General features: G+C 37.4%; 5 protein-coding genes across 5 annotated transcripts; 2 read left to right on the top strand and 3 right to left on the bottom strand.

The window, feature by feature from the left end:
- Positions 1–4166: 4166 nt before the first annotated feature.
- On the bottom strand, positions 4167–10360 carry LOC110374277 (uncharacterized). The gene is made up of 2 exons (XM_021331934.3): positions 10205–10360; positions 4167–5298 (listed from the first exon to the last, which is right to left on the bottom strand). Exons 1-2 carry the CDS (start codon positions 10217–10219, stop codon positions 4255–4257), a joined length of 1059 nt encoding a protein of 352 aa, XP_021187609.1. The 5' UTR covers positions 10220–10360; the 3' UTR covers positions 4167–4254.
- Positions 10361–32306: 21946 nt separating this feature from the next.
- On the top strand, positions 32307–48305 carry Ltl (larval translucida). The gene is made up of 8 exons (XM_021339828.3): positions 32307–32741; positions 43219–43387; positions 44299–44505; positions 44588–44776; positions 44867–45097; positions 45179–45400; positions 45561–45759; positions 46122–48305. Exons 1-8 carry the CDS (start codon positions 32410–32412, stop codon positions 46577–46579), a joined length of 2007 nt encoding a protein of 668 aa, XP_021195503.1. The 5' UTR covers positions 32307–32409; the 3' UTR covers positions 46580–48305.
- A 1910-nt stretch (positions 48306–50215) lies between these two features.
- Positions 50216–75047, top strand: LOC110379981 (protein zer-1 homolog). The gene is made up of 8 exons (XM_021339827.3): positions 50216–51533; positions 55948–56150; positions 57407–57578; positions 59895–60056; positions 64149–64310; positions 64709–64858; positions 70741–70993; positions 71236–75047. Exons 1-8 carry the CDS (start codon positions 50511–50513, stop codon positions 71415–71417), a joined length of 2307 nt encoding a protein of 768 aa, XP_021195502.1. The 5' UTR covers positions 50216–50510; the 3' UTR covers positions 71418–75047.
- A 144-nt stretch (positions 75048–75191) lies between these two features.
- LOC110379986 (glutamine synthetase) lies at positions 75192–80435 on the bottom strand. The gene is made up of 8 exons (XM_021339833.3): positions 80254–80435; positions 79659–79859; positions 79300–79491; positions 78405–78566; positions 77838–78054; positions 77474–77731; positions 77028–77167; positions 75192–75489 (listed from the first exon to the last, which is right to left on the bottom strand). The coding sequence occupies exons 1-8, from the start codon at positions 80288–80290 to the stop codon at positions 75341–75343; spliced, it is 1356 nt and encodes a 451-aa protein (XP_021195508.3). The 5' UTR covers positions 80291–80435; the 3' UTR covers positions 75192–75340.
- Positions 80436–81431: 996 nt separating this feature from the next.
- On the bottom strand, positions 81432–96016 carry LOC110379983 (glutamine synthetase 2 cytoplasmic). Its single transcript, XM_021339830.3, has 8 exons — positions 95859–96016; positions 87068–87122; positions 85573–85770; positions 84495–84656; positions 83424–83637; positions 83061–83318; positions 82608–82747; positions 81432–82523 (listed from the first exon to the last, which is right to left on the bottom strand). The coding sequence occupies exons 2-8, from the start codon at positions 87093–87095 to the stop codon at positions 82375–82377; spliced, it is 1149 nt and encodes a 382-aa protein (XP_021195505.1). The 5' UTR covers positions 87096–87122; positions 95859–96016; the 3' UTR covers positions 81432–82374.
- Positions 96017–101152: the final 5136 nt, after the last annotated feature.

The following is a 101152-nucleotide window of genomic DNA, read 5'->3' as shown; positions in this document are numbered from 1 at the left end:
CGCATAGTGTGGTCGCCAAACCACACTGCAGTACTCCAGTCTGCTCCTGACCAGACTGTTATATAACATTATTTTAGTTTTAGGTTTACGAAATGTTGTGCAAGTTCTCATTACAAAGCCCAGCATCTTGGACGACGATTTTATAATGTTATCCAGGTGAGGAAGAAAAGTTAATTTCCTATCGAACAGGACTCCAAGATCTCTTATGCAATCTACTTCTTGTATTACTCCTAAATTGATACGATACTTTGAATTTATTATGCTAATTTTTCTCGTGTATTTTATTTTACAATGAGGTACACAAATAAAATGATTACTTAGAATACATTATTTTTTACTGAATGAAGTACAAAAAGTCTTAACTCGATCGACACATTTATAAACTAACACGTTTACGTAAGATCAAGGAAATTCAAAGGAGGTCTTCCTGTGGCTGCTATGGATGGACTTATTACGTAGAACGCTGAAGTAATATTTTTAAGCTTTTCTTTGACCACTACGTTGAACCAGTCCATGACATTCGTTGTCTTGTTATTAGCAAGAACTCGGATGAATGGAAGTATGTTTGTAGTGCTTGTTGTAGGTTTCGTTGATGTTTCTAGAACTTTTGATGGTGTTGGTTTAGATATTGTTCTCCTGCTTGGACTGGCTGGCGGCCTAAAGGTGATAGCTTTTATACGAAATTCTTTCGCTGAAGTGATTCTAGACGTGAGATTGGGTCCTGAATCTTCTGGGCGGTTTCTCATAGCAGGTACACTTTTTAAAGTTGCTTCAATTTTTTTCTGTGACCCCTCTGTACTGCCTGCTCGGTGGATTTGTTTTGAATGTTTTAGGTAAGAATTAACTTTTGGGAACAAATGAGGATTTCGAAAATAGTTGATGTCATTTTTATTATTATTTGGAGTAGTAGTTCTAGAGAGAGATAGGTAATAATTATTGTAAGCAAGAACGTGACGACTAGGAAAAAATTGTGAGAATGTTCTTGTTTGTTGCCTGCGTGTAGTAGTGAAAGTGGAGGGTCCTTGCCGAATAATACGCGCAATAGACTTTGAGGGGCCTGGAATAATATGAGACGGGTAGATTGGTCGAGTAGGATGATTTGGATGAATAGGCCTACTTGGAACGTAACGAAATACAATTTTTTCAGTCGTTTGCGTAGGATAAGGATGATGTTCAGGCGGGATTGAAGGTGGCGCGGGAGGAAACGTTGGTTGGGTTACAGGAGTGGTTGTTGTCTTCGTGGTTGTTGTCTTCGTGGTTGTTGTCTTCGGAGTTGTTTTGGTGGTTCGAGTAGTGGTAGGAGGAGTCTTACGAGTTGTGGTAGTATCGTGCAATGTTGTAAGTATCTCGTTCTTATAACCCAGTGTCCTTACAGTAGAACTAATCCAAGGAAGCGCAGGACCAACTGCTGTAAAACTTCTTTGAGGAAGGACACAGGTGTCCTTATCGGTAATACCCATTATGCCATATATTCTACCATCCAACAGTAACGGCACACCTTGTTCTTGTCTCCTTCGACAAACCTCTATGGTTTGTTTAGTTACTCTGTTGTTAGCGCAAACGTAGTATCCAAATTGTTGTTCTTTTATGCAACGTTCGATAAGAGTTACTCGTAATCTCGGCTTGTTCTCATCCATTATCGGAATAAGCGCTTTCAGGCCGATTGTAGACAGAGTATCCAGCGCACTTAACTTGATAAGTTTTCTTTTGCTAAAATCTTGTTTAGTTATAATTAATGCAATATCATTCCGAGCAAAAAAATTGTTACCAAGAACATAATTCCTGTAGTGAGGGTGAATAAAAGTTCGTATGATCCGCAGTTTTCCTAAGTATTGACAATTTTCAGCACAATAGGATGTAGTGATCGCAACGTTTGGTAAAATAAATGTGCCAATACAACCCTGAATCGGTTTATTTTGTTGGCGGCCGCAACTCGCGAGGCGTTCTATGCTTGTTATAGAAATGCTTCTCGTGCCCACAATACAAATTGCAAATATTGTATAAAGTTTAAGAGTTCTGTTCAACATTATATTAAATTAACCTAAACTATAAAACCTTCTTTTATGTCCCAGTACTTCATCTGTAAGTGTATTGTTGCATTTTTATGACCACATATTACCTGACGGCGAATTGGTTTTACGCAAACATTGTTTCAGAACTCGATTTTTTAATATAATTGAAGTATGTGAGTACTATTATAATTGTAGTCTACCAGACCACGCGACTATAAAGTACTTAACAGATTTTTGGAAAGTGAACCTGAGGCCGAAGCCAAAATGCTGGAGCCCTTTGGAGACAATTTTACTGAAATGGTAGTATTATTATTTCATCATCATCATCATCATCAGCCTATCGCAGTCCACTGCTGGACATAGGCCTCTCCAAATGCAAGCCACGTATTATTATTTATTTTGATTAAATGAAACAATACTTACCTACATTATAAAGTAGCTGACCTAACAATAGCTGCAGGCTTCTACCTAAACCACTAATTTCAGTCAAATGTAACGTGGCTAATTTTCTCTTCATAATCGTCATCATCATAATGTCGTATTACAAGGTGCACGGTTTTTTTTCACCACGCTGAATACTGGTGAAATCAGACTTTAAAGTCCAGGTTTCATCAAAAGGTTTTCCGTCATTTTTATTTGATAACTAGCTTCTGCCAGCGGTTTCACCTGCATCCCGTGGGAACCTCTGTTCAAACCCGGATAAAAGGTAGCCTATATATAGCCTTCCTCGATAAATGGGCTATCTAACACTGAAATAATTTTTCAAATCGGACCAGGAACTACTCCTGAGATTAGCGCGTTCAAGCAAACAAACAAACTCTTCAGCTTTATAATATTAGTACTTATAGATATATTTCTAACTTTTTCAAAGACGACAAATTTTTATTCTACACGAAATTGAATTTAAATTTTATTATATTTGCTCATTTGAAACAAGGGCTTCGCGAAAGAAAAGCTGAACAAAGTTAGGAATTTGAATTTAGGATCAGTTAATCAATTTGGATGAATTCCAATTTGTTTATAGGCTTCGATCAATCGTTGCTTCTATATATTTCGTGACGTCAAGTGACTTTGAATTTCTGCAATCAGGTATTTGGTTACTGCCATATGAATGAGCACCTAGGTCCAACCAATGGTCCAACCATGTACTGTAGATATTTTTTAAAATGTTCACAATAGAAATTCATCGTAACCAGCCAGCTAGATAAGACATCAACCTCGAACGACTTTTTATGTAACAGTTAGTAGACGTTTTTCACTTCTTACTTAATGGTCTTCGGTTCATCACCTATACCTAAACTTACCTAAATGAACGTAGTAGGTACAATATTTACTAGAAAGAAAAACTTAAAGCCTTCTTCTTAAATTTAAGAGCCTGCTTATCCTTCCATGTGCGCCATCTCCTGAACATCCTTTAGAGAACTTAATAATATCTATAGTAGCTACTGTTAAAAAGCTAGTACCTACGTACATATTAATAAATAATTATAGATCTATACAATTAGCTTGGGGTGCGGCGCCAGGAGTGATGAGTGCGCAGCGTTCGGCATGGACGGGCGCGGGAATTTAGCTGGCGCCGGCGCCCGGAGCCGCGGCATTCCACGCGAGCTTCACGAAACTGCATCCATGAATAACCACTCAATCGAGCTAGTCTCCTAATGCCCGATATTAAACTATCACGCGCCGCTGCCCCCAAATAGAACCATTCCATTCATAAACAATGCACATCATGAATGAAATACTATCGGAACATAACGCATTACTAACTAAATTAACCACTATGTACGCCATGTTCTGGACTCTGGCTCGCACAAATGAAAGTACGTATTGCCATCAATCAAGATAACGTTATGGAGTTATGCGGATGAACCCGCTATTAAAATGCCAATAATGTGCCAACTTCAATTGCAATGGGCTAGTTCCGATACTAAATAATATAAATAATAATCAGCTGGTGTTTCTTGTGCGTAGGAATTCCAACAAAATTGATCGCTAAATTGACTGCGATAAAATTGAACGGTTTGAACAAATATATACACAGATTTGTATGTAAGGGTGAACCAAACAAGCAAGATATGCTTCCTTATTACGATCGGTTTTGCGTAAGTCCGATATTTACGGACTTGAGTTCTCACAAAGGAAAGAAACAAGGAATTTATCGTAAGGAAGTAACACGTTTATTAGTATCCATTACAAACAACATATCTATACACGTATATTAGATTACAGTCCTATTTATTATTTAGTTCCTGAATTTAGGGACTCCGTAGGTTTCGTGGGGGACGCCCTGACTAGTAGAGATGACGCCTCCGTCATAATCGATGCTGGAAGCCGTGCTGCTGACGGTGACCGGAGACGAGATGCTGCTGGTGATGTGAGAACCGCTCAGGCTGCTGCCGGAGTTAGCGGACGCAGAGCTCACGCCGAAGGACTGGGAGTCTGAGCCGTGCGAGCTGTAGCCGGAAGAGCTTCCGTGCTGAATTGGCGCCTGGTATTGGACACCACCGCTGAGACCGGACTGGTACGAGCTCTCCGCCGAGCCAGAGTTCAGCGTCAGAGGTTGACCCTGGTTGTAGTCCTTGACGATGTTGTTGATGACAGCCTGGGAGTCTTCCTTGTTCTTGTACTTGATGAAGTATACCTCAGGCTTGGATGGGGGCTTCTGTTCGATCTTGGGAAGGACGACTTCGGGTTGCTCATCGGGCTTCTTAACAAGAACGTAGACAATAGTTTTCTCTTCGTTTTGTGGTTGAACGGGAGCAATAACATTAGGAGCGCTAGACTCGGTGGGCGCCTTTACGAAAATGATCTTGTAATGCTTCTGGGGAGCAGGCAATACGATGGGAGCGCGAGGCTTGACCACTTCGGGTTCTTCGGGGGCGGCGTGCACGTAGAAGTGTTTGAACACTTGGGCGGGCTGTTGCTGCACCTGGTAGTACTGCTGGTAATTTTTCTTTGCGGAGGATTGGTACTGGCTTGAGGACTGGTATTGAGTTTGGTATCCGGTCTGGTAAGGCTGCTGAACTACTTGGGATCCACTGTTTGAACCAGCTTGGTAGTAGCCAGAGCCGCTGCCGGCATTGACACCTCCAGTTTGGTAACCAGAGCTTAGACCGTGGTGGCCACTGTGGCTTCCTGAGTAGCCAGAGTTGTACTGTCCAGAGCTGTACTGTCCGGAGTTACCTCCGACTTGATATGAAGGAACTCCGTACGAAGTTTGTGGCACATTGTAGTGATAGCCGAGTCCGACATCGGCTGAAACCACTCCCACCACCACCAATAATACCTGAAGCAAAAAAAAAAAAGATTTTAAATAATGGAATGGCAGACGATTGTTTGGTACTACCTTATGAACGACACTAGCTATCTTATGTGACAAGTATATATGGATGTGATGATGTTATGCTTTGTCAAGTCGACACGGCTCATATGTTTGATGTTAATTGTGGTGTGTAAACCTGTGCAGCCGCGATGCTGGCCGGACGTGGACCGGTCGCTTCGTGACCACTCAATACCACGAAATGTTGCAATACGGAACGCGTTCCCGTGCAACTAGATCTAGTTATATTTATTGATGGCACCGCCGTGGAATGCGATAAACAAACTATTCAAGCGATTGATTGATCTTGTTGTTTAGTTTTTGTAAAGCTGTTTTTAGAGGCTCTATGTCTAAGGAAAGTATTTGGCTATGTGTGGTATGTTTTACTGTCATAGCTAATTCTTATTGATTGACTTTATCCAAGGACGCGGACCTAGAAGTTATCTCACAATCATCCCATTACACGGTTCGTTTGGAAACAGCATTGCATAATTTTCTGGACAGCGGCTTACCACCTACGCAAAGTGATTAATCAATACAAATAATACTCGTAAAATACCGGTATAGGTATTAGATAAGATATATGGAAGAATAGAAAGTACGTGCAAGGTCACGGCCGGTGGTACAATGGTTGCAGTGACCATGGTTGCGCAACAACCACGCCTGGGCTGAGCCAGCCAGCCGGGTGCATTGAACTTGAACCACACATGCGGTCACATCCACGGCCACTAACTGTTACAACATTTAACTGCTAGTAAAAGTCGTTCAATTAACTACACACGAATGACTGTAATTTTCATTCGCGGCTTGTTTGGTGTACCAATAAAATTATTATTCGTGTTTGTTGCATTTTGTAATTGCATCCAAAATACAGAAGTAATTGTGTATCTATAATTTGAAAACAATTTTATAAGATTAATAGGAAGAAACATACGTTTCGTAACTCATAGGTATGTTATTTTGTGTTCCTCTTCACAAAGGCATGCGTAGGCAGTTACCTCGAGATTCATTCAGGAAAAATAAATTTTCCGAGCCTACGGCGATAGCTGTAGGTATTTAATTCCTATTTAGTCCTATGTGCTACGCTACTACGCGATACGTTGCTACGCGAGTCTGTAACGTTGGCTATCATAATCATTGCGCCTAGCTACGCGCAAGGACACTTTTCACGATCATTTATTTTACAGTGCAAACGAATATGATTCTTTCTTAACCACCTATTGTTGTAGTATGATTCATTGAATCGTATGCGATTAACAAGGTCTGTTTATACAGTAATAAATGTTAAAACGATCACGAAAAACTAAATTGAAAAATATTAAGAAGGTGTTTAATTATTTAGAGAGATTATTCTTTTATACACAGAGTCACAGTTTAAATAATTCGCATTGACAAAATATACTTTTTATTAAATGATAAGTTTCCACCGACCAGCAAAATATTTATTTATAGATATCGAAATAAATTATGTTAATTAACTGCGAAGCCTTAAGTTTGCGGTTACGGAATGCTAATAATTTGATATTTAAGTATGGAGTAACAATATCTTAAGTAATAATATTTTATCTGTTTCTTTTTTCCAGGAAAAGAGTCTTGAAGAAATCATTTCTTTCGTATCGTTTAATTAAGTTGATCTTACTTTTGTAACTTTTAAGGGTTCCGTATTTAATCTGTGAAACGGTGTAAATAATATTTTTTTCCTATTTGCTATATTGATCATGGCTTGAAAAGTTTACAAAATAATTTTCTTTTTTTTGGGGACTCTTATAAACTAAAATTTTTGAACTGCCAGGGAGCTCGTCATATCGTGACAGCACTATATATAAACTCTTTTTTCCCCGTTCTGTATAGTAAATGGTAAGGAACCCATAGTGTGTAACAACACTTTACCGGTTTTCTTAGAAATAAGTTTTTTATTGGCTTAAGTTATATTACCACTAAGTACAAAGTGCTAATCAGGACGTAGATGTGTGGGTAAAATAATTTTGGCGACTAGTAGCTATAAATCACGGTTTTTTTCTATTGATATTTGATCCGGAACACAACACCATACAATGATAGGATCGATTTGTGATTCGAGATCGTGAGTACCAGTGCACATGGAGCGTCTGCCTATCTGGTCTCCTCAACTCAGTTACCCGAGCAACCCTTGGTAAGACTGGTAGTCAGACGGTCTAGCTTTTGACTACCCGTGACGACTGCCAAAGATGTGCATATGACTTTTCATTATGATTTAAGATATGCAATATACAGATCTGATCTCTTAGATCTCTTAGATATGTATCGCTTTTATCTATTGCCAGTTCATCTTTAAGTAAAAATAAAGAAATAAAGTAAACCCTTATACGAAAGTATCTGTCTTACGCGCTTTTACGAAAAAACTGCTGAACTGGAAAAGGGTGATAACTTTTTATCCAGATGCAGGTAGTAAGTTCGCTCAGAATGTAAGTGGAACCGCGGGAAACACCTAGGTTATTTTATAAAAAACAATATTGTTCGAAAATATTCGAGATCCGCTTTGAGACATCTTCTTTTGCATAATGACGAAGCTTCGTTTAAATTGTAAATAATCAAATTTTTATAGACTATTATTATTAGCCACCAAGGTTGTATCCAGTTTTTTTGCCATTTAAATGATATTATGTTATTTCCTGCACCTTTTGTAGCTTAGAAGTATTACGTGTTACTGCACAGTCGTAAATTATTATTGAGTGTTTATGAATGAATTGATTTATTTATAAAAGCACCTCATACACCATATGGCTAAATAGGTATTTTTGTTTAGTTCTATTTAGAGCCAATGATGTTATTGGTTTTGCATTGAATTGTGCTGTTGTTTTGTAGAATTTAGAATAAAACAATATGGTTAACAAAAATTCGTTACAAGTGTATGACCACGTATTATTAATATAAAGTGTGCCCAAAAGAAAATGCTTACCTACTACTTAGCAAACTTTGCAATAATCGTTTTTCCTATACATAGATATCAGTTAAAAATCTTAACCATATTTTAATGGCCCTAAAATATTAGTAAGTTGAACACTACTACACTACCACTAGGAAGTCTTGAAGAACGGAAAGATTTTTTCCGGGACGCGGGTTAAACCCGCGAGAAAAAGTTTTAAGGTGCAAATATTTTTTCGAGTCGACAAAACTTTTTTTATAAATATCGTACGTTGAAGCCATAAATTATAGAGTTCTATAATTATAAGGCCACTATGATGTAACATATTGCACCTCAAAAAGTGGTCATTCACACTTCTGGGATCCATAAAAAACTAATCACGTAGAGGCTATTTAATGATTGATGGATTATGGTGAATAATAAAAACATATTTAACATTTAAACTATATAAAAATACCGAAGGAAAATCCGTTTTGTCCTATAAAAAATGTTGTATGTACGTTGGCAGGTAGATGACAATGATACTTTCAGCGAGCGATGAAAATTATAGTATTATCAGCCTTACTTATAAACGTGAATTAAATATAAGTAATACTTAAGGGCTGTTTAAGAAAATTCTTACTTATAAACGTTGCTTAAGCATGTCTTAACTAACATTTAAACACTACTTAAGAATTTAAGTAGTGATTAGTTAAAATGTTGCTTAGAAGGTGATTAGAGATTTTATAAGTAACTATATTGATTAAGAGAGTGGTTTCAAAATATTTGAAACTAGCCGTTTTCCCGCGGTTTCACCCGCGCCCCGTGGGAGCTAATTACTGCCCGCACCGGGATAAAATATAGCCTATGTTACTCGCAGATAATATGGCTTTCTAATGGTGAAAGAATATTTAAAATCGGTCCAGTAGTTTTTGAGTTTATCCACTACAACCAAACAAACAAAGTTTTCCTCTTTATAATATTAGTATAGATAAAACTGTTAAACATAAGTATTTTTAATTCTATTTATGCTGCTGTTTTTATATGTTCATTTTTTACAATAATGATGTCTTTTCTCTCTCCCTAGGTATCTGAATTTTCTTAATTCCCTAGTGTCAAAAATACCGGCCAACTAAAGTTCAGAATGTAGGTATTTAATTAGCGGTATTAACAGCATCGCCTATTTTAAACAAAGCGATCGTTAATAACATTCTTAGCAACATTTGATAATTATTTTGGTATATGGTAAGGAACCTTGAAATACCTATGCTTTATACGTTGTGTACTTAAAGATTTTATTATCCCATTTTAGTAAGAATTGCATTGAAATTAATTATCACGTTAATATGTTACGTCAGTTCATACATGTAGCAATGAACTAGCCTACGCATTCACTATGACATTAATAATATTCAAAAAATATTTTTTGAAGTAAATAACTTGAAGGAAGTAATTTCTTTAATTGTTCGCACCTGTAATTGGTATTAAAATGGCTACACTAAATCTAAGAAAATCAATCTAATCGAACGACTTAAAAACATTTAGTCTATCTGTTACTAATATAATTATGACATCAAAAAATACTCCACTTGAAAAACAATTTAACAAAACTGGTCAAAACTTTTTAAATTTTAAGCTTTTAAAATAAAGCTTTACCCTCTTATTTCTCTTAATTTTAATTTGTTAATTTATCAATTTGCTGTTAAGTTAATAATTATGATTCGTGGCATCCCCACAAATAAAAGTAATTGAACACAATGCATAAAAACACACTTCGCAAAGCTTATAAAGTTTCAGTCGCGCCCTCGTTTAAATAAAGTCACGAAATAATTAGTTATGAACCAAAAAACAAAGCTCTACATTTTTTTTACACTTAGTTACATATCAAACACTTTTTACTAACTGTAATTAAAATTAACGAATACTGTTCAAATGTGGAATTCGAATTATCGATTTTTAGGTAAAAAAAATAATGTCTATGGTACGTACCCAGGTAACCTTCATGTTGAGCGGTGCGATCTTGTCTTACCGACTCTTCCAACCGGTGATGAGGTAAGTGTCGCCTCACTCTGCGGACCGACTCTTAAATACCTGCGCGAGAAGATCTCGTCCGTCCATACCGCCTATGTTGAACCTACAAGGTTATGTCAACGGGTTCATGCGAAACAATGAACTATGCCTTAAATATGTTTTTTCACCCAACTCCGATATTTTCGGCGAAAGCTTTTGTAATAATAAATTACTTTCATCAGATGGTTCGCCTTTTATTTTTAGTGGTGACGTATTTGTCTGGCGGTGTTGTCCATTAAATTACAGACAATGAAAAAATCTTAGTTACTTGATACGTCTAGCATCAAGAAAGAGATTTTATACGTCACATGTCAAGCTGAGCTAAGAATGGACTTGTAGTGGGAGATGAGCTTTTAAGTTTTCAGAAATTAAAAGAAATGAGGTGGTATTTTTTTCCTTAAATATGATTAAATGGTAAAGACATTGAAGAGCTAATAATGGCCTCAGTCGAAGGTCTCCGATGCGGTTGCACTTTGACACATATGATATAATGCAAAGACCTATGAACGTTAATTGTATGTGTCACTCAACTTTTGTTAACTGTGAGCTTCCGCGAGCCTACCGTTTAGTTAAATAGAAAAAAAGGTTCTATATTTGAAATAAGCTATCCTTCCTGCACCCGAATGAAAAGTAGCCCATTTTATTCAAAGCGGTTTAGTAGTTTTGGCATGAAAACGCAACATCCTCAAAGCGATACTTTTGCGTAAATTATCCTGAAAGTTATTCATTTACATGATTTCAATTATTCTTTTTCTGGTAATAAACTATCAATATTAGGGCTAGACTATCCTTAAGGTATCAGTTCAGTTAACTTATGTACCAAGGTATATATTCGGAAGTGTCGTCAAAAAATCCCTATTCTATCGTTGTTAAGTGCGATGCAAGAAATATTTTCAGCTACAAAGGCAAAGTTTAGTTGCATAGAAAGCACGTACTAAGTTCCTGTTAATCGACTTTAATATTCTAGAGGAACAAATGAGTATCCAAATGATGATCCAGATGATGCGTAAACAATACAAGTAAGTAGTGGTTTACTGATAAAAAACTAAGGCATGTATTTTAAAGGTTTTATACAATAATTATATAAACAAAACGTGTTGTAAAGGTCAAGTGCGGCTCATGTGCGTTTGTAATCATATGATGAGTTTCTGAACATTTATTTTGCTTGACCGTTAGACAATAGTAGGTTGAACCTTCGCCTTTTAAGAACCAACAAAGTTACGCTGATTCCGCCTTACATATTTTTTGGGGTTCCGCACTTAAAGGGTAAGTTGGGATATGTTAGACTTCGCTGTCCGTCTGTCAACATAAGTTGCATCTCATGAAGCTTTAGGAATAGTTAGAATTTAAAAACAAACAGTTGAAATATTAGTTACGGAAAACTAGAATAATATTAATATTTCAGGGGGGTCCCGTACAACAAACATTTATATTTTTTATATTTTTAGGTACTTCCGTACGTACGATAGTACGGAAGCCTTCGCAAGCGAGAATGATTCGCACTTTGCTGGTTTTTTTTTAAATATTTTTTAGGGCATTTGAATAAAGACGGTAATTCCCAATCACATAGAATTCTCTGTCTTCGTTTCCTCATATGTATTATGTTTCAGCCTATTGTACTGATTTTAATTGGTTTGGATACGAGATGCTTTTATAATTGATCTCTTGAAATAATAGTTCTTGGAATTTATCCATCTACTATTTTACAAATGACCTAATGACGTTAACCTTTGCTGCTCATACTTAATTAGAAACATTAACATAAGAAAAACTTAGGTTGTCAGTTGTTCCAGGTTTGTATAATCAGCCTTTTAATGTCCCAATGCAGATTAAATTGTGTCTTCTTATACAGAGAAGGAATGAGCGTTAGTCATCACGCTTGCACAATGCGGGTGGACGATTTAAGACTTTTTAAAGTCCAGGTTTGATCAACGTCGTTACCTAGAATCGACCTTGTACCCTAGTACTTGATAAGGAGGTGCACCACTAGGCTCATCCTCATACTCCGAGCCTTTTTTCCAACTATGTTGATTGTTGGGGTCGGCTTCCAGTCTAACCGGATGTAGCTGGGTACCAGTCATCTATCATCAACCCAATACCCTTTGGTTAGACTGGTGTCAGACTTACTGGCTTCTGACAACCCGTAACTGCCCACTGCCAAGGATGTTCTATGACAGCCGAGACCTACAGTTTAAAGTGTCATCCGTCTTTAACCACTACTCGGCTACCAGGACTTTTGTCGAAGGGTTAAAATACATCCTCTGTGGTTAACGTTGACATTTAAATGTCAATCAGATCGTTCATTCTTTTTAATTATAGATTTAAGATTGTGAATAGATACTGAAGTAGCAGTCAGTGATATTTTCCGCTTGTTAAAGGAAATCGATAATCACTACATAGAATTACCTAAACAAAGTTCCAACCCGGATCTGTCTGTCTGTCTAATGTATTTTCTTGTTTGTATTTCGTACCTGTAGAAGATTTTTATGACTGAAGAAGAACTATGTAAATTTACTGACTCTTTAGTTTAATGGTACGTCAAGACAAAACTACTTTAGAGCCTTTATATTAATTGTAATGATGAGCGATATTTAAGCCACGAGTACCTTCTGCCTATGATTAAATATGATTCATTGCAGCAGACGGCAACTGAAAGGACTGCCAGATTTTGGTGAGTCATGTTATAATTTGAATATTGTCCCAAATAATAGGTGGTTCCACTCTTTTTGCTTTCGTCTAATAGAATTTTGCCCTACCAGAATAATCGTCTCTACTCACAAAAGCTCTTAAACTATTAAGTACCTACAGATTAGTATTGATTAGTTGCATTGTAAATCAAAAGATAATAAATAATAATAATTTGTAAGAAGGAAGCGTTGAAAAGATGTATTTTTATAACAAGTTAAGATGTGTCTTCATTTTAATATTTATGAAAAACTTTAAATAAATGTGCAACATGAGTAGTTTACCTCGAAACAGGAACTTAGTCGGTGATGCAGCCTTGTTGTTATTTAGGTGCATTTAATTATCTAATCTCAGAAACCTTCTTGAATCCGTACAGCCAAAAGTGGAGTTATCATCGAAATACATAACTTCCGAACGAGTGCACCAAATCAGGATTTTGTTTGTTTCTAGTATTCAGATAAACATAAACGTAAGTGAACTAAGAGCAATGCTAGAAAAAGACATGGAGCGCTAATCTGCAATAAACTTGTGACAGGAGCAGGATGATGATGATGATATAGTTAACAGGTCAATAAGGAATAGCACAAAAATAATATTCGTTAGTTAGCTCGTATTTACAGGTAGACAGGTAGATACTTTGTGGGTATGGCATTTATGAAATGTATAAGATGGTAACAATTTTTCTATGATGAAGTCTAGTTAGACTAGTAGACTAGATGTAGTTACATCGGGTAGCCAAAATACATAGGTACAAGTCACTACAAGTCTGAAATAAAAAAAAAATCTAGCGCAGCCTAGAAAAATCTGCTCAGAAAACATCGTCCAGGTGAGAAGTGAGATTATATAAATAAATTAGATTAAGTATATCTTTTCATTATGGAAATACCTGATTTGCGTGGGCAATAACACCTCACGCATTATACCATTGATGAGATAACTCAGCTTATAAAATGTCTAATAGTAAAAATACGAACCGGTTCGTAAGTTCGTACAAATATTTCTAATAGCTACTTACCTATAATTTGTCGCGTATCATCAGGTCAGATTGATAGAGAGGTATAAAATGTTGACCCAACTTGATTCTCGTTGATTCACTTGAGCCAAGGTTCATTGGTTTTACCAAAGAGTTTATAATGTTGAATTAATTATTTATGGTTTAGACGTCATCGTTATGAAGAATTCGAAAAATTCTCATCGTGTATTCTATGACGAGTAGGTATCATGTGTTTTCGTTTGGTAACTGATACTATTTTCTAATGTTATATATTTTTTTGATTATTGCCAAATATCGGCCAATTAAACCACCACGAATAATCTTAATGATGGCTCGATTAACAATAACTTAAGTATACTTATTTAAAACATAGAAATGTTGAAGTCGGAAACTTTCGCATCTATTAAATTAGTTGGATAACTTGTTTGACCGCGTCTATTTTCAGTGAATGCTATAATCACACGAATTGATTCTTGTGCCTGCTTACGAGACTGTTGTTTTGAATGATTGATTCCCAGGAATCTGAGAACAGGTGAACAATATATTTTCATCCCACCATCTCGGAAAGAGTAGTTTTACCCTTTGATATCTGAGCGCAAAAGCCGTTTTTATCCTCTAGAGCGGCAAAGTGATTTGAATTTAGAACATCGTGTGCAATACTCCATGTGTGACAATCTTGATAAGACTTTTCAAACAAATACATATTAAACAAATAAAATACTGCTTAAAATAATGATTCAATTAATTAAGTAATTTTTATTATTGTTTTTATATCTGAGGGCACGGCAGTGCCCCAGCCAAGACTCGAGCAAAGCGGGCACGGCCGTACCATCTTTTCTCGAAGCTTTTCGCGGCTATTTCAGCCCCCTGTATCTTCCATGTGAACAAAGCTAGGAGTTTAGGTTTTCGATGACCAAGAGTAAGTATTAGAACAAGCTCAGTCCCAAAATTACAAGAAATTTGAATAAATAGTTTACGAGTTATGAGCGATCAAAGTTACACCATTTTGTCACTGACTCACTCACTGACCGATCATCAAAAGTCTAAGGTACTTCTAGCAAACTTAGAACCTTCAAATTTGGCACCAAGATAGGTTATTGGCTACGTATAAAGGGAAAATTATAAAAACCTTAAAACTTAATAAAAAAATAGGAAACAAATTTATATTTGCGGTTTTTCAAGAACATTGTGTATGAATTTTGACTGCATTGATAACTTTGTTATTTATTTATGTACAAAATGTTACTATTTGTTTTATTGTTACGTAGTGTGGTATATTGTTATTATGTATTAAATATACATACATATGAATAAAAAAGCTAGGTTAAAATAAAATGAATAATGATAAAATCTTTCATATTAATGCAGTGCGATAAATACTGCATGCTCGCTCGATAGATGGCGTTGTCCTGGTCTAAATCGCGCTACGGTTTTTAGTTAAAAAAAAAAACAATTTCATGTGATAGCGCCATCTACCTCTGAAATAAATCTCTTTTATTCTAAAAGATATTCGATTAAAAAATTCGACAATTTCGAAATTGTTTAATTTATTAAAAAAAAAATGTTGTTTACGTGCTAGTTTAGGTCTACATATTTAGTTTGTTATATATTTAGTTAGTTGCATGTAAGTTCATTTAATTTGTTATATACTTAGAGAAGAAGGAGACCTACAAAAAATAAATTAGATCCCACCAAAAACATTAAATGTAAAAAAGCCAATCCTCTACGCAATTCCTCCACCGTAAAAAGTTTTGAGATCGCATAGAAGCCAAGTCCTGTTCAATTTTATTTGTAATAATAAATCAATATTTTGTGACTATATCAATAGTTTTGTTCACATTACAATAATATTGTCTTGGCCATGAGCACAAGTTAATAGTCGCTCCCTGAAATAATGTGTAAATACCATTGAATTGATACATTCTATATGGACATGATTTTACTGTGCAGTTCATGATTTTGGATGATACTGACTGTCGGTCATTTAGTAACAATTGAAAAAACTAAAAGTATTTAATTCTGTGATATTAAACTTCATGATTGACTTTCACCTCTCCAAGATATGCTGTATTATATTTGTAGTTTATTGTGCTCATGGCCAAGTCAATATTATTGTAATGTGAACAAAACTATTGATATAGTCACAAAATATTGATTTATTATTACAAATAAAATTGAACAGGACTTGGCTTCTATGCGATCTCAAAACTTTTTACGGTGGAGGAATTGCGTAGAGGATTGGCTTTTTTACATTTAATGTTTTTGGTGGGATAGATTTTTAACCTCGTTTCATTTTTAAACTGAGTTATCAAATAAATGAACTTTTCATCCCACCATCTCGGAAAGAGTAGTTTTACCCTTTGATATCTGAGCGCAAAAGCCGTTTTTATCCTCTAGAGCGGTAAAGTGATTTGAATTTAGAACATCGTGTGCAATACTACATTTGTGATAATCTTGATAAGACTTTTCAAACAAATACATATTAAACAAATAAAATACTGCGTAAAATAATTATTCAATTAATTAAGTAATTTTTATTATTGTTTTTACATCGATTTTTAACCTCTTTTCATTTTCAAACTGAGTTTTCTAATAAATGAACTTTAATAGGTACCTCTTTTTAAATTGATACTCATATGTGCGCGCCATTTTGTTTTTGTGCATTTAGTAATTTCCTCGATGAAATTATAATTTTTTATTGTTTTGAGGTCGATTTTAAACCTCATTAAGAACATTTTTAAACAGAGTTTTTGCATACATAAATTTTAATAGGTAGATACATCTTTTTAATTTGCCATGTGTGACGTGCGTGCTATTTTCTTTTTTTGAGTTTAGTAATTTCCTCGATGAGGTGGGATGAAAAGTTACGTGTTGCACTCGAGTGCAAAGATTTTTCACCTTGTGCTCTTTTGATTCCCTCGCTATCGCTCAGGATTCTAATTATTGAAACACTCGCTACGCTCGTGTTTCAATTTAAGAATCCTTCGCTTGCTCGGTCATCAAAATTGAGCCCGCGGTTAAAAAGCAACTTTGCACTCTTGTATAACAAATAACTATTAATAGGCACTTCTTTTTCATTTGATACTCATATGTGCGCGCCATTTTGTTTTTTTTACATTTAGTAATTTCCTCGATGAGGTGGGATGAAAAGTTACGTGTTGCACTCGAGTGCAAAGATTTTTCACCTTGTGCTCTTTTGATTCCCTCGCTATCGCTCAGGATTCTAATTATTGAAACACTCGCTACGCTCGTGTTTCAATTTTAAAATCCTTCGCTTGCTCGGTCATCAAAATTGAGCACGCGGTTAAAAAGCAACTTTGCACTCTCGTATAACAAATAACTATTAAAGGAGTACGTTGTAAATTAATCATCGGCGGATATCAAGAAATAATCGCTTGCATCGCCATCCTAGATATGGCGATAGAAGAAGGTAATAATTATTAGGACTCGTAGGAATCTATACGTATGTTGAATTAAATGCCTGCCTAATGAAAGATGGTACTGAAAAAAAAACTGAAAAGAGCCTGAATGAGGAAGGTAAGTGATTCATAAACGCAAGTATGGTTAGTAACAGAAAATTCTTAAGATAAATATTTTATTATTCGTTCGAACGTTGGCGGGCAGATGTTCTTTCAAAGCTGCGAAATATTTATAGGTATCATTGATGCCTGCCTACTTATTACCATAGACAACGCATAACAACCAGACCAGTGGTACGTCAGCCTATCAGACGAGTTTTCACACACTTATTTGTGTTTTTGATTCAAATAAAATTGTCGTTACACCGGACGCGGACAGTGCCTTTAATAAATTATAAATACGAGGTCATTGACTTATTACTAAATTAATAAGGTTCACCGCATAGGCGGCCATCAAAAATGTTATTTACATAATAATTATGTGATATTTGGAACTAATTTTCTATCATATTATTTTTTATTGATTAGGTTACTTACTTACGTGATGTTTTATTCTTGCACCAATTTTCGAATTGTAAGCAGCATGTTTTAATTCAGTAAAATACACGAGCAAGTACTTAAGTTATAAATAAATCCTACAATTTGCCGTATTTCCAAGGTATTTTTATTATGATTTGAATAAAACGAAACACGACGGACTGGATTGAATAAAGATACCTAATGTGGTTGATGTTAACAAAATATTTAAAATTTTGTATCGGTATACTGCATAGTTTTTCCTTGTATTAATTAATCACAATCGGAGTTCAAAACAAACGTTTTTTTGCGCCTTTTTTTGCATTTTCATTGCATATCATCGGAGACTGAAAATTGGGGTGACATTTTAGATAAATACCTGGATTAAGGATCTAAAATGTCCGCATTCATATGATATGATTAAAAACTGGTTTTCTGGTCATAAGCTTTGTAATCAATTTTATAAAGATACTCAAATCCGCGAATTCACGGCCATGTCTTGTCATATCAATTATTTGCATAACACTTAACAAATACGTTGTTTATTTCAAATATTATGTAATATTGGATGAAATATTCCTTATACTTTGCTACTTGAGAATAGAGAGTATGAGAGCATCACATGGTCCTTGTCTGGATCCTGGAAACTGAGACCGACGTTCTTCAGAAAAAGGTAGACTTTTGTAAGTAAATAAATATGATCAGTTGATGGTTGACTGGTAGAGTAAGGTAAACGCGGGTGAAGTCGTCATGCCCCAATAGTCGTCAATTAATCTTAAAACTTTTATTATTATTTTCTACTGAACTTAAAATGGGCCGGTTTATATATCAACATATTCTTGATAATATATTGCACAATTGAAATAACAATACGGGGTTTTAACAGTCACGGCTTCTAAGATATGTTATTTGAAACGTGTGTGCCCTAACAAAATCGTTTTTTCGTGAAGTTCAGCTGTCAAAAGTGAAACTCAGCACATGGTTTTGTGTTTTGATTTACATAACTCCAGTGGGGTCTGTGGTATGTTTCTTTGTTTAATTAGATAGTTAAGTTTATTTGCTAGCGATGTAATATGCAATTTGGAATACTTTTAACATAGAAGATATATTTTTTTAATGTGACATCTATTGGTACTTTAAAACTCCCATTTGACCCAAAACCCGTCAATTTTACAATTATTATGACGACTACTGCTCAAAAGGGACATGCTCAAAAGTTGCACCTAAACTCGTCATAATGAGGATATTTTGTGTTTTACAGTACAAAATGCGAATAAATAGCTAATATCGGTACTTTTACAAAATTGATAACTGTCTAGAACAAACATATTTAAGGTTTAGACTACATTTGTTCATAAAACTGCGTTTCTTTTAAGCTTTTTCTTAGGGGTAAATTTTACTCTGCTGGTTCTAGATGCACGTACACAGTCATGTTGTTCGATTCAATTCATATGTTTCTTAATGGTTAAATCCCCTGTTTTCTATAAGTATGCACTTTCTATGAGTGTTTTTTCAGGTAGGTATATATTGGCCGCTGTAGGCTTCCGCCATTCGATTAAGATCTACCGCTTTGGGTACAAGTAGGTCTAGCGCTAGCCTTTGTTTCTACTACGCTTGGATTACAATGTGTGGCAAACAAAAATTGACTGTTCTTACACTGTGCTTTTTGTTCGAAATAATTGCATTTCATCACGCGTCTTCCTAAAGTGCCTTAATAGCGCCTGAATAAAAATTATGTCATTCAACTAGTATTGACGCAAAAAATATTAAAATCAGTTTTAAAACTATGATGACATAGCTTCCATCGCTGTCACTTCTTTGCTTATCGTATTCGATATTGATGGGTAAAGAGTAAGATTTTTTTATTTAAAATTGTCTGCACTTTTAAAACATATTTATAACGCATGGGAAAATTCTCAAAATGCTATTGGAGTCTTTTGCGACCTTTCCAAAGCTTTTGATTGCGTCCATCATGATACACTTTTACGCAAATTACGGTTTTACGGAGTCCAAAACGGAGCTCTCAGCATAATAGAATCGTATTTACAACATAGATTGCAATGTGTAGATGTAAATGGTTCTAAATCATCAGGCCTTCCAGTTCAGCTAGGCGTGCCACAAGGCTCTATATTAGGTCCATTCTTATTCTTAGTATACATCAATGATCTGCCTTACCACCTCAATAATATCTGCGACGTTGTATTATTTGCAGATGATACGTCTCTCATTTTCAAAGTTGACAGAAATAGAGAGCAATTTGAAGAGGTAAACAGTGCACTCTCATTAGTTACGCACTGGTTTACCACAAACAATTTAGTACTTAATGCTAAAAAAACAAAATGCATTAAGTTCACTTTGCCTAATGTAAAAAACCTAGGTCCTAATGTTATCCTAAACAACGAGGTTCTTCAAACCGTTGCATCTACCGTGTTTCTGGGTATAACAGTAGATACAAAACTTCAATGGGGTTCACATATTTCTAGCCTCGCGGGAAGGCTTAGTTCTGCCGCCTACGCCGTTAGGAAAGTCAGACAGTTCACGGACGTCGACACAGCTCGATTGGTGTATTTCAGTAATTTTCACAGCGTTATGTCCTACGGTATTCTGTTGTGGGGCAAAGCCGCTGATATAGAGAATATATTTATTCTACAAAAACGTGCTATACGTGCGATATACCAATTAGGTACCAGAACTTCGCTCAGAGAGCTGTTTAAAGAAATTGGTATTCTTACTGTGGCATCACAATTCATCTTTGCCAATATACTGTATATTAGACAGAACTTACATTTATATACCAAAAAAAGTGAAGTCCATAGCATTAATACAAGAAATAAGCATAAACTGTGTGTACCCTTTCACCGGCTTCATAAAGTGCATGGTTCATTTCTGGGTCTAGGTATTCGTTTCTATAATAAACTTCCTCTGTCTTTATTAGAACAGCCGTTTAATAAATTCAAAGAACAAATTAAGGCTATTCTTATTCAAAAGGCATATTATACAATTAACGATTATTTGAATGACAAAAATAGTTGGTCGCCATGTTGAACGCAAGACAGCTATATTATAATTGTCTTTTTTTTGTGAATGACATCCTAATTTTACAATCAATTAATATTATTCATTTTTTTTTTTTTACAATTTTATATTTTTATTATTGACATTACTTGGTTTTACATTATTGACAGGATACATTTACTGTATTTATTATATTTTATTTTAATCATCTATTTATATATTTTTTTTCCTTTGGAATATAGTAAATAAGGACCACTACTTAGCGATAATTGATCCTGATATTGAGTTGTGTAGCAGTGAGTACGTCATGCTCCCTTAGACGGCACTGCTTGCGGTAGCGTCGGCGGTCGGGTTGCCTCCCTCCCTCAAAGATGTGCGAGGGGGGCGATGGCTGATCCTCGCGTTATGCTCGTGAACGGGTGCTGCTTGTGGTGCCAGGTCGTCTTACTGACTATACTATAAGTAGTATTATATAATTTTGTAAACTCTTTTCTTATACTTCTTTTTTTTTTCTGGCTGAGCGGTCCAATTTACTAGATTCATTACTTACCTATGTATGTTGTACATGACATAAGGTTGCAATAGAATATCACATGAAGGTGGACACTCCCTCATAAACTATTATAAATATTGGAGGCTATACAATTTTTTTTTCACATCATATTTATTCAATGCTTGAGTTAGACAAGTTACGTAGGGTGAGTGCTAGCTAGCATGTGGTAGATTTTATAAATCATTTTTAAATGTAATTCTATTTTATGACAATATTGCGTATTGCATACTGCAATATACTCACTGTACTTTGTTGAAAGGTTCTTTTAACCTACAGACAGACATGTGTTGCTGGGGAGTTTGTTGCGCCACTTCTTCTTCCCAGCAAAAACACATAGGAAGTGGTGAAGGGTGGGCGTTTTGGGGACTGTCTTATGTAATTTTTTTCTGACGTTCGAAAAGTGCTGTTTTGCAGCCAAGTTTGAATAAATAAGTTTTGATTTTGATTTTGATTTTTGATTTTTAGTGATTCCATGATCGTAATTTTAATAGCAGATTATGACTGAAAGAAACTACAAGCAAGAGGATTTTTAAAAGTCATAAAAGCTGTAAATCAATGGCCCACACACAACATCAGACGCAGCAAGAAAATTTAAAACGCCCTTTTGAGACAACTTTAATGAAATGGTGACACAAAACCGACGATTATCCCTGTATACTATAGAAATGAACCCAAGGACAATCTCCGGTTCTGTGCTAAAGTATTGCTAACTATGGAGGAAAACTACTTGGGTTATTGCGTTGGGATGTTAGTGGATTAGGATATAGGAAACTATAGGAACTATGGCACCTGGAAAAAAAGTCGTGGTGGCCTGGTGGGCCAAGAATCAACCTCTCAAGTATGAGGGCGCGGGTTCGATTCCAGGTCAGGCAAGTACCAATGCAACTTTTCTAAGTTTGTATGTAATTTCTAAGTATATCCTGCAATGACACCAATGACTGTGTTTCGGATGGCACGTTAAACTGTAGGTCCCGGCTATCCTTGAACATCCTTGGCAGTCGTTACGGGTAGTCAAAAGCCAGTAAGTCTCACACTAGTCTAACCAAGGGGTATTGGGTTGCCTGGGTAACTGGGTTAAGGAGGTCAGATAGGCAGTCGCTTCTTGTAAAGTACTGGTACTCAGCTGAATCCGGTTAGACTGGAAGCCGACCCCAACATAGTCGGGAAAAAAGGCTGATGGTGATGATGAGGAACTATGGCACCTGCCGATGACAATGTATAAAATATATGTTAAAATGGCAGGTGGAAACTCGCCACCTCACTTACTGGGCCCCCGGGAATAAGTCGCTAAATCGCAACAAGAGGGCAACAGGTACATGAGCGGCTGAAGGGTGAGGATACCTCGGCGGACTTTAAACGCAGATCACGCGCTCCCTGTGGGTCCAGCATCACCGGCCCACTCGCCACTTACCACGAGGCACCTACACTCCGAGCAGGGCTGCTAACCCTGCTCTAGCGACTCCACTCTGACCGGCCGATGAAGGCAAGCCAAGAGGCGGGAGACCTTCACTCCGGCAGGCCGGAGATGAGGGACAGTATACTCTCCCCGGAGCACTAATCATATTTTATTTTTTGATTGATACCGTTAAGACAGTAGACAGTTTGAACTGTCTATAGAGATTTTTGCAAATGGTACTTAGCATGCGCTAAGCAGTTCAGAAGTTTTGATGAATGACAACCTTACCTACATATCTATGAATATTAGTAATTATTTCGCGGAAAGCTATATAAATGAATGTGGCTTTTATTTTTTGTAAATACTAATTATTTTATTTTACAATTTAAATATTTTAAAAGTAATTATTTTACTCGTGCTACATAATGTACATGACTGCATGGTTATTATGATTAAGAAATATAACATATATTTTATAAACTGGTTTTGTGATTCCAAGCGTTTAATAGATAGGAATATAAATTAAAATGCAACCATGTATCTGTTTTATTGAATAACTGCTCTTCTAACAGATTATGACCTGCTATTCTAAATAGGAATTTGGTTTTTTATCTATCTACCTACCTAATGTTTCAAAAGCACAAGTATGCTTTACAAATTCAATCATAAAAAAAATGTACATAACTTGAACCTTATGTTCAAGAGCAGAGAGTTTACATTAGCATTAAAAATTGACGAGTACTGGGAATATTTGACGAGTATCCGTACAAATCAGACGACTATTGGTACAAATCGCCCTTTTTTTACTTTTGCCTTAATAAGTATATAAACCCATCAAAATGATTAAAAAAACATTAGTTACTTAGAATAATGAATAAGTACTCTATCACGTCATGCAAAAATTTTCATTTTCTATTGAATATTTAACCCACAGTAGCGCTTCAAAGTCAGTGATTTCCGAAATCCGACGACTATTGGTACGTTTACCTTATGCCTAGTGGCATCAAGTCTGAAAATGTACCAATTTTTTACATGAAGTGTAAATAAGTTGCCGAAAATGCTAATTAAATTGTAGTATTAATAATGAAGTAGGCTTTGTTTCATTATGTAATTCTCTCTCGGAGCTGTCAACTGTTCGATACCTGTCATGCTCTTGAACTCTTTAATAAATTACATTAATTTATTAATATTGTCGTCTTAAGTTCGAAGGTGAATTATTATTTTGAATACAGAGCGGACTGGTAGCATCAATCTTGCTATGGTCCAAGGAGGACCGTTGACTCACTTCCGGTTGTCGGAAATAAATACCCTGGCCTTTGCCATTTTGATTATTGTTTTGTCTGGGAATGTTAGTGTCGACATCACCAGATAGTACCAGACAGTAATGATTTTTTATTTAATTAACCTAGGTTTAAGGACTGACCCTTGAATTTGTTTCGGCGTTTCTTCTCAGCGATCAGTCAGTTAGGAAATGCTGACCCCAGCGTTCTTAAAATGACGTGTAAAAGTGATGTAATGTCCAACTTGCAAAATAAACGATTTCATTTCATTTCATTTCAATGTATGATAAATAATAAAAAAGGGTGCTAAATTGCTAGTTTTTAATGGAGCACCATACCGCTGCGTGACTTATCAAAGAGCTTTTGTTTATCTGTGTTTATGGCGAATTTGATTTTGTTAATTAACTGAAATTAACATACTTGCTTTTTGGTTGCGATTGCGAATATTTGTATTTTTATCTATGTCCTAATTTAAATTTTTAATAAAAGAAATGTTATCCTGATTACTTACCATTTGAAGCGATGAAGTTGAAGGGAAAATTAGCTCATCAAAAGTAGTCTAGGGTCTGAGCAAGGATATCTAGGTATAGGTAGGAGACATCCAAAGCTGCCCGAAGCCTGGAAGTTGGTGATTGATACACCCGTGCATAGCACGTTAATGTCGGTCCTGCGTCTGATCTCTCTCCGGTCGTGTCGGATTGCCGTCCCATCGGGTTATGAGAGTGAAGGAATAGTGTGTGCTACTGTGTGTCTTGCGCAGTTGGCTAATCTCTTTGCATGAGAACAGACGACGTAGCGGATAATCGGCTAGGAGGACGTCATAGGCAACATGAAAGGTAAGTACAACGTAAGTGAGTAAGGTGATCTTCACACTGCCCCGCATCACGCTGCATCTTGCGTGTCGACGCACCTACGCGCGTTCCTGCGGGAGTGCAGATCTGCATCATCGTGGGGGTTTTTCGCGGACTCACGCGCGTAGGTGCGTTTTGTAAATTCACGCACGGCGGCTTCCATTTTCAAATATACACTTCAGGCCCATTCAAAATCACGCGCGGCACTGCGGGATCAGTGTGCCATACCATGCGTCTCGCCCCGCACCTACGCGCGGGGGTGCGTGTTTCTCCGCATGTATGTGCGTGATCCGCATGAACGCGCGTGGATGCATTTTCAGTGTGTTGGACTATGCGTGTTTTCCATACAAACGGAGATATTTCCATACAACGGAAAAAAACGCATCCACGCACTACGCTGCATCATGCGGGGCAGTGTGATAATCGCCTAAGGTGATCTTCACACTGCCCCGCATCACGCTGCATCTTGCGTGTCGACGCACCTACGCGCGTTCTTGCGGGAGTGCAGATCTGCATCATCGTGCGGGTTTTTCACGCACTCACGCGCGTAGGTGCGTTTTGTAAATTCACGCACGGCGGCTTCCATTTTCAAATATACACGTCAGGCCCATTCAAAATCACGCGCGTCACTGCGGGATTCAGTGTGCCCAGTGTTGCCAGATGATGATTTAGCATTCTCCCCAAATCACACCCAAAATCCCCCCAAAATGTTAGTGTTTTGAGAAAAAACCCCCAGTAATTAGAAAAACATTTAATTGAAAAGTTTTGGGAAGTTTATTGTAAAAGCGTATACGTTGACCCATGAACGAGTTGCTTACTCTGTGGAGGCGAGTAGCATGTACAGCAAGATTATGTTTATTCCTAATAATTTTATGCTATGAACATCAGACATTTGAACAAAGTTAGATATGTTTTTACGAACGTACATTAAATTTTCAAAAATGTGTTGAGAGGCAACAGTCAGAATATTTATTTCTTTGAATTTTTATCTAAGAGAAACTTTTGGACCCAGATTATAAATGGGTCGAACAGCTCTTTTCTGTAAAATAAGTATAGTATCATCGTTCATCGTCGTTCTCCGCACGCAGCATTATTGTGGTAGTGCACTTGGAGAGGCCTATGTCCAGCAGTGGACTGCGATAGGCTGATGATGATGATGATGTGTGTGTATGTTTTTGTGTGTGGTTCTATGGTGCGTTCAAATTAAGTAGTGAGTAATTTGGTCGCGTTCAGTCATAAAACTTTTTCGAAAAATCCTCCAAAACCCTCCAAGCCAATTTCAAATCCCCCCGCTGATCCCCCCAAAGGATTCTTCCCCCCAAAAAAACCCCCGTGGGCAGAAAATACCCCCAAATTTGGGGGGAATCCCCCCCATCTGGCATCACTGAGTGTGCCATACCTTGCGTCTCGCCCCGCACCTACGCGCGGGGGTGCGTGTTTCTCCGCATGTATGTGCGTGATCCGCATGAACGCGCGTGGATGCATTTTCAGTGTGTTGGACTATGCGTGTTTTCCATACAAACGGAGATATTTCCATACAACGGAAAAAAACGCATCCACGCACTACGCTGCATCATGCGGGGCAGTGTGATATAGCCAGATGTCTCGGCCTGAGTTGCATCATTTAACTGTAAAGATAACCAACATAACATAACATTTCAACTGAACCGCCGAACCATGTTCAGCTGGCAAATTGTTTCGGTCATCTTTATAGTTGAACTAGCTTTTGCCCGCAACTTCGTTCGCGTGGAATAGTGACTACTGGCAGATTTTTGGTTTTACCCACATAGTTCTCGATCTCGCCGGGTCGATAACGCTGTATGTCCGGATATTTTTTTATTATTATTTTTTGTAATAAAATCTATCCTATGTCCTTTCTCAAGTCTAAAATCTGTTCTATGTCTCTCTTCCAAACTATGTATGTCTATACCAACCGGTTCAGCAGTTTAGGCCTGAAGAAAAGGCAGAAAGACGAACAGACAGACAGACAGACTTATTTTCGCATTTATAATAATAGTTGGGATGGTGCCACTGAAGGTTGGTATTTTGAAATGCAAGATTTTGACACCTAACACGTGACTGAAAAGTTACGAATATTATTCAATACTAGCTTCCGCCCACGGCTTCGCCCGCGTAGAATTCGGTTATATCGCGTTTCCAAGAGAATTCTTCAAAAGTCCGGGATAAAAACTATCCTATGTTATTTCTCAAGGTCAGCTCTCTGTACCAAATTTTATTAAAACATTTCAGTGGTTTAGACGTGAAAGCGTTACAGACAGACAGACAGATAGGCAGAGTTACTTTCGCATTTATAATATTAGTAGGGATAAAAATGGGAACACTTACTTATAAGAGCTTAGCCCTGCAGAGAAGTAAGCTCTATGAACTACCTCTTTTTCCTCAAAGTGATTCTTATATTGTTTGTGATGACAAAGGTCATCTTACTGACCTGCAGTTACGCACTAAATTCAGAATGACAAACTTCTAAAGCAGGTAGGTACATCGAAAAGATATTATTTAAAATGATAAGTAACCAAGAGAGTCTTTTTGCAATTTTAAGACCGGAGTGAAACAGATTAGATTATAAAAAATAAAAATTATGTATACTCTAAACTTTAATAAATTAGTAAAAATATGCCACACATTAAAAGCCTGGTGAAAATTCCTTAAAACAGACGCTAAACTTTTTTGAGAAGTCGTAAAATTATGTTCATAAGTTGCAAACCTATGGAATGTAAAAATGGCCATCGGTTGGGGAAAACCGGCAAAGAGGACTCTTCAGTTTTTACCCGACTTCCAAAGAAAGAGGAAGTTTTCAATTTTAATATTGTATGTTTTTTGTGCTAATAAGAATCAATCAACCGGTAAAGTGGATGGGAAAAGGCCTCGCGGTCGCAGCCCCATACGTTGGTCCGACCAGATCCGCACTGCTCTTGACTCCACGGTGCACAGTGCCCTTCACACCGCCAGAGACAGAAACAAATGGAAGAACATCATACGTTCGAAGGTGATGACACAGGGAGGTCACGACCCTCAGCATTGAGGAATTACGACGCAAGGAGGAGGGAAGAATCAATCAGTTTTATCCTTATCCTACAAATGACGAGCTATTAGCTCATGTAAAGAAAGAAAGAAAAATGTCGTCCTGTCGTCCTATAAACCACCTCGCTCGCATGGTCTAACTAAGGAGTAGACAGTGTTACCTTATCCCTAATATACTTAATTTCTATATATTTTTGGTGTAGATCCTTTCTTGGAACAATGTAAACGTTAATTAAATAGTAAAAGAGTTTATCAGTTAATACGAGTAATAGGCATCTACATAGGTTTATTTAACAATCTAGTTTCGATACTAGATTATATATGTAGTAATTATCGAGAAAGCAATTAATCTGTACCTAAGCTAAAGTTGTTAATATTCTCATTCCAAATCAATGTTAAACTATACAAATATTGTAAAGGAGTCTAATCTGTTTGTATGTTTGTTTGTTTTCTTAAACGCGCTAAATCTTAGGAACAATTGGTCCGGTTTGATAAATTCTTTGTCCGATCCGGTTTGAAAAATACCTACGTAAAAATAAAAAAATGGATTTTTCAAACAAAGTACCTAAATAGAATAAAAATGTGTGAAATTCTCCCTTGAAAACTGACAGCTGTCAACTGATCAAAACATTCGATACCTACTCCTAACTTTATCTCTGCTTTACACATGATGTTGTAAATTATAAAAACGAAAAATGACTCCTTTGGTTAAACCACTGAATGGATTATTATTTTTATTTATTTTTTTTACACTTCGCCATAGAATATCCTAAAGTATATGCGATAGGATTTAATGTGATTGTGAACGACACACCTTGTATAATTAGAAACACATTTACATTACCACACTATACTTACTAAACCCTATCGTTATTTACATCAGTTTCATAATTGTTATCATACATGTTGTTAATTATAATTTATGCGGAATTCGGACGTTCTGGTATTTCCGAAAAACAAGTTTTGGCATCCGTGATGAACAGTGAACTATGCTGACGACGAGGCTCACGGGACATCACTGTATACCAGTTTTATAAAGCCGCTTTTGTACTGTACACGCTTTCTGAAGAACATTAAGTGGTGGCTCCAGGCTGTCATTTGATCATCATTGGAAGTCGGTACGGGTAGAAGTCAGAAAATCTCACAAACTATCTTACTATCGGGTTATCCAAATAACTAAGTTGAGGAGGTCAGATAAGCAGTCGCTACATGTAAGACGCTGGTACTCAGCAGCTTAGACTGTAAGCCGAACCTGATGTACTTGGGCAGATGCAAATTTCAAAGTAAGTAAAACTCTTTTTATACAGTTTCTATTGGTTCTTCAATAGCTACTTTGCAAAACTAAAAAAAAGCAGTGTTAGATAATATAGTTTTTATTGGGGTGCACGAAGTAGTTCCCACGGGGCGTGGGTGTTTAAGATTTTTCGCTGAAAATTCATTCGCATTCTTGTTGATTTCCAAATACCAGTAGTTTTAAAAAAGATTTTACTTTGTGCTTTAAGGTAAGCTTTTCTTATTTTTTTCGAGGTTCCATTTCCAAATTGCTGTCTCTCTTTCTCAACAAAAAAACTGTGCAATATTTTCTCTTTTTCTGCACTCTGGTCACAGATAGCGCTTTCGCATTTGCTCATTCGGGGAATATATGCATGGTGCGTTTCATTTCCTAGAGTTCCCCATCTTCCCATTTCACTCGGAGCATGCGTCCGCCACACGTTGACCATCGTATTGATTTGTCTGCATTTTTAATTGCATATAAGTTTATTGTATCTAGGCCCAGGACTCTCGGCGAGCTGTATCGATCCATACATCGGGGACCAAGGCTTATTTGTTGTTTGTTTTGATGCAACAAGCTTACAAATATTCATACTGTTTAAGCTGATTCAAAATTTAAGTAAAACTGTGATAACTATTTAAGTACAATTTTTGTATGGTTAATTTTAAGCACAAAGAGCACGAACGATCATCATGTAGGTATACTTCTTCAATTGTACCAGGAGGGTTATATTTTTGGTTTCCTGATAAATATTTTGGTTGATTCGTTATTTATTACTGCTTTAGCGGATAAATAAGAGCACAAGCAAGATGCATTTGGCTCCCCGCAACGAGTAGATATTAACATTGGTTGTGTCCACTGACCACAAATATTTTATAAAAATGCCACTTCATCACGCAGATCATTGGTAGCTTCCACCTTGGACTTCATATCTGTTAGCTTTGCCTCACGACACTTTATATCTTTATGTTGTCGTTATGATGGTTTCTATGAAATCCGCTCAAAACTTTCACACGAACTCCGCCCAACGGTTGTCATCTGCTTGTCCACGTGGTGAAGGGTTATTTTATGCTACATTTAATTTTTCTGATGAAAATTCGTCGATTGTTTTTGTCGCGGTTTGTTTTTACCATAGATTCTATTTTTGTTTCAGGCATAATAATATTTCCTACCTACTCAAAAATATTTTCAGACGTAAGGTCAAATGAAATACCCTGAAAAGAATCTAATTATAATGGCACAAACTTATCATAACCAAAAATACATCATTGCTGTCACCTTCTATAATTTACTGAATCCTCATTTGTTCACTCAGCTTATCTTAAAATTGCTTATTATTGTTAATTTATTCTTCAATTCAGGGGAAATACCATTATTTTTTAACACATTTATTAAATAAAATACATAAATGGTTAAAATAATGCAGAATATAGATTTCACCCATTGATTATCTTTTATTGTCTTTACTGGCGTGTCATGAAGGTCTAGTCTAATTCCTGGTACATCTGAATTGGCAGTTCGAATCCGACCTCAGCCGAGCTTGATGGTCCTAAAGTAAAAGCCCCAACTGGCCGCCGTGGGCACTGAGGAGGCTCGCCCGAGCGAAGTACCCCCGGGCGGTCTCGACAGGGTAAGTATATCGAGACGATGAAATACCTAATGAGAATGACCACGTAGGCACCAACGAGGCAACTCCTATGTCACTATGACCCCTATGTCTGGCCACATAGGACGAAAATGAGCCACCTACAGTTTGCTTCTACTGATGGTCGCGACAGTTGAAGTCTTTACGCGAGCCTTCAAGCCAAAAAGAAAGTCAAAAAGCTGCGAGCTTTTTTGAGTTTTGGGACACAATAGTCCTCCAACTCCAAAACATCTTAGAAATCGTGAGCGTAGAGCGTCAGTTTTTTTTACTACTTCGGTGCTTTAACTTTTTGTTAGATTGAGGACTCAAAGAGCGCAGAACAAATCAGAATTTTTTTAGAGGTTTTTTTTTTTTATAAATTTTAGGAATTAATTCAAGAAATCACGTAAAAGCAAAAATAAACAAGTAAGAGAGGGGTGACGGCTGTCACCCCTCTCAGTGCCGCATCGACGTCTTGCGCATGCACTATTGTAGTTTGGTTTAAAATTTGAATAGCGTGCAGTGGCTGGTAGTGAACCTAGGCTTTGCAGATTAGAATGGCACCCTCAGTGACTTGTCCCTTCTGCCCGTGCCATCCTGGTCGTGCACCCCCGAGACGTGGTACGCGGGGCGGACCGCCCCCCCTTACGCCGCTACTGTCACCAGTTACTACAGAAACAATGTTTCTCATCTGCAGTTTACATGGTCATTGCTGAACCCACACTAAATATAAAACGATTTAAGTAAAGTACATATGTACAGTTAGCCTAAATGATTGTAATAACTAGAATCAATAATTACATACTGAGACTAAATATGAGTAATCTCTTTATTAAAATGCATATTATTTTTTTACAGTAAAAGGTAAAAAAGATGAAAGTAATGGACCTTCCTAATTGGTTATTTGAAATATCGGAGATAAGTACGAGTAAGTTCATCTTTATCTCTGTAAACTTGGCCTATTGATAAGGTACAAGTATTTCTTGTACACAGGGATCTTAGATCCTGTCTTAGGAACATATTGACCGAATTATGGGTGTCATAATTAACGTTATCAAAAATTATGAACATAACTTGTTGTTATCACTAAATAAATAAAAAGTTGAACTGTCGGTGTCTGGCCTTTAATATTTATAGAATTATTTTCGATCACAAACATAAAACTTTGCTTTTTAAAAATGAATAACTTAAGAAATGTTTATTCAAAGATATATTCTGAGAAACAGCTCAAACTAAATAATATAAGTTTAATGTTTAGTTGCTATCAGTTTAAGTAATTAATAAAATGAAACAACATGCTGAGCAGCATTATCGGAGATGAATCGAGTGGGGAATATAATTGTAATACAGCAAGGTGCAGAGTGCAGACGATTTGATGATGCGCTGGCGCGGGGTGGGTCGGGCGACCGCGCGCAGATCCCGAGCGGGCGTGCTGAGCCGCGCCAGTAGCGCGAACAGCCCCGAACGGCACACACGATGATCGCGCACAAGCACGCGCTCGCCGCCGCGCTGCTGTGCGCGCTGGCCGGCCAGCTGCGCGCCGGGGCCAGCCTGCACTGCGCCATGCGACGGGAGATCTCGCCCTGCACCTGCCGCCGCGAGGACGCCGGCACCGGGGCCATCCTCGTAGTCTGTCAGCGCATCACTGCCTATATGGAGATCGCACAGGCTCTCAAAAACAAGTTTAGTCCCGAAACTAAAATTGGACTGGACATCTCCTACTCCCAGCTTCCGGATTTTTCTGACCACAGCATCAAAGAACTCGGACTTTCTATCACAAGACTCAAACTAAACTTCGACAATTTAAGGCAAGTCGATTACGAAGTATTCTATCATCATCATTGGATCTAAGTTCAGTTTGCTGTGCAGTTCTTTTAACGTGTGCGGTTGTGAATCCACGCAACGTCTACTTACTATGTGTAAGCTCTTTGTTGTGTAAAATAGCATTAAAATTGTGTGTATCACGATACAAACAATGTGTAAGTTGAATGAGAGAACAACAGGTCTATGATAAGGAGCGCACACCGATGAGGATCGGCTGTTATCGAGAGAGTGGGCGGCACCCTTGCCAGGGCTGGCAGCTCTCGGGTGCGACATCATGCGACGCGTGCGCATCACTCGTGAAAACTATCAAAACTAACATTTATTCGATACAACGTTTCTTTATGCCCTGGAGAAAAGAGGATCTAAGCGCCATTTGGTAAATTTCCCTTCGAAGTGGGTTTATTATTGTAATATTTCTTATCAGTCCGATATTACTACAACTAATGTAAACGCAAACATGAGGAGTGTGAACATGAGTTAGGTAACGGGTATTCTGCGACTTACAACACGTATCTAGTAAGCACGCAGACTGCGCTAAGTTCGCGCAAAACAGCCCGTGGTCCGCTGAATGGCATTTCTAGCCCTTTTCGACCCTCTTCTATCTCTCGCACTGATTACCTTCTGCTCATGGGTCTACCAAAAATCAGAACAGTTAATCCCTAAGAATCCATTTTACTACCAATGTAGCCTGTAGAAAAACGGCCGAATAGATTTTTAATCGTCACATAATTTCTAAAATTACAACTTTGGGCATGCAATGTAAAGAAGTGAAGAAAGTAAAGCGAGAATTTCTAGCGATGATAATGTCCTTCCTCTGTTTAAAGGCTTGTGCTCGAGCAGTAATAATTTGATTAACATCATGGCTGACACTCTCTTGAATATATTTCAAAAATAAAAACCTTTAGATTCATAAAATGATGTATTGAACGTAGCCACAAAAGCTACGTCGTAATGTCAATCTAAATTATCGGTAATCAACAGAGGGATCGTATTATGAATGTTCATAACATTTTAAGGTACTTACACGCAGGTAAAGGATAAGGATTAAAACTAAACAGGGAAAAATATATGTTGGACAGGCATTCGACGTAGGATATGCTCTTTTAGATGGTATGAAAAATGTTCCAGTCGTAGAAGTTCCGTAAAAATTTTGTAAAAAGGTCCATGTGCACACCAGAATCAATCCTAATAGGAACCACTGAACCAAGCAAGATTGAAGACACCATTTTCAGAATTTTAAACCCACCTCAGTTATTATTTCTGAAGGCAAAAAATCTTGTAAGAGTTCACGTGAGTCTCATTTTTAGTGTGCTGTGATATGTTATGCGGTTTATTCCTTACAAAACAACAATTAAGTCGCCCGTGACCCATGAGCTCGGCTCTTATTGACCACTCAATTGATCTTCACAGATTTTTCGGGTCATCCTAATTATTTATATTTTCTCGTCTTTTATTGAAAACGCGTCTTGAATGTATGATTTCGGTATTGTTACGTCCTGAACATGCGTAGACTTTGTTTTCAATAATTGGAAAGTAGTTTTATCATTAATGGATTATTTATTAATTCCATTAGTAACCTTTCGTTAGTGAACTCCAGATGTGTGGGGATGGCATCTAGGAGACGTTGGCCGGGGTTATCTAAGGTCGCTTCTAAAGCAGTAAAATTGAATGATATCATATTGGTCGTGTCGTATTCACTGTATTTACTCATTAATGGTGAACTAACAAATTACTGTAGTCGTTGTTTATGTATTTCTACATAAGCCACTTTAAATAATGTATGTTTGCTTGTTCCAGTGGTGACTAAAATTTGTTACTAGCTGCACACGATTTGTTGGGGAGATGATAATATTCTAACTAACATTAGTTCCCACGTGTCGTGTAATTTGGTACGAATATAATAATTGCGTGCATCGTTATAGGTATCGATTAAATCATTCACAACAACTGTGATACAAATAATATCAATGGCAATGTTTATTGAAGTGACGCTCTGTACCTACTTAGTGTCTATCAGTCCGAAAGTTTTGTTCACGAGTTTGTTTTTGCTCACAATTCATCCCACAGTCGGCCCATTGAAGACTGTTTCGTACTTATTGCGTAAATAAACGGAATATGTGCTCATGACACTGCTAGGATAAAGTATGTATATAAGAGTCGAAAGTGATTATTTCTGAGACTTTGCTCTTTGGTAATTGATCAGGACTGTAATTTTTGGTTATTCTTTATTGGAATTTTTGTGGCTTACCCATATATGTAGTTATTACCAAGGTAAAAAGTAAAGTTCTAAAAGTACAGTTTTATAGAAAAGAGAAGTTTGAATGTTCCATGATCAAGTTATGATATAGATGTGAAACTGTTAATTAAGCTACAGTACTAAGTACAAGCTACCTTTTATACGGGCATTTTAAATTAATCTCTAATAGTCTTTTTGGTAGTGGGTGAAACTGCGGCAAACAGCTAGGCATTTATTATTCATGAAATGTCCTGTGTATCTTCCCAATTATGTTTCCTATTCAAAAATACAAGCTAGGAAGTTGATTATCCTCATTTAAAATTAGCTAATTGAATAGAAATCTGCATGTTATAACAATGGTTTTTCTGGGTTTCCCAAAGAACTCTGTTATCTGTCGGATTCCCATTTTATACGGAAAAGTAATACTTACCTATCCTATTCAGAAGGTAGGCAAAGTGCCCAATGATTAAAGGATCTTCAATATCCGTCATACCTTGAACGTTTGCTAGCGAAAGGTAGACCGTTCCATACTTATGGTTCATTAGACTATTTTGTAGTGTTCTACAGCAAGACATTATAAACTCGAAGTTTGGACCACGTAATAGCAACAGTAGTAGTCCGTCTTCTTCAGCTTGCCCAGGGATGAGACTGTTCTCTATACTTAAGATTTATTTACCCTTTTCTTTGAGCAAAGTCTGCTGTGTTTAGAAAGTCGGCCCACGTTACAACGTTCAGCTATATGGTCGGTATCAGATCAAACAAAGATTTTGACTGGAATTACGATGACGGGATAGCTCTCGTAATGAATATCCATTTCTCTTGTCGTTCGTCATAATTTCGGAACTACTTTAGATGTCGTACAGAGTAGAGAGTCAGAGATAGATAGATGTAGAATTTAGGGTTGTGGTTAATAAATAAACCATAATAGACAATTTCCACTCGCACCCTTACCCAGAAGGACGCTCTTGATCCATCCAAATAATTACTTTTGCTTTTTTAACCGTCTTCAGGATAGCATTCTCCTACATCTGCCTGCTAACTTCTTTAACCAAAACAGCACAAACAAAAATAGAAAGCAATAAGAACCTGTAGGTTACTGTTAGGTACTGTTACAGCCTTTTTATTGTCCCACTGCTGGGCCCAGGCCTCTTCTCAAACGGAGATGGATTGAGCATTATAATCACCATGCTTGCTCAATGCGGATTGGTGATTTCAGAATATATAGTCCAGGTTTCCTCAAGATGCTTTCCTTCACCTTTTTATCAGCCATTGGTGTCCCACCAGGCCACCACGACTGTACCTGTATTAGCATCTGAAAAATATATGTATGGTAATTTTAGGTGTTTTTCGATGAAGGGTTTAAGTAGCTTATAGGGGTTAAATCTGTAGTTTTTTTATTTTTTGCTTCCACAGTCACGTTCTCATCACCAGCAGCAGTAATAAGCATTAATCACCACACCTGCTCAAGGCTGATTGTCAATTTTAGACTTAATCCAGGTTTCCCCCAAAAGTTTTTTTCACCTTTACTCTGTCATCGCTGTTCAAGTTATCTACTTTCTAACTACCTAAGTTAGAAAGTAGGTACACAACAGGCCACTTCTGAAAATCGGGTTCTTGCCTGGCATGGAATCCTGGACTCCACTCGTAAATTGAGAAGCTTGCGGTTTAACCACTAAGCAACAACAACCAACAGCAATTACCCAGGTGTGGGTCAAGAGAGGATTAGCTCAAATTCATAAGTCATGTCAATTGATTCCATGTGACGACGGTGGTGCATCGTTCCATTTAGGCGTATGAATGTGCGTAGATTAACTTCTCACTGTGTTAGGGACCGATTTGTTCCCGCAGTTACCTTGACATCAAAGGACCACAACGATCTGTTAGTCTCGAATGTAAATCTAATATAGGTGTGAGTTGTGATGCATGTTGTGCTGCCAGTAACATTATTTATTGCAGCTAGCAATTGTTTAAAAATGATAAAATGAATAGAAATGGCGCGACACCGCGTATTCGGTTAGCAACAGTTATCTAAACTATTTTGGAAATAATCTACTTATTTAAATAAAATCGCTTTTTTAGGTACTCCTCTGTCGAGTAAATTATAATGGATTTTATAGAATAATGTAAGGAAAATGCCACCTGGTTCGTTAAATATTGATAGGTATCGAAATCTGAAAAATGCATATGTATGTTCCTTTTTGTAGGTCAGTTCTCAATGGTTAAGTACCAGTTGGTAGTATGAATTGTGGAGGCCGAGTTGGCAAGGGTTTCTTGCATAAATAAAATGGGAATAGGTACATATGCTGATCCAAAAATGGTATAATAATTAATGGTAACTTATATTTGATTATTTTTGGTGAGTTTTTCAAATCACACAGTTATGTTCTTAAAAATACTAGGACCTTCAAATTCTGAAGAACGGCGGACGTAAAAGAATTTCTCTAATATCTTGGTTTCTAATAAAAGGTCAAATCAAGAGTACTTGTACATATTCAATTACCCAATTAGTCATGCCGAATTAACCAGAAAATTATCACATCAATTGTCCGAAGGGGTTTTTTGGGTGTTCTGGGAACAGCTGGGAAATCCAATTGAAGATAAAGTAAATCCCCTGAAGTATTAATTAAGCAAAAATTTCATTAAAAAAAACATTTTGGATTTTATTGAGTGGACAGTAAAATTCTACCTATTTAGGCACAATTTCATTGACAGTGTAAAACACAGTCCTTAAAACAATTGCTCACTGTGAGTTTTCACGTACACATTAAAATTTTCGCAATTTCCCAGGATTGACCCAACCGATTTTAATGCAGTTTTCAGGAGATTATTTGTCAGACGTAAGTGAAGATTTAGGGTACATTTTTGAACCTGTTTTAATTTTTTTCTGCATAGTTTTTACTTCACACGCCGGTGACATAGATCTATAAATAATATCAATAAGCACGTTATTGTCTTGACAACCGCACCGCTCCTTGTTCTAGTTTGCGTAATGGGTGCACAACGAAGTAGCACTTCGAAGCGTTTAGGTAATCCAAGGGTTGTTACGCGACCTCTCTCAACGAGTCAGTGAACTAGGCTTTTATTATATTGTTTTCGCCAAGGACTTTAGCTTGAGATCCAATTGGTAACGACCTTAACCCATCTTTTTATTGGATGAAAAGGATTTTATGTCGATATGTTGCTTGGTTTTTAATTTAGCTATCTGGTAATGCAGTATTCAGTATCTAGGTACATACCGTAATGTTTTACGGCATAAGAACTAACAATTTTCATGGTAGAGACTTTATAAATTTTTAAACTTTATGAATTTTATTGATTGATTCTACGATTAATTGAAAAAATAGTGGAATTGATGGGCACAACTCATCATCCTCCGAGCCTTTTCCCAATCATGTTGGGGTCGGCTTGATGGGCACAAACACAACCAATATATTGACGAACTAAGCATAATAGGTAATAATATGAACATGTATTTTTAAACTCAAAGTTATAACATATTCATAGCATTTTCATCGCTTCGTAAAAAGATACTCAGTGCTCTCTCTAGGAAAACTAAATTAAAAAAAATTGTATTTGGCGAACATTTAGGTACCTATATGTTTTAGTCAATTTAATAGTGCATCAAGTTTTTATTAAACTGATCAAGTATTAATATAGGTACAATAGACGCTACAGAGGGAGATTTCGATCAGATACGAAATGATACTAGTAGTTTTTATATTTGCAACTGTTTTTTAATTCGTTTGAAAAAAGGCACGTTAAATCTGATAGCTCTGAAAGATCGCCGTCCGAAGCATAAGCTCCTTGTATTGAACTGCTTCCTTCCTTATTATGTGATTTTCTCTTAAGTTATAAAAATCTCCGAGTTCAGTGTGCCTCTTAGCAAAGGCCTCCTCTAACAATTTCCATTGTACTCTGTCTCTAGCAACCCTTCTCCATTTTGGGCCTGCCGTCATTTTTAGTTCATGATCCCATCTCTTGCTTTGTCATCCTCTGTTCCTTTTCCCATCTCTAGGGTACAGGTTTGTTATGATACAGATACATAAATATACTTATCTAAGCATTAAAAATAAGACCTTTAAAAAAACTTTTCTTGATTACGACAACAACCGACGGACTGTTCGTAACCAAAGTTTCGCGTCTTTATATCAACTTGTGGTGATATGAATTTAGTATGAATGAACCTCATTTTTCTTACATTTGATACAAAAAGTTGCCAATAAGCCTCAATGTGAATTTTGTCCGATGATACTAATATGTGCAATCACGCTTTATTCATCAGTCGAGCCTAGCGGTTCGTTTAATTGTATATATGCTGGTCCCGTTTTGTAATTTAATTACCCTTTGACCTAAGCGAGAACGTCAATTATGCATCGTTCGACTCAGCAAGTAGCGAAGTCGTGGTCACGTACAGAAGACGGCTACTTAATCCTTTATCCTTTTATATTAGCTTGTTCTTTGGAACCTTTTCTACTTTTATATTCTTACGTGATTATTCCATATTGAACAGTTATTCATTTTTTTTGTACATTGAAGAGCTTCCTATTTGAAGATAGGGTGGACTTACGGCAGCTGGGGAGTTTGTTCCACCACTTCTTTTAACCCACAAAATATGACATTTTCCACTGGTTACTGAAAATATGTATTTACAATGAATCAAACTAAGTTATTATGATAGAACTGTTCTATAGTACAAGATAAAAGAGGAAAAGAATTTCCATTGTTAAAGATGTTTTCCCCAAAGCATTTTTTTTTTAAATTTTGCACACAATAATGAGGATAATGGTTAACTATCTAAACGGATTCAACGAATTCACTCCTTATCTATGTGTATATTGTGCAGTGCTTAGGTTCAGCAAACATTATTCATCAATTCTTTCGAAAATCTCTGCACTTCGAAGTTATCACTACTTCCTTATAATCATGTGATTTCGAGTAAAATCGTTTAGTTGTTTGTAAAGGCTCTGATTCTACATAAGTAACTATTAAGAAAACAAAAAGTAACTAAGGCAATTTGTAAGGCCTGATATGACATACCTAGGCTATATTTTACCTGCGTACGAGAAGTAGTAAGTCTGACACCAGTCTAACCAAGGGGTATTGGGTTGCCCAGGTAACTGGGTTGAGGAGGTCAGGTAGGCAGCCGCTTTTTGTAAAGCACTGGTACTCAGCTGAATCCTGTTAGACTGGAAGCCGAACCCAACATAGTTGGGAAAAAGGCTCGAAGGGTGATGTACTCGAAGTAGTGACGATGGGACACGGGAAACCACGAGAAACACCTAGATAGTTTGTTATATTATATAGTTCCAAGGGTTCAAATGCACAGTCACTAATAATTTTTAGTCAGTGTAGACATACATTTATTTTGTAAAGGTAAAGTTCTTTTAAAGTTGCGATTGTTACGCCAAGGAACATCCTTAGACGGATTTTAGTTTCAGTTTAGCAGGAAAATATTTATGAGAGGAGATAGAGAAATCAAAAAATATTGACAACTTTAGCATAGCACGCTAAATACCAGTGAAAAGCTGGTACCTAAAACATCATGAAGATAAATAATAATTATGTGGTGTAGGAAATTATTTTTTTTTTCAAGTAAACATATCACATGTGGTGTTCAGTATCATTAGCTAGAATGTTTTTGTTTTGGTACAATAGACAACATTTAATTAACCTAAAAAAAGTACGCGATCGTCCCAATCAACTGCGTTGAAAAAAATGTAAACATGAAATAATTTCTTTCCACAAAAAATGAGGCCGTGACTTTTTCGACCTCTTTTCTGTGTCTCATAGTTAATGTTTTAGGGCAGAGTTTTACCCAGAGATATGATGTGCCGAATGTCAGTCACACAATGATGCCCAACAGAAAGCCATGTATGTAGCTGAAGAAACTCGGAAGGGAAGGATGGCGAAATTGGCCCTAAATAATATTTAGATATACTTAGGTAATCAATGTAGGAAGTTTTTGCTTTACATAGAAAAATGAGAGATACAACTACATGCGGACCGTTACGTCATTCCTAGTGAGAAATCACTGAGAGTTCGTAGATATCACAGCGACATAGGTAGACAGGGCTAACGTAATATGACAAATGTGTGTACATGATCATATTTTATGTTTAATTGTAGCTCGCAATGATAAGTAATGTGATTGACTGATTGCCATTCATTTGTGTCAAAAAGTGTAACGTTGCGCTGTTGCATACGGCGTGGTTGTGGCGGAGGGTGTTCGCGGCGCCCGCGCCGGCGCTCGGCGGCTCGCCGTCGGCCGTCCATGCGACCGTTTGGCGCCGCCCCTGCATTGATAACCCCGGAACGTTGACCTCTTCACATTAGTGTTTACTAAACTCCCGTTACTCGTATGCACTAAGCCCAGTGTGCAGGCCTAGCGCCGGCATGTCTTTCATTAATACTATTTCAAAATAAACTCTAATTCGTCACATCGTTGATAGAGCATGCCTCATCACGCGACTTATTTCGGTATAAGTAAATACAATTATAGTAGGTACCTAAATGACTACGATATTAGCGGCGATAAGATACACATTTATAGCGTTAGCCGTATGTCCGGTAATTACAATGTTATGTGTAATTCATCTTCGGTTTAAACATTAATTAAATTGGTACAGCTTAATGAAACAAGAAATTGAACAGATATGAGTTTTAAGGTTGTTGGGTACTTGCGACAATGTCAACTAGATGTAATTATGAATGATAACACTATTTGAATCCTTATTTCACTAAGGTTCCTTTTATTCGAGTATACTGATAAGTTACTTTTTTATGCGGGTGGTACCTAAAAACCTTCCTCGGGGAATTCTACAAACTAACATAACTTATTCTTATTCACCTACTTGTTTTGATCCTCTTTCACCCAAAGAGCATGGATTTCGATAAAACTTAGCAGCCACATGTAGGCTACTTCTTGTCCATGTGCGAAAGTTCCCTTGGGATAGACTAAAACCACGGTCGTAAACTTTTTCCAGGCATTACTTGAGTTACTTATGTCTCGTAAAAATGTTTTTTCGACTTCTAAAAGATTTCGGAAGATTTACATCCAACTTCCTCTGGTCCAAATGGATCTTTACTACTTACTAGTGTTTAAGCCTTATCCCTATGGAAATAAGCGGGTCTATTAAAAAAAGCTTGTCTCTCTTTTTCATTATCATCAGCCACGTATTTTCATCAACAACATAAGCTCAGCTTCTACTTGAATAGCAGCATTTCTCACGAAATTTACACGGACTATGGGCTGACTCTTTTTATTTGACCTTCTCGACTTATTACCCATCTGTTTCCAGCGCTATTTACTCTTTATTCCTATCATGATAAGCAGCAACAGTTGGTGCTTATCGTTTCTCAGAAAATGGCCAAGATAGGCAATCATGTTTTACATTTGATGGTCTCCGTCAAATTTAAATGTCTGGTTTTGCCGAGGGGTTCTACTTTCCCATGAAATTCTCTTTTTTGTGGTCTGTACAACGCCTATTACCTTTTTCAAACTCATCGCAGGAAGTTTTCGACAACCGGGTAAAAAGTAGCCTATGTCCTATGTGTTCTTAGGTCTTAGACTATTCGCGTTAAAAATTACATTCAACGATAGACAGAGCTACTTTCGTATTTGTAATATTGGTAAGGATTAGGTGAGTGATCGACAACACATTATTGTTGCATAAGGAGTAATATATTTCGAGTCCACTATGACTATTAAATTAATTTTTATTAGTAAACATTAGGTACTTGATATAAGTCTCTGTTCGTCCAATGAGATAAAAAAAGTTATTTTTGTCTCAAGAATTATTTTTACCCTTTGACTGTGCTCAACGTCGTGAATCGATACGTTTGTCAATAAGGGATAGCTTTATCATAAATTACTGAACGTTCCCCTTGTGCGGCTAATATCACGTCATTGGATATTATAATAAGGAAATCAAATAATTCCACACATTTGTGGAAAATGAATTTTTACCCAGCCCGTAGTGAATAACTTATGAAATTTGGACACACATTTGAAACGGTTTCACCTGCATCCTGTGAACACTGCATCCAGTGCCGGATAAATACACAAAGCCTGTAATACTATGTACGTTACCAATTGACGTTGCGCTTCCTGAAAGAGATTATGTTTTCTTTGATTATGTGTGATTTAACTTTTCACTGTAAGAATTCATTGTTGATAGAGAAATTTTAAGCAAACAGAGATTGATGTAAGTTTTTTCTTATTTCAGTGAGTTGAAAGAGAGCGTCTTCACAAAGTTGGACTTGGTGGACTACTTCAGTCTGGCTGACAACTCGTTGACTGAGATGCCCCGACATGTTCTGCAGCACTTGCCTCACGTCAAGACCCTTGACCTCTGCAGAAATAAAATCACAAAACTCACCGAAGATGATTTTAGGGTAAGGAAACTTTGTAACTTATCACTACATAGTTCTTCTTTCGTGTCGTTGACATGTCTTATAGTGAGACTACACTTTGTCAGCCCAATATGCCACAGCGAGAGCACGGCCGAATGCACTCATGAGGTCCTGCCGCGAGCAAGTTTCAGGGCACAGTGGACACATAGTGGACTACATAGTATAAAACAATGTCGCTTTCTTTGTCTCTATATCCCTATGTTATGCTTAATTCTTTAAAATTACGCAACGGATTTTGATGCGGGTTTTTTCAATAGATAGAGTGATTAAAAATAAAGGTTTATATGTATAATAGTATCTATTAAATAGTGGAGAAAAACTGTTACCCGTGCGAAGCCTGGGCGGGTTGCTAGTCTACAAATAAATAAAATGAACTTTTACCACCAGAATAGTAAAAGTACCAATCATCGGTATTTTTATCTGTGTTCTATAAATAGAAATATAATGTGTTGGCGATAGTCCCAAATGCAACGGCAAGTCGGTGATTCAAATTAAAATGATTAGTGACTTTTTTAATGTAACTTGGTTTCATTTTGGGATATCCTGTTTCACTTTTCTATATTTTCCCTTGTAAAAGATACTTCTTTGATTTAAACTTTTTACAATGAAAATAAAAAAGAGTCATAGATAGGTACCTGCCTACATTATTTTTTTAGAATAAATTATCAAGCCGCGTTCAGTTTCAAGTATAAAATACTTACCTACTGTTATATCAGGTAAAGGTTCTTCATAGAAAAGTGGGGAAAGGGCTCGGAAAACCATTTTACCTATAGGTGTACCTACGCTGTATTTTTGTTTCAATTTAAACCAATTTTCGGACTCTATCTGTTCGCACATCTAGTGTAAATAGCCACTAAAACAATAATAATAAATGAACTTTATTTCATTTATAGGACATCCAAGAGGTGGAACATTTACTGGTAGCAGACAATCAAATATCAAAGATCGAAAGAGATGCCGTTCCCAAAGCTTTGAAGCATGTTCATCTCGGAATCAATAAACTTAGCTCCCTCAATGGAGCTCTCAGAGAGTTAGATGACTTGGAGTGGATTTTCATTAACGCTAATAATCTCAAATCAATAGATAACGAACTGCCAGTCGTAAGTATAAATAGCCTGATAATGAATTAATAGTTTATAATTAATAGATAAAACACAACCATAATACGTCTGTTTGTTTCAGAAAGCCAAGAGGATAGTCCTTATTCACGCCGCTAATAATGAACTGCAAACCTTACCAAAGGATTTAAAACAAATGCCATCGTTAGAATCATTGTATTTTTACAAAAATAATATCAAATTACTGGATGGGGCATTGCAGAAATCTAGAAGATTGATGAGGATTGGGTTATCATTCAACAAAATAGAGAGCGTTAGTACCTTTGTGAAAAGGGTTTAAACAAACCAGACCCCCGTGTTACTTGTTAATCCTGTGTTATAATAAAATATTTTGTTATTTTAGCTAGCAGAGGATGAATTCACGGAAGCGGAGAAACTGGCTGAGCTCGACATAGCATATAACCAACTCAAATCATTAAATGGTTCTTTAAAGAGTTTGAAGTCATTGCGATATTTAAATTTAACTCACAATGCTTTAACTGAATTCTCTCTTCAAGAAATCAAAGGCTTGAAACGACTTTCTGTAATAGATCTTTCACATAATAGGATAAGTCTTGTTACGGGAAATATGGAGGTAATTTATATATTTTCTTCTGTGCCTTATTTTTTAATTTAAATGTTTTATGTATTAATCCATCCTCTGAATGATTTTCAGAATTTAGTGGATGTCGAGACTCGGGTATTAGAACTGAGATTGGATCACAATCGAATACTAAGTTTGGGAGGTGCACTAATGGGCCTGCATGGTCTCTTGAGGCTTAATCTAAGCAATAATCTACTTCAACAAATTTCACCAGATGATCTCATAGGCCTGGAAGATCTAAGATTGCTTGATGTGTCCTATAACCATATAACAACACTAGAAGAAACATCAAAGGTTTGTTTAAATACTGGAGAAAGTGTATTTGTCATGCTCGGCGAGCTTATGCGATATCCAGACATTTCCAACGTTGATAACAATGTATACAGCTGTTGCGATATGTGTCTATGATATTATGTACGTACCTAATATTTATATAATTTGTCTTTGTTTTCAGACGTTTTTGCCATCACTTGAGGAATTGATAGCCCACCATAATAATATAACTTTGCTTGACAAAGATTTCCATGGACTGCCATCTCTCTGTATGGCAGATTTATCTTTTAACCAAATTAAGACGATCAATTACGACGTAGTATCCAAATCCAGATGTACAATTAACGGAGTGCCTAGCGTACTAAAGATTTACCTTCAAGGTACGTATGGTTAGGGTTAGTTAGATTTTAGTAAAATTCTAATAGGAATGCCATATTCTTGGATCACTACAACTCTGAAGGTTGAAATGACATGAAAACTTAAGTGCGAAGCGAATATAACTATTTTATTTTCTAAAGCATATTATTTATTTGATGCGCTGTAACGAATTATTTCAAGCTATTGCGAATTGATATCTTGTTAAGATACCTAAGAAAAGAGTATTCTACATTATACACATAAGTGCATGTGCTCGTGCCTCCTAACTCTAGAAGCCGTTACTCTACCAGATGCTTGCGACTAAGTAAATCTTTTGCACCCGATCAACTCTTCAAGTATACAATTCTAGGATATTACATTACAGATAATCCCGTCCTTTGCGACGATCACCTGTATGAGCTGAGCACGGTGCTAGAGACGTTGAATGCCCGCATCAATGGAGCTTCCACTTGCGTAGCGCCGCAGACCGCTGCGCCCGTCCTGATGAGGGCGCTCAACGACGTCGTGCCTCCTCAAGACAACGCACCTGTCATCGTAGTGGCGCAGTTGGGTGGCGGACTTCGCGCACTGCCGGAGGGCGTCGACCGAGATGCTGGCGCTCCTCAAGTACCGGCGCTGATGTACCGGCGCGTGGGAGCACTGTTCGGCCACATGCTGCCGGAGCGCGAGGATGGGCTGCCGGTCGTGGTGGAGCCGCCCGTCACGCTGCCGCCCGCCGACACCAACGTGGTGGTCAAGTGGCCCGATGAGAGGCGGGTGGACGAGGCGCATCCGCTAGTGGACCAGCTGCGACTCCGTGACCTGAACACTTCGCCGCAGTGAGAGCAGGGGACCCGGGCGCCGCGCACGCCGATGACTACGAATTGACTGCTTCGCCTTAACAATATACTGCCAACAATCTAGGCTAGGGCAGAGTGTCTTCTGATTCGGTCGGGCGCATGTAAATTTTGAATTAGATAGATACCATCCCATTCTGTTAGGTCTGCGATGTAAATAGGACGATGCCTCGGGCACGCCGTCACTGACTGTGTACCTATCCTAATTATGATCCTATACGAAATCATCGAGTAAATATTTGACTTTAGTATGTAGCAAGTATTATCCGAACGGTTAAAATTCTACGTAGCAAAATATAAAAGGCTTGTATATAAGTGGCTTGAAAAGGAGTGCTATTGATGATGTTAATTATGTTTTTTTTGTAGAACATTGTTTGTGACGCGATCCTCTCATAAAGGTCACCCTTATTCTGTTTGCTAAAATATAATCCTATATAAATATAATTATGTGTGAAATTGATACAAAATAACACTGGTTTAAAGAAGGTTTTGGCAAATTTTATTGTCATAAAAAATATTTCTACTATTATTCATTCTGCCAAAGTGTCTACCAAAGAAGTAGGTTATCTTACAGTTAAGTTACGACCTATATTAATTATTTGTAAGGTTTGTCACTTGAGCTCTGATACATACGGCTCTTCAGCAGCTTATTGGCTATGTGCGCGACGGTGGCGACGCGTAGCGTTTACAACATTTGCGGAAGCTGTCAAATAATAACCATGTAAACATTATAATTTTCTTTGCGAATATAAATAAAACCAAAGATTAAAATAGTGTTGTTGACATTATTTAAGTGCAATTTATTCAATAGTTTTACTGTAAAATGAATATAATGATAAAAACCGGGTTTGAAACATCCGCATTTGTTTCCAATTTCTGCCGTGTTGTGCGCTGCGGTCGTTATTGTCCGCCGCTACTCGCTTTGCACATAGCCAATAGCTCTTGTTAACGGGTTTTCCTGTGTTTGTTCACTATAAAGAGTCATGAGAGTGGGTATGTCATATTTAAATTCAATAAAATTCAATCATATTTTTATGGGATTCTTGGAAAAGGTTTATGGGACAAACCTTAGTCTATAAATAAAAAATCATGAATATGCAAGGACAATTTTAAAATAATTTACTTGTAAGAGTTAGACATATAATAATGTTAAAAACAAAGTAATATTTTATGTGTGAACATGTGTCCATAAAGTTATCTTTAAACATAAGTATTTTATTTATTATTTTGAGAAAGATCATTGATTATGTAGAGGGTACGATACAATTATCTTTCTTGTAATCAACAATTCACAGTAGAAACCCGACAAACCAGTGTAATTATTGTAGCTGTCAGCATGTCTGTAGTGTGATATTGTGTGTGTCGATGTTTGGACCAGTCTCCTTCGTATGTGTGACCAGTCAAAATCAAATAAAGCTGACCAGGACCTACCTTCATTAGTTCTCCATCACATCCACAAAAGAGATTGGTTCGGACTACTTAAGTTAAATAAATTAGTTGACAATAAAAAAAATAACAAACATTTTAAAAGCCTGTCAGTCAAAAACGTACCTAGATTATTATTTCTTTCGATCTTCTCGAACGAAACTGTACCTAAGATAACTTATGTAATTAACTACTATAATTTGTTAAGAAGTAGATATTTTGTTAGAGTAATTTAAAATGTCGATTAACAATTACTAATAAAAGATATAAGGTGCTAACCATTTTCATTATTTGTTTTTAATTCTAATAGTGATATTTAGGCCCTACATAAAGAACATCTAAAAAATGCAAGAGCTATCTATATCTATATAAAGAAGACCACAATAAAACTTTATTTCGAGGCAAACATCGATTTTGACTATAAACAAGATCAAATGTTTGAATGAGTCCTATAACTTTTGAAACACGATGGGCTATATACAAATTACTTGGTATGCAATTTTTACGGTTCCTGAGCCGCCAAAATAACTTGGGTGGCTTCATCATTAGCATGTACCTACAAATGGTTACGGACAGTAAGTATCTACATCTACAATGAACCTGGCTGCTAATTAAAACGACAGATTCTAAAATTATACGGTTCTAAAATTATAACGTTGTGTAGCTGTATCAAATCATAAGAAACCCACTCATAATTAAAAAAGGTCGCTGTTTTGAGTAGGCTAACATGGCCAGAAGAAACCTAGGTTTTCAAACTAGCTAAATGATAATAAATCAATCAGGCAATTTATTGTAGTCATATCTATTGGTAAATCCAGTTTTTCCAAGCAATTTTTACCAATGTAGTGATATAGTGATCTTTATTGTACTTTAATAGAGATATGGCCAGTGAGAAATAGTTATTTGTCTAGTAGGTTTTGTTACTTTTTTGCCATAACAATAATTTTAGGCGTTAAAAGTTAAGCAACTATTTAATTTACTTCCTACTGATGAAGATGAACAACATTTAAGAATGGTTTTAGCACTTTATCGTACAGCGTTGTGTTGTATGAATTCGCTGTTTTCATACAATAGGCGCAAGCATAGTAGAAAATCGTTTCAGGATATCGACTTATTGATACCGCATATAATTATCACATTAGAACAAAAATTACAAAGTAGATACTTCAGCTATGCTTAATTTAATTATAAAAATAGTACCTCCATTTACGATAGCTACTACGTACTCTTCGTGACTCCGTAAATTACCATCCTCCGAGCCTTTTTCCCAACTATGTTGGGGTCGGCTTCCAGTCTAACCGGATGTAGCTGAGTACTAGCGCTTTACAAGGAGCGACTGCCCTATCTGGCTCAACCCAGTTACCCGGGCAACCGAATACCCCTTGGTTAGACTGGTGTCAGGCTTCTGACTACCCGTAACGACTGCCAATGATGTTCAATGACAGAGGGGACTTACAGTTTAACGTGCCATCCGAAACACTGTCATTGGTGTCTAAGATATACCTAGAAAGTACATACAAACTTAGAAAAGTTGCATTGGTACTTACCTGACCTAGAGTCACCCTCAGATAGCGTCGGATTTCACGCAGTTGTTGCATGAGCTTTTGGCAGTTGCACTGACTCGAAAAACACACCTTTATTAGAGCAGTCATCACTAGATATAAGAGAAATTTCTCTTATACATAATGTGTTAACGAAACACTACCGTGCATATTATATGGAATGCGTCCGAAGAATATTACATCAGACTCCGGGGCAAATGATACCCATAGTAAACCAATAATACTTCGTGCAAACGTTTTGGGTAGCTACCTAATTTTATGAAAATATATTTTTTTGCTTTTTAAAAGCTTACGAAATCTTTTAATGGTGATATTGTATGGCACTTGAACAGAAGTTGCTTGATCTGCAGAATAATGGACCCTCTGTTCTTGCCTCTTCTCCTTTGAATTAGCGCGGGAATACTAGGGATGTCATAAAAAATAGAATTGAGCATAGACTAAACTAAACATGACTAAATTCAAAGGTGAAGTAAAATCAATATATTTCCAATATTACACGTTTCTGCTGGGTTTAAATGGTTTTAGTCGAGTAAATAAAGCAAGATATTTAATTCTCAAAGATTGTATATGATACTATTTACTATTGTCTATGTTTTATGCCCAACACTACGACATTTTGTATAATCTGTTTACTCTTTATGCTAGTCTATGACCAAATATTATTATCTACTGTCGTGAAAAAAGTCAATTGACTTTCTTGTTGCGTTGTGCGAAAACTGCGATTTACTAGCAGCCTGCTGCCCAGTTCGCAAGTGCATTGGTTTCGGTCGGTCCGACGGTACAAATGCAACGTTGAACTATCATCGCAATGGACTCTGACGTAATTTTCTACACCTAAATTCAGTGAGTGATATACATCGAAATGGTATCATCGCGAGCCTTTCATTACTCAATACTTTAGACGAACTGAGACAGTGTTTGTCCGTCAGAATGTCGAACGTACAGAAGTTGTGTTTGTATGATGCATCGTATGATTCGTACCCCGACACGTTGTTTGATATTTGTATGGACTATATTGTGGTGAATCTTAACACAATTACTAACTTCGACCCTGAGACCCGATGGCGTAGATTCAAAGATGATGTTATACTTCCCTCTGAGATTTGCGAAAAATTCATCAAGTCATACCAGAAGAAATACCGCATCAATGATAATATCGCGAACATGTTCCGCGATAAGGTTCGCACTCGGCTTAGCACAGTGAAGCTGCGGAACTCGCGCATCACAGATGAGGGGCTGCGCTGCCTGATGGAGCACAAGCCCTACGAAGTGGAGCTCAACCAATGCGAGTATCTTTCACAATCATCGCTGGAGATCATCAGCAACAACAGCCAAAACTTGCACTCACTCAAATTTGGTCCATTGACCTATGTATTCCCACAAGATGAAGGTATCTACAGGCAGCGAGGGTACATCATCTATGCTCCAAACTTAAAGCGACTGACAATCCAACGTCGAGGTCTCGCAATATTCCCATTGCTTTTGTTAAAGCCTCTGCAGCACCTGACACACTTGGACCTCTCTGAGTGTACATCGGCTGGTTCCATTTGGGCCCTTAATGAGATGAATAATCTGCGGTTCCTGGTCTTGCATGCTGTGCCGTGGACTAAAGATTTAATTGATTGGATCTCTGGGATGGGCCACTTGAGGCACTTGGATATTTCCCAGTCAAATGAGAGGCATGGGAAATATTTCTCACCAAATGAGGTGCTGACTCAGTTGGTAGAGAGCCTGCCACTACTGGAGTCATTGGATATATCGGGCACTAATTTGGCCGGCACGGGGGCTGCTGCAGTGTCAACCATGAATCAAGGCACTTCAGATAGCATGGAGTGTGAGGTGCGCTGCGACATACCCGGACTAGTGAGCCGAGTTAACAATCCACTGGAGTTCCTTGGCTTGTACGGAACTCACCATGGAGCCTGCAAACGCCACGATATACCAGCTAAAGTGGTAAGAACTTTATTATCTAAATTCATAATAATTTCTTTAGTTCCTTATAATTTAACAGGTCAACATAATTGAAAATAGTCATCGTGAGAGCTGGGCATCGTGGGTAAAGAACCAACCTCTCGAGTATGAGGGTGCGGGTTCGATTCCAGGTCAGGCAAGTACCAATGCAACTTTTCTAAGTTGTATGTACTTTATATCTTAGACACCAATGACTCGTGTTTCGGATGGCACGTTAAACTGTAGGTCCCGGCTGTCATTGAACATCCTTGGCAGTCGTTACGGGTAGTCAGAAGCCAGTAAGTCTGACACCAGTCTAACCAAGGGGTATTGGGTTGCCCGGGTAACTGGGTTGAGGAGGTCAGGCAGGGCAGTCGCTCCTTGTAAAGCACTGGTACTCAGCTACATCCGGTTAGACTGGAAGCCGACCCCAACATAGTTTGGGAAAAAGGCTCGGAGGATGATGAGTCATCGTGAGAGCTGACAACCTTAAGAACATTACTCAGTAAACATAATGTTTAATCTATAACTAATTGAGTACTAATGATTGGTACACAATTACTGCATTTACTTCATACAACAGTTTTACTAAACTGTTCAACTAAAGTTAACAAGAAAATTACAGTTGTCTTTTGTTCAAGATAGTTTGCTTGTTTGATATAGGAATTTTAAAACATTAGATAACTTTAATTGCCTTCTAGTAAACCAGGTTAGATAATCATACTCAAAATAATTAATTCAAATATGGCTGCAAAACAGCACCATCATTGAACATCAAAATTTACAAAATGTCCTGAAACACCCTTTCACAGCTTCCTATGTTCCCCAGCAACTACATATTGAAATAAAAAAGCTATTGTTGTTTAAGAGAAATAATTTTACAGTTCCTATTAAGAAATCCATAATTAACATTCATAGGTACATTAACTTATTATTTTTTTTCTCTATCGCAATAATGCCATCAGTCTTCTCACTATAAGCAGATATGGTGTGATCCTTGTAAAGCACTGGTACTCAGCTACACCTGGTTAGACTGGAAGCCGACCCCAACATAGTTGGGAAAAAGGCTCGGAGGATGACTTAATATTATTTAACATGAATTGTATTTACTTAGGATAGGCGCTTATTTGTCAATTTCTTTATGTGAAAGTCTAGTAGGAACCCACATATAATTAAAAAAGTTTTGGGTTACGGAATGTACTTGGAGTACATTATTATAGAGGTATAAAAATATATAATAGTGAGCATTCACTGGCCGCATGAGCTAATATTGTTAACTGGCTGTTTTCAGCGTCTTTACCCGAATACCTTCGTATCCTAACAAAAAAGTTCTTCGGGAATACTCTAGCTTTCAAACGAAAGGATTTTCCAGATCTTTTCAGTAGCTTTGGAACCTTTAGCGTACAAAAAAAATTTTCCTTTGTCACCATAAATAATTTCTTCTCAGCTTTACCAGTTTTTTTGTAACATCCTGTACGACCAACCATTTCTTAGAAAAAGCGTGCGTATTATTCTCTGTTTATAATACCGTATTATTAATGTTGTTATTTGCTTCCATTATGACATTAGTCGTTAACGCAAGCGTCTCAGTGCACATAGTCTGCTGACTTGCGGTAGACATTCTCCTTAAACTATGTTATTGTTTACCAACTGTGCCTCTCCGTTTTAATCGTTCTCGCCTCTATAGAATAATCTACGAATTATTAGCGTATATCAACTCCCGCACTTCTTATTTTATACCCTATTAAGATGTCAAAATAAACTTCGACTTTTAAAAGATAAATGGCACTTTAGAAGCCCAAAAAACTGAATTTAGTTTTAAACCTGAAAATAGTCAATTTTGAACAAACTTTTTAGTTAAGCATTTAAGTAGACATCAAACTAAAAAATATTAAAAAAATGAGTTTCATTGCGCAAAATATTAAAATTATTATATTTTGCGCAATCAAACTCATTTTCTTTCTTTCTTTTTTTTTCTAAATAGTTAGTAATTATGAACGAGTAGGTACAAATAGAAAACATATAATTAGTTCTTGGATAAGTCAAAACCAGTTGTATCGATAGATCATAAGGTTGAATAACGCTTGGTGAGGTAGATCCGTGGATGGGTGGGTGGCCCATTTCTTCTGTGTGAGGCACGATAAATTCCCAGCTCTCTATTGAACATTTTTGACAGTCGTTGCGGGTAGTCTGATGCCAGAAAGTCGGACAACCTATCTTACGAAGGGGTGGGTTTCCTAGATAACAGGGTTGAGATGCAACCGGTATGACTAGAAGCTGCCCAACATAGTTGGGAAAAGGCTAGGCAGATAATGAGAAAACATTATTTGAATGCAGTCGTTATACAGCATGCAGGAAGTCCGCTAAAGCGGACTGACAACCAATTAAAGTCACCGGCTGGGGTGAAGTTAGCCAGGCGCGAACGCTGTACCTACCTATATACTCTCATTCCCTGTATCAAAACTATTGCGTAGTGGAGAATAAGCGACAAACTTCATGTAGGCATGATCGACTATCTGGCTAAACCCGGATAAAAGTACAGCCTCTGCGACAAATAAGCCATATTTTACACTGAAATTACTATTGAAATACACTCAGCGGCACGGAATTTGGCCCAAACCAACACAAGTAGATATCAGCCCAGATAGCTGTTGTGAATTCTAATTTAATATGACATATTGTCAGTCCTTTCGTAATTGTTAATTAAAATACAGAAAAATGTGTGTCTGTTTAACTTTTATAACACTAGAAACAGATTCCGTTGTTGGCACACAAAGCATAAAGTTAAGTTTAAATTCAGATAGAAATTGCCGAAGTACTAAGCACGTTCCAAAAAAAAAATAATGATTATGATCGTTTTTTTTTTCTCTTTTTTTCACAATTTGATCTGAAAATTACCCTTACTGCAGCTCAAGTTGCTCAAGTAGTGTTGCTAAGACGTCAAGGGCGTACGCAGCGGAAGATGGTTGAAACTTTAAGTGCACCGCGTACAAGTTAAAGATATGCATAGAAAATGTCTGACCAGACTGGCCTTTACACAAGAAGACCAGAAAGTGGCGGTGTAAGGTGTTCGTCGGCGCACGAGGACCGATTTATCGTACCTGCAATAATGAAAAATCGGTTTCTCACTGCGTTAGAGACACGCCAGCCTTTGCGAACAGCAAGAGAAGTCAACGTCCGTAAGTGCACAATAAGAAGAAGGATGGAGGAACAGGATCTGCGTGCTCGGAGACCAACTCGAGGCCCGGAACTTCTCTCGCACCATCGCAAAGCCAGACTTAGGTTTGCAAAAGAACATGCAAATTAGACGCATGACCAATGGAGTAAAATTTTAAGGACCGATTAATGCAGAGTCATCTTAAAAGCTCCAGACGGCCGTGAACGTGAATGGAGAAAACGCGAAGAATGGTTTCTTCCCACCACTACCAAGCAAACAGTTGGTTTTCATGGTGGGTCCATCTTGGTTTGGCGAGGCATAAGTTTAGAAGCCCGTACTGAATTATTGGTTGTCGAAAGCCGTCTGACAACAGTGCAGAATATTGAAGAGATCCTTCAAAATCATGTTTTACCCTGTCAGGGAAGGATAGGAAGTGAAGAATTCCGTATAATGCAGGACAATGCTCGACCTCACACAGCTCTTTGCATAACCGATTACTTGTTCGAGGTCGGTATTCAAAAATTGGATTGGCCTGCAATAAACCCATCCATGAATCCTGTAGAACATGTCTGGAATATGCTTAAAAGACAGGTCCAAGCAAGTCGTAACCCACCACAGACCCTCATTGAACTGAAAACCGCGCTGGTAGCTACCTGGGAGGAGGTCTGATCTGGGAGGTAAAAAACATCATACAGAGCATGCCAGATCGTATGCAGGCAGTCATCAGATCAAGAGGAAGAAACACCCATTATTAAAATTCGATAAGTTTCTGTTTTGGTTAAAAAAATTGAATTTAAGTTTATGGTGATTATTGCGGTAAAGGAGTCTGTTTTTTAACTTAATGAAAATCCTCACAATTCTGTTGTTTGTTAGTCATTTTCTTTTGGAAAATGAGTAAATTAAACAATTTTAAAATAAAAATTCTGATTTTTCATATAAATAATGGTTATAAGGCCCAAATGTGCTTGGGCCAAATTCCGTGCCGCTGAGTGTATGTCCAGTAGTCTATGAGATTGGCACATTTTAACAAACATCCTCCGAGCCTTTTTCTTTCGGGTCGGCTCGGCTTTCAGTCTAACCGGATGTAGCTGAGTAACAGTGCTTTACAAGGAACGACTGCCCTATCTGACCCTATACTCTCTACTAACCCTATACCCCTTGGTTAGATTGCACATTTTATCAAAAAACTCTTCAAAATGATATTCTTGCTTAAAAAAATACTTGATTTTATTCCCACTACATAATGATATTTGTCCATAGATTACTGGTGACGCTAATGAGGAGCAGATCCTAGCTGCTGCTCGGGCTTACATGGAGAGACCAGCAATGCTGACGCGAGTGCTCAATGATCTTTACTATTTGTTCCGCTACGAGAACAATGCGTATGTGGGCCGGGCCCTATGCGTGGTGCTCGATGCCATGGACCTGCACGTCATGGAGAAGCATATACAGATCTCTGGCAGGTAGGTTTTTTTTTTAACCTGTATTGTCCCACTGTTGGGCAAAGGCCTCCCCATTTTCTCTCCACGCCTCTCGATCAGGGTTGTAGGCATCCAGTTCGTCCCGCCATCTCATCCGGGGCTTACCCCGCCTGGTTATTCATACTCTTTGGGATTTATTATTTGCAGAGGGTGCCATAATCCACTTGATATTTTGGTTTCGAATGTATAGTCTATTGTTTATATGAAAGGTTTACCCCGACTTTACACTTGTAAGTTGCTTCCGTTAATAAAAACAGGCGACTCCTCCCCTCCTCTCCTCCCTCTTTTTTATATCGGTTATTTGTATAAGCAACTTCTGTAAATTCTAAGGGTCCGTTCGGACAGATCCGCTAGAGCATCGGCGCGCATTTTTCTTTTCACACAGACCGGAATAGGCTCGCTCTGATTGACTGAAAGAGCATGCAATCGGAGCCAAACATCTGCAAGTCCGGGAAAAAGTACGGATCGGATCCGGTGGGCTCCTCTTATTATTTCATACCGAGCGCATTCTTAATGACAAAAGCAGTGCACATGCAAAAATAACCTTACTTCAAATACTATGTACCCGATTTTCAACGTGTTAAGAATTTGCTCTCCGAGCCAGTCTGTCTGAACGGACTCTTAATTCGCAAATCACTTTTACGAAAGTAGTTTTAGTAAACAGGATTCTTATAAGGAACATAGAGAGTTTTCAGACTTAGGTCAGTTTGAAGCTGGTATAGCTGTTAATTAAAATGCCGTGACCTGGATATCTGGCTCAGCTGAAGCACCTGGAATAAATTCACTTACAATATAGGGATGTAGCTTTACTTCTAAACTTCGTTACAGACTGTAATTAAAAGGTCCCTATAGCTGGAATATGAGCTATGTTTGTCTAAGCAGTTCTAGGGTTCATTTTGTGAGTTCATAAAGGTCATCGGCCAAAAAGATAGATAATGTTCGTAGTGAATAATATGATTTAGCAAAAAATATAAACTAAAAAAAAAGTATCTCTGACTTTGAATCGCGGGAGTCCTTTTATGGAACGTGGTCTATTAATAAATATGACCTACTTCAGCTTCAGAATCATTAGTTTATAAGGTTCCTACACCAGCCAGTAAATGGCATTTAATCTACCTATAGTATTCATGTTTATTTTATTTGACCACGCTTCGTAGAAAAACTTGCGAACATTCAGAGTGTACTTAGATGTGCGGCGACCTGAATCTTCAAAGCCTTAACGTTTGTGTACTTTTTAGTGCCACCCTATTCTACATAGTGAAAGGGAAGGAAAAGGACCGCATCGGCATTAAGATGAAGAAGCGCATCATCACTGCGCTGCTTGACGGCATGGAGGCTCACCTCGGTGACGACACCATGATGAGGAACGGCTGCCTCACGCTGTGCCAGTTCAAGATACCTACTGATGTGGTAAGTTGAATTACAGGGCGTTTCACACACGGTACCGCGCACCGCTGCGGTGGGCTGTGATGAGGATCTCATTAGCCTTTATGCAAAACACCCGCCTGACCGCGCAGTCGAGCGGTTTTCTTCCGCTTTTCCGCGATAACGCACGGTATCGTGTGATAAACCCTTTAACTTGCAGACGAACAAATCAAGTTAGGACTTTATCAACCGAGCTCTTCCTTCATGGACATCAACAATCGATATCGATGTTAATAATTCAATAGTTAGTGACAGTTATCGTTTCCTACGATGTATGGTGAAAATAGGATGTTTATTGGTATAGAAAACTAGGTATTCCATAATAGGTCAGATATTCCATTGTTGTCAGTACAAGAATGGTAATTAATTAAATGGAATTCCATACCCGTTATGAAATCAAGTATGTATTCAGGTATTCCTATAGATACTACATAATAGGTTATGGTTTGCGATGTTATTGAAAGCAATATGGTCAAATATTTAGAACAAACAATTATATTCCCATAGTTTTGACTGCAGTAATGTTATAAATAAGTATTATTCTCTGTAACTTATTGTAGATGGTGTGCATACCTGTAAGTGACATATTACACTGTAAACACGTACGTATGGCACTAAGTAACTATACTTGTTTTGTAAATATGTTGTTGGTTTGCCTAAATAAATAAATATTCACTATTGCGAAATAAGTGTAATAATCCTCAAACTTCGTGAAAGTAATCTGAAGGGTATAATGTGACGTTTCGGCTCGCCGTAGGAACAGGGGGCAGATTAGGTCCCCCTAATAGATAGCGCTTAGTCTCATAAATAATAGCTTTCTAATTTTATAGACAGGATGCTTTCCACCTAAATAATGTAGGTACAGTAATTTCATATTTTTGGTACCTACGGAGGATGTTGCAACATTTCGCTTTATCATTTCGAATAACTCAGTGTGCAAGGCTCGATCGATCGCGCCGGGCAGGGAGGCGCCCACCCCCTTGCACCCTGTTGCACCGGCGACAGCCCAACTCCCACGTATTCCAGGGATTTCATACAGCGAACCTGATGTATTGATTTTTCACATTTCCTCTACTAGGAATACGTAAATATGATCTTTATGATGAGAAAGATATGGATCACAGCTTCCATTTTCCAAAGTCTGCTATTGAATGGCGCATTTATAAATAATCTTGACGTAGCAATATATAAGTTTAGAATTTATTGACATAGTGCTAAATGACAATATCTACCTCAGCCATGACCTCAATTTAAAAAAAAATGTCCTCATGATCCAATGACATACAAAAATTTTGCTGACAATTAGAACACAAAAAATAATCATCAAATGAAGTTCTTCGAAAATAGACTTTTATTCGCTGAGGCAAACGAATCTCATTTGTGACAGATTATGTGGTTTGAAAAATGGCAACTAAATGCATCTTCGAAGGACACAAAAACTTACTTAAAGAACAATTTTTTAAAGACAATCTAAAGCAAATAATCCAACATAGTACATTTCAACAGCCGTTTATTATTTTCCGAGAGTTGATCAACTACCTAGAAAATTTATCAACTTACGAGTCTTGTTATTTTCTGGTGACATATACATAAGGCAATATTCCTTGCTACTAAAGTTCAATGTAGGAACCTATGTAAATCTAAAATATCATTAATACAAACTTTTGTAGTTTCATGTACATATGGTCCTTCTAGAGATTAGAATGCAATATATTATTAGGTACGGAGATCAAATGAAAATGTCCCCCCTTCCGCTTAATACTCGCCACGTGCCGGACGTGGCGATGTAATGAAATAAGTACTGTATGTTACACATGTATCCCGTACATTAATTCAACTGTACACGAGTAACACAAATTCATTTATACGAGAACTGGAATGAAAAATTTGCATACAGATGCACCACTTTTGCTTAATTAATCATATCAGCCTTACTTATAAACGTGAATTAAATAAATATTATAAGTAATACTTAAGGGCTGTTTAAAAAAAATCCTGCTTATAAACGTTGCTTAAGCATGTTTTAACCAACATTTAATCACTACTTAATACATTAAGTAGTGATTAGTTAAAACGTTGCTTAGAAGGTAATTAGAGATTTTTATAAGTAAGGGGGTTTGTTTTTACGGAAGTATTGACCGGTTTCAGTTAGTTAGCAAATAGTTTCCGAAGAATAAAATGATATGTAGGTCTATTATTGTACATTACGTGTACTAATAATTAGGGTGTTTATATGCGCTATCAGAATGCAAAAATATTAACTAAATAAATAGATGTTTAATTAAACAATTTCCTTTTCAGTTGTTCGAGTATGAGCGAGTTGTACAGATTCTTTTAAACGGGGTAGCGGACGTAAATCAAGAGGGTTTCGTGCAGCGTATCGCTATTTACTTATTAAACTCGCTGGCCTGTCAGGTTGATGGCAAACAGAAGACATTCCTCGGCAACCAAGGAGCTATTGGGGTAAGTGTTTCTATGAACACCTCATTTTAATACAGGCAATCTTTTAGAGACATGTTGTGAAAATAGACTGTATACGAACTTTTTTTAGCAACGTCGTGATTTGCAGAGTGGTATTTAAGTATTGTTTTGTGACATGGAAAAGCTTGCGAATTATATACCTACTGCTTAGTTTATATAATATATTCATATTGAGGTGTGAATTTGAGGTCTGCATCTGCAGTGTGAGTGCATGTCGTTGTTCACTCGTTATACTCAATTGCAGGAAATGACCCTATAGCTATTCTTCAGGCTGCCGGTTAACACTTTATCACTTGACATGTATTATTCCGCTTTGGTACTCATGACTTGTTGATGTGTAGTGATTTATGCTCATACGGAAAGGATAATAGGCGTTAGAAAGAGAATTTCTGCTAATATAACTAACGTTAGATTAGTTAGGCTTTGATATATGGTCTTACATTACTAACAAGGCTAGCGAATTTCACAAATTACAATATGTATTTGCGATTGGGATTGAGCTTCTGCGATAGTTCAAATTATTGTTAGTTTCATAATTTTCATCCTTGTAGGTCTCATAGATCGTAAATGACACACCCAGTCGCCGCGGGCGGAGACGAGGCGGGGGAAAAGTGCATACAAAGCCCTTTGATATTGTGCGCGGAAAGCTCTAGAACGGCGTACCTACATATGTAGCAATATGTATGTCGATGAGGCAGGATACCTAGGGAGTTGCGCCGCTGTTATTGATTTATGCATCTCATCGGTCCCGCGCCCCTTGCCGCCCCGTAAAATTGCGAACTCGTGTTGGCTTGACCGGAGCTTGTTGCGACCGGAAAATTTCAAAATCACTACATGCATTTATGCTTACCTATATGCACTGGATCGATTCAGCCTGTCTGGGCTCCAATGAAAACTGTTTTATGTAGATGAGACGCGCCGTTTTATATTTGAATTCGATGGAGATGTTGTTTGATGCAATGATTCTGGCGGATACTTGTTACTTAAAGTAGCAAGGTTCGAGTTCGGGGGTGGAACTTAGAACAATTTAGAAGGGGCCTATTCAGTTTGTTGCGGACATTAAGTAATCAGTTTAAAGATTTTAAACTGATTCTCTCTTTCTCAATTACTAGTGATGATTAATTCTCTTCTTCCCTGGATAAAGTCTAGTTTACTTAAAGGAAGTTCATCTAAGTCGGTTTGCATAAGACTTAAAACATACTAACTTATAATTAGGGCGTCTATTACAGGCTCTTATTATTTAAAGAAGGCCTTTGCAAAGCATTGGGATGATAAAATGGTTAATAATGATGACTACTAAGAACTCATACTACTTTTTAATTAGTCTGACTGCTTAGTTATGAATTACTATTACGAGCTTCCGTAGTTCAGGATAATAACTAATTCGATACGAAATTATTATAATAAATTGAAATGACTTATCCTTGGCGAGCTGCGCGGCAATGTTTTACAGTATATTTGCTGTTAAAAGATTAATGCGAATTTTAAGTAATTGCTAATGCACTAATGCTGTGCGATATTTTAGCGAATTATTGGCTTAATCGGATTTTTTGCGATTGTTTTAAAGGACATTGTTCGTCGTCCATACATAGTTCGCCTAAGACCCAACAGAAAGCTGTATTTACTCTTTGGGTTGTAGATAATGTATATATTCGATTGAACCTAAATTAAAACAACGGACACTTATGAGAATTCTGAAAAAATGAAAACAATTTCGGGTTTTGAGGTTATAATCATCAATAAATCGTCAATAAAAACATCCGGTATGTAGCAATAACTGTCAAAATGTCAATGTTGTCATCTGTCAATTATTCATCAACTGTCAGTGTCGAAATTAATGCTCGTTTCAAACAGCTCTTTCAATCGAGATTTTTGATACATTATGGCTAATTACGGTTCCGGGACATCTAATCGGACTGTGTAAGTAAAAATCATTATATATAAAGTATTGAGAATACTGACGCTTATCTGTTTCAAACTCTAAGAGTGCTGTTACACAGACTTGGCTGTATGAGTTATAATACCTTTGCCTATAATAAGTCTCAAATGGAACCAAAAATCAATAGAACTGTCAAGATGGAAGCTAAAGACGGAAGTGAATACTTTTTAAATGTTTTCGAAATTAACAAGTGTCCGTTCTATTTTATTATATGTAATGTATATTATTAAAAGAGCTAGTAATTATAGTAAATGTTTCATGCGTGTTGGTTCATAGGCCAGTTTTAACAATGTCCTTTAGAACTTAGTATTTTTGTATTGTCCTAAATTCTCCCTTGCCACTGCCGTTCTTTAATTTTGTTAGCTGCTGCAAGTTTGTTTATGATTGCTAAAGCTCGAGTGTAATTTGTGTAATGCGAAATATGTGTTTCTTTTGTGTTTTTCATTCTTCCCTATTGCTCTCGAATCTATTATTTTGTACCTACTATTCTATTATTATTTAATCTTGTAACAAAACATTTTGTTGATTATTTTGAATATGTTTATTATCTCGTTTTATTTTGACTTGTTTTTTTAGTTTTCAGCTTTCTATATTAGGGAAATAATAACAAACCTTTAGGTAACATGAACACACATAGATATAAACATAATTCCCTTATTGGTTTAAACTACTGATATTGGCAGTAGCTGATCAAGTAATAGTAGTAATTGAGTATACATTTAGGCTGGCAGCTGGCATCCTCATCTTAGGTTCATACCGGAGATTGAGAAGCCGCATACCGCTTTAGATTCCACATTGATTAACGGAATAGTAGGAAATGTCATCGTCAATCCAATACCAGGCCGATTATAATTATTTCGATCGTCAAATGTTTCGCTACGTATTTTTGAATAACGAATTCATGGCTCGAGTTCAAAAGAATATTTTGAATTTAAAATCGTTTGAGGGTACGCTTTTGCGAATCAAAAGTCAAATGAGTTATGTGGAGGCAGATTTGGGGGAACGCTTGTGCCGTGGTCAGGAGCGGTCAATCACATGCCATGTGAATGACCGACACCCTTAATAATGTTACGCGAAACTTTATTGCTATTTATTTCGGCAGTGTTATGTACCTAATATTTACTTTGAGTAGGTAATGTGTTCCCAAAATTATCTTCGTGTATGTAGACGTGGCAATTTGGGTGCAAATTTTAGCTTACCTGGTGTTCTAATACTTTTTGTGTACCAAAAGGTATAAGCAAAGTAAACACTGCCGTACCATCCCAAACACAGTGAAATTGCAATAATTGTATGCGTTATAGACCAACCTATTAAACTTTCACAACAAACCGAGGGGTAATTGGATGACTTTAAAATGCATAGACAACTTACAAGGCCTCACCTGCTGTAATTTGTATTGAATAATTGAAAACTTTAACTAAGTGGGAAGGTTAAATGGAACTTAAGTGGTCCACATGCATTAAAGTTTAAAGCTAAGGGTGCGTCTACACGGTGCATGTAGCTGGAACAAGTTAACGTGCTCAAGTGACAAGAGCACGCGGGTACTTTCGCATTTAGCTTTGGTACATTCGCGAGTCGCTGTACTCGCGCGTTTTTGCATGTAACCTGCGCAAGTACCTCAATATGCGCGAGCTACTTGCACCGTGTAGACGCACCCTAATGCTTTCAGCATAGAAAGTTTCTTGCAGTTCCATTCATTATGCAACGTTAGACCAATCGATGAGTTCATGGAAATACTTCACAAGTTTTAACTATGCAAGAGTCCCCGGGCGCTTGTTAGACTGAACTTTATTATGAAAATTACAGATGCTCGAAGGACAGGAAAGATAGATTAAAAATTTACTTTATTACATACTTTCTTCTGTTTTATGTTTTCCCATATTTTCATGTCCTTTTTTTTTTACTTTTTGCAATTTGGGATTATGTAGGTACAAACGTGTCACAAAATTGTGACATTAGTCGTTAATTGTCGTAATAATGAATTTATCTCAATAAATTTCAGCATGTTTAACATTATATTAAATCATAGCGTTGTTTTTAATAAAACTGCCTCTCTTCATAACAACTTCGGCACAATAAACAAATAACCTCACAACGTAAACGTTATATTCAAAATGGTGATTGCATTGTTTCAGAAAATGCTGAACCTGATCTCGGACCGGCTCGAGCGGCGCATATGCGATGACGTTCTGGAAGTGGCCTGGTCCACCATGTGGAACGTCACCGACGAAACCCCACAGAACTGCCAGCGCTTCTTGGAGAACCGCGGCATGGAATACTTCTTGGCTTGCCTCAAGGTAATACGCGGAGTGAGATGACTCTTCTGGCATAAAAGTTATATATAGCCATGTTTTTGGGGATTGACGTGCTTACAGAGTTGAATTGCGGAAATAATTAAGTTGCTGAACAGTCATTAATGCAGAGGTCCTTCGATAGTTCTACTGAATGTGATCAATATTTCGAAAATTAACTTTGCATTATCAGCAGTAGCTTGTTTTCTTTTAAAAAAATGGCTACACCCCCTAACTAGTGTAATAGTGGCCCAATAACAACTGGTTTTGCCTAGTTTGGTTCTAGTGAGAAAATTACTTTACATATCTTTAAAAATCAGTATATTTTCTTACTTCATAATTTATATTAGTTTAGTATAATGACAATTTCACAATAATTAACATCTATGGCAACGAAATTCCAGATATTCCCCGATAAAGAGGAGCTACTCCGCAACATGATGGGTCTTCTTGGCAACGTGGCAGAGGTAGCTCTCCTGCGCCCGCATCTGATGAACAAGCTGTTCCTCTCCGTCTTCTACGAGCTCCTGGACTCGTGCAGCGATGGCATCGAGGTCAGTACCTAGTTTGAACGTACCTCTAGTTCACCAGGACAAGGATCGTCAGCAAGAAGAAATTACGGCAATGTGGTGATGGAAATGAAAAGAAGAAAAGAAGGTTTGAAGGTAATGTATGTTATTGTTGTGACACCAGGAAGATCGGAAAGTTGTGAACGTCTTTGAATTGAACTTGGGTCTACACGGTCAGCAGTTGACTTTTTCTGGATATAAACAGTCAGGATCAACAATGCCATATCAAATAACACATTCATTACAGATTTTTATGTATGTTTTTTTTATTTATTTTTTTATTGACGTTTAATTTATAATTACGTGCAAGTTTATTTTATGCTAGAATTATCGTCATTATTATTATTTTTTTTCTTAAAATCTACAAATGTATTCGTTTTCGAGATAAGATTCTAATTAATTTTTACAGGATATACTTTTATAAGTTTACCCAACTTAGAAAAATAGATGCCCAATTCTCAGGTTTTGATTAACCTATTTTCAAATAATGGGAATTCACTGTGAAATCGTACCAAGGCTGGGACTCTGGACGCGTTGACATCTAAAATGGCCGCTGATGGTAGTTTTCCATTGCGGATCGTGTTAATTAAAATATCGTCCTATTCTACGAGTTACTTTACTTATTTGAGAAGCATATATTTATTCATTAAAACATTATCTACATGTTACCTTCTTTCAAGACATTTCTTCATACACATCCAATGGGAATTTTCGACCAAAATGTCTAATACTCTAATACCAAAGGTTGACCCTAAAAGAGCATATAATTGATTAAATAAAAGTATAAAATTATTACAAGCACTCGTTTATAATATTAATTAATAAATTCCCATTTGTAATTAACAAAATATATGCAATCTGTATATATATTTTTGATTTTTATACCAAGTTGTAGTGCTTTAGATCCTATAATAAAATGTCACCCTTTATTTTGTAGATCACACGCTTTGTAGTATGATATATTTATACTAGTATGCAGGTTATTATCCACAACATTGCAGAGGTGATTTTGCGCGCGCGCAGTTGAGAGGTGATGACAATATTTCGTGGCTCATTGGCAGTCACGCAGCAGGTAAACCTCATGTTATTATAGGTACCATCCCATATAACCATTTTTGCGAACATAACGTAACCGTTTCGACACTTAGTGTCGACACTGATCTATCTCGAAACATAATCTCGTCGACGTTCCGTGTTAGCGCCGTCGCTGCAACTAAAAATGGGGAAGATCTCGACACAATAAACAAGTAACATTTGGTTTCTAATTTACGTCGCCGTGTCGTAACATTGTTACCATATTTTAACCAGAGATCGCACTAATCATTCAATCATTCATTCGTTCGATCAATTTCGTTGGCTCGTGCGTGAGTGACACGACGAATAATACAAAATACAAGAAATCCCAAAATGATGGTTGAAGTATGATAATGATAATGAAGTAAACAAAGTTTTAGTTTTCATTAATTAATATGGTTTATAATGCTCAAATCTTATTGGGAAAAAAAGTTTACTGTGTAATTTCTTTGAATATGTTGATATTTCCAACGCGCCACCGTAATATCATGTTTTAATAATTCTGGCGAGAGAAAAACTTTTGTTAAATAAAATAAAAATATAAAATGATGCACATCGAGTGCTCAATAGCTTCCATTTAAATACAATATCAAATATTTTAATCCTAATACAAATTATTTAAGCAAGATTTACTCATTAAATTGGTAAATAATGAACTATGAAAAAACATTTTTGATGTTTGTTATGAAAAATATGCTCGTCGCAACTAGTCACAAAGTTACGATAATGTGTCGACACGTGTCGACATGTTACGGTAAATTGTTACAAAATTACTAGATTTTTAAGATGGTTTCTCTTAATATTTGGTTACAGTGTTTTCCAAAGTTTTTATCAAGTCAACATGCCTTTTAGCATTGTTCATCAGAATTAATATCGCTTGTGCCGGTTACTTGGGTTAAAGACGAAGACGTCTTGTTTTGGCCGAGAAAAAGAAAAAACTGCGATTTGGAGCTCGAAAGTTGAAACTTTGGCACTAGGGTAGGGACTATACCAATAAGCTCCTCCACTAAATTCCGTACTGTTTTCCGGTAAATGGCCTAGAAAAGAATAAGTTTTAAGTTCAATAAAATGGGTATCCGTCAATTTGCCCTACCAACAATGCAACATCATGAAAAAAATATTATTATAATAAAGAAAAACTTGTGTACGAGTACAATTAGGGACCAGAGATATTTTGGGACTTGGTACTTATTTCTTTAACTCTTCTGTAAAAAGTTGAAGTCCATCGGAATTTACGTAAGGTTTTTGGTTGTTTACTCATTTAAAATTTCATTAAATGGTTGGTAACGGCAGAAAACATAGACAGTTTGAGAATAACTGGCTCTCGTCATGTTTTAAATGTGTTAAAGGGTTCTGGAACATCGACTACACCATGTTACTACCCAGTTACGACACAATTGTGTCAACATTGCTCACTGGTTACAAACCAAACGCAAAGTTTCTAAAATGTGTCGTTACAAATTAAGCTGTAAAGTATCGACACAGCGACCACACAAAGTTACTGAATCTAGTTTCCGTCACATTTTTACTGAACCGTTACAACACATAAAAGCTAATCCCTACACAGTCACGTTGTGTCGTACCTGTTACGAAACTGTTGCGACTTGTTACATCTTTATCATATCTGCGACCAAAAATGGTTGTATGGGATGTATATTACTAAAAGCCACTGCATACGTGACGGGGGACAGAAGGGGAAATTTCGGAGATATTATCATACAAAATATATACATATGAAAGCGCATATATCATGTAGAAACGGGCAGGCAATCACTTCTCGGTCCCGTTCACGCCCCATCCGATGTTTACCACGTCACGAATGCAGCGGCCTTTAAGCTCCCCACTTTTATGGAACCAGTAAACTTATGAGATCAAGTTGAATCTTCGAGTAAGCGACAAACGCATATTGTATGTTGAGGTTTGTACCATACAACTGTAAGACTGTACTCACTAAATAATTCAAGGATTATTTTTTTACTTCATTTGCTTGTCATGTCTTGTGAAATGTCCTGATAAAAACGGCAATCCACCCAGTCTCCCCATTCTTTAACTTTCTGTCGAAAGTTTACCGCTTTATATTTCGCAATGCAGTGCAACCACTGGACTGCAGTGGCTTGAGATGCTTCCCATTTTCCGAGGCTTCGGGAGTGGAGCGTGAAGATTGACTTTCTCCCACACTCTCTGCCTTCCCTCTCCTTAGTATGAATAATTCGGAGAAGCTGATGCACCAAGGCTTTACCCAAGAGACCACCTTGTCTATTGTCTGATTGGCAATGGCGTAAGGCCAACTTCGTACTGACAACATTCTTCAAAACCTTAGGTACTTCCTAGTCCACGCGGAATTTGCAAGTCCAGCTCCACCGATCTATAAATATGCTGTAATATACTGCATTTTCTTTCCTTAGAGCTTTTGAAAGTAGTGCATACGCGTGGATTTAACATTGCATTGTACAGACAGTGATTTTAGTTAAATGGTCTAATGGTCATGTCAACTAAAATCCAATTTTTGAAATGCTAATTGCAAGGAGATTTATGAAATAAATTTCAATGCATGTTACGAAGCGCACATCAAATATATCTTAGAATTTTAGGCAAGCAAAGGGGTAAGGTCAAAGCTGCTAGTTGAAATGACATTGATATAGTACTGCCTAACACTCCAGTCGAGTTTATTGCACTATTACTAACTTGACTTTGATATTAGTGAGTTTAAGAGATGGCCGGTATAGAGTCAGGTAATGTTGACTTTGATGCACATTGTGGCGAGCGCAGAGGGGCGCGAGAACTGCGGCCCGCGCCGAGCGCGCGGCTCGGCGGGGCCGGCCGTGGTGGCCTAGCGAACCGATCGCGCTTGACTCGCTGTACACGGGCCGGTGGCGCGGCGCCAGGAGCGAGGTGGGCACCATTCAACACTCTACTCCTGTTTATGTTCTCCGGTGCCTTATTGTGACTCGCCAGTTTTATTTTGCGATGCTCAACTTTTTCTTTCAACTGTCAGCAGTTTTTGGTAATGGCAATATAATTTTGAAGACTTCTTTCAAGTTTATATGCGAAGGGCACTCAGAGATGTTATGAACTGGTCAACCAGACATACCCTTTTAACTATGGATGGTAAATCTGAGTCAAAAAGTCGCGCATTATGTTATCAACCAAAATTATATTGTCAAAAGTGTAATAGCATTTATTTCTTTGCTATTCTTTGTATTTTTTTAATGAATGTATGTGAATGTAGCTTGCTGCTTCTTATTATCAAGAATGTCGTCTTCTGTAACTAGTATGTCGGTTTGATGTGATGTCAGTTTATTTTTCAAGTGCGAGTTGCCCCATTTAAGTATAACGATGACCCTTAACAAGCATTAGTAAAATCGATGATTTGACAACTGAAAATAGTTCGGTTATAGTTAAATGGTGCAACTCATTAAAATACTTATTATGGTCTCTGCACACAGCGGGCGCGGCGCGGCGGGACGGGACGGCGACGCGACACTGAGCAGTTGTAATGTACTAGTTATTACGGACGACATCACACAGAGCCGTCCCACTGGGCGCGACGTGACGCGACGATCTAGTACATTGTGTCGCGTCGCGCCGCGCCGCGCCCGCTGTGTGCAGAGACCATTATTGTTGATATTTCAGGAACTAAAAAATAGACATTCATTAAGATGAAAATATGATACTATAGTGCATATTTATATCCAATTTTCTAAATAAAAAACTGTTTTTTTTTAAGAATGAGGTGGTGTCTCCGCTTGGGAATGCCCGATTCCGGCTGTACAAATAGAAAAAATATCTAGGTGACAAAATTACGGGACTTGGGAAATTGGCTTTATTTTTAGTAATTAAATAATTGAAGTGACTGTTTTCTTAAGTGAATACAGTGCTGTTTTTACCGGCCTTTCAATTAGACCCGTATTGATGGTAAACTTTTGTTATGAACAAGGTTGCATGAGTTGAGTTGTTGGCAAAATTCCATGTTGCAGAGTTGAAGAAACAAAGTAATAGTTTCGATCAACATTCAATTTTACCATGAATACGAGGCTTTAGTGATTTCCAATTAAGGATGAACAACCAAAAACTTGGAAGATAAAACGTGACAATAACGCCGATATAATGAAAAGGATATATTGACGTCTAAGCCACTGTACTACAGAACGTTGGGATTCCCAAGAAAGGTCGAGAACTGGATTTTATTTGGTCGCACCATGGCTCTAGCACACACAGAGGAGCGCTAACTAAATAGTTTTGAGCTGGTTGGAGCTGATTTCAGGATATGGAGCGGATTCTGGCAAACGGCGATGACAACTATGTGCAATCGGTTAATTGCACTTAGATGTTTCAATCACGTGTGATAATGCGGTTATTATATGTAATATGAAAATCTTTCTCTACTTATATAAAAAAAAAAATATTAAAACACCTCATGTGAAAAGTGATTTGATGTTATAAATTCAGTGAAATTTTTTTCATATGTGTGTAGCCCGTCACATTTAAGGCGGCTAAACTTGATTATTTTAACTAATTCTTTCACCATCATTGTTATGCATGTCGGTGTTTTCAAGACATGTTTGATTTTTGTAGAAAATGTGTCACTTATCTGATGCTAAAGTCTCTATTCAAAATGATTCCTGTAATACTTAGTTTGTGGTGAAATTAAATTCAACATAAATGCTGCCCTAAAAATCGTCGTGAATTTAGAAAAAAATATAAAAATCTTCCAAGACCTATTGACTCTTGATATAAATTTACAACAGACTTCTAAGATTACGCAGCATGACCGCACATTCTTTCATCTTCAGGTGAGCTACAATGCTGCCGGGGTGCTGGCACACATGGCTTCTGACGGCCCACGTGCATGGACGGTCGCCGAGCCAGCACGAGAGATGGTGCTCCAACGCGTGGCCGCCGCCGTCGAACGCTGGGACCTCCGCGCTGAACGCAATATCAACTACCGCTCCTTCGAGCCCATACTGAGCTTGCTCCATGCTCATCATACGCCGCAGTGCCAGCACTGGGCTGTTTGGGCGCTGGCTAACCTTACTACGGTTTACCGTGAGTACATTGTTTTAGCATGTAATGGTTTGCTTTTAAAGGAGAAAGATTTTATATAAGTTTTCTGCTAAAACTACGTTGGATCTGCAAGCGAGCTAAATTCTCCAAACAAGTTGAGCAAGAATGTACCTCGTGATTAATTTTAATACTATTTATTCATGTTGGGAGACCTATAATAAAAAAATAAGATAATTAAGAATTCTTGTGATTATTAGACTAACAAAGTGATTATTTAATAACAGCGGACAAGTACTGCACTTTGGTTGAGGCGGAGGGTGGTCTCCGGCTGCTGAACGAGCTGCTCCTGCACCCGCGGCCCTACGAGCCCATCAAGAAGCTGGCCTACATCGTGATCAACAACTGCGCGCGGTACGCCGCTCGCGACACCAGCAGCCCGCTGTTCTCCGCCTCGCCGGACAACTAACTAACGGACTTCTTCGAGGAGATCAATCCTCGATTGCGCGAGTAACCGCCCACGGCACACCGACCCCCACACTCAAGCCAAAAACTTTCAAACTTCATCATTATTAGCTCACCTAAGGAATCATTGTGTTAGTACAATAAGTAAATCTATTTTGGGCGCCATGTGCCAGGCATCACTCGGAATTTTAACTGTATTAGAAACAAACTAATACCATTTTTATCAAGATTGAATATCGAGCTTAAATTAACTCGTTGTCCAGGTCGAATTCTTATACACTAAAAACATGAACAATAGATTTAACATTGTTTGTGGACCTTGATCCCCCTTTAGATTCTACGTCTAAGCTAATTTCCTATGACAGGAATTTGAATTAAGGCTACACTTTACACGAAAACTCAGTGATAGTTTAGTTTAGGTATGTTGTCGGCCAAACATGATTCTTAGGACAAACTAGTTTGGCCTAGGCTTAAATAGTTCTTCCTATGCGCCTTAGGATAAACCTTTTTGTTTCGGCCAAACGCGTTAACTTTTAACTACGACTAATTATCGTATTCATAAACTGGCAAAACTGTTTATCTTATTGGGCTTAGGACAAAACAGTTTGGCCTAGGCTATACTAGACGAAGAAGTTAAGCCTAAGCCAAACTAGTTTGTCTTGAAATCGGGTTTGGCTGGCAACATATGCAAGTAATGTAATTAAGAAAATAATGTTAACTGTTTACATGTTTTTTTTTGCTTTGTAAAAATATGATCTGTATATATCACTGTGTTTCCACTTATTAGTTTTATTTGAGGCTATGCCTGATACTAAAGCTATCATCAGTTGTGTTATAAATATCGTCGTTGATTTTCTGTCATTTTTGATAGACGTTAGGTTCCACAAGAACTGCGCGTATCTGAGATGCGATTTAGTTAGTGATAGCATATGATTGAACATCGTGTTCTAAAACGATTTCAAAATTTGTTTTGGAGTTGCAGCGTGTATTTATTCTTTGACTAAAAATAGACATGTAAAAATACACATTTGATGCGTATCGATTAAATTAGTCTATTTTTTGTGTGTTAGTGCGATATGGTTTAGTTTATATTAAAATCTAAATTTATATAAAGATTTTTATCTTCTTAGAAGTGAGGTTGTCTCCCGTAATTTGGAGTAATACGAGTTTCATTAGGATTATGCACAGCATCTATTGAAAAGCAGCAGCTATGAGAAACGCCATGACTTTTCATATAACTAGAATGCCCACAGAGATTTATATTGCTCTCTCCACATGGGCCACGGCGTCAACTCCGCAATAAACGAATTCCTTATGATATAATATTGAATAACACGAAACGTGAGTTGATTACATATTAGAGTGGAGAGATATATCTGCGGTAAAACCACACACTTTTATAGTTAGTTGTAATTTTGATATTCTTAAGATCCCAATAAGGCCGGGCCTAAGGTAACATACAATTTTTATTTGTAAATTATTTATTTTATTTTATTTAGGGCCGATTTTTCAATCATCAGTTAACTTCTATCTGAGGAATAAATATGGCGGTTTGACATATTTTCCATACAAAAGCTGTCAAAACGTTAAAAATATTCCTCAGATAGGAGTTATCTGGTGATTGAAAAATCAGCCCTTATTGATTTATAATATTATATTATATGCAAATATGAATATAAAGTTATGATTAATTTCAAGGTTCAGAGCTGTTAATGCTGTTGATTGGACGCACCGACGCTGCTCGTCGCGCGGCCAGGTCGATCTGAATATTAGTTTATGATAAGTTGTCTTTTCTACGACTATTATCAGTCGTGTTTTTTGTTTTATCAGTTGACTTTTATAAAACAGCATTCAGTGAATGATTAAAAAAATAATGCAACTTAACAGAGGCTTTTTTTTATTTAAATCTGGCACATTTCTGTATTTGATCGGGAAATGAAATGAACTAAAATGAAAAGGTTTTAATAAAAGTGCAATCACGGTAAAAGTACAGATGTCCGTCCCGTTACCGTTGCCAGAATTATTACATTGATATACATGATTCTATTTCAATCATAATACTAGTCATATCGTGTTAGTTGTGAGGATACACGCAGTTTTTTACATAAATTAAATTTATGCAAACATTATACTCATCTATACATTGGTCTTGTTTACATAAAATAATGCAAAGTTTAGGTCCTACATAATATTATTTAACACAGTTGTTTTTATTTCCGTTATGTATGTTACGTTGTTGGCTCACTTACGCTATATTGTTTTATATTTATTGTTGATTTGCGCGACGCTAATGAATTCAAATCTGTTCTACTTGCCAAGATTCACGCGCATACACTACAAACGTGAACAGAACTATTGAACACAGAACGATTATTAACTGGATGACATAAAAATGGTATGAGTACAAAAATAATACACTCGGTATTTATTTAAATTGAAATAACTTGTTAGTCAAGATTATTCCAGTAAATTGATGTTTATAACAAGTAAGTTGTAATAATTGTCTACTTAACAACAATAGCGTGTTAGTCGTTTGCCCGCTTACTGCCGCCGAAATAATCGATGTTATTTGCTGTAACACTTTTTTAATGCTAACTGTTTAGGATACAGAGGTTGAGTTTCTAATATGAGACCATGGAGCGAAAACCGAAGCTGTCAACTACACGTCGTTATGAGAAAAGCAATGCATCAGTTATGTGAACTGAAGGTATTTCCTAGTGTCGGTTTTCGCTCTGAAGTTCCATCTCACAAATTCAACCCGCATTATGTAGCGTCATCGATATGTAATAGATTAACGTTTAACATTATGCAATAGTTATTATTACTCGTACATTTCATAGGTGTCTATATTATGGATTGATTGTCAAGTTGATCGGGAACACACGCTTGCTTTGCTGCAAACAGTTCCCGGGGCCGCGTCCTCGGAGGCTGTTTTGCTTAGTTAGCTGTGAATTTGTCTTCGGCGCTTCAAGCTTTGGACTCGACAAATCACAACAGTGTGTGTTTAGTTTACGTAAGGCCATTTTATAATGTTATATAACTTAATATTCAATCTGATGTTTAGAAGTAATAAGATATTGCCGGGCTTAGGGCCCCAGCACCGCGCTGTTTGGGGATGGCTAACAATATACAGGAACAGTAATGTCAAACAGTGGTATGTATCGCGAATCTAGTCGGCCTGTATATGCGAAGAGCACTTGATTAACAGCATTATTTTCGTGTAGTAGATCTAAACTTTTAATACATTTTGATGAGATCAGTCTGCAGTAACAGGGGGTGTTTTTATGATATTTCCTGAAATAGTATTAACACTTTACCTTATATTTAAACCGGCGTTGTATAAGCCGATCAATAGATGTTTAATGTCTAATAAATAATAATATATGTTTGTCATCTTCACACACGATTGTCTCCTAGTATTTTTCTTTAGTTGATTAATTGTGTTGCTACGGTCTAACATTATTTTGTGTAACGATTTTTTTTCTTGTTACGATAAAATGCTGTAGCTTGCAATTTTATCGATAATTCAGTTTTGTTGTTCATTAAGTTAAGTTGATCATGTATTAATTCTAGAAAACTTACCTCTTTTAATTGATTGTCGTTTCAGAGATCAATAAATAAATATCTGAATGTCTTTGTGGGTACATTATTTTTGTTGTGATTTCGCAGGTCAATACACTCGTAGTACCTAAAAGACTGAAAATGAATTGGAGTATTTTGGGAGTAGAACAGGACACTGGACAGTTAAAAAGATTTTCATAAAAGAAATGTTTGCAGCTATTGGTAAACAATGTATTGAATTAAACATTTTCCTCTTTCGTAAAAAGGGAAAGTTTTGATGCTTTATAAAAGTGCATTTAGAGGTGCTGAAACTAACATCAGTAACTATAAAAAATGACTTAAATCACCTGCATGTGAATGTTTCAGTTATTCGTTGAGCACACATGTTCGAAGCAAAGCGTCCACAACAACATAAGGGTCACAGTTGGCCCCAGGCCGACGGTCTTCGAAGTAACCCTTTTTTTCAAAAGCGATGTTCCGATGTATCCTGATGCTGTTTAATCGTTCACCGACCCCTACGAACAAGATCACTATGAAGCCTACGAAATAACGCGGCAACGAGTATGATATAGGGTTATACCAGGTAAGCAATGCTTGGCGTGTAGGCCCAAGGATGGCAGTAGGGCAATGGCCACCCCATCTTGTCATGGGTTTCACGGCAAAGGCACGTTAAGGGCCGGCGCTCACTGACGGCGTGGCACGGCATGACACGAAGGGTTGCTGTTGGGATTCCGCGGCATGCAGTGGTATCCCGCGGCGTGCAGTGGCATGCCGTGGCATTCATCTGAAAGCCCAGCCACTATGGCATTCATCAGTTTTGCGCCATCGAAATGCTGTACAAGTTTCTACCTTATTTCAACTAGCTAGCAATCATAATTCCTCGACCCCTAAGTGTCCCATACGTTTCGCGGCATGCCGCGTCATGCAACCGCATCCTGCGGCACGTCGCGTCATGCCGTGGCATCTTGCGGCACGTCGCGTCAAGTCGTGGCGTTCTGCGGCACGTCGCGTCATGCCGTGGCATCTTGCGGCACGTCGCGTCAAGTCGTGGCGTCCTGCGGCACGTCGCGTCATGCCGTGGCATCCTGCGGCACGTCGCGTCATGCCGTGGCATCCTGCGGCACGTCGCGTCATGCCGTGGCATCCTGCGGCACGTCGCGTCATGCCGTGGCATCCTGCGGCACGTCGCGTCATGCCGTGGCATCCTGCGGCACGTCGCGTCATGCCGTGGCATCCTGCGGCACGTCGCGTCATGCCGTGGCATCTTGCGGCACGTCGCGTCATGCCGTGGCATCCTGCGGCACGTCGCGTCATGCCGTGGCATCCTGCGGCACGTCGCGTCATGCCGTGGCATCTTGCGGCACGTCGCGTCATGCCGTGGCATCTTGCGGCACGTCGCGTCATGCCGTGGCATAGTGCGGCACGTCGCGTCATGCCGTGGCTTCCTGCGGCACTTCGCGTCATGCCGTGGCATCCTGCGGCACTTCGCGTCATGCCGTGGCATCTTGCGGCACGTCGCGTCATGCCGTGGCATAGTGCGGCACGTCGCGTCATGCCGTGGCTTCCTGCGGCACTTCGCGTCATGCCGTGGCATAGTGCGGCACGTCGCGTCATGCCGTGGCATAGTGCGGCACGTCGCGACATCGTGGTATACAAAGAAAGTAACATAGATTCTAAATTCATTGAAATAAGATTCAAAATGACTTAATTAGCATTAAAATCCTTTGCCGTGCCATGCCGTGCCACGCCGGCAGTGGGCGCCCTAAGTTCACCAAGATGAGAAGATTCGCGTGGACCGGTGGGAGTATGGGTCGCCAGGATAGTCAGGAGCTAGAAACTCCGATAGGCAGCCTCTCCATATAAAACACTGGTAATCAGCTGCACTCGATTTGAATGGAAGCCAACCCCAACATAGTAGAGAAAAGGCTAGACAGTGACAGAGTATGAACCATATCGGCCCAAAACGTGAGTAATGTGATTACCCACGTGGACGCAGTCGTGAGTGAAATAGTACATACGTAGTAGGCAGGTATTATTCGCCAGGAGTACTTACCAGCGGTTAATTCATCACCATGAGCTACTTGGTGGCTACCAACCAAACGCTTGGCATTTTCTCGCCCTCCGTGAGGGTCGAACAACTTCAGATGTGCCTGATGAGCATAGCCCAGCTTTTCAATAGCCTTCTCGATTTCTCTGCAAGTCGAGAATACTCGGTATTATAGTAATAGAATTATTGTATACTAGCTACCATCCGCGTTCTAAAATAAGTGCTTCCCGTTTCCGGATGGTGATAACACTATGTCCTGCTCCCGGATCTAAGCTACCTTCCCTCTTAATTTTCCTTAATCAGTCGAGCCGTTCAAACGTGTTGGTATGACCAACCATTCATTTTTATATTTGTATACCTGTAGATAAATTGTTGTACTTTGCATGGTGTGTGCAGTGAAGTCAGGCGCCACTTAGGTATCTACTAATTCATTATATCCAAAACCTACTCACACAATACCGTTAACATCGCGCATTAGTTTGGTAGAAAAATTCACGTGTGCTCCAGAACCCATCCAATCCGGAAGTGGCTTGGGCTTCATGCTGACTTCGATTCCATACTGTTCGGCTAGAATTTGTAGGATGTAGCGAGCCATCCAAAGGTCATCGCCGGCACTCACTCCAACTGATGGGCCGATCTGGTACTCCCATTGTGATGGACCCATTTCCACGTTGAGGCCTACGATAGGTATGCCAGCGTATAGGCAACATCTAGGTAAGAGAAACATAAGTTTACTTGTAATGGAATTAACAGCACGTGTTCTCAAGCCCTAATTTATCTAGTGTTTTCTAACAACTTATAGATTTGTAAACCGACTTATAATGCGCTTCCATTAGGTCTCGTCCGAATGTTCTATCGGCTCCAACCCCGCAGTAGTACCGCGATGATCTCTCCGGGAAGCCCTTGTACGGCCACCCTAACGGCCTCATGTCATCGGCACTCATCAGAAATAACTCCTGCTCAATGCCGAACCACGGCTCGTCTTCTTCACACTTTAGGTACGCCTCGGCACAGCGGACTCGGTTGTTGGTTGCTGTAGATACACCAAATTGAATCTAAAACGTTTGGCTACTATTTTTCTCGACTTTTTAGGCTTATATGAGGTGAAGGTTTTTTTTTCTCAAATCTACTGTTGATACCTTCTTAAGTACTGTTTTTTATTTTATTTTTACGCATATGGCATATAGGGAACACTTGGATCACCCTAAAATACTTACAAACCAAGACTGATTTCACAATATTGCGCTCCGAATAAGGTTATCAAAATGGGTAATCGAGTATGAAAAGGCTGAAGAAGAATTATCTTGGCTATGAAAATAGCAAATATCACCTGGTTTTATGCTCTGGATCATCAGGACATAGAGGTACCTAATGTTAACTTACCTGTTGGCTGTAATTGCGTATCGTATGTATCGCACATAACGAGGATGCTTCGTCCTCTGTGAATCGGATCCCTGTATATGGCGCGCGGAAATAAGTACATGTCAGCATTTGTCCTTTTCGCTTGTCGAGTAGCACTACCATTGAACGACATAACGGGTAGATCTGTTGAGGAGTACACGAGTAAGTATGTGAATAATGGAGTTGTACCTACTTCAACAAGAAATACAGGTACCTACAATCTGTATTACAACTCAAATGCTTCTTCTGGGCCCCGATTCTCCTAAGTTAATAATGTCAAAATCGAATCGCAATATGATCCTAATAGCAGTTTTAACCATATCGTGCATTCTGCTACTAATAAAAGACCAATCGGATTCGATTGACATTTGATTGGTGTGCGATTGGTCTGCTACTTTTGATGATTTTGGTCTATACGGTAGTTTGCTGTACAATCATTTTGCAATCGTAAATCATTTCCAGACAAAATGATTCATTATTGAATGACAGAAAAGGATAAAAACGTTTATTTCAAAGAAAAAATAGCGGAATGCCACATACGCTTCAATCGTAATCGAGTCGGAATTGGATCTCAGTCGAATCGAGTCGAACGTCAATCGAATGGCGCTTAAGTAAAATTAGGAGAATCGGGCCCCTGGTCTACTCCCTCTAGCGAACACTAACCATTTTTGCTCGTAGGTAGGATCCTTTAATTAGAATACGAGAAGGGCCGTTTGTTCGAAACTATGGGGTTTCAGAAGATTGAAAATCTGACCACCTGTTATAGAATAATGATCTAATAACAATCACTAGAAGGATGGATTTTGGAAGTCGGTTTACTTTGAATTTTAGTTTATGCTTTCTATTCTAAGTACTTATCTACTTTTTCATATTTAACCTTTCAAGTTCTCATCAAAAACGCCGATGTTTCTGGTGGCCCGCAGTCTGCATTGCACTTTGAAAATATTTTCAAGATTTCTTGGAGAAAAATACGGTGGCAAATATTTGTGTTGCTCGGAATATTTCAGTTCCTTATACGCTTCTTCCCTCAATTTCTCATCGCGTGCGTTCATTATGGTTGTAAATCTATCTGTAAAATTTGAAAGTAGCTCCAATTTTGTCGTTTGTAAGATTAGCGTTTTATTATAAATTCTAGTAATTTAAAGGCACACATAATCTAGAGCCTGGGAGAGAATAAAGACTACTTTCTATTCAGTTAGGAAAAGCTAGTAGGTATTAGAAATTGCGGGAATACACCTTCAGGCACTTTAGGTAGAAAGTTCAGCGTGCGATTTTTGGATCTCAAGTTTTCGCCAGTGCCGTCGATCCAGACATATGTGGCTATAAGTTTGTCATCAGGAAGCGGGAGACTGAAGTATTTTCCAAGAGGATTGTCCATCAAAGTTGGTCCCTTTGGGGGGTTACCGTGTATTCGTCCCACATTCTTCACCATGTTATCTATTAATTCAATAACATAAATATACATTTGAGCTTTCTAAACCACTTTAGAAGTCATTTACGGTTAGTCTGATAGAAGCCAGAAAGTCTGATAACCACTTATTAGTTAATAGGTATGGGATTGCTCATGTAGTTGGGGAGGTCAGATCGGCAGGCGCTCCATGTAAAGGACTAACTATTTAAAATTGAATTATTTCAATAGTGCTCCATTACATCTTCGAATCGTTTGCCACCAATCTTTTGATTTTATAGAATCTCGACTTGTGGATAGAAACAGAGGTAAGTACCTACCTACTTACTTTAAATTAGGACAAAACGTGACTAGCAAGGAGAAGGTTCATATATCTTTTATGATTTACCTACTTATATTATGTTTTCTTACAAAATTACCTACCAATACGATTGTCTCGTACAACATACGTTGAGTACATTGTGTAAAGTCCTGGTGCAACTCACACTTGGCCGGTTTGCTATTTAACTAGTTTCATTTACGACTTTATTGATTTAGCATAATTATTGGGCTAAAGAAACCTTACACAAAATCAATAACAAATAATGAGTTTGACTTAATTTTGACAATTACCGCCCATAGCTTAGACAAAGTATTGTTTTAAATGTAAACATAAAGGCCATTAAATACTGAGTTTGTATTTCACCATAGTTACAAGAAATTCTTTAGAGACTAGGTAATCACATTTATTCAAAGTACCTATGCCCATAGAACACTTGCCATGTTATTTATTACATAACAGCATCATAAAAGTAAATAGTTTTTCAGACAACAAGGCATTTTTTTTATACAAGACCTAAGAAATAACGCATCCACTCTAAAGTTTGACATGTAAATCAGATTTCAGTGGGTATTAGTGTTTCTAGCAATGCTGCATTATCAGCAAAACAAAAGACAGCCCTGGAAACGCTACGGTAAACAGGATTTATCACGTAAAATGCACTCGTGCCATTGCGTGCGGTGCTCACGGGCTGTGAAAGTCAAATGACATTGAAAGGTAACACCCCCTAGCCCTAGCACGCATGCGCCAATCCGTGACATGCGCTCTGCAAATCGAACCTCCTCGCGCGTCATGAAGTCCTGGTAGAAACGCGAAATAGCGGGCTCAATGCGCTGGCCATAGGTGAAATACACTGCGCTGGCATAATACTGAAATTTCTACTAGGCTCGCAGGAAGGGGTAGGAGATCGTTTCAGGAGGAGAACGACATCTACCTTCGTGTTTTAAATCTACGAAGTAACACAGTTTGCTACGAATGTCGTAGCACGTTGTTTGACGATAAGTTGAAAAGATGGCGTTATAATTCTGAAATTTTCAGCAAAGATAGCGTAGTAAATAAATAATTATTTAATTTTGATTGAATTGGATAAGGCCAGCTTTTCTTAGCACATATTTACCTACCCTGTGCCCTAGTTTACTTGTGGTTTTTGTTACCTATATGTGCAACATTATTGTTTTACAAAAAGGTACTCAGTTTGTATCTAGATAAGAGGTGAACTTAAAGTATATGTTGGTAGCCACTTTCAAGCGGCAATAAAAGCTACAAAATAAAAAACAAAGCATAATTAGTACAACAAAGTATCTTTATTTTTTTATAATATCTCGTATTTTATAACAACATTTTCTTATACACTTACATTTTGTTAATTCATACCAATTTCCGATGCATGCAAAACAATTTAAACATCTTATACATATAATAGCATAAATAATTTTACTCAGACAATAGTAATATAATATTTTGTGCTCTACACGAGTATACACGGTGTTCACGTTTATAGACATATTTCATAAGTGCTTGAACTTTAAAAGGCTCCTGCGGTTACCCATTACGTTATACTCTAATATGCAAATGTTATTTTGCACGGTCAACTACCGTTAGTAGCAATTTACTTCGGACAATCATCTAGTTTCTCTTGTGTTAGTACATAAAGTATGTCAAGCAATTCAAGTATTCTCATTCGGGTTATTTGTTGACTAAAACTAATTTGCAACTATGCATTAAATGAATTTGTTAAAAATAATGATATGTGGTTATTTGTATACAATTAAACTATTTAACATCAAAATAACAATTTTTAAATATCACATAATATTCGTAGAAATATTTACCTACTTATACAATATATTAATATCTTATATGGTCCTTTTAAACGCACTACCTCTATCACGTGTCGGTATTATTATCATTTTATTCAGTTATCTGTATAATTATTGTAAATTAATTACTCTATTCTATTGAATACCTATAGGCCATATATTATTCGATTTGTCGCTAGTGAATATATTGGGTAAATGTTCTATACAAAAGAAAGTAAGTTGGTGTTGCGTTTGTGGTATATGTATATCACTAAAATGGAAGAGGGTTTTTTATAATGCACATTTGGTGCAGGTACATACAGCTTGCGTTGGCAACCAGGCACGAACAAAATAGACGGATTATTGGTGATGCGGTCGCTAGCTGAGTGTGGGCTCGGGCCGGGCCTGGGGCGAGCGGCGCCGCTGTTATTCGTTCAGTATGCAGGTGCGCATCAGAGCGTCGATCACGGCGTACGGGTCGCAGTTCGACGCCGGTCGGCGGTCCTCCAGGTAGCCCTTCTTCTCCTCGGCCACCGTCCGCGGTATCCTGATGCTGCTGCCGCGGTTGGCAACCCCTGTACACAAACCAACAGTCAAAAACCAACTCAAATCGATCAGGTCTACAATAGTCTTCATATAATCAGGGTCAGTTAACTTACCGGCGCTGAAGTCATTAATACTGGCTGTTTCGTGAAGACCCGTCAGACGTCTCTCGTTGTCCTTTCCTCCGCGAGGGTCATACACCTTGATGTGTTTCATGTGAACTTTAGACAGCTTGTCAATCGCCTTCTCGATTTCACTGCAATTACCAAGAAAATATCGTAAGTCAATATGTGGGTACATTACTTACGACCCAGTTATCAAGTTCGTAATTAAATTGGAAAGTTGTGTCTGAGTTTTCAGTTTAACGAGTCATTAATCGATCGGTGAAGTGACCGACATAATTATAGCTCGTTATGTGGAATCACGGTAAGTTTCCAACAAAAAAATATGAGCCGGAACTTCGAAAACAGAAATACGAATAACTTAATGAATACTGTAAGCAATTTCACACACCATTTAAGGACAATACCGGTTTAAAAAGAAAGCCTTTAAAAGGTCGTGATACTTACATAATACCGTTGTCCTCACGCATCTTTTTGGTGGAGAAGTTGGTGTGCGCACCAGAACCGTTCCAGTCCTGAACTGGTTTCGGGTCGAAGCTGACGATGACTCCGTACTCCTCAGCGAGCCTGTTCAGGATGTAGCGGGCGACCCAGAGGTCGTCACCAGCCGATACACCCACGGAGGGGCCAACTTGGAACTCCCATTGAGAGGGCATGACCTCAGCGTTGGTGCCAGAAATAGGAACGCCAGCAAATAGACAACATCTGTAATTTTAAACGTACGTTCATGTTAATGCCTTGGCTACGACCCACAAGATTTTGCGAAGAATCAAATTCAAGGAGATTTTTTTCTGAAGTTGGTGTCTTTACCTGTAGTGAGCCTCGACAAGATCCCTGGCGAAAACTTTGTTGGCACCAACACCGCAGTAGTAAGGGCCCTGTGGTGGTGGGAAACCGCCTGGGGGCCATCCGAAGGGCCTCAGGTCAGAGTCCAGCAAGATGTACTCCTGTTCGATACCGAACCAGGGTTCATCATCCTTGCACTTCTCGTAAGCCTCTGAACACTTGATGCGGTGGTTGGTTCCTAGGCAACGAAAAAACTTTGTTAAAAATCTGTTTGAAATTGGAGTAATGATTAAAGAACACGTTTTGCAACGATGACGGAAACGTGATTGCTGAGAATAAACCGAGCGTAGTTTTCCTATGACTTCGATTAAACCTACACTTAATCTAGTAGGTATGCGCTCATAGTAATATTTCCAAATGACTGTCAACGATTGCAGGAAAGGGAAACTAGCGTATGTATATACGTGAAGATTGTTAATTTTCATTACTTTTGATACATTGGCACTTACCTATTCATGTACCTACCTAATTAAATCTAACGTTACCAAATCTATACTACATTTTGTATATAGGGTCGTGCCCTCGAATTTATATATTTGTATTCGTAATTTGGTTCGATTGTTAACCTGTGATGACTAATATGTGTTGTATGTAGATAAACGTAAATAGGCAGGTACCTACAGCCAGGAAGTACAAGAATACGTCCAAAAAGAAAACTGGGTAGGTACCGATTTTTTTCTTGCTTGAACTTTATCTTTATTAATTACTAGTTTCAGTAGTCTTTCTTTACACATTCAAGACATGAAGAAAATAATACTTTCAAGTAAATATTATCGTATCAACGCTTACTGGCAAAATTCATTACTACCCGATAGGATCACGCTAGGGAGAGTTAAGTCTATCAACCTATGTACTTATGTATATCTTGCGAAATTATGCGTCAGTCCATAGCAAAAGGTACCTTAAAGGCTTTGGCATTGTCTAATCAAACTTGTACAATTTATATTTCTAAAAGACTTAAGCGCCAAAATCCATAACGCACCTTTTCTCATGGCACATATGTATTATATTATAATTTACTAGAATATAACATACCTGTAGGTTCCATGTTGTACTTATAGGTGTCGCACATGACAAGGATGTGGTTGCCACGTCTGAACGGATCCCGGTAGATAGCACGGGGGTACAGGAAAGTATCCGAGTTGTGTCCATCAGACTGACCCGTAGAGCTGCCATCGAAGTTCCAGATGGGCAGATCTGAAAACAACATTTAATATTTAGACCACTATTGTTTACATCTATACTAATATTATAATCAGGAAATATTTTCTTGTTGGTGCCCTAAAGGCTCCGAAAATATTTTTCACAGTTGGGAAGCTACACCATCTTTGGGTGATATAGGCTCTATTATTTTATCTGAATACGGGAAGTCAGGTACCCGAGTGAAACCGCGGGAAACAGCTACTACAAAATAAATACAATTACAATAATGAGCCTCTATATCAAACGTGGACACTTAATTTACTGGTAACAACTTTCCAATGAACTAAGAGCACTGAATGAAATGTTACATTTCTACGACTGCTGTCCACAATATTGCTTTGAAACCTTTTAAGTTTTCATCAAAAAGTCCTTATTCGTGCTTGCATTGTCTCTGTAGACATTCATGAAAACCGTACATTATTTGATTGACGGTATTTTTGTGTTAAAGCGTATTTCGTTGAATGACAAACTTATTTAGTTAAAATGGTACAAACAAATTGAATGAATGATCCCTTTATTAAAATGAACGTAAAACATTGTTTTGTGAAACACGATCCTGTTTACAGTCGAGCTCGTCTCGTGAAGGTCGAACAATTTACTTAAACTGTGCTAATTAGCTTGTTAATGAGGATGTAATAAAACCATACTAGTTTCAACGCGCGATGTTAAAACTGCTCATGTTTTTAGCTCATGAATTAAAAAGCTGACCGAGTTTTTTAGTTCCGGGACACAAATACGTAGCTGAAAAATATTTAAGGGACGCTGCTACTTATAGTTACGGATATAAAGATTAAAGTTCGGTACAGTAGACCGCACATCAGTGGTAACTGTCATGCACCTTAACTCAATAGTAATAAGTACGATTTTCCTATAAAACTGTTACCACTGACCTGAAGTTGACTGTACATACCTTTGGGTACTTTAGGAATGAAGTTCAAGGTGCGGTCCTTGCATCTCAAGTGTTCGCCAGTTCCATCGATCCAGATGTATGTCGCCAGAATCTTGTCCGCGGGTATCGGAAGGTCATTGTACCTTCCCAACAGGGTCTTGGACAGGACCGCGTTAGGCGAGTTTGTGAGCACAGGCCCCGATAATATCTTCGGGTTATCTGTTGAACAATTAATGGGTTATTTTAGTATTCTCTGTGAAAGGTTTCTATGATGTTTACTGAATGAAGATAAAGTGGTATTTTCAAGTGTATTTTTCGGAGTGTGAAATTCTTTACTATTAGGAAACCATACACCATTTTTCTGAATTTTCACTTCATACGTTTTATAGAGCACCAATCATGCGGGTCCCAGTCAGTCATCATTTCCACAGTAGGTAAAATCGAGGCTAGATGTGGCCCTTCATTGTTAAATTAGATTAATATTGAGGAAAAATATACATTTAGTTGAAACAATAGCTGACTAGTCTATGATGAATGATGAGGTCGCGATTAATAAGGCCATATTACATTTCAATATTATATTGCAGTAATAAAATATAACTCGGTATCCTGTATTCTTTTGCATAAGTACATAAAACGTACACGGGTGTCATTTTATTATTACACTGTTTATGCAAATGGAAGCAACTGAAAGTATCTATATTAACATACCTATTTCTATGTGTGTACCTCTCTACTGTAAATTTTACCTTAAAAGTCGCAGATTTTCAGCCTTCTTTGAATAGAGTACTTTATTTAAGACAATAAGTTATCAAAAAAGAGAAGTATATTCCAGTGTGTTTCAATGCACTATAAATCGCATTCATATATTCTGAAGATAAGACAACGATATAGGCCGGAGGATGCCGACCACAGACAATGAGATAAGGCAGGGCATTATGATAAACCAAACGAATTATTACGGAAAGTTTTGAACAAGAGAATAATGTATAACCTAGTACGTAAACGGGTTATAAAAATACTGCAATACCACTTATATTTGCACCATAAAATCTATTTTACATGTTCAAGTGAATTTTGGCATACGGAATGCTCTATGATTTAGATAGACGAGCTCATAATTTTACGTATTTTCATAAAATTCAAAAGGCGTAGGAAACTGGACGGATATAATTTTACTGCAAATAGAAGCTTTGGCTTCAGCAGTCATTTATTTACACGACCCAATTAGTGTTCGAATTTCAAATGAACACAAGTCCCACGTGAATTGATGAAGGTACTTTGACTCGAGTGCATGTTATAAAATTTTCAGAGAGCCTGAAACTGTGGAAAGGTCAGGTGCCAGAAACTAAGTATGGTGATGTTTTATCGACCCGCGTAATTTTGTTTTTTACTTCTGTAGTTACTAAAGTGGTTTCGGCAATAAAAAATATAATCCGCAAACAAGTTTTTCTTCTATTCAAAATATTTAAAAAAATATTGAGTACCAATGTTTGAGAGTTTGTCAATAGCTTACCTTCTATTTTTGCGTGTGTATCAGCCATCTTCACGCCTTATAAAAACGTACAAATCTGTAACAAAAAAAAAGATACGTTTAGTTGTTGTCAACAGAAAGATTCGAATATCGCATATAGGTATACTAAACATTTATTAAAATGACAGATAATATATATCCTTATGTTTATAGAGGAAATATATCTACGTAAACATGTGACAATCGCTAGCGGTAACAATCACGATATAATATAGTGAAAATAGTAGGTAATAAACAGGAAAAAAAAATGTTGTTTGTAAAGGCTCCGAAACTACTGAACCGATTTGAAAAATTCTTTCACTGTTAGAAAGCTATACTCTTCTCGAGTAACATAGGCTATATTTTATCCCACCACGGTCAGTAGTTCCCATGGGACGCTGGTGAAACCGCGGGAAATCGACTACTATGTATGTTTATAAACAATCATGTCACATATTATGTAGTCAAATCGTTTTTGTTTTTCGCCAACAAGTTTGAATATTTAACATAACTAATATATATTTTCCTTGACATTCTGAGAGAGAATATATTAAAAATGCCTATGTCATCGTTTATTTAAAAAAAACGTTTCTCGTGTCACACATTTATGTAGCTTTGTTGTTTATATCGATATTTATTGCTTAATAAATCTAGAGAACCCTAATTTACGTATAGCCCATTTTCAGCGCAGATAATGTAGCTTCCTAACAGGGTAAAAATTATTCAAATTGGTTCTGTAGTTCCGGAGCGTATGCGATTCAAACACAATAAAATCTTTCCTCTTTATATATTAGTATCGATATAGTTAGTGTTATATTAACAGACTAATATTCTTAAAATGTCATTAGTTTCTCTGTTACTAGGCGTCAATAAAATAACTAAGCGCTTATGTGTAACGATGGTAATTTCACGAGATCGATTGGAGCGTTGCCCAAATAGTGGCGAGCGCGTTTGCGTACAACTCGTCACACGCAATAGGCAACGTACGCCTAGTGATCGAAGAGGTATATTTGACCTTCATCTCTAAAGTATTCGATATTTGACGAGTATATTAGATTTTTTAATAATTAATTTTGGAATTACGAGGCTTTATTTTAAAATGCAATCTTTTTGTTACATTTTATACTTAATCAGAAAAAAAACGGAAATGAAATAATTAATCAAGTCGATTTTCAGCAACAATGCAGTGTTATATTGTTGCTATTTTTGGTACATTAATTCTCGGTAAAGTTTCATGAAATATATTACAAATAGGTAGTTAACGTCGGAAGCACAGGCATACCGCGTGATTAGTACGTGCGTGTAAGTAATAAACTAGGCATGAGTTCCCGCAAACGATGGCTTTTGCCAAATGTTTCAGATGCGGGGAAAATTCCCGCCTGCTCGGAAAGTTTCCTACCACCTGCGGGCTTCTTGCTATCGAAGCTATTGCTATGAATATTTACACGATGCTTCATTACAAACAAACAAGATTCGTGGTAAAATACAACAAACAATGATGTTTATTTTCGAAAATAAAGCTTTACGAAGAATCCCGAGGATTCATTTCTCTGTTATTACTAGTCTTATTTTGATAAAAATATAGCCTATTGTTGCATTAGAAGTTAATTGAGTAAGAAGCAATGCGATCGATAAACAGTAAGAGCCATTAACATAAAACTGTTTGCTATTCAGCGCGAGCTGTATGTACACCACATTATATCGAGTGTTTGCCTAACATGGTTATTACTTTACACACCGTTTGACCCTGAAAACGTTAGAAGGCTAACGCACTAATTTTCCAATATCCACATAAAAAATATCGCAGTGAAAATTGTCTAAGTAAATTATATATCTTGCGCTAATTTTTTGAAGCCACGCTATGTGCACGACTCTCAAACATTATTCAAGATAAAAACCATTTTCTTCTAGTTATTACTAGTAGGTGACAGCCCAAGATGTCATTGACTAAGTGTTAATGGAATTCAATTTATACATGATCCTGTTACCGTATTAGTACACATTTAGTAATGTCCTGTGAAAACTACTTCTAAATACAAATACAATCGAACTGTGAAAACAACAATATTTGACAGCAGAGCAAACAGGAACAGGAACAAACATCTCTAATGAAACAATTAATAATTATATAAGTAAATAAGTAGGTGTCACACTGACAGTAATGGCGCGATAGTAATTCAATAGCATTAGTTACATGCCAACTATAGATAATAATAGAAATACGGCATATGTATATGTTATGATCTCCCTCGTGTATCGTGAATGAATGATCTACATATATATTTTGGTTTGATTATGGTTGCTACGACAAAATTTTCAAGTCTATGGACAATGCAGACGTCAGTATGGAAGTGCATGCGGATAGTATCAAATTCGAAGCGTGCCACAACACTATTTATAAAACACTCATTGTGATTCTTGTTTTCAGTGTAATTACAAATACATCGATGTTTTCGTATGTACTGTTCCGTTATCAAGTGTTGACATATTACATGTCACTGGTATATCTATGTGGGTTAATGTAATGGCTCATTTGTATTATGCCGATGCGATGATAACTAAAGTGACGCAATTTTTCTTTGTGAGAACGAATACGTTGTTGACAGGGGGAGGTACAGTGCTACACATATGTTATTTGTATTTAATATGCTGGCCATGGCTGGTTCACAATGGCTCACGAGCTGGAGCGTGACATCTGACTGATTAGTGGAACTTCATTAGTATTGTTCTTCTCTCGTGAAGCCTACGCGCTAGTCACGTTGGCTATCTATGTGATGTTCATGCGTAAGCAGCTGTACTGATGGGATCACAAAGGCTTTATGCGTCGAACTTGAACACCTACTGAGTTACTCATTGTTTGTTGTGCAGCTGTGTTTTGTTTAGTATTACACTCAGTTTCAAGTTCTTGGCCTTATTATTAAAAAGAGGGCGATGACTGTTTCACGCAGCGTACTCGGTTTAGTGCGTGGTCGGCCGCTGAGCGCCGAGTGCTGAACTCATGCCCGGAGCTAGTCGGGACGGGTGGCTGCGTCTTTACTATTTAGATCGCGTTTATATTTGTTTTATGGGCGGAAAAAAACATATAATGCGTGAATGAACCAGCGCCATTACAAGGCAAGAACGTCGGCGCTTGTTTCCGTCCATTATTTCCGACTTACTTCCACTTCCTTGCACATCAGTATCGTCTACGTAGACCGTCTTTATTGTGCTTCTGCTCCTATTGTTATTACGTAGCTCATTGTATAATTATTTACGCGAATTATTTTAAGCTTCTATTTTACAGATGAATTGAAAGTACAATTTATATTATTTTATCAATACAAATATTTTTAACTATGTAACATTCATGACGAATGACAATGTCGTTGCTAACAAAGAAAGTACAGTGCATTTATTTATAGTTGGGTGATAAAATTTCACTTGTAAAGCAAGAATTATTCGGTCATTGATGTCTAAGCAGTTCAAATACCTTTGTGTGCAGTTTTCAAGAACGTGATGATGCACTTTGCCAAGCATTCAAATACGGATGATTCTCCAGATTTATTAATATAATCTCGAGGGCAACACAGCTTGAGGAAACTGTATAATTAGAGAATTCAAGGTTCACTTCAATAAGGAGAATTTTTACTTAAAATGAATGCACGAGGAAATAATATTAAAAAATCTGCAACAAAGTAATTTTGTGTAATCTTTACTTTTATATTAGTTACAAAGGATTTTTTTTTTGTATTTGTTGTTTCCACTGTAAAAGTTCTGGAAGTACTGAATCAATTTGAAAAAATCTTTCACATTTCGAAAGCTCATTATACCCGGGTGATATTTCATTATTATTATATGAAACTCATATTATACATATTAAAATCTCGCTTATAAAGTAAACGTTTTAACTATGCCATTATCGTATGATTAAATAGGTCACCGTATGACACATACCCGAACAAATGGTTTCGTCATTAAGAAAACTGGAACTATTAAGTGTTTTTGCGAGACTCCTCACGATCTTGACCTGAAGATATTAAGTAGACGAACCTCACAACATGCTTCGATGCTTTATTGTGTAATCAATTTGTTATACCGTATATGTATATGGACATATTGATGTTTTAAATTGGTAATAAATTATAAGTTTTCCTAGCATTCTTACTAATAATCTATCCATCTGATTGGATATGCTTACTAGAAATAGAATTTTGACATAAATGAATGTCAAATTCCTATGTCTATTTTATAGAGCAAATCAACACATAAATAGATGATCGAAATTCACCGTTTGTGTTTATTGGCAATGACACGTATTGTATTAATTTGAAAAACTAGATCTAGTTAACTGTGTTAATAGCACTTGTAATTATCAATAAATTTGGGATAAAATGGAACAGAAAAATTGGTTAGAAGACGAGTTGCTAGAACGATTTTTGATACCTATATTTAATCAAGAACCATGATTTTAAATGGGGTTGTAAGATTTCATACAATTTCAAGGTAAAATGACTAAATCAGCTCAGAAACACTTTTCGTTTTTATTTTTTCCGATTATTGTATTTTCTTAAGAATGGAACTAATTTCTAGAAAAATCAACAAATGAACAAAATATTAAGTTTAAATTAATACCGTAACAAAGAGCTGCTTTTGTACTAGAACAAAACAGTTTTAGTATCGCAGAAGATGATGTAATTCCCGCTATTTCAGATTTATCAGAACCGAGCGATTGCATTGGCCCTTGGGCTAGTTTACTCAATAAAAATAACTGAAGATTTACAAACGTCTGTTATCCTAACAAACAGTAAATCATAAAGATTTTATATCATTCTATTATGGGTTTGTTCCAAGTAATACAAAACTATATACGATGTTCTCATGTATCTACATTAATTTACTGAGTAACGACATATCGATAGATTGTAACTACAGCACTACCCTACATAGGTACAATACAAGCTCGGATTCCACTTGATTGGATATCTGATGAGATCGATAAGCCATAGCATAAGCGTACCATTATTGTCACAAACAACATCGACAACACATAGTTTGGTAACGTAAATGGCCTGATTATTTGTATCAAAGGCTAAGATTAGTGACGATTTACGCAATAACGTACACAGTTGTATTTAGGTCAAGGGGGCAACGGGTCGGCTCACTGATAACGGTCAAAACATTGTTAGAACACCCTCGCTTAATGAACGATAAGAGAAACTTCGCCGAGGATTTTAGATCGCACGCGTAGACCGGTTTCTTATACGTAGATAATCTGTTTAAAACACAGTTCTTTTGTTCGGAGATTATAAAAGATTTTTTTGGACGCGAACATAATTTATTTGTTAATCAATATTGAAATTGTAAAGCCGAGGTTACGGTGGACGAATGCCGCGTTTACGGAAGTCTACCGGGGGTATTAAGTAGCTGGTCGGTAATTATGCGATTTAAATGGCTAGTGTTGTGCCACCATATACAAGAAACCTGTACGTGGAATCGTAATTAGGTCACACTGTTGTGTGTTTATCTTGTTTTGAATTGTTCAGGTAAAAGTTACTCGAGCTAAGGCTTATGCTCATTATTTTCATTTTTAATTAATACTTAAGCGCCTAAGAGTGTGCTTCATTCAAAGAACCTTAATTTCTCCATTGTTAAATCGAAATGACATCTCATTAGCATTAACTAATCGATCGTTAATTAATAAATGTAATAGTAATATCGGTAATTATAAGTAATTAACAAACAGGGGGAAGCCCACCGTGGGAGCAGACATTTCAAATAATGACATGAGTTCAGTTCAAGACTATCTGAATAAATACTCGTTAAGACAACTAAGTACCTACTGATTGTGCCGTAATCGGTGTCAGTAGGTATTTTCCATAGAATCATAGAATACTACGTAGCTATTTGAATATTTTATTGCGCACTTTCTGAGGCGGCAAAATTCTTGAAAAAAGATCAGCATTTCATATATCACCACATTACCATTCTATGAACTTTAACAACATAAAAAAACGTAAATAGTCTAGCTATTCTTCAGTTTTAGCATGATTAATTAACCATTTTAAAGTAATAAGAGCAAGGAATGAATGCGTTATCTAAATTACTATTTTCCAATTAAGAATTTGCATTTTACTCCATTAATTGAACTGCATTTTAATATGCAATAGTAACAATTTATACGAGTGTTTACTAACTTCGTAACGCGAAAGTACGTACGATAATTCAATGTTCAATTTCTGAACGTCAATTTGATACGAAGGAAAGGCTTAGCCGACTGTTTGAGTGCATTGATAAGCATGATAATGTCTAAGTAGGTACTGTAAATACTCATAGCAAGAAAGTAACTTGTGATTTCTACACAATTTTATTGACCTATATTTTAAACTACAGTCAAATACTTTCGCATTAAAACTACATTCATATTAGATCGAAAATTTTAGTGTGTGTTATATACTTTATATGTATTTTTCTTGTGCATATTATAAATAATAGTATGCATATAAAATCATACTTGTTTGAATCCCACACAAAAGTTTTAACGTTAGTTTTATAAAGGGTATTTCTTACGATACCATGCATGGCATTTCTGTGAAAGCCCTTGACACACTTTGCTTCACTGTGAAGGGCCCACCGGTTGTACCTATAGGTACCTACATACAATTTAGTAACGCAGAAAAGGTTCCGAGTTAAAGCCCAATCAATGAAAAATAAATGACGAATATAATTCAGTTAATATTCAATTTTCAAATAGTAAAAGAGTTTTGTACCAGCATCTGGCTCCGCTTTAAATACACGCAGTAACGATTGAAGGTTTTGGGTTCCAAAAATAATTTGGTTTATTTACGCGTCGACCGTACGATTTAGAACGCAGTGATTCATTATTTTCTTTGTTTTTATTGTATGGGAGTTCCCTGAAGTCGGCGTACGGTCGTGCGATAGCGTACCCGTGACTCGGTAGAATGTGACTGACCTCTCGCCCGAGCTGAACACACTGAAACACGCAGCGAGCCACATCCGGCACATGTGGATTTTTTTCTCTCATTTTATTACTTTCCCAAATTCGTAAATTCAAGTGTGCTCACTGAAACTGTGCTGGCTTAGAGAGAAGCTTTGTGGCATTCAGTGTGGGCTTTGCGACGCGCTAACGAAACGAAAAAAAGGTTCAATAGAGACCTTTTTGATAGATGGCTTTCCCGGATTTCGTGTTTGATGAAAAGCTTTCAGTTTTAGTTTCAGATATTACCAGCAGCAGCACTTTTGGGGGCGCCGGTAATTGAGGGTTTTGATGGAATTTGTCTGACAGAATATTTTGCTACGAACGTTTCTTTTAGTTAAATCGGCCTTTTATCACAATTAGTTTTACTACTACTATGCTTTTACTATAGCTAACAAAGCACAAATTACCAAAGCGAAATTCTGTTCGTTTTATAAAATTTTAATGACGTTAAATTATCGAGCTATTGCATTTTGTAAGTTAACGATCATTGCATAAGCACGTGATGAACGCTCAACATTTTTTAACCGACCGAAAAATAGCTGGTAATGTTTCAACACATGCCAATAACGATAAGAATCTAATTTTAATTTAACACACAACATCGCGGCTTTGACGAAGCAAGCACAACTTTAGTGCCAACATTACTTGAATACACTTGATAATTATTTTTGTGTGATGTCTGTAGCTAAGCATTTAATCTAATGCGCTTATCTTTCAAATTCTTAGATAACTCCAAAAATATAAAGTTCACTTTTGTCGCGATACGAAGACTTTCACCGGCCCGAATTTATTGATCCTTACCGTAATAATTCAGCCCTACACCTACCATCAATTATTTATCCGCCACTTAAGTGTTATCAAGTGAAACACTGCATAAGTTTATTTTTAACTCGGTAAACATGGAAAAACACTAATAAAAATATTGTTATTTCCAAGCGAACGACTTACGTGTGATCGCGTTTATAAAAGTCCGCAGCTGTAAGTTGGTGCGCAAAACAGAAACTATGGGGTTGTTTATGAAACATAATTATTTACATAGAAACGTGTAATTATACATGCTAATCTAACCGTTGTTATTCTGTGTCAAGCTAAGAGCTATAGGTACTCCATACTGAGACGTTTGCTAACTCATTGTTTACATCGATATTCATTAAATTAACATAAATACGATATAAGTTTTATTACGCTTTAATGTCAATTCAATTAAATAGACAACATTACTTTAACATGTTACTTACAGCTCGTTTTAAATGCCCGTCTGCTCTGTTTCGTTTTAAAACAACTTGTGACTTAAAAACTCCCGAGTTTTTTATTTAATTCATTATCATAAACTTTTAACAAGTTAACGATTTTTTTTCTCTGACAGCGATCCAGTATTTCCACATAGCTAACCCTACCAAGGAAGTTTCTTACAACACTTTTTAAGTCTAAAACTTATGTCTTAATTTTAATAATTATATAGCAAACAATATTTAGGTTTATAAACTAGTTGGAGAATCAAATCGTGGACACATAAAAATTTTGAGATAGTTCGTCTGAGCTAGTTTTGTTTTGAATAATTTCGCCATACAAAGTTCGCAAAGCAGGTAGACCGCGAGCGCATTTGGTGTCAACTACAAATATTTTGGTCGGAGCTGATGCAATTCGCATTGCAGCCGGTGGTGGTGGTCGGCGCGTGCACGTGCTGCCAGCCGCCGGGGAGTTTCCACACCCGGCACGAGCACCACGATCAATTGTTTACCACGTCCAACTCACTCCGATATATTCAAAAAAATATTCCGAAGCCTTTCTCATCGATAAATAATTTATTTACAATACCTTAATGCGAATCCCCCGACGCGAACGCTGTGTAACGCGCGCAAACGAGCGTAGTGTTGTTCGAGTGCGATGTATCGGTACGCTCAACTGATTCGATCGCTACGCTTAGCGATCTAAGGATTGACTGGTGTTCGGGCGAAGCGCTGGTGAATATATGCGCGCGCATCTCCCCGCGCCTGCGCCGTGGTGGGAGCACGCCGCAGCGTACGAAATGAGTACGTTGATCAAGCCAAATTAGATCTTATCGTGGATACGATTGAATTCAAAGTGGAACGTGGGCTTCATGCCCATACATTGTTTGTACTGCATGTCAAACTGTCACCAATTCATTCACTTACTGGCTATTCCATGAGGGAGCGTCGACAAATGCGTAGTATTCCCACCCATAGTTAGGTCTTCCCGCTCAAGGTACATTAATTTGAATTGGGTCGTTATGCACAGGTAACAGCGGAGTTTCAAACTTTGTTTTATCGAATCTTTCTCGACTTCAGTGCATTATTTGTGATTGAGACTTCAGACTAATCCGTCTAGGTACTATCTAGAATGTAGTTATTTGGATAACATGCGATATTAGAGCAATTATCGAAAGTTATTTGGATGGTTAGATAACTTTGATTATCATTCTCAAAGTGTTCACCTGGATAATTATAAAGTACACACCTGTGTATGAATTCTAGACTAGACATTCGGCATATTAAAGTACTTTAAGAAGAACAAAGCACAGACAGATATAGAGGAATGCTCAGTGCTGCTAATCCGGTAATAAAAAGACTTTACTAATCGTTTGGCAAAGAGATTGTTAGCAAAATTTTGCTCAGCTGTAACTAGGCTGTAAAGTACACAAACACAATAACGTTAGGTAGTAGGTACAGTACATTAAACTGTGTGTAGCTTTGAGCAAATGATATGTACATACTTGAGCGTGTGTGTTCTGAAGTGCTGTCCACCACAGTAACGACACATTTTAATGATGCCCTTTTCAGTACACAAACGACGGCAACATTCAGTTCAGAATATTCTGGAAACTGGTAGTTTTCCGTAATAAAGGAGTTAAAAGGAATGTTGGCTTTAAACTGCTTTTTATACCTTATCGGAGTGCTTCACTCAAATAATGACCTTAGCCATGAGACATTGCGGGTGCCTTTTATGAAATGTGGTACCTACTTAAGTATTTTGTATCGTCTGATTTTCAAGCATTTTGGCACTTAATCTTAGATACTAGTAGAAAGGTACCATAACTTGACCAGGCAAAACTCGATCACTCAATGTACTGCCCAGTAAGACTCCGATCAAAGTTGAGACTTTTTGGGTCCTTAAAATATTTTACAAATGAAAATAGGAAAATCGAATGATAACATTATGTATGTAGTACCTACCTTCATACGTTGTCACAGTGGAACGGAAGAATCGATTAAGATGAAATGAGATGTGTATGTCGATCGATAGGTGAGATCCTGAGAATTATTGTATCTACACGTTATGGAGCAAAGAAATTCCCTCGTAATTGGGGCACAGGATAGTAACTGTAGAAGCTTGCCAAAACTCATGTAATAACTTTTTACTTTAAAATTATCATATCAGCATTCACTTAAAAGCAAAACCAACTGAAACAGCCTACTAGGTTTAAACGATTCAGACTAGCAAAACTTAGATACTGATTCTGAAATGCAAACTACAGCAAATGTGGGCCCAAAATCTTTATACCGTTTCAACTAAGAAAAAAGGTTAGGTTTGAAAGTTGGCAGTCGACTGAGAAAAAGTGGTCGTGGTAGTTTCAGCAGAAAGACGTCCACTGCTGGACAAATGCCTCCCCCAAATTTCTCTACTTTGCTCTTTCTCCGACCCGCATCCATTTCTTTCCGGCCTTGGCAAGGTCGCCCGTCAATCTATTAAAAACCACTAGTGTAGAATAGAGCTTATTACTCAATTTTAATTTGATATGTTATGCCACACCTAGAGTGACATCTAATAACGTTTTATCTCATTCAACCGAGCGATCACAGTTTATTCATAGACAACAGCTAATGTCATTATAGTCACGTACCTAGTAGCACAGTACGTTTAATATCATCCCTTTGTGTATTATTTATCTTCTGAACTATGGGAGTTTATTTAACTGCTTTAACAATGTGTCAATTTTGTTTTTTTTTGGTTTAATTTTTTTTATCCATATTCTCCTATCATCGCTCAGGTTAAATATTTTTTTGCACTCTTTCTACCCATATCGCCTTTTACAAAACCTATCATCATCATTTCATCCATCGTTTCTTTAGTCGTCCTGGGTCATGCTCAAAATCTTTCTCCGATCGTCATTTGTCTGCAGCCTATCACATAGCAAAATTAATAATAGGGGTTAAAGTATGAAATTGCCGATTTGTACTGAAAACCTAAATTGTATTTTTTTTTAATTTTTAACAAACTTATTTAATCAAAATAGTTGCCATTATTATCTATACATTGCGGTCATCTAATAAGAAGGTCATTTATGCCTTTACGATAGAACTCTGAGGATCTAGACTGCACAAACAGTGTGAAAGAATTTTGTTCTGCCTCCTGGGAAGAAACTTCTTGTGACGTAGATAATTGTCCAAATCACAAAAAAAATGGTCGTCCGTTAGAGCAAGGTCTGGCGAATATGGAGGAAGACGAATAGTTTCCAACTGCAGTTCCTGAAGAGTTAAAACGGTTTATTTTGCTGTATGAGGCCTCGCGTTGTCATGGAGCAATAGCGGTGAAGGTCGATTCATGAGTCGTGGCTGTTTTACTGCTAATTTTTCAACATTATTCGGTGTTCGGCTGGGTATCTGGGTAGTTTGACTAGGATCGGCGTTCACCGTCTCTCTTAATTTCTCGTTAATCACCTGTCAGGCGGTCTTTCTCATGGCTCGTTCTTCAAGTCGAAGTTTCCACCACGAAAGCGTTTAATCCAAAATCGCACGGCGCGTTCTTTAGCAGACACCTCTTCAAATGCAGCATTGATATTGCGGGCTGTTTCTGCCGTTCAATCCCGCGTCGGAACTCATATTCAAAAATTACTCAAATTTTCGCAGTATCCATCTTTCTTGTTTAAGTTGAATAACAAAAACAATTGAACATCGATAATCAAATGTTTCACATTTTTTAAAAGAAGAACATCACAGAAACCACGTGAAAAAAGTTCCATTCGAAAACCTCAAACCATGAAGACTCTATGGCAATTCAAAAACCTACTAGAATAAAACGGCAATTTCATACTTTAACCCCTAATAATTAAACATTTAAAGGTCACTTTCGGGCACAAAGTGAAACACATCAAACGACCGATAAAACGTTATGAATCCCAGTGGGATGGCCTAAATTTCAGACAAAGAGAATCACCACGCTATAGTTCATTGCTAAGCCTTTGTTTCAAGTATTTGTACCTAAGTTTAATCTGTAGGTCATACAAGTAACAAAATACGATTATTTTAAGAGTTTTATTATTTTCTTTCGGTTTTCATTTCAGCAATGTTTTGCCTTATTAATAGGGTATTTCGATGAAAATCAGTGATAGATTTTAATAAATTCTAGATGACCACATCAGCTTAAAAATATTTACCTACAGAAGTGTTCATGCGAAAGTAAGTGTCTCACACAAGCTTTCAGGCCAAAAGTAATGAACTAATACAAGGTTCGCAAATACTTTGGAGCCTGAAAAACGACATAAAGCTACTTTTTAGCTGATAAAGTCGTTCCCTCAGATCGCAATTAGAACAGCAGGGAATAGATACTTTTCAATATTCGACCATTTCTCAAAACACTAAGGTATATTTATTTGTCCATTTGCCTTGTAAAAATGGGCTTTTACAGCTAAAGGAAATTATGCTGCATTTCATAAATTAAACACTATGGTATTGCGTTTTACCGATCTTTATGCCCTCTGTTGACAATGCAGTGGTCTATAATTTTAACATTTCCGTATTTAATGGACATCACTCACGCACGCTGTTTATGATAAATAATTGACTCAACACAACATCGAATCAATTTATTAGGAGTTTACGTTTGGCTTCTGTTGACATTTTTTCGTCAGCCCTTGAATAGTTGGGTTATGTTTTTTTCGCTTTTTTTTCTTTCTTTTTCTCGCTGGCCATTGTCATCTTTCTACACTTTTCCAGCTATTTTGGAGTCGTCTTCCAGTCTAACAGGGTGTAGCTGAATACCAGCGTTTGAAACCGGACGACTGCCCCTTTTGGTAAGACAGGCTGACTGAATTTCTGTACAAGATTTTTATTTCCGGCAAAAAATTATTCACACCATATAATTATTAGATTAAAGTTTTATGCAAATTATTGGCATATTAAGAAATTGCTGAAAAGACGGGATCATCGTATTTAAATGAACAGCCTTGATATACAAAGCGAGCTGTAATAAAAAGGCTCAATAGCTATTATTAAATTGATGATCGATTGAAATACAATTTCTCAATTTTTCAATCGTACAAATTACAATCTACACTGTACAGGCTGTAACAAAGGAATATTAGATCAAACTAATCCAAGTAACCGATATGAGTAGGTTTATTAGTACTAGAAGTTATAATCAATTCAAAAGTGAGGTCGTTTATTGAACTTTTCAGTGTTCTCTGATGGGAAAGTTGAAGTTATTAGTTATTACGGTAATCTGTTTACCCTCTTTTCCGACGTTGAAAACTTACACTGCTTATACTTGGAAAACTTAAAACAAATAATGAGGCTAACATGAAATGGATAACTGAAACCATGCATTGGAACTGAAACTGGCCTCTGAAAAAGGCCTTTTGAACTTGTAGCTATTATATACCAAAGACGCGTAAGACGAAAACGAAAAATAAACCAATCAATTGGTGTAGTATTAGTAAATCTTTTCATCACGATTGTGTTCAACCTAGAGCTCCTAATTATTGGACCAATTATTTTTTTTCCTAAGTGCTCTATAGGTCTGATCAAACTTTTAAAATACCAGGGTACCACTCCAACCATATGATGCCTTATGTCAAGGCTAGAAGCTCAATGAGGAAATGACAGGCCCCCCTTACGAAGCGTCGAGTACCAGTGTGACCTAACTTTGACATTGTCGGGGTCCCCTCTATGAGAATATTGGTTGTTACACCTACGATCATAAGTAAGAGGGTCTCACAAGTCATTCGATTAAAAGAAGATTGAAAGAAATTAGCTTTGTTTCAAACCACTTTTGTTCATTCTGGAGACCTTTTCTACTAGGCTTGCGTTAACTTTTCGAACAATCCGGCAGCCCTGGTAGCTTGCTAAAATTAATGATAGTTTTCTTTGGGTTCT

The sequence above is a fragment of the Helicoverpa armigera genome, chromosome 1, assembly GCF_030705265.1.
Source record: "Helicoverpa armigera isolate CAAS_96S chromosome 1, ASM3070526v1, whole genome shotgun sequence".
NCBI lineage: Eukaryota > Metazoa > Arthropoda > Insecta > Lepidoptera > Noctuidae > Helicoverpa > Helicoverpa armigera.
Note: the sequence above shows the minus strand (reverse complement) of the source record. Positions and strands in the feature narration are given on the sequence as shown.

Coding starts and splice junctions, on each gene's coding strand:
- Ltl (XM_021339828.3), top strand. CDS start 32,410: ATGATCGCGCACAAGCACGCGCTCGCCGCCGCGCTGCTGTGCGCGCTG. Junction 43,388..44,298: donor TCACCGAAGATGATTTTAGG/GTAAGGAAACTT, acceptor TTTCATTTATAG/GACATCCAAGAGGTGGAACA. Junction 44,777..44,866: donor CATTCAACAAAATAGAGAGC/GTTAGTACCTTT, acceptor TTGTTATTTTAG/CTAGCAGAGGATGAATTCAC.
- LOC110379981 (XM_021339827.3), top strand. CDS start 50,511: ATGTCGAACGTACAGAAGTTGTGTTTGTATGATGCATCGTATGATTCG. Junction 57,579..59,894: donor TCAAGATACCTACTGATGTG/GTAAGTTGAATT, acceptor TTTCCTTTTCAG/TTGTTCGAGTATGAGCGAGT. Junction 70,994..71,235: donor TAACCTTACTACGGTTTACC/GTGAGTACATTG, acceptor ATTTAATAACAG/CGGACAAGTACTGCACTTTG.
- LOC110379986 (XM_021339833.3), bottom strand. CDS start 80,290: ATGTACTCAACGTATGTTGTACGAGACAATCGTATTG. Junction 78,055..78,404: donor TACGCAATTACAGCCAACAG/GTAAGTTAACAT, acceptor GTGTATCTACAG/CAACCAACAACCGAGTCCGC. Junction 77,168..77,473: donor CGCGATGTTAACGGTATTGT/GTGAGTAGGTTT, acceptor CTCGACTTGCAG/AGAAATCGAGAAGGCTATTG.
- LOC110379983 (XM_021339830.3), bottom strand. CDS start 87,095: ATGGCTGATACACACGCAAAAATAGAAG. Junction 84,657..85,572: donor CATTCCTAAAGTACCCAAAG/GTATGTACAGTC, acceptor TGTTGTTTTCAG/ATCTGCCCATCTGGAACTTC. Junction 83,638..84,494: donor GTACAACATGGAACCTACAG/GTATGTTATATT, acceptor TTCGTTGCCTAG/GAACCAACCACCGCATCAAG.